The 126,341-nt window shown below is 40.7% G+C and overlaps 2 protein-coding genes across 3 annotated transcripts; both read right to left on the bottom strand.

Moving 5' to 3' along the window:
• Positions 1 to 9,094: 9,094 nt before the first annotated feature.
• LOC144668555 (AP2-associated protein kinase 1-like) lies at positions 9,095 to 115,332 on the bottom strand. 2 transcript variants are annotated; one of them, XM_078530699.1, is made up of 17 exons: positions 114,835 to 115,332; positions 67,884 to 68,002; positions 48,101 to 48,209; positions 44,762 to 44,904; positions 44,552 to 44,673; positions 42,259 to 42,340; positions 41,958 to 42,090; positions 41,750 to 41,853; positions 41,051 to 41,130; positions 40,473 to 40,843; positions 35,991 to 36,175; positions 24,027 to 24,188; positions 15,796 to 16,025; positions 14,999 to 15,156; positions 14,195 to 14,311; positions 13,756 to 13,851; positions 9,095 to 11,098 (listed from the first exon to the last, which is right to left on the bottom strand). In XM_078530699.1, the coding sequence occupies exons 1-17, from the start codon at positions 114,992 to 114,994 to the stop codon at positions 11,004 to 11,006; spliced, it is 2,466 nt and encodes an 821-aa protein (XP_078386825.1). In that variant the 5' UTR covers positions 114,995 to 115,332; the 3' UTR covers positions 9,095 to 11,003. The 2 variants fall into 2 exon arrangements, with proteins under 2 accessions (XP_078386825.1, XP_078386826.1); XM_078530700.1 differs by lacking the exon at positions 13,756 to 13,851.
• A 4,041-nt stretch (positions 115,333 to 119,373) lies between these two features.
• On the bottom strand, positions 119,374 to 119,760 carry LOC144668486 (histone H2A-like). Its single transcript, XM_078530517.1, has one exon. The coding sequence runs from the start codon at positions 119,758 to 119,760 to the stop codon at positions 119,374 to 119,376; it is 387 nt and encodes a 128-aa protein (XP_078386643.1).
• Positions 119,761 to 126,341: the final 6,581 nt, after the last annotated feature.

Below are 126,341 nucleotides of genomic sequence, written 5' to 3'. Positions count from 1 at the left end.
ATAAATTGGTAAGAAAAACTGAAACAATGGTGAACTTTAAATCAAGACATAATTGGCATGACAAGGTACGAACATTCCCACAAGTGAAGAGGGTGTAACAAAACTTGGAGCTTCATCGAATAAGCAGAAAAATTAAAACATATGAGACTAGGTCTTCAATATCTTATTTTCTTCTGTTTTATTAGAAGCATATCAAACAGAATATAGAAAATAGAAGGAAAGCAATAAAAAGATAGGTAAGCTGAAAGGGGAAATGAAGAAAGGCTGCCAGGAACATAATGGGAAATAGAGTACTTTTAAACAAAGTTTGGAAAAAAATGTCCATTAGAGATGAAAAAAAGAAATGCAGATACCCAAGGGAGTATAGTGGGTATAAGAGTGGAAGGAAAAACATTGAAGAGGATAGCAATGGGATAGTAGTTTGCAAAGTTCTTGAACATATTGTTACCACCAAAATCCATGTACACCTCTTCTGCAATTCCCATGTTTGAATCCCTCCAATTAGGTTTCTGCCTCACCTCAATACCAAAACTGCCCTTATCAAAGTCACAAAGACATCCTATGTGACTGTGACAAAGGCAATCTATTGCTTCTTGACCACACCATCCTCCTCCTCCTCCAATAATTCTCTATTGTTATCCAATGGGACTGCATTTGCCCAATTCCATCCTTATCCATCCACTGGTAGCCAGATGCTCATCTTTTTCTATTCCCACATCATTATCTCTGCTCTCCTCCAATGATCGATCCTTTGTCCCCACTATTTCAGATGATGTCATGTAGATGAGAATGTAGAGTATCAGTTTCCCCATTTGACCCTTCCACTGTCTCTAAATTAACAGTATTGGATGAGCAGAAATATCCTCCAACTAAATATTAGGAAGACTGAATCGGTCATCTTCGATCCCAGTCTCAAACCCCATTTCCTAGCCACTGATTTCATCCCTCTCCCTGGAAACTCTGAGGCAGAACCAGACTTTGCAACTTTGATGTCATATTTGACCCCAAGATGAGCTTCGGACCATATCCGAAAGATCACTAGATCATGTTATTCCTCCTCACCAGCATTGCCCAACTAGGCTCTGGACTTGACTATTTTAAAATCCTCCTGGCTTGCTTCCCACATTTTGCTCTCCATAAACTCCATAATCATCGAAAATTCTGCTGCCTGTATCCTCTCACCAAATCCCAATTCACCCATGTTTGCTGACTTACATAAGCAACATCTCAATTTTAAAACTCTGACCCTTGTTTTCAAATCCTTCCATGGCCTCACTCCTCCCTGTCCCTAACCTCCTTAGGCCTACAAGCCTTCAAGATATCCACGGTTCTGCAATTCTGGCCTCTTGAGCATCCCGTTTTAATCACTCCACTGTTAGTGGCTGTGCCTTACCTGGCAGGTCCCAAAAATCTGGAATTTCCAATCTAAACCTTTCCATCTTTCTTCACTCCTTTGAGACACACTTTAATACCTCTCTCTTTAACCACACTTTTGGTCATCTGTTCCAATATCTCCTTGTGTGGCTCAGTGTCAAATTTTATTTGATAACATTCCTGTGAAGGGCTTTGGGATGTTTTACTTTATATAGCACCTTTCACAGTATAGAAACACAAGTTATTTTGTTAAATAGGTAGTGAAAGAGTTAGATAGGATAAATAGATATAAAATTAATACTGAAATGTAGTAGAAAGAGCATTGGTCCCTGACACTTGCATCCTATAATGTGGAGGCAAATCAGAGAAACTGTTATTGGCCCCAGTAAAAATCTTCAAACATTTGGCATTAGAAGTTGTGACACATGGATGGTATTGCCATATGTAACAGCCTCATAGGAGAGAATGGGATTAATTTCATATATATATATAAATTATATATATATATTTATAATATGTATATATTTATATCATTTTTTTCTAAGGTGCTTCACAGATATGTAATTGATACACGAGTCAAAAGGAAGTATGAGAAGCTTGGGCAAGCAGTGAGTTTTAATGAAAGAATAGTTGAGTGGTTTAAGGAGCAAAGACCAAACCCAGAAGGATGTAAAATTTAAAGGGCATTCAGCAGAGAAGCAGGTTATAGGGACAGTCAGAGCTGATTGGGATAAATGGATTCAAATATAAGTATGAGAATTCTAAATTTTAATGCATTAGGAGACCAGGAGCCAATGTAGGTCAGCAAGGACAGCAATGTTGGTTAAGAGTGGCAGGGTTACAGATTAGCTGAAGTTTATGAAGGGTGGTGGATGAAGGTTTTAGCAGATGGCCAATGTTAGACATGGAAGTAGGTGACCTTTGTGATGAAGATAATTATCAATTCAGGGTCAAATAGAATGCTGTGGGAGATGAAATTGGTGGCAAGGGTATGGTGTTTGTAGTGAGGTAAAAAATAGTGGCTTTGGTCTTACCATGTTTAGCTAGGAGCAGCAGCTCTTTCAAGATATTAAATAAGCAGTCTTACAACAGAGACAAGGGAGGGAGTCAGGCAAGGTAGGACTGGGTACCATCAGCATATGTATGGAAGTTGACCCTTTGTCTACGGCTGATGTAGCCAGGTAGCAACATGTAGACGAGAAAGGGGAGTTCAGGCTATAATCATTCAGGGACTCCAGAGGCAACAACGTGAGATGGAATGAAAGCCTTTGCAAGAGATGATCTTGCTAGGACTAAATTACTGTGAATAGATACAAGCAACAGCTGACCCACAAGCAGAAAACAGAATTTGGAATGGTCGACAGTATCAAGGCTGCAGGGGGGGTGGAGGGGGATAGGATAAAGCACTAGAGTAGAAAACAAAAGTACAATTATTCAAATCATAGATTTGCCAGTTAGAATTGTGTGTCTAGGTGTGTGTTTTACAAAGTTTGCCAAGACCATGCCATAGGTACAGAAAAAAAATCTATTGAGATGACGCTAGAAAATCTAGGGTTTTTTCAATTTAAACAGTGAAGGCTAATTAGTGATCAGGTGGAGTTAAAAATTGGGTTTTAAAAAGATAATCAGTGAAGACTATTTTCAAAAGTTGGAGATATGGTAACAAATGCAACATTTGAAGATTACCATTATAACAAAGGGAGAGAGAGAGTAGACTTCTTTTGTAAATGCCCTGTGCAAGTGTGCTTGAAGTTGAATCTGAAATAGCTTTTAAAAGAGGTGAATAAATAAATTTATTAAACCGTGTATGGGAGAAAGGGCAGAGGAATGTAAGTGGTGAGCTTTCCAGAGAGCTGGCATTAACAGAATGGGTGAATGGCCTCCTGGCAATGAAACCAGCAATATTATACTGGCATTTCTCGATTCCCTATTACAAAGATTTATTGTAATTGAGTAGTAAAGAAATATACAGCCGAGTCTACTAACAGTGATGGTCAGGTTTTAATTCATGCTCTTTATTTATCGGCACAGATTTCTCATTTTTCCCAAAGTCAGGCCACAAAAAAGTCAGTGATGGTCACCAACTTATATGGTCTACTTTGAGCCACGTGTTTGAATATTTACATATCCTTTCCCTGGGAACGGTGCAGCAGAAAATGGGTCGTCATTGTCCAGATGCTGGGGTGAATTTGAACATGCGGGTTGCTCCACATCAATCACTCCCTCAGATTGTAGCTGTCCCAAATTTCTCAAAGCATGGTTTTGGCAGCTTCTGCTTGCTTTATTATTACCATCTAAGCATTCAAAATAGCAATTCTGACTAAAAGGATTTAATACAGAATAGACTTTTGAAAACAATTCAGGACTCTGATACTTTAAATGATTAGTTGCTTCTGAATGTTCACCCAGCAATAGCTCTTGCTGTTCCTTGTCTAGTTCATCTTTTTGTTCCACATTGCTGATCTCATCTATCATTCCTTCCTCAGGTGAATGCATAGGTTCCTCAGTGGCATTTGTACTTTCACTCAATATGAAGTGGCATGTTTCTACAGAGGACCTTCCACTTTTAACAGGGACTTCTTCAAAAGGAAGATGACCAAATACATCTGCGTGCACTGAAGCAACAGATTGCAAGCATGTACCAAGGGCTGGAGACATTGTTTTGCTTCCAAATGGCGCATTTGTGAAAATCTGAGATTCATCTTCACCAATTTCAATATTATTCTTAGGTGTAAATGGTGCTTTTTTAAATACATCTGCATCCTCACTAGCAGTTACGTTATGAATATCGGTACATAAATCAGGTGAAAAAGGTAGAGGATTAGTTTCCAAATAACCCACTGTGAAATCTTGCAAAATTTCAGTATCTTGGAGACCGAAAGTAGAATTCAGAAGCCCAATTTTATAGAGCACATGGTCATCTACTGTAGAAATATGATGGGTAGGATACTCCCCTTCATCCTCTGATTGGTCATGTAGGTTCAGATAAGAAATCCTCTGTTCTAGATCAAAATCCTGTTTTAAGTCCGCAAGTGCAGGCATGGAACTTTTGGTGTCTTTCAGATTGATTGTCTTCTCATCGCTTTTACCTTCTTCTTCATCACTGCTAAGTAAAGTTCCTGTAGATGGGGTGAGATCACTTGAATGTTCCTCGGTTATTGGTGCTGATAAACAGCGTCCTATAAAATGCACCATGTCTCCACAAGTCAGTTTTATTCCATCTTCTGATGTGCATCCCACAACAGTAGGCAGTGTGCTTTGCTTTATAAGCTTCACAGACATTACACTTCCACAGCCTGAAATATAACCATAGAATCGAAAATTGGGAGATGGGCATTTGAGAGTTTATTTCTTTTGTTGAATTTATTTTTTTGAAGGTGTTCAACATATTGGATTCAGGTACAGCAAGCTAAATGCCGTGAACCTATGAGGATAGATACTTGCTGCTTGTAGTGTTACCGTGGAACTATAAAGAACTGAATCCTTCACGTTTTAAAAAAAAAAATTCTAAATAAATCTTAAAAGTACTCTTAAAACATACTCTCATACTTCACAAAACTCAAAATTTGTTCACATCAATAAACTAAGTCCACATGGCGGGAAACCGTCTGATGAAAATACATATTTTAAAACATCTACAGGCAAAGTTTTCACTCTAGTCATGTAAAATGCCCAATTGCTGTATCGAGGCGGGAATGGAGAGAAGGATAGGAGTTGATATCAAACTATCCGTTCAGTAAACTGCAAGTAATGAACATCTAGGGGCTAGTTCTAAACTTCCCAACATTGACAAAGATGTAGGATTCAGTGATTTTAAATTAAATCTCAAAACCTCCCATGCGAGCCACAAGTTTACTAACAAGCAGTTTGTCTGAAATGGTCCCAAAAATGAAAACTGAAGTTCCATTAAAGGGTTACTCCAAATCTAACTAGTCGGGTTTCTTCTTCTATCCAGTGATCTAGATTAGAATTATTCACGCACTCAGCCAGAACTCCATTTCAAAACCTTAGTAAAATGAACAAGATCAAAATGAGGGTTTGCAAACATTAATTGGGTCTACACAAATCACGTGAACTCCAGGAAAGAGCTCAACCTCCATTGTGGAAAACAGCATCATGATCACCTTCAAGTTACCTACAGCTTTTACTATCTCATATTCAGCAACTTCACCCATCAGCTGGAGATGCTTGAAATGTAGTTCCTTTGGCAAAAATCATTGAAAAGGGAAATGAATGAAGGCTCTGTTGATTACAACGCCAGTAGAGTGGCTGTTCAGTGGTTAAGGTATGGAAAAAGTTAATTCAAGTAAAAAATTAGGAGAATGCACTCTAACAACACTGACAAGTGTCATATTTCAATAATCTTGGTAATACTTATATAGATGACAATTGCAAATATCACTCCATGGAATAATTAATTTAATTTCTGGGGATTTTATTTAGTAGAGGGCAATTAAAGACTTTAAACGAGCTATGTCCAGAACAGCAGCCTATTGAGCATTCTAGAATGTAAACCACCAGTCTAAATCTATTAACAGTAAGCCATAGTCCTGGGAGATGCAGTGAAACATTTTCTCTAAACTCCAAGGCTCATGAACCTGACTCAAGGTCAACTCCCCTCTCTTCATTGTGTCCCCAATACATTCAAAACAGTTGTGCAAGTGCCCAAATTTGATGGTCAATGTACAACTGCTGTACAAAAACACCAGAATTCTAACCACTTCCTCATCACAATATCATCTCGAGACAGGACTTTAGTTGCTGCATCATATTCCATCTGTACAAGTTCTTATACAACTCGTATAGTAATTGAATCAATCACCTTATTCCTGAACTATGATAGTATTATCATATCAAGCAAAGCCATAATGATTACTACTCAGAATTTGATTTAAAATGATCCAAGATTTTCATTTAATTTAAATTGCTAGAAGGTGAAGCAAAGAAAAAAAACTCAGGAAATTAAATGAGTTGTGGATTAGAGTCCCATGGACTGATTGTGTACGTTGCCTGTAAAAGGAATAAACACAATGGAGCCAAATGTTTCATGCTTTCATACTCATTGAGTGAAAAGTTATTTTTTAAAGGTTGGATTGGCAAGGAGGAAAAGAAAAAGTAGTGAGTCCTGGGATGATGAGGTCAAGACTGTATAATGGATATTTCTGTGGACATAAAATGAGAAATAAACCCAGTGAAAAATGCATTTGCAGGGAGAAAACCCATCTCGGTTACGGGAGGCTTGTGCTCAGTTAGCTGTCTGCAATTTTTCAAACCAATCTCACGCTCACACTTTGCATAACAGAGTACCTTGCAATTACTGGATCAAGAGTTAGAACCATATCGAGATGATGTATGCAGGGTCTTCAATAAGTTGCTTAACTGACCATTGAACGGTACAGGTTAATCCAGAACAGCTGAAACTTGCACACCAAATGTACTCTACACTCCATTGCATTTAGTTTCCTGAATTTCACTGATTTTGGAAGTTATCAAACCCAATTACTGGTGCTGTAGTTCAATTCTACAGAAAAATGGTAGTCTCTGGATTCAGATTGACTGAAACAAGCAACAGAATAGAAGAATACATTAAAGAGTGCATTAACATTTCTCAAATCCTCAAAGGCTTTATCTGCAATGAATTACATTGAAGTGCAGCAACTTTAAGCAAAAACAACAGCAGTTTTGCACATGGGAAAATTCCCTCAAACAGCAATGAGATGAATGATCTGTTTTTAGTGGCACTGGTTCAGGAGAAATGTTGGGTGGGCCACCAGAACTCCCTACTGTTCTCTGAGCTGTTGACTTAGTTCTTAATTAAAAGATGTTAAACCTTTTAAGAACCAAAGGAAATAGGAGACGACAACCATTCAGCCCCTCAAGCCTGCTCTGCCATAGAATATGATCATAATTGATCTTTGGGCTTAATTCCACTTCCCTGCCCACTCTCCATATCCCTTGAGTTCCTGAGACACCAATAACCTATCTCAGCCATATATATATTCATCAATGGAGAATCCACAGCCTTCTGGGGTAGAGTATTCAAACCCTTTAAGTGAATTAATTTCTTAGTTTCAGATCTGAATGACCAGTCCCGTATCCTCAGGCTGTGCCCATGTTCTAGATTCTCCAGCCAGGGGAAAGACCTCTCAATGTCTACCTGTCAAGTCCCTTCAAAATCTTATATTTTAATGAGATTTCCTTTTATTTTCTGAACTCCAGAGTAAAAGCCCAGTTTACTCAGTCGCTCATCAGAGGGCAATTCTCTCATCCCAGGGAACAAGTAGGCAAAACCTTGGTTTTAACATTGAATCTGAAGGATAGTGTCTCTGACAAAGAAGTACCACTCCAAAAACATGCTTAATTCCTAGACCACAGTATAAACCTATAGTCTTCTGACACAGAGTCTATCAACTCAGACAAGCTGGCATACTGGCCCAAAATAAGACTCCTTTAAAATGTAGTGGTTATGCCAATGGCATTGAATTAAACTGAAGGGTTCTAATTTGTAATATTCCAACTTTTATGTATTTCCACAGTTTCTTGCTTAGTTTTTTCTCACGTGAAAGGTCTGTGGTGGAACAACTTGACATTGCTCATGTACTTAGCCAAGGAGGGCATCTGCAATGGGCAACATAGACCTCATCTACTAGCCATGTTTTTAATCCAATTAGATCTGCCTTGGGAAAGACTGGCACAAACTCCAGAATGTTGGACAAGTCAAATCAGTTTGAAAATACTGAGTATGCTCACAAAACTACACTATTAAAAGGCCCCAAAATGGCAGCATTGCAGAAAATACAATGACTTTTTCTGTGTTTGAAATCAAATCTGATGAATATCAATATCACAAATATAACAAAATGATTGCAACATAGGAACATCTCATGATGAATATAAAAAGGGCATTAGTTCATTCCGGGAAAATTGAAAAGATGGTCATCCTTTAGATTTACTGTTATTCCCCAACATTATCGACATTAAAGGAAGATATTCTTTCCAGTGATACTCTAATGGTGGTTCTTTGGTGAAATGGTTATTAGCAAGATACACAGGCATTTTATGCACATGCAGTTATTCAAACTCATCACTAGTGCAACAAGGATTTCAATGGCCATGCGGTTTGCAGAAAGCAACCTTTGTATCCATTTTTAAATATGAATGTGATCACAAAATGTTACCATTTTGTATAATTTGTTACAATTATAACTGCTTTAGAAAGCCAATAAATATGTTTTCAGTCAGATGTTGAGTTATTACTACAAAATTCTTGTTTCTTCAATATAACCTCTCAAACCCATGACCTCTGCCACCCAGGTGGTCAAGGGCAGATGGATGAGAACACCATCACCTCCAAGTTTCTTCCTCCGAGACACGTGCCATCCTGACTTAGAAATATATCACCGTTCCTTCATTGTCATTGGGCTCAAATCCTGGAACTCCCTCCCTAACAGAAATGTGGGGTCATGGCGGTTCAATGTGGCAGCTCAGTACTACCTCTGAAGTGCAACTAGCGGTTGGCAATGAATGCCGGCATCACTGGTGATATCCATATCCAGAGATTTTTTAAAAAGCATAATCTCCCTGTTAAGACATTTTCATTTGCACATAATTCTATACTCTCAACAGAAACAGTCATACTTGTTTTTGCAAAGCACAAAATGTGCTAACAAAGCTATTTTGGACAATGCACTAATTACATGGTACAGATATACAAAATCAGTAAACCAGAAAAGCAGCATTTAATGCAAATGTGAAAATGTTTTCAAATTTATTTACAGCATATATATGTTTTAAATAATCACATTTTAGTCATCCATTTGTTGCAGTCATTCAACACTAGCTGAGTGGTAGGACATTCAAAATTACTAGTGCAGAAACAATGCAACATATTTTAGGCTCACAACTGCCAATAGTGGCTACTTGATAAACAGGGAAACAGGATATATCCTGAGATTGAAACACAATGAAAAATATAGTGCAAAGCTTTATATTCTAAAAACCCTGTCAAAACTAAGCAATGTATTAAACAGACATCATTGCACATTGAGACACCTAGTAACAGTCCTCATATTAGACATTAAAAGACATCAGGAAGGTGACTGTTCCATCATTATCTTCATCCTGTTTGAAATATTTACAGCTAACTTAGAGTTTGTAACTTTACTATTGTGTCATTTATATATATATATGTATAATGTGTATATATCTAGCAAAGTTACCTGAGACACTTTTTGTAAAAGCTCATCACCCATTTAAGATACACAACAGCCATCATTCTAATAACTAACCAAGCTTCTATTTCGGTATTCATTTTAGCTACTTTGATTAATAGTCCTACAAAAAGCTAAATCTTACTTAAATAAAAAACATTAGTGAAAAATGTGACCGCTTCAAAATCTAGCAGACTAAATAAAGAGCCAAATTCTACACTGAATTAAATAGAAATGATTTCTTTTTCTTTTACTGCAAAGAGTTATGCAATAGATTTTGGGGACTAATTAAGCCTGAACTGAAACCTCAAAATCCTCATTCATGTGATTATGAACAAAATGCAGCAAAGACAGAATTAGATAACAGTGTGCATATAACACGTATACAACATGTATACATTTTTTGAACTTTAACCCACCACCAAGGTTGCTTTAATAACTTTAGTACAAAATAAATGACTTACTGGAAATAAAAAGCAATTTAAAAATCATGCTATGGAAGATTACTTATGCACAATGAGGCATTGCACTCATTGTTGCTTAGCCCTATATAACTGGATGACATTTCATTGGTATGGCTGTACATCAAGTTAAAAATAGGCTAGTCAAATTAAAATTCAAAACAAATTAACAATGGAGGGAAGAACTAAAATTAAATAGCTAAATGGTGGATGCTCTGCTATTGACATTCAGTTTGAGGCTGAACAATGTTAGTAGAAAAAATGAAAAATTATCTTTACAAAAAGACAGCAAAAATGCTTAAATAACTGAAGTGCATAAGTAATGCATTGCAAACAAAGGCAAAGCAATTAAGCAGTGCAAAACAAGCTGCATGTTTTCACATCAGTATGTAGATAAGTGTCATGCAAGTTAACACATCAGACCTCAATGCCACTACAACTTCAAAAGTAGTAGAATCCAGGTAGTGTTAGCTTAAATTGTTCTCAAGGTACAAAATTAAACCCAAAAAAAGACAAACAGGGTATCCAGTACTGCATTTTCAAATTAACTAATCACTTTGTGCAACCAAAGAATATTGTAGCTATGCACAGTTTTACCATACAATGCACAAAAATGCTGAGGTATATCGAGCCAAGGTCCCGCAGGGAAACATTTCAACACAAGACAGGAAGGTAGGTAGAGGATTTCAGCAGGTTTTAAAAAGTGGAGGGATGTCCAAGCAGTTTTTCTTGTATATGCATATTAACGGCACACAGGCAGGTACAAAGTGAAGGAAGGCCTTGATGAATAGTCATTTATGTTTTAGTAGCATCTCCATTGCATCTTGTTACAATCATGTCTTGGTAGGCGTGGCATTCAACTGAGGTATACTACTGATTTTACCATGCTTTCTTTGGAAAGGGATTTCTACTGGAAGGTGCAGGTAATTAATATGCAGATAGGTTAATGGAAGGGTCATTAAAGGTCTATAAGCTGATCCACAAGCAGTAAAGACCTAGCTAGGCCAGGAAGACTGTTCTCTGAACTCCCACTGCGGTTCTTTGAATGACCACCTAGAAAAGTAAAAAATATAATTTACTAGGTTATTTTTATGCATCACACAACTGGATTTTGTGAACTACTTTATATTATTCCTAATTGCACTCACACTGCCAGAGTCGGAATCATTAGCTGTTGACAGATTTTAAAAAAAAGATTGAGATGAAAAGTGCTGAAAAGGGCAAAAAGAATACAAGTGATATCGAGGTGGAATGAAGAGGGGAAGAAGAATGGTACAACCCAGACTTAAAGTGGCAAGAATGGGAGAGAATGCCACAGCTCATCGAATTTACACCAGTGTCTTGGTAATTATTCATAATACAACCAGCCTGAAATGAGACACAATGCTGTTAGTCAATCCCAGACATCCTTTGAATAATATGGAAAATTGTTATCTTCTGTAGTGGTTGAACCTCACATCAGTGAAGAATCATCACAATAAGCAAAACATTTTCTAGGCTACTTACCAATTACAACCAACTGATTTTTTTTTGGATTTTATTTTTGTACACTTTTCCATATTACCTGGAAATTGATTTGTGTCCTGGATTCATCATAAGCACCATTTATAAAATCAAATCATCTGCCATCTCCCCTTACCAGTCTGATTAGAAGATACAGCAGGGGTAAAAGTGTCAGCGCTGTCAGCTGAAGCAGCAGGAAGGATTCTGGGATTTGAAACAGAGTCATCCCCAGTACAGCTACCTGAGGCGCAACAGGAATAGCAGAGGAAAGAACATGATGACTCAGAAAAGGTTGCAAGACAGAAAAGTGAGAAAATATACAACAAAACCTACTCTGTAGAACATGCAATACAAGAGTTTCCTTAAAAAAATTAGTGTTTTGCAGAAATTGACAAGAGTTATAAAGTCAGCTTAAAAAATTAGAATCATATCTGGCTATCTAGACCTTCTTTCTGGGGAGGTAGTCCAAAGTATGTATAATTACCAAATTTTATTTTCATGCTCAGGAAATTTCTCTCAAGTTTGTGGAAACAAAGTACATTTGAAATTTAGCACTAAAACAAAAAGCTTCCATTAAAAAAAAACAAATATTTGCCATTGAAAACCACCAGGTTAATTCATTTTCAAATATAATTTCAAGAATGCAAACAATAATTAATATACCAATCCATTCATGATGGAAGAAATTCAATACCCTGTCATACAAAATAAAATCTAGTATTAAGGCACATCATATGGGCCCCACGTCTGTAGAAAAATAAATGCAGCTGCCCTGATGGCTCAGTGAGTTTATTTGGTGATCAGCTGACCTATACAGACAGAAGATCCTTGGGGTCCATCTCCGTCCGTGCTGGCATTAACTGATCTACTAATGGTAGGGGTGCTGCAATTGGTCTTGATGCCCTGGGCTGGGTAGGGAAAAAAACTGCCCATGTTTCCTGTTCTTGATTAGGCGGAATGATTTCTACTAGAAACATACACCTACGTAACAGGATTTCGCTCATAAGTGAGAGCCATCAGTCAAATAGCCTACCAACAAGAACCATCAAGGTTGATGTATGGATAATGGTTACTTGGGTGAATGTCACACAAAGAATTCTACTCGAGCAAGGTCTTTATACAAGGGAAAGATAAAAAAATTCAAGTATTTAAACAGAACTTTGAAAATAAAGTATATTTTAGGTATCTCAATGTCAAAGTTTTCCTGATATTTTGCAATTCTAACTACAACTAAAACCCACAGGCAACCAACTATTTTGCATACAATTATACTAAAAACAATATGTGTTGCACATATTTGGTGCATCCTGTGGGGCATGGATTACTATAAGCTTTTGAATAACTTTGAACCGCACTTTCCATTTTAGTGAATCCCTGACCATTTTTTGAATTAGATCTGAAGAAACAAGGCAAAGGTTCTCCTTACCGTTTCCAAAACAAATCAACAGGTCAACTGTTTGACAGCATTAAAAAAAATTAAACAAAAACTTATTTCACCTTCAGAATGATAGACAAAGGCACCCCTGCATTGTGGCTGTGTTTACCTGTTATCACAATAGGGCCCATGTGCCAACTACTTCACCCACTCTAAGTTTCGCATTAAAAAAAGGTTCAATTTTGGCCCAAGCCTCTACTTTAAAGATTTTTTTCCTTAAAAATTCTTTATCTTGACATTATATCTTACCAACAACCTTATAAATCATGTTTGTCCCCAACCAATGTATACTGTGGTTACTGAAGTGTTACACAAAGATCCTGAGATACTACGGCTATTGGAACCCTTTTCCAAAATGATAGCGTTCACACTACGAGAGACTGAGTGTATCTGCACAAGTATTCAAAGCATTAGATTTTTAAAAAATCTAGCCAGGATCAGGATGAAGTTATGGTGGTTTTAATTACAAATTTAATTTTTTATTAATGAAATAAACTACAACCAGTTCTTTTCCTGTGTATTGCAACACATAAAACATATCATAAATATATCTTATCGGCTCAGTAATCACACTCATCTTTCAAGTCCTACACCTCAGATTACACATGGGAAGAGGAGCTCTTAATGTATACTTTTCAAAGTATATAAAAATTGCTAAAGCATAGTTCAAAATTGAATTTGGGTTAATTATGGGAAAACTGTTCCCTCCCGCCTCATTAGAATAATCGTCAAGAGACCAAAACGCTAAACCTCATTATTTATTCATCCTTACCTGGGAAGTCAGATAGCGGTACATGTATAAAAGGATCAGAAATAGCAGCCGAAGAGCTAGAGTCTAGAACTGAAGCTTCCATAGATACTTTAGCTTCTTATGAAGAGTAAAAGAGAACAGTAGGGAGAAAGAAAACAGTATGAGAAAGGAGTGGAGAGAATATGTAGGCAAGCTGCATATTAGTGACTAAATTAAAAATATAAACTGAGTTACAAAGAGACTTTGTATGCATCAATTTAAAAACTTTTACTGTGGACTCCCTTAATTTTTTCTACCAAAATGGTTCGCTTGCATTGAATACTTAAAATTCATGATAATATTGCATGTTATATTAACTGATGGTTTGTCAGGTAAATATTATTTGTGATCAATATTGATAACAAAATGATAAAGGAATTTACAGCTGCTGCTGGTAGATTATACAAATCCTAATACAAACCTGCTCCAGATGCAAAAGGTGATGCCCCAAATACATCAGTTTGGGGTGGAGTCATGCTGGAGTGAAATGCTGGAACTAAATTTTCAGTCGGCAGTTTTTTCAGTTCTGCAGTTTTATCTGTCGGAATAGTTTTGAAGGAAAGGGTTAATTAATGTGAATCACCTTCAGTTCATATTTAAAAAGAAAAAGAGGGTGACGAGTTATTTCAATGAGTTAAATAACAACATCTTTAAGCAACCATTGGCCATACCCCATTTTTGCTGCACTGCTGACCCGATTGAGCTTCATCTTACTGGAGCATATGGAGGGTTACTTCAGCAGCTTGGAGTTTGCGAGATCAACAAGATCAACTCCAACAACTTACTGATAGCTTCTCCAAGTCAGGAGTGGCAATGCACTTTCAGGGACACTTCCCAATGAAGGCAGGCCTAATAGACAAACTGCAAAACTTTAAAATCAGGAAACCAATCCTGTTTCAGCACCAAGAATAATCCCATCATACCATGAAGTGCCAGTATTTCAAGTTTCTTTCAAACTTTTTACATCTCTAAGGAAAAGGCAAGAAAACTCAACAGCTTTTGTCCACAGCCAGTGTGGAAAAGTTATGGAATCAATGAAGCTTGCAACATGCAATCTCATAGGTAGTGCCTACATACATCCAAATAGAGTACTCTTCTTGCAACTCGCCCCATTAATGTCCTATGTTTAGCCCCAGTGGTATGCAGAGGGCAAGGAACAGTTGACACATGGAACAACTTATGAAAAATGAACGGAACACAACTCAAAAATGCACAAAACACTCACCAATTCGAAGCTCAGCAAACTCTTTATCTAGAAGTTCTTCCACTGTTAGTTTGGAGAAATTGTCATCTCCAAAAGGATTCCATACAGAGAGATCTGGTGGATTGTAAATATTTTGCTCTGAAGCTTTGGGTGATCCTGCAGGACTTGTAGAGGCTGACCTAGATTAGAATTGGCCAGAAATAAAACATTTGGAAATGCAGACATTTACAGTTCATGAATAAATGATTAATTTATAATGTATATCTCATAAACAGAGATAAGTCCCATAATGGAGAACTCATTCGCCAGAAGTTGAAAAGTGGTTGCAGAGGCCAAGTCCAGAAAGTCAACAGAGCCATAGCTATCACCCAGCAATCTCTCTCATTACTAAAAGTATCTTCTATATAAATCTAGAAAAATATTCTATTTGCATAATTTACTTCACTATCAGCAATATATCTAGACAAATCTTATTCTGCAGGAAACAAGATAGCTCATCTTCATTAATAGCCAATACTTAATACTTGAGACAAAATTCCAGATTTTTGAAACTTAAGAGCTAAGGAAAGTCTTGTATGAATTTTTTTCTTCCAAATACTGCTTTGCAGAAAAGTAAAATAATAGATTTTGGAGAGTGGTGGCAATTTGTAGTATGTCAACTTTGTCAACAATGGAGATTCTAGCGTCTATTATTTAACTTTGCAAAATGTAATATGTGGTGGTAGGGTGGGTGATTTTTAACAGAAAAGGAAAGCTTATAGAGATCTTCGCAAGTTAAGGTGCAACCTAAATCAGTACAGGTGTTGTGTTGAACTCACTTTGATTTATAAAGGTTCGCCTCTGCAGCAGCTGCTGCCAGTTGTTGAGAGGAATGACTGGCAGGGACTCCAAACACACTACTGAACGGGACATCACTGACGATTCTCCTGTGGCCTGCTCGCTGTACCTTTGGTGAAGATGGTGGTGTTAGCGACAACAGCTTGGCTGTCTGTTGGGATTGGGGCTGAACTTGTTGAGCTTGAACTTTTTGCTGCATATGTGCCTGCAACTGTACAGAAATCATTATATTTTATGCGCATTCATTTTCACTGACTCAATTTATTTGTGTACAAGGTAAAAATGAATTGAAGGAAACCCAAATGCTGAAGTGCCTCACAATGCATTTAGGGAAGATGGTCAATTATGTTTGGGTTATGCCACTAGCTGAATCTTAAATCTAGTTTGAGGGAATCACATCTCCCTCAAACCCCAAAAGAAAACTGCTCTCTCTAAACAAATCTGTTATTTAAAAACCATGTTTGGACAGCTTTACAAAGCAATCAATGCCAAAATCTCACTAAACAAATGATGGCAAAAACAACCAATAGTACAAGTAGCACTGAGAAATGCACTTGAAGCACCAAAAAATGTCATTTATGGGAGAGAGATCTGCTCCAATGAGCTATCTCCTTCCTGACATTTAGAGGATTTCACTTTGAGAATCTTTGGCGTGGTTCATTCAATATGGTGTCATCATCAACTGTCTAAAGACATCTTTCAGAACATAAAAACTTGGAAATTAGAATTGGTTGGAAGTTTTTAAAATGTTTTAGTATTTTATTAAAAAACTAGAACTAAGTTATATTTTCAGCCATTGGTACAAAAAAGTTTTGTACTCACACTATTACATGTATAGATTAACGGACCAGAGAAAAGGATTGCAGCAAGATGGCATAGGGGGAAAACTACACAAGGCAGAAGAAACAGAATTTCACAATATGAGATAGCACAAATGGCACAAAAATGGAGTGTCTTAAAATTCTTCCCTGTGGACTACACAAGTTTGGTTACTTCTGTGGAAAACCACTAGGGTTCGACTGATGCAGCATCCTATTCCAAAATCTTCATCTATTAATTTAGTGTGGCAAGTTCAAAACAATCACCTGCAGATAAAAGCTGCTCTTGAATGTTAGAGATGTGCAGCTAAAGCACCAATGTTTAGGCCAGGGATCAGGCAACCTTTTTACCTTAAGAGCATTTTAAAAATAATTTACCCAAAATAAAATCTATTGGGAACCACAAAACAAGAAAAAAAAAATCAGCATTTCTAAACTAATACTTGACAAATTGCCAAGTGAGTCTGGCAGACTGCATAATTTGCATACATAAATAAAATATATGCATCAAATTTGTACTATCAATAGAAAAAAATCAAAATAGACCCAACTTCTCTGAATTCTAGCATTTAAAAAAAAATTCACTATAATTTTGTCAGTAAAGTCATCTTTTAAACAACATTCAACTTAAGATGCATAGGATTAAGACTTTTTTTGGCTATTGATTCCCATGATTTAAAAAAATGCTTCAAATTGCAGTTGTAACATGTTACTCTCAGAGCAACACAGCACAGATTTAAATAATACAAAATGTTGCTCTAAAATTACCGTGACAAACTTTGGATTATGAGCAAGTAATTTAAGGAAGGATTTAACTTCTAAAACAATGGATAAAATTCAAATGATCTGAATAGCATTTAATCTCACCACAATTGGCTTTAAGTGGTTTGTGACAACTTTTTGTATTATGTGAATATTCACTAATCTTACATTAATGTTCAAGAGCATTAAAATGCTTAGATGTACAACCTAGCTTTGAACCTAGAGATGATCTACATTTTGTGGATTAAGTCATAAAATGAGGACAAATAACCAGAATCCTACAGCACAGAGACAACCCTTCAGCCCATCACTGTGCAGCTGCCAAATTATTAGAACTCAGATTTTAAAGATGTGCATCATTATGAAAGTAAGGCTGGAGCATGTTGATAAATGCAAGTCTTTTTCAGGCCCTATTCAACACTTACTTCTCCCTCACGTGTATTGTGGCTTTTACACAAATGCCAGTTTACAGAATTTGCAGCGAGAAAAACTGAGAAGAAGAAGAACATTACAGTTGTACAGAAACTTTTCACATGTGTTTGGACTACAGAATTCTTCAGCTAAAGAGATTGCAGATTTCACAATTTCAGTGGTACAGAGGGATTTGGATGTCCTGGTACAGGAATCACAATGTTAGTATGCAGCTACAGCAAGTGATTGGGAAGGCAAATGGAACGTTGGCATTTATTGCAAGGGGAATGGAATATAAAAGTGGGGAAATTTTACTGCAGCTGCACAGGACTTTGGTGAGACCATTTTTAAAAATTCATTCATGGCATGTGGGCATCGCTGGCTAGGCCTTGTTCAGTGGGCATTTAAGAGTCAACCACATGCTCTGGAGTCATCTGTAGGCCAGACCAGATAAGGATTGGAGATTTCCTTCCCTAAAGGACATTAGTGAACCAGATGGGTTTTTACGACAATCGGCAATGGTTCCATGGTTGTTATCAGACTCTGAATTCCAGATTTTTATTGAATTCAAATTTCACCATCTGCCATGTGGGATTCAAACCTGGGTCCTCAGAGCATTACCCTGGGTCTTTGGAGCACTAGTCAATGACAGTACCATTGCGCCACCGCCTCCCCTTATCGGGAATGTTGTGTACAGTTTTGGTGTCCTTATTTGAAAAAAATAAGATATAATTGTGTTAGAAACAGATCAGAGAAGGTTCACTCGACTCATTCCTGGGATGAGGGGCTTATCTTTTGAAGAAAGGTTGAACAGTTTGGGCCTATACCCATTGGAGTTTATAAAATCCTGAGGGGATCTGATTGAATAGTGGAGCAGGCTCGAAGGGCTGAATGACCTCCTCCTGCTCCTAAGTCCTATTTTCCTATATTCCTAACTGCCAAGACCAGCAGGGGAAAAAGTCACTTTATGGACAGTATGGACTTACAAATTTGGATCCATTTCAGTGAATTTTAACAGGACATTCTAAAATTTCATTTTTAATACAGGGTCTTAACTTCCGACTAGGGTCGGAAAGTGCTGGCCTGCAGAAATAAATGCACATTTACCTGGTCTTGAAAATTGTGTTGCCAATTCTGTTCGCCGGAGCTGCTTGGGGCCTGCATCGAAAGAATCCTCGCAGGCCCCAGGGAAGTTTAGATCCAGCATATTCAAGGAGGCCACGCTCCCTTTTTTTTAAAACAGCACTTGCTGTTGTAAAGTAGCTAAGTTTAAAGGGTCAGGGAAATTGACAGGCCAGGGAGAAGGTAAGTGTCTAAGGTAAGCGAATAGGATTTGGGGGTTAGGGGTGTCTGGAGGTCAGAGGGTCTGAGGTCTGGGGGAGGATGTCCGGAGGTTGGGGTGTTTGAGGCTGGGGGCCCAGAGGTCAGGTGGGGGGAGGTAGCGTCTGGATGTCAGGGCGGAGAGGTGGGGGCTTTAAGAGGTCAGAGGGTTCGAGGTCTGGGTGCGGGGTTGGGGTCCAGGAGGGGGGAAAGAGATGGGCTTGTTGGAAGGGGGGTGGGTGGAGGTGGTGTCTGAAGGTCTGGGGAAGGTGGGGGGCGCTTTCAGAGGTCAGGGGGTTTGAGGTCCGGGCTGGGAGTGTGGGAGGTGGGATTGTCAGAGGTCGGGGGCGGGGGTGTGGGGGAGTCCCATGGGGTTGGTTGGATCTTTACAACAGTTAACCAGAAATTAGAAGAGGTTTTAATTCTTCTAACTTTTTCTGGGTAACTGCTGGTATAACCCCGGCAGAATCAAAGTTTGCGATTTAAATTGCATTTTCGGATGGTTCCCAGCGCAGTGCAATTGTCCAGAGGGAGTTGGCACTTCTGGGCAATTGCCATGCATGCCCTTGCCTGGGAACTTGCCAGAGGGATTCCCTAGCGCATCTTTGCGGTACCCCCCCAAATCCGACGCTGGGGAACGTGAAAGTTACAGGCCATTATATCATATCCATTCTCAGATTTTGCAGTTCATGATTTAATTTTGTTTAAAATAGACAACTAGAAACCTCTAACTGTAGAATTTTAGCAGGGGAAGGGAGATGGAAAATGGAAGGGAGGAAAAGAACAACTTGGGCATCAAGACACAGCAACAAAAAAATCCATCAGGTAATGGACAAATACATCGTCTGTAGTACAAAGGGCACTTCGGAATTGCACTAAATTCTACTGAACACCATGCCAAAATTGTGCTGTTACAATGCAAGAGTAGTGAAAATATGATTAAAGGTAATGGCCAGATACGAATGCTTTTTAATTAAGTACAGAAATAGTAATACAATGAACAGTTGCTGGTAATGAAAACTGCTCGAGGGTGTAATGCATGACTTGAAATTAAATGAGATAGCATGTTGGAACACATGCCAGTGGGAAGAAAACAACTATCCCCCAATGTGTTTAGTTTAGAATGTCAATTGTAAATGTTGCGAGGGAAAAACAATCATCAGGGCAATTGTTGCAAATCTCCTGATAACTGCTTTGCAACATTTTATCACCATAACAAAAATTAAAGGATGGAAGGGCAACAATAGGTTTCATTAATTTGTATTAACTGTGTTCCTCATGTAGAGGATAATCAATTCTGCAATTCTACTGGAAATAGCGTGCCAAATTGTATTTTAAAAATAAAATAAGACACCAGGGACAGAGGGCGAACTTTGCTAAGAGAACAACAGTCATGTGGTAATCAGCATACAGTAATAGTCGCTCCAAGATTTAAGCATCCATCCGATGTTAAAAAATAGAAACAATACACTAATTTTAAAGAAACCTAGATGCCAAGATATCTGTAGAGAAGAGAAATAAAGACTAAAGATCAGAGAAGATAACTTTATAAGTGTTTCATGTTTCAGATTTATGTTTTATGTTTCAGATCACCAGCTGCCTGCTTCTGCTATAAAATCTATAACATTGCTTTACCACTAGAGGGAACAATTGCACACAATCACTGGCAGCAATTTAATACTGTAGAGCAGTGGTAGGCAACCTGCGGCCCATCAGGGCTCTGAATGCGGCCTGCAAAACATTTTGTTGAGCGTTGCCCGAAGGATTGCCAGATTCCACCTGCATTGCTTTTTTTCCTACCGGTATAACTAAAGCGACATGCATGCAATGCAAAGGCACGTGAAGTGAGGCGCCTGCTGATTGCACACAACATTGGCTGTGAGAGCTGTGCACTCCCTCTGCGGCCAATCAAATCACTGTTAGGCTCAAGCGGCTAAAGAGGAAAAGTATACGAGAACTTTGATTGAATGCCCCTGTTCAGTTCTCTGGCATTGCATTGCAAAGCTGATGTCAATCTTTGGATCGACATACACACGTGAGCAGACATTTTCTGCTATGGGTCAGATTAAATGCAAGAAGCATAACAGACTAACGAATGGAAATCTCAGTGCTGAATTGCGAAGCATCTGCACATCCGAGTCCTAATCTAAAAAGTCTAAGGAAGACAGATCCAACCAGAAGTTCCACTGAGTACGATGCAAGGAAAGCGTAAATATTTATTTTGTTTTTGCTATTTGAAGCTGATGGCAGCTCTATTAGTATGAATGATTAAGCATTTTCTATACCTTATTTTGAAATATTTGGCACGTATCAAATGTATTTAATCTTATTCGCGGTGTCATGGTTAGTGCGCACGCCCGATTTCAATCTTACGGCCCACTGAGATGAAGGGGGGGCCACTCACGCAGCCCACTCACTAGCCTAGGTTGCTCATCACTGTCTGGTGATATTGCTGAAAAGAGATAGAGACATGTCACCAAAGCCTTTTGTCTTGCACTCATCAGGACAAACACAAGACTGCCAAATTTCAAACCATCACAATAATTTTCACAATGATTCAGCCCAATCGCTGAATCACATCTAATAGTAGATATTTTGTTTAGGTTTCGCAAGCACGACTAGTATGATCTGCATTCTGTCTATTACAAACAGCCCACCACACAATTGAGCAACGTTGCGTATGAATTTCAGTGTCACTGTGATGCAATGTACATAGATCATACCTCCAAAAGACTGGCAGATCAAATCAGACATGCTCTTCTGTTTGTGATAGGCAGAGAATAAACCTGCTCACCCAGCCCATGCTTGAGAAACCCAAAACAAAACGTCTACTGTTGGATGTCATTCCATGATTGTCAGCACATGCTGAACAATCCTGAGTGTCCTAATAGTTACACCAACAACCAATTTAGGATAAAAGCAAAATACTGCAGCTGCTGGAAATCTGAAACAAAAACAAAAAACGCTGGAAAAACTCAGCAGGTCTGACAGCATCTATGGAGAGAATAGACAGAGTTAACGTTTCGAGTCCGTATGACTCTTCAGAGCTCAGATTCAAAACGTTAACTCTGTCTCTCTCTCCACAGATGCTGTCAGACCTGCTGAGCTTTTTCAGCCTTCTTTGTTTTTGTTACCAATTTAAGATAATCAGTCAAGCTCGTAACGTGGCTCATTTACACTTGCTAGAAATGACATACATTCATATGCAGGGACCCATTTTCTGCAAACAAAAAGAAGGTTCAAGCCTTGAGCCTCTTTTGAATCAAGTACATGTTTTGTCCAGGCAACACCTTGGCTATGGTCCACTTGTCAACCAATCAGCACCTTTGTCTCCTATAGTATAAATTGTTGTAAATGTTTGAAATATGGCATTCCTGCATTTGTCCTGATGAGAGCAAGATGAAAAGGCTTGGCAACATGTCTCCCTTTTCAGCAATAGTCAAGTTCTGTCCGACCAAGTGACAAGACTTGTGAAATTATTTCTATGTGCTATCAATGTTTAAAAGTGCACCTCGTAACATTCCTGTGCTAGTGAAACATCAGAGTATTCCAACAGCCAGCAATCATTTCAGTTCTTACCAAATTCTAAACTGTTGCTTTGTAAGGAGAGAGATGTAGGTGTGGGATGGGAGTACAATTTACAAGACCATCTGCTAACCTCGCAGATTATTACATTTCAGTGTAGTGCACTGAACACTTTCCACACAAAATGAGTTTATGGAAGTTGCTAGCTAGGACGTTACAGTCAAAGGCAATTGCTTTTATTTTCCCAACTTGAAATATTAGCTATTTGGTAAACAGGTCACTGGGTAAGGTTTTTTAGGTTTTATTTAAACATATATGAAATATATGCAGAACAATATCAGGAATATTTTATGAACACGTGCCTGAACCTCTTATCTGACTAAACAATAAAGAAACATCACAACAAAATGAAGCGGTTCCAAGATTCAGACAGCATGCAAACTTTTCCAGAGTGTTGAGAAAGGTTACTTGATTGCTTGTGTAGCATCAAATGTAGGGGTGTGGGCAAATGAACCTGAAATGTTACGGTACCACAAAAGCAAAATATTGCAGACGCTAGAACTTAAATAAAAAACGCTGGAAACATTCAGCAGGTCAGGGAGCATCTGTGGAGAAAAACAGGGTTAACATTTCAGGTCAACATCGACCCAAAGCGTCACTGCTACAGTACTGTTCCATGACACCAGCATTACATTGGTTCAAACATGGACAAAAGAACTGAATTTCAGAGGTAAGGTGAGAGTGACTCTGTTCCAAGGCATCACTGCAGGAGTTCCTCAGGGTAGCGTCCTAGGCCCAACCATCTTCAGCTGCTTCATCAATCTATTAAAGTCAGCCCTTGAGCCAACATTTTTCTAGATCATGTAGATCCTATCTTCAGGAATTTTTCTGGCCATGTAGATCCTATCTTCAGGAATTTCCTCCCTAAACCTCTTCACCTCACCATTTCTCTCTCTCCTGCAAGACTTCAGAAAACCCAGCTATTTGACTAGATTTTGCTCATCCTTCCTGATATAACTCGGTTCGGTTCTATTTATTTATGTTTACAACTCACAAAAGCACCATTCTGAAGAAGAGTCATACGGGCTCGAAACGCTAACTCTATCTTTCTCTCTACAGATGCTGTCAGACCTGCAGAGTTTTTCCAGCAATTTTTTGTTTTTGTCACAAAAGCACTGAACAGCTTTCTATGTCAAAGGTGCAGCATAAAGTACTGTTGTTGAACACATTTAAAAATGGAATCAAGTGATCGGATTTTCAGCCTGCTGAAAAAAGGTTTTTAAAACTCAACACCGCTAGGTTCACCAAGCGGTAATTATGTACATAAAGCATTAATAAAATAAACTAATTAAATAACTATAAATTAAAGTTCTTACAAGAGTTTGTTGCTGTTGCTGCAGAGCCATTTGCTGTTGAACGGACGCTTGTGCCATCATCTGCCGCAAAGCTGCTTGTTGCTGCATGGCTGTTGCGTACTGTTGCTGAAGATAGTAGTTTTGCATCATCTGTTGCTGGGCCTGCTGCATTACCTGGTAGCGCTAAGTTAGTACAGAGTACAGCATTAGTGCAAGTTCTTTAGGTTTAGAGGAAAAAAACTGGAGTTTCAGGCATTATTATTTTATTTTTACCATTTTATTTTTGACAGCACCTTCCAAACCTATGATCTTTACTACCCTAGAAGGACAAGGGCTGCAGATGCTGGGGGAACATTGCCACCTGCAAGTTACTCTCCAAGCCTCAGACAATTCTGACCTTGAACTATATCATCGTTTCTTCACTGTCACGGGGTCAAAATCCTGGAACTCCCTTCCTAATAGCACTCTGTGTACCTACACCACAAGGACTACAGCAGTTCTAGGCAGCAGCTCATCACCATCTTCTCGAGGGCAATTAGGGATAGGCAAAAAATGTTGGCATAGCTAGTGACACCCATATCCTGTGAACGTCCATATCCTGTGAACGAATAAGTAAAAAAAACTATACATATATAGAACAGAATTCAACTGCTTTCATTCAGTAGTCATGGTCTAGGACATACTACAGTTTCAGTCATGGCTACATTTAATTCTTTCACAGGATGCAGACATTGCTGTAAAAACCAGCATTTATTACCCATCTATAATTGCCTTCAAGGAGGGGGTGATCAGGGGGTGAACTGCTGCAGTCCGTGTAGGAACATTACTCACAACATTGTTAAGTAGGGATTTCCAGGGTTTTAACTCAGCAATGATGAAGGAACATAATATATTTGCGAGGCAGGGAGGTATGTGACTTGGAGGTGATGGCGTTCCATGCCTCTGTTGAACTTCTAGGTGGTAGAGGTCGCAGGTTTGGGACAAGCTGTTGAAAAAGCCTGTAGTGCAGCTGCTAGATGATGCATAGTGCAGACAGTGTCCGCAGACAGAAAGAATGAATTTTTATAATGGTGGATGGGGTACCAATGAAGCAGGTTGCTTTTATCCTGGTTTTGAGCTACACTCATCCAGATAACTGAACAGTATTTCAACACACTCCTGAATTATGTCTTATAGATGGTGGAAAGAATGTGGGTAGTCAATGGCTGAGTCATTCAATGTGGAATACCCAGCCTTTGCTCTGTTCTGGTAGCTACATTGTTTGTGTGGCTGGTTCACTTAAGTTTTGGGCCAATGGCAATTCCCGGAATGTTGATGGTAGGGGATTTGACAATGACAATGCTACTGAATATCATGGGGAAGCAGTTAGACTTTCACTTGTTGCAGATGGTCTTTGCTGGCCACTTGTGTGGAGCAAATGTTACTTGTCATCATCAGCCCAGCTTGAACAGTGTCTAGGTCTTGCTAAATACAGGCGCAGACTGCTTCACTATTTGAGGAGTTGTGAATGGAACTGAACATTGTGCAATCAAACATTCCCACTTCTAACTTTATGATGAAGGGAAGGTCGCTGATGAAGCGGCCAAGACAGTTTTGTCCCAAGTAACTCTGCTCCATTGTCCTCAGGCTGAGATGATTGGCCTCCAACAACCACAACAATCTTCCTCTGCGCTGGTATGACTCCAGTCAGAAGAGAGTTTTCCCCAATTCCCATGGATTTCAATTTTGCTAGGGCTCCTTGAATCAGTCAATTGCTGCCTTTAATATCAAGAATAGTCACGCTCACCTCATCTCTGGAATTCAGCTCCTTTGGCTATTTGTGGACCAAGGCTATAATGTGGTCCTGGCACAACCCAAACTCAGCATCGACGAAGGAGTAACTGTCACCTGATAGCACTACTGATTACACCTTCCATCACTCTGCTGATAAGTAAACTTATGGAGCAATAACTGACTGGATTAGATATGTCCCGCTTTTTCTCAATTGGACATGCTGGGCAATTTTCCACTTTGTAGATGCCAGTGTTATAGCTGTGCTAGAACAGCTTGGCTAGAGGTGTGGTTAGTCAGTTATCAGTACTAAAACAAGGGTGCTGTTTGGGTTGATAGCCTTAGCTTTAGCCAATGAACTCTGCCATTGCTTGGTGACACACTGAAGTGATCAAAGATAGGCACCTGTGATGCTGGGGACCTCAGGAGAAGACGAAGTGCTTAAGTGCTGGTCTTTGCCATTATTAAAGATAGGGATGGTCATGAAGCCTCCTCTGCCCACTAGTTGTTTAATTGTTCACTCTCTGCAAGAGAAACTCAGCTAGTCTCACCCCTCACACTTTCCCTGTGGTCAAGCAAATTTTCTCTCTTCAGGTGCTTATCCAATTTCCTTTTGAAAGCCCCAATTAAGTCTGCCGCCACCACACTCTTGTGCAGTGCATTCTAGATTCTAAACAGCTGCTGTGTAAAAAATTGTTTTTCGCAATGGTAGTTTTGCAAATCCTCTGGTTTTTGACCCTTCTGCCAATGGGAACAGTTTCTCTCTGTCTACAGACCTCATGATTTTTAACATTTCTATCAAATATCCTCTCAACCTTCTCTGCTCTAAGGAGAACCACCTCGGCTTCACTTTAGGGAAACGGGAACATGGTGGTAACGTTACTGAACTAGTAATCCAGAGGCCAGATTAATTCTTCAGAGAAAGGAGTTCAAACCCCACCATGGCATCTGGAGGAATTTGAATTTAACTAAATAATAAATCTGGAATAAAATATCATGAAACTAATGAATTGTTTTAAAAAATGTATCTGGTTCACCAATGCCCTTCAGGGTAGGTCACCCTTACCTGGTCTGGCCTGCTGTCTTAGACTAGTCAAGCAACAGCCTGATATTGTATGCTATGATTGAGAGTATGACTATTTCCCAAACACCACCATCACCATCCCTGGGTATGTCCTGTCCCACCAGCAGGATAGAGCCAGCAGAGGTGGTAGCACAGCAGTAAACAGTCAGGAGGGAGTTGCCCGGGGTGGTCCTCAACATCGACTCCAGGCCCTATGACGTCTCATGGCATCAGGTCAAACATGGGCAAGGAAACCTCATGCTGATTACCATGCACTGCCCCCCTCAGCTGATGAATCAGTACTCCATGTTGAACACCACTTGGAGGAAGCACTAAGGGTGGCAAGGGCGCAGAATGTACTCTGGGTGGGGGACTTCACGTCCATCACCAAGAGTGGCTCGGTAACACCACTACAAACCGAGCTGGCAGAGTCCTAAAGGACATAGCTGCTAGACTGGGTCTGCGGCAGGTGGTGAGGGATCCAACAAGAGGGATACACATACTTGACCTCATCCTCACCAATCTGCCTGCTGCAGATGCATCTGTCCATGACAGGATTGGCAGGAGCGACCACAACACAGTCCTTGTGGAGGCGAAGTCCCGTCTTCACGTTCAGGTTAATCCCCACATTGTGTAGTGTGGCACAATGGGAGAGATTTTGAACAGATCTAGCAACTCAAGGCTGTGCAACCATGAGGCATGGGGGCCATCAGCAACTGCAGCATTGCACATAACCACAATCTGTAACCTCACAGACCGGCATATCTCCCACTCTACCATCCCACCAAGCCAGGGGATCAACCCTGGTTCAATGAAGGGTGCAGGAAGGCATGCGAGGAGCAGCACCAGTAATACCTAAAAATGAGATGTCAACTTGGTGAGGCTACAACACAAGACTACGTGCATGCCAAATAGCATAAGCAGCAGGCGACAGATAGAGCCAAGCAATTTCGCAAACAGCGGATCAGATCTAAACTCTGCAGTCCCGCCACATCCAGTTGTGAATGGTGGTGGACAATTAAACAACTCAATGGAGGAGGCGGCTTCACAACTATCTCCATCCTCAATGGTGGGGGAACTCAGGACGTCAGTGCAAAAGATAAGATTTAAGCACTTGTTACAATCTTCAGCCAGAGTGCCGAGTGGATGATCCATCTCAGCCTCCTCCGAAGGCCCCCAGCATCACAGATGCCAGTCTTCAGCCAATTCAATTCACTCCACGTGGTATCAAGAAATGGCTGAAGACACTGGATACTGCAAAGGCTACGGGCCCTGACAATATTGCGGCAATAATATTGAAGACTTGTGCTCCAGAACTTGCTGCACCCTAGCCAAGCTGTTCCAGTACAGCTACAACACTGGCATCTACCCAGCAATGTGGAAAATTGCCCAGGCATGGGCTGTACACAAAAAGCAGGGCAAATCCAACCTGGCCAATTACTGCCCCATCAGTCTACTCTCGAACATCAGAACTACTATCAATCGGCGCTTCCTCAGCAATAACCTGCTCATTGATGCTTAGTTTGGGTTCTGCCAGGGTCACTCAGACTTTGACCTCATTTCAGCCTGGGTTCAAACATGGACTGAACTCCTGAGCTAAGGTGAGAGTGACTGCCCTCGACACCAGGAAGCATTTCACCGTGTGACATCAAGGAGCCCCAGCAAAACTGGAATAAATGGGAATCAGGGGAAAAACGCCCCGCTGATTGGAATCATCCCTCGCACACAGGAAGATGGTTGCGGTTGTTGGAGGTCAATCATCACAGTTCCAGGACATTACCCTGAGGAACTCCTGCAGCGGTGTCCTAGGCCCAACCATCTTCAGCTGCTTCATCAATGACCTTCCTTCCATCATAAGGTCAGAAGTGGAATTGTTCATTGATGATTGCACAATGTTCAGCACCATTCGCGTCTCCTCAGATAATATCCATGACCAAATGAAGCAAGACGTGAACAATATCCAGGCTTGGGCTGACAAGTGGCAAGTAATATTCGTGCCACACAAGTGCCAGGCAATGACCTTCTCCAACAACAAAGAATTTAACCATCACCCCTTGACCCTCAATAGTATTGCCATCATTCGATCCCCCACTATCAACATTGGGAGGGGGGGGATTACCATTGACCAGGAACTCAACTGGACTAGCCATATAAATACTGTGGCCACAAGGGCAGGCCAGAGGCTAGGAATCCTGTGCCGAGTAGCTCACCTGCTGACTCCCCAAAGCTGTCCACAATCTACAAGCCACAAGTCAGGAGTGTGATGGAATATTCTCCACTTGCAGTTCTAACAGCACTCAAGGAGCTTGACACCATCCAGGACAAAGCAGCTCGCTTGATTGGCATCCCATCCACAAACATCACTCCCTCTACCACCAATGCACAGTGGCAGGAGGGTGTACCATCTACAAGATGCACTGCACCCGGTGCAGAGGGGGGCCAGGAGAGAGGACCACCTCCTCATGAACTTGCTCCTGGGCCTGGCCAAGTTGGCCATTAACAGGCAGCGGGCGATCGAGGGGGTCGTCTGACCCGACTGTCTGCCCCTCTTCTGCAGCTACGTTCGTGGCTCGGTAACACCACTACAAACGGGTATTCATGGAGGGTGAGCACGTGGTGTCTGCTGGCACTGTCGAAGCCTCCTGCGCCTGGTGGACACTGCAGGGGCTGGGGTGCTTTATAGACCCTTTTGATCACATTTTGGTTTGACAATTGTAAGTTTCCTTTGAATTTTGTCTTTTGTTATTGCAGTTTCTCTTTAAGGGGCTGCTTTTGCTTCGTCCCTGATTTTGTTAATTTAGTTTAATTGTTTTGACTGAAAAGAGTTACAAGATGCACTGCAGGAACTCACCAAGGCTCCTTAGACAGCGCCTTCCAAACCCACGACTGCTACCATCTAGAAGGACAAGAGCAGCAGACACGTGGGAACACCACCGCCTGGAAGTTCCCCTCCAAGCCACACACCATCCTGACTTGGAAATATATCGCCGGTCCTTCACTGTCACTGGGTCAAAATCCTGGAACTCCCTCCCTAACAGCACTGTGGGTGTACCTACACCACATGGACTGCCATGGCTCAAGAAAGCAGCTCACCATCACCTTCTCAAGAGCAATCAGGGGTGGACAATAAATACTGGCCTAGCCAGCGATGCCCACGTCCCGTAAATGAATTTAAAAAAAAGTGACTCCAAATTCACACCAATCTGTGATGTAACTGCCCTCTGAAATTGCATTCCCAATGAAGGGTCATCACCAAGCTAAAACATTAACTTTTTCTCTCCACAGATGTTACCTGACCTGCAGATTATTTCCAGTATTTTCTGTTGTTTCTGATTTCCAGCATCTGCTGAATTTTGCTTTTGTGAAACAAATTTGCCCATCACAAATCCATGCTGGCTTTTACTAATTAATCCACAATTCTGTCCTGGATTATCATTTCTAAAAGCTTTCCAACCACTCAGGTTAAACTGACTTGCTATTAGTTGCTTGATTTATCCTTGCACCTTTTTTTTGAAGGGTAAAATATTTGCAATTCTACAGTTCTCTGACTCCAATCCTAAAAATAAGGATGATTTTAATATGTGGCCAACACTTCTGCAATTTCCACCCTTACTACTCTTAGCATCCTCACATACATTCCGTCCAGTCCCGGTCACTTATCAACTTTAAGCTAGCCTCGCAAATATCTCCTCCATCAATTTTTAACCCTACCAGTATCTCAACTCCCTTCTCCTTCACTATGACTTTGGCAGCATCTTCTTCCTTGATAAAGACAGGTGCAAAAGTACTCATTTACTTTCTTAGCCATGTCCTCTTTTCTGCTTTTCAGTTGCTGATAGAGCAGGGGTGGAGCCAACCTTTTCACTATTTATACATTTAATGAGTCTTTTGGATTCCCTTTTAATTTAGCTGCTTGACTCATCATACTTTCTCTTTGCCTCTCTCGATTTCATTTTTCACGATCCCTCTGAGCTTTCTATATTCAGCCTGGTTCCTCCTTGCATTATCAACCTGACATCTGTCATCAATCTCCTTTTTCTGCTTCATCTTAAGTTGGCCTAAAAGGCAGAATATGTACGTGCAGCAAGGATTTTACTTTTATGGGCAATAGGCCAATTTACAGGCAGATTGTGCTTTAGGTTCATACGTAACAGATTAGCTTGGACCCACAACCAAGGTTTGATTTAGGGGCCAATGCAGATTGAATTTAATCAGTCTTCGCTGAGTTGAAAAGGGCATATGCTAGTCTACTTTTTGTATTCAATCTTGGAATTGAGAGTTGCTGTCATGCCAGCATTTATTGCCCATTCTTAATTGCCCTAGAGAAGGCAGTGTTAAGTCACCTTCTTGAACTTCTGCAGTTTACGTGAAATAGGTACACAGACAATGCTGTTAGGGAGTGTGTACCAGGATTTTGACCCACTGACAGTAAAGGAACAGCAATATAGTTCCAAGTCAGGATGGCGTATGGCTTGGAGGGGAACTTTCAGACGAAGGTACTCCCATGCATCTGCTCCTTTTGTTCTTCTAGATGGTAGAAGTCATGGGTTTAAAAACTGCTGTCGAAGGAGGCTTGGTGAGTTGCTGCATGTATCTTGTATGTGGTACACACTGCTGCCACTGTGCATCTGTGGTGGTGGATGAGATGCCAATCAAGCAAACCGCTTTGTCCTGGATGCCGCAAACTTGAGTGTTGTTGGAACTGCACAAAGCCTTTTAGATGGCAGATGAACTTCGAGGAGTCAGGAAGTGCATATTCCGAGAATTCCCAGCCTCCGACCTGCTCTTGCAGCCACAGTTAAGTTTCTAGTCAATGCTAAACCCCAGAATGAGGGGGGATTCAGCAATGGCATTGCTGTTGAATACTAAGGGCAGGTGTTTAGGTTCTCTCTTGGAGATTATCCTTCCCTGGTACCTGTGGTGTCAATGTTACTTGCCACTCATCAGCCCAAGCCTGAACGTACAGCTCAATCCTCCCTTCTCTCCCCCCTAGCAAGGTATGAGTTTGCATTCTCTTAGTTCCAAAGAAAAAATATACAGCCAATGTAGCCATATCCTATTTGAACATGAATTATGCATATTTTTATCTCCAGTCAAAACAAGTAACTACCTAGAGCCAAGAACACAGGCTAATCTAAATATAAGGTCTGACAAACTGTGATATCTGAACTCACTTGAAGGAATGCACCAGTAGGATAAAAACCTCAAATATGAGAACTTATGAAATTATATTCTGACAATTTTAAGCAACGTGGAATCTTGTGGCTGACTTGAGTACCAAGCCAAATGTGCTGAGTCAAGCATCAGAAGTTGATGCTCATTAAGTGTGCAGATGACAGCAACGCAGAAGTTACTGTTTTAACTGCAAGAAACTTCAGTTTGCTTGAATTGAGAGGTTACACAGGCAACAGTTATTATATGTAGTATGTTTAGCTGATTACCTGCACAGTTACATTCAGGAAATCAACTATAATCCTGGAATCAGTGAGCATGGCTTAACTGGTATGCTAATTTAGTTCAGTTCCCACTTTATCTCACAGCTGTCTTTTATTTTACACATCCCCCGGGTTTAGTATTTATGGTTAGCAATAGAAAGGCTGACAACAAACTGGGGTAGCAGAGTTGGATGGAATATGGGATTTTTTCTGCATTCATAGGCCAAGATGCTGTGAAATATAAAATTGAGGCTATACAATGCCAACACTAACATCAAAGTGGCATGCTTGCATAAAGAGTATGTTGTAAAAGTGTAATTATGAATCTTGATTCGAAGAAGTTGTCCCAGAAAGTTCACAGAAATACAAGTTTTAATACATGGTAGATGGTTATAGAATTAAGATATCTACAACCTCAATAGTAATGCGTGGCCACCGGATGTATCATAAGCAAACCTGGACCCTCTTGAACAAAGACCTGGAGCAGAAATGTGTGAGATCTTTTAAGGTTTCACAATACACAAAGGATGAAAAGAATTTCCTGCCATCAAAAAAGCTCTCTTCCATTTCATAGTATATGCCTTGGGGTATGGAGGAATTATCTGATGTTATAAGAGTGTCCACAACAAAACAAGATCACCTTAAAGTGGTAATACCTCAGAGCTGTCACACAAACATTCAAAGTGTTATCACCACATCTGGAAAAATAAATCTAACAGAGAGCTGAAGTTACCCGATGCTTAGAAGTTTCCAGAAAGGCAGAAAACAATGTGGTCATCAGCTAAACTGAGGTTCTGAAATTTCCCATAAAACAGGAAAAGTGCTTAACTCAACTTTTAAGAGGTAGGAGTTCAGAGTTCCGCTAGCACATTCAGTATTCTCAATCTATTTTGGGCAGAGAAAACATCAATGCCAGATTTTTGGAATCTATCAAAGAGCCCCAGACACCCAATTTATTTAACAGTTTGCCACAATTTAATATGTCCACCAGAGTGTGCCTGCATGCCTCTGAATATAATCCCTCACATATGCAATTTATTTGGAAGGTGATTTTTGGCTGACTCCACACATCTAGGTTCAAGTCTCTTTGCTGATGAGCATTTCATCTGACAAAGCAAGTGTCAAACTGTTATTCAGCTTACAGTCACGAGATCAAAACCAACTACCTGCACATGCTTAGCATGTTCATTTGAAGATCACCATCAAGCTACTACCTACTTGTTTGCTAGATCATCAGGTAACAAAGCTACTCAGTCACATGGTACCAGCCAACCCATTGGGTGGTACCAAAAAACAGAGCAAAGGCCCTAGAAATGCACATCAGGCATTGTTCTGCCTACAGAAGTCGAAACGCTATCTTGTTTCTTTTAAGACAAAGGAGCCTCCATCATAGCTGAGGACATTGGATAGTTTCACCAGCTCTGGCACTTGGTCATATTTAAAGAAGCAGAGGTGGTGCACAGCCTGCCCGATTGGGCAACTGGCTATGTCCCCAACACCAAAGTCCCTTTCTGGCTTAAGAGTCTGTGTCTCTTGGCCTTTGGTGAAAGGGACTAACTTGGTACTTAATAAATTGGCAAGATGACTGAGCAAGTGGCATTGCTGTTGACAGCAGTGAATGTTTCAACTTGTCACCAAGTTCTTTAGTTAGACCTAAGCGTAGGCTCAGCTCCTAGAACTTGTAGGATGATAAATACAAAATACTTTTAATTATTATATGTATTTAGTTCCTTACACTAGCATTGATCAAAGCAGGCTTTAACAAAGATAGATCCTGACTGAAGGATTCAATGCAGTAAAGACTGCACCATGAAGCACAGAATGATGGGGCTTGAAGGAAGTTTAAAAGGAAAAATGTATTGCCTAAAAAAACATGTGTGCTGAACCAAACAGATTGCACCTGCAAAGTGATCATGAAATTCCAATGAATGGATAAGTAGTTCATGAGGCCAACTGCTGACAATGGGGTAAAAGCAACAAGCAAGATCAATACAAAGACAGTTAATTATAGCAAGTGAAACCATGCAAGTAAATGTTTCAGGGCTTGAAATCTTAAAGGGGATGACCATTTGAAGAAATGTACCAGCCTGTTGGTACTTGGAGGATGAACACAAAAGAGGTATTCAGTACAAAAGCAGGCAATTTATGCTGAACTTTTATAAAGCTTTGGGTTAGGTCACATAGAGTATTGCATCTAGCTTTGGTCACCATGTTTTTGGTAGGATGTGATGGCCCTTGAGAGAGTGCAGAGGAGATTTACCAGAATGGTTCCAGGGATGAGAGAATTTAGCTACAAGTTTAGATTGAAGCAGCTGAGTTTGCTCTTCTTGGAGCAAAGGAGACTGACAGGAGATCTGATAGAGATGTACAAGATTATGGCAGGTTTAGATAAGGTAGACAAAGAAAAGCTGTTCCCATTGGCTAATGGTGCAAGGACTAGGATGCACAGATTCAAGATTTTGGGTGAGAGAAAGGTTTGGGGATGGGGGTGCGTGCCTTTAATGCAGTGAGTAATAGTGACCTGAAACTCTGCACATGGAAGTGGTGGAAGCAGAGACAACGATTTCAAAAGGAAATTGAATAGGCACTTGAGAGAAATAAAACTTGCAAGGTGACAGAGACAGATTGGGGAACTAGACTGACTTGATTGAGTCCATGCCACTCTGAAGTGCAAAGGGTTGAATGGTCTCTTCTGTGCCATAATAATTTTATGAAGAGTGAAGTAGTAGTAACAAGTTCAAAGAAAACTGAAGTATTTTATGCTGATTAGACACTGATTTGTACATACCAGGGCACAGGGCAAGTACACAACTCGAAGCATGGTCAGCCTCTAAAAGAACCCACTGCCACAAGATAAACGTAATAAGTTTGGTTAAAATCTGGTAACAGGAAGTAAGTGAAGTGAGTTAGAGCTATATTTAATGAAATTATAGTAAATGAATAGGTTAACAGCAACTTAGTGCCTTTAATATAATGAAAAGTCCCAAGGTTGTACACAAATACATTAGTAAAATTTGACACCGACCTACATAGAGATATTAGGGCAGATGACCAAAAGCTTGGTCAGAGAGGTAGATTTTAAACAACGTCCTAAAGGAGGAAGAGTGGGGAATAGAGAATGAGAAATTTAGGGAAGGAGCTCCAGAGCTTCAGGCCTTGGTAGCTGAAGGCATAGCCACCAACAATGCAGTGGATAGAACTGCGAATGCTCGAGGCCAGAGTTAGATGTGCACAGATATCTCAATGGTAGTGGTGTTAGAAGACATTTCAGTGACAGGGAGGGGTGAAGCCATTGGGAGGATTTGGAAGAGAATTTAAAAAAAATCGAGGCCTTGCTCAAGCTGATGCCAAAGTAGGTCAGCAAGGACAGGGTGCTGGGTGACGGAGCAGAGGTGGTTTTCATGGACAAGGTGGGTTCAGAGAGGGCACGAGGAGAGATAGGAGAGAATCTAAAAAATGATGCAAATTCAGGACCAGGGCAGCGGAGAACTATACAGGAAGTACAGCCCGGTGGCTAGGTGAGGGGAGGGAAGTGGCAGAAATAGCTGATAGGATGGTCTCAATCTTAAAGGACAAAAGTCCATGAGCTCCTCTCACTTGAAGTATCAGTGAAGAATCACATAACCAATGAGAGAATATTTGCAATGCACCAATCTGCTTTTGGTGATGGCATGGGAAGAAAAACAAAGTATAGTTTTAAATGAAATTGAGCATTACCTGTGCTGCTTGAAGTATTTGCTGTTGGCGGAAATAGGCTTGTTGCTGGTGCAGCAAATACTGCTGCTGAAGTAACAGATGTGCCTGCGGTTTCAGTTGCAGATGCTGCTGAGGCTGTACTGGCTGAATTTGTGCTCGTTGACCAAGTAACTGAGCAATGTGGCCACTACTTGCAGCTGCAACTCCTGTGCAAACCAAAAATTTCAAAATGTTTAATATGTTCTGATCGTTGTTTTGCTCACAGATCTGAACTGCAAAAAAATCTTTTAGTGCTCAGCCTAAAAGCTGTGAATGGGACCTTTGTACTGGAGAGTCTGGGTATGCCAAACTTTGATAAAGCCGATTCCTAATTACAAGGAATGCAAGAGTCGTCATATCAGTCAGGATTATGTTTTGCATAGTTTAGTTGAAATACAACAGTTTTTCCTTGATTTTTCACTGATACTAGTTCTTTGATCCAACAGCTATTATCTTGGCACTAGGGGAATGGTTGTTTTGATTATCCTGGCAGCTCTGAAATGAAGCTTCAGGTTAAGATGCCTTATGAGCTTCAGGTCCATGAGACCAACAGGAATCGAGCTGCTAGCAATTACTTTTCTCCAACAATATCTAAGCTTCAATATGAAAATGCATGGGTATTATCTGAACATCTTGGGAACTTGAATGTGTAATCTAAATGCGTTGCTCAGAAGTTAAAGGTAATTCATTGCGCCAGAACTAAGTTTAGGATTACCAATTATCACAATTTTCATTATTCACCAGGGTAGGGAAAGAAGGTCCACCAGTAAGTTGATAGAGGTTCCATTTAGCATAGAATATTGATATATTGAATTTAGCCCTCTTTGATATAGCAAAGAAAATCAATAGACCAAAATAAATTTGGGGCTCCACTCAGATATTGATCCAACTCATATTACAAATACTGTGCGAATCCTCTACATTACTCCACAGCATTGGTATAGCATTCTCCTCAACCAAACTTCAAAACAGCACAAAACCAGTGCCAGGAGGATTTTTATGTATGCCAGGGTTTGTGTATTTGAATTTGACAACGCTGCACCAGAGATGATGATGTCAGGTCTCAGCACAGCTCTGTCACTGGTGGGTTGTGCATCATTTCCAAAGAAAGAGTAGGGCCAGTTTTTAACAATGCAGCTGGATGGAGTACATGAGGGAGAGATCAGCTGGAGCATTAAGGGGTTGGGACCTGAGCCGCAGGCAGAAACGTTGATGCAAAGTCTCAATGCATCAAAGCTTTTTTTCTTGTCCTTAGGATGTCATTAGACTGAGTAGTTGCTTTCACAGCTCCTAAAATGTTAAGACACAGTAGAGGTCAATGCTACTATTTGCAGCACCGAAAGTTAAGGGCCTGAAGATCCACTGTAGGAACTTCAGTGACCTGGTTTAAGTTCCTTAGAATATCTTTGTTTTGAGAGGCCATATGGGTTTCACAATTAAACTGCCCCCCTGCAGTTTCAGAGCTCCCTGAACTCAAATGCTAAAGGTACGACTGAATGATTATAATCCTAAAGCCTGTTAATTTGAACTATCTCAATACATTAAAAATCAGAGCATCAAATAACCTTGCATTTCACATTCACCGACCCTACAGTCTGCAGGGGAACAACATTTAAAGGGGGTACAGATTGGAAAGCTGGCATTGCAATATAACAGCCAACGTTTCTTTCAAGTTTGGCTTCCTCTGGGAGAGTTGGATCACTGATTTTAGCAACTGATTCATTCAACAAACAATTCTTAGATACTTAATGAACATATAGGACAAAAACCACTGAATCAAGTAAAATAAAAGGGAATATCAAAGGCTATGTGACACCCTGTCACATGTTACATTACCCTTTTGCTGCCAATGTTCTCCTACATGCATTATAATTTCTGATCTGCAGTATAAATTACTGCAATGAACAGAAAATATAAAAGCACTCTTTTAAAAAAAAATAAGTTTCTCTGATAAGTTAGCAAACTTGAGAAGTTTATCACTAATGCCACTTAGAGATAGCAATTTGGATCTCAAATACATGAAGGATGCTCAGTTGACATGACTATGTGACTGTGGTGGTTCGTGTCCAGGATTGAAAAGGGTTACTATTGCTAAGAGTCAGAGGCTGTCAAATTCAATACCAGCTGAACAGATAACAGTACCCAGTTGGTACTGAGCTTTCCAGTCTGAGTCCGCACAATAGGCACCCTTTTCAATCCTGGATTCCAACGACTATGGAATTGCTTGTTGAGTGTCAGCTGAGTGGCTTCGTGGCTGGTCTCAGACAAGCTGTGAATCATATTGTAAATCTAATTTCTTCTGCAACTGAAAATTCAAACAATGTTTTGAAGAGAATTTTACCAAATATTGGGAGGAAGGAATTACATTGTCATTAAATTTCCACTTGCATTTAACTTCTTTAAATTAATAAACCTTTATCCTAGCTTTAAATAGCCCACAATTATCATGATTTGAGTTCCCAGCACAACATAGTCAATCTACTGCCAAGGGCCACATAAAAACTAAAGTTCAATTAGTTTTGGTCAAGTCATATATATTTAAATGTTTTAAGTCTGCTTGTGTACAGCAAATTGCTGAAATAAAGTACAAGTGCACTATGCTTTCATCTTTGGTTTATAGAATGCTTGATCCAAGCACCATTTTTTAGAGTTAGTCTTATCATAGAATGGTTAAAGATTATCATTTGACCCGTCGTATCTGTGTCAGCTCCCTGTTAGTGCAACTCACCTAAACACCCTCCCCTCCACCTTTCCCCGTGGCCCTGCAATTTGTTTTTCTTCAGATAATTATCCAATTGTCTTTTGAAAACAACGATTCCATCTGCCCCCACCACAATTTCAGGCAGTGCATTCCAGATCCTAATCACTCTATGCATAAAAAAGTTTTGCCTCTTGTCACCAGTTCTTTTGCCTTTAACCTCCATATATCAGTGCGCTCTGGTTCTTGATCCTTCTGCCAACAGTACGGTTTCTCTCCATCTACTTTGCCCAGCCCCTCATGATTTTAAACACAGCTATCAAATCTCTTCGATCTCCTCAAAGGATAACGACCCCAACCTCTCCAACCTATGCATGTGACTGAAGTTCCTCATCCCTGAAAATATTCTCATGAATCTTTTCTGCACCCTCTCTAATGCCTTCACATCTTTCCTAAAGCATGGTGTCCAGGATTGGACAGATTGCTCCAGCTGAGGCTGAACCTGTGTTTGATACAGATTTATCATAACTTACCTGTTTTGTACTCTATGCCGCTTTCTATAAAGCCCAGAAACCCATAGCTTTATTAACCACTTTCTCAACGTGTCCTGCCACCTTCAATAATTTGTGCGCATAAAAAGTTGTATCCTTATGCTTCTACCTCCCCACTTTAGAACCGTACCCTCATCTTATATTGCCTCTCCTCATTCTTCCCACCAATCACTTCACACTTCCCTGCATTAAATTCTATCTGCCATTTTTCCACCCACCCCACCAACCTATGTCCTTTTGAAGTTTATCACTATCTTCCTCACAGTTCACAATACTTCCATTACAGTTTTGCCTGCCAGTCTGATTCCAATTTAACTGGGCCAGATATATTCTCACCCTATTGAAGTTGGCCCTCTCCCAATTAATTATTTTTGCTCTGGATTGTTGCCCTTTTCCTAAGCCAGCCAAAACCTAGAGATGTTATGATTACTGTCCCCTAAATATTCATCAACTGACACTTGATCCACTTGACCCACCTTGTACTCCAGAGCCAGATCCACCAAAGCCTCATTCATTGTTGGATTGAAAACATACTGATGTAGAAAACTCTCCTTAAGACACTCAAGGCACTCTTGCCCTCTCTATCCTTTAAACTATTACTGTCCCAATCTATATTAGGATAATTAAAATCCCCCATTATAACTACTCTATAATTCTTGCATCTCTCCAATTTCCTGGAAATTTGTTTTTCTATATCTTTCTCATTATTAAATGGCCACTAGTTGGTCTTTTCTAACCATTTCAGAAATTTTCACCCAGAGTGCAGCTGCTGTTGTTATTAACATGTTCAGACACTATCTAGCAGGATAATTCTAGGGGAAGCATTCTCGAAAAAAATTAAGCCAAACACTTCTTCACAATTGCTCTGCAAACAATTTATAATGTTTCATACGCTTTTATTCAGCTATACTCATTAAAAAACACAGGCAGCCCGCTGTGTACTAATTTTCTAAAGAAAACCAACATCTCAGAACATCACCTATTGTTTGAGGATACATCTGTAAGTGTTATTTAATCAAGTAACTTTTTGTTTTAAATTACTGGTTCACTGCCACTAAAAATTGTTAAATTACAACCCTTTTTCTTTAAAAAGGTTGCCATTGACACCTGCTATTTTGTTGGGAGGGGATAAGGAAGGAATTGGATGTAAACAAGTAACATAAATCCACTAAAAACATTTTCAGGGACTATATAGATATGTGCATAACTACACACCTGATGGTTGAGAGGCCAACTGTGCAGCTGATGGTTGAGAGGCCAACTGTGCAGCTGATGGTTGAGAGGCCAACTGTGCAGCTGATGGTTGAGAGGCCAACTGTGCAGCTGATGGTTGAGAGGCCAACTGTGCAGCTGTTGGTTGAGAGGCCAACTGTGCAGCTGATGGTTGAGAGGCCAACTGTGCAGCTGATGGTTGAGAGGCCAACTGTGCAGCTGATGGTTGAGAGGCCAACTGTGCAGCTGATCTCTTCCTTGGAGTCATAGCAGGCTGAATTGTCAGAATGTTTGAAGATGGAGTTGGCTGGCCAGCTTTTGGCCTTTGGCGGGGTGCAATTGAGGTCTCTGTAGTAGGTGCTGGGTCTGTAAGCCTATGGAAGGTTTAGATGAACAGTAAATTTATAAGTACACATCAAGCTTAAAAAAAAAGTCTGCATTTATTTTTCCAAAAAGTGGAACATACAAGTTTGGGCTGCAGCTTGAAAGGCATCAGGAAATTTACTTTGAATCTATCGTTTATCACAATGGTTCAAAAGGAACAACTTAAATATAACTATATGATGAAAGGGCCAGTGTACCTTGCTCTTACTTGAGACTTTTTAGCAACAACTTCACTAGCTTTCACTGGTACTGGCATTTTCACTGGTATTGATACATTCTGAAAAACAAAAACACACCTTGAACATATTTATCATTCCCTCTCAAAACAATTAATTAAAATACAGAATGCTGAGGTTAAAATTAAACTGTCTTAGCAGCAAAGTAATCAAAGTGCTCAAATTTGGTGAAATGTAGAGCTAAGGAAAATGCTCCAAATTTCAAGCTTTTCTCCTTCTCCAAAACCAAGATTCATGCATTTTAAACACTTCACTCTCAAAGTCTATATTTGCTTTTACTTTTATCAAACCAAACATACTGAATACCCAGTGAACGTGCTTCACTAACCATCTTTAGACCTTATTGACTGAGCTACAAAAAGGAACCCTCCAAACATCATGGTCAGCATGTGCAAACAAGAACAAATACTTACTATAATTACAAAGTACAGTACATATACAACAGGAATCAGAGTATCAATTACTCATCTTGCTCATGACCTAGATAACCAACTTGCAATTTTTATACCATCCACATTCATTAGCACGCATGACTCTCAATCTGGATAATCTAGCACCATCTGTACTGAACTGTCAAAACGAGCTCTACACAGGATTATTCCTGTCAAAGGATCATTTCTTTGTGGTTATTGATGAAACCCAGAAAGAAAATTTACTTACATTGATATTCTTAACTGGACACGCCCTTTTTGACAGCTTAAATGTAAAGAAAGAAACCTGATAAATATCAGGTCTTTTATCTGGATCTGCCTCAAGCATATACCCTGCAAAAAAAAGGTAACAGTTTCAGTTTATGCACATGAAGATTTAGGCAAAGTAGCAAAAAAAAAAGCAACCTGAAAATTAATCAGAAGAGCTGGACACTTACGTATTAAGCAATGCATTTCATTGGAATACGTAGAATTATCTGGAATTGTAAAACTTCCATCACAGATGGCTACTTGACTTTCTCCAAATGGTAAGGTAAAGAAGCACAGTTTGTAAAGTAAACACCCAAGGGCCTAAGATATAAAAAAAAGAGAGCTTATCTAGAGGGAAACTGATCAGCAACTTTATTACAACAGTCAGGTCAAACTAATTCCAAGAAATCAAGTGCGAGATGCAAAGACCATATGGGAACCACATAGCATTCCACCTTCCATTCCTAGAAAGAATCAATCCTTGCTTACCCATATGTCAGCTTTAGTGGTTATAAACTTTCCACTGTAAAGATTGACCATTTCTGGTGCTCTGTATGACAGCGTTGTATACCTGAAAATTAGAGCAAAATTACATTAATCATGCAAAACTAGCACTACATTATAAGGAGCACTGCCTTTCCCTAATGTTTGCTGGCTTTTTGCACACCTTCACAGCATGTTGCTTGAGTTTATACTTGAAATTTAGTTACAACTTGCCTTTATATAGTACCTTTCATGTCCCTGGGCACTACACAGGAGCATTATCCAACAAAATTTGAAACCAAACCATATTAGGGCAGGTAATTAAAAGCATGGTAAAAGAGCTAAGTTTTAAGGATGATCTTGGAGGAGGAAAGAGGGGTAGAGACTGAAGAGTTTAGAGAAGAAATTCCATCGTTGGAGCCTGGGCAGCTGGAGGAAGGGCTATCAATAGTGGAGTAATGAAAATGGATTAGTTAAGAGACCAGAATTGGAGGAGAGCAGAGATCTCTGAGAGTTGTAGGGCTGGAGGAGGTTACAGAGATAAGAGGGGCCAAGGCCATGAAGGGATTTGAAAACAGGGATGAGTGTTTTAAAATTGAACTGTTGCCGGATGAGGAGCTAATGTAAGTCAGTAAACACAAGGCTGATGGGTGAATGGGTTTTGGTGCTTGTTAAAATATGGGCAGCAGGGTTTTGGACAAGTTCAGTTTAGAGGGTGCAAAGTGGAAGGTCAGCTGGGAGAGCATTGGAGTAGTCAGGTCTAGAGTTCACAAAGGGATAGATGAGAATTTCAGCAGCCTCACCCCTTATCAACTTACCAAGTTGATGCAGAAGTGGAGGCAGGTGATGCTGTGAAGGTGGAAGTAGGCTGTTTAAAGATGAAGTGAATATGGGTACGGAAACCCAGCTCATGGTTAAATAGATTGCCAAGGTGGCAAATCGTCTGGTTCGGCCTCGGGGAATAGCCAGAGTAAGAGAAAAAGTCGGTGGCTAGGGAACAAAGTTTTTGACTTCAGTTTTCCTAATATTTAGTTGGGGAAAGTTTTTGCTCATCCAATTCTGGAAATCTGACAAGCAGCATGGTGAATCAGAGACAGTGCAAGAATGGAGAGAAGTGACTGTATGGTAGAGCTGAGTGTCGTACTTGTGGATTATTAGATTATATGGAAGTGTAAAATTCCAAAATATCAAAAAATTAAAATGTCTTAAGACCTAATTTGAGCTAGATAATACCATATGCATTTGAAAAATTATAGGACTTCATAGAATAAATAAAACTGTACAATACTACCTCAAACAACATAATAAACAACTACTGCTGGTTTCATACAGAACTGTTATACACAGTGAGATATGCCACATACTCACAAACTTCATTTTAATTTCAATAAGAAAAGCAGGTTAAGTCCATGTCCACATGGGCCATATGATCTGCTGAAACAAAGATGATGACTCACCTCAAAAGGAAACAGAAAGCATACAACCCTGCACAAAGGTGGCAGAAGAAGCCTAGCCATTGATGGATGGACTTGTAGTTAGAAGCAAAAAGATAGGCTATGGTTAGTCAGGACTTGGGCAATGAGAGAGAGAGAGAGAGAGAGAGAGAGGGAGAGAGGGAGAGGGGTATTGTACATTTAAACCATTTACTATGGATGATAAGGTTCATGGCAGGACAAGTGTAAGGTGGGTCAGAATTTTTCATCTCAGGGGCAAGGTTGATAAGCATCAACAGGTTTACCCAAATTGAGGGAAATGAAATATTGAAAGACTGTTTCAATAGGTTGGAAATGTGTAGAGGCTGTGGTATAGTCAAAAAATAAATGAAGCTAATCACAAATTTACCAAAAATCAAATAGATTGCGCATTGGGGTAGTCATGGCTCGGGAAGAATAAAACTGCTTTTTAATCAAAGGGTACCAACAGTAAATTGCAGGAGTATAGCTCATGCAGATTTGTTTAAAAATTACCCTCCCTCAAAAAATATTTTTAAATATAACATTTATACCAGATTTCTTCTGAAAACATCTAGCAATATGGCTGTGCTATCATGCTAGAAGCTACTGGAGATGCACTGAAAAACTAGTTCAGGAGACTGAAGTAATTTTTTTTTTTAAATGGCAAAACTAACACGCATTAAAGTAGTTGGACCTTGATCAGCAACTAACCACTGTAATCAGTTATGCACAAGTTGCTGCAAAAAGGCTTTTTTTTGCGCTAATTTTAATGCCTTTTTGACTCTAAGCTAATTCAATTTAACAGATACAGAACTTCAACAGGATTTTAACTAAGAAAGACATACTTTTTTATTTCTTCCTCAACTGCACCAACACCTTCAGTCTGAGGATGTATAAATCTGTTTGTTGCACTTCCAAAGTCACAGAGAACAAAACTACCACTATCGTGAAGAAGAAGATTTTCAACCTAGTACGGAACAGAAAGAGCAATGAATAAAACACACTGCACTTGCATGCAAGAAATTTTAGTTTGATATTTCTCAAATAATTCTCACCTTAAGGTCTCTATGAATAATTGGAGGTTTGCACTGATGTAGCCTAGCCACTGCTTCACAAGTATCACAGAATATTTGCAGCACCTCAGTTTCATTAAACCCAGAATGCAATCGTTGGTTCATCAAGTTGACCACCTGACCGCCTGTGAGAACAGAAAAATCTGATGCATTAAAGTACGCTTTTGATTTATCAACTGAAACTCAACCATACTGACTTACATAAGGGCCATTGAAAATGCTACAGTGCAAGGTCTCAACTTTTCAGCTTCAATGTCCCTTAGCTTTATTCAAGCTTTTTAAAGAGTGATGAGGACAAAAAATAAACTGTAAACTACAGTCAAAGCTAAACAGAATAACAAGGAATTCTTTCAGTGCCATAACAGCAAGCAGTCAGAGAGAAGGTGAACATCTGAAAGGTACTGTACAAATTGGGATGAAAAGGAGGATGAGCAAAGTCAATATACTTAAGTGTTCATTAGAAATTACTATTGTCTTGCATTGACAGATTCACCAGTTTCAACGACCAATCTAGCCAAGTTTACACATGAACAAAATCCTGGGAACAAATCCTTTTATCCCAGAGCACCAAGGCAGGCTAGGGATGACATTTGTGAAGTGCTGAAAATGGCCATGAAGGAGTCAGTTTTGGACAGATATTATTAAATTAAAAGCAATTAATGATTCAAAGAAAGAGATAAATTTAAGCCAAATAAATGCAGGCCCTTTGGTATTTTATCAGTATCTATTAAACTAATGGAATTGATTATCATGGGGAAATCTGTTTAAGGCTAACAAGGCTGTAAACAACAGCCAACATAGCCAGGGAAAGTGAACATCTTGCATGATAAGCCACCTTAACTACTTGTTTGGGACAGCGGCATTCCAATGGTGGAAAATCATGTGATGCAGTGTACTTTAATTTCCCAAAACCCTTCAATAATGTACTCATCAAAATGCTGTTACTGAAACTAAAAATGGTTCCAAAAAGGATGTGGGTTCAAAATTGCCTCTAGAAAAGAAAATTATACTTTGTTAATGGAATAAAGAGCAGTGGATGGGTTGAAAACTGCACAGCATCCTGGTAATCAGCATCCTATAGTAGTGTGTTGAGTCTCAGTCACTGAGACGAATGGGAGACATCCAAGGCAATAATCAGGAAACAGACAGAACCACAACACTGATCCCTTCTGGTATAGTTATCATTGCTGTCCAAGGACGAAGAAAAGGAATGACACTATATCAAATAACACAAACATTAAATGGCATACATAAGTTAAATCTGATGCATTACATCCAAGGTCATAGCTCATTACAGGGGGTGAAGCCAACAATTTTGTCACAGAAACAAAATAATCTGAAAATGTTGCATTCAGCTGTAGCACAAAATTTGAACACATTCAAACGTGGAAAGTCTCTTGAACGAACAAATAATTAAATCTCTGAATGACTGAAGATTCTATTTACTCAAGACTCGATAGTCAACCCAGAGAGCTTCACCTTAACAGCAGAATAATAGAACATGTATTAAGTATTTAATACTCTTTTCCTTATAAAATAGCATACTGACTTAATCTTGAGCAAGACCATAGGACAGGAGGGTGCAGGGCAGTTTACAGGTCAACATCTGGCAGGATAGGTTGCCATATGTGGGATCGCTGGATGATGGATGCAGCTTTAACAATAGCCATTGGCCAGTGAAGGGAGGCTAAGCAGTCTCATGTTTCCCATGAAACAAATCAGATTATACAAAAAAAAAGGCATGGACAAAAACCTTTCAATTTAAGATAAATTGGCAGAGTGAAAGGTGGCCTTCTGTATAATGAACATGATGATGTACCTGGTTAAGTGCCCAAGGCAAGCACTGAGAATTCAGAATGAACCTGATGACTTTGTTGATGATGTTTATATAGATTATTCAAGGCAATTTTCAATCTTCCAGATGAATACACGATTAAAAATTTTGCCAATAAATTCTTTGATGAAGGACTCAACTGGCTATTTTAGATTTACCTTAATATATGTTATTTAGTTATTCATGCACAATAAGGTTTCACCCATCTAGTTACAACTGCAGGGGTGGGGGGTGGGGGAGATACTACCTAGTTACAACTTAGTGGGGGTGTACTACCTAGTTACAACTGAGGTACTTGTACCAGATAAGGGTAAGGTTATATGTTGCATATGATTGAAAACAGCAGTGGCATTTACCTTATTCAGTTTTCTATTCCATTTTTTAAAAAAAAAATTATGCAGTCATAACAAACTTTCTAGTTTGATGGTAGCTTCCAGGGTCATGCAATCTTAGAGTTTTATATTAACATGTTTTGTGCTTTCCCTTAAGTGAACAATTATCAAGTGTTCTCTTGAACATTTCACCTCAAAATGCTCTAAAGTTGATCCTTTAGCTCATTTTGAAACTAAACCAAATAATGGGAAAGAGTTAGAAATGGAAATACTTAGTAGTAGTGGGCTGAGGGAGATATGCTTCCAGTTAATGTAGAATCATATACTGACACACACTGGGAGATTCTGCACACACTCAGACTGCAACATCCTAGGAACTGCAAGTTCAAGTGTACATAAGAACATAAGAAATATTGCAGGAACAGACCGTAAGGCCCATTGAATCCACTCCATCATTCAATACAATCATGGCTGATCCTTTGCCTCAGCTCCACTTTCCAGCCCATTAATGATTTCCCGAGAGATCAAAAAATTGTTTATCGCAGCCTTAAGTACACTCAACGTGTAGCTGATCTCATCTTCAGCCATAGCTCAGGATAAAAATCAATACCAGCCTTTTTGACAGGATGGAGCCTCTAAGTAACAGCATTAAGTAAAAAGTACACAAAGGCACAAAAGACAAAATTATGGGCAAGTTAGTCAATTACTGTGAAATGTAATTTTGGTACATCTTCTGTGTTATAAACCTTCATTATCCACATTAGTAATTTCAACTATGGAAAAAAAATGGCAGCTGAAACAAAAATTTTGAAAGAGTATTATTTGAATAAGAGTTTGAAACTGTTTCATGCTGGTAGATTTTGTTCATTGCGCTCATTGAATTTTCAAATATGAATTTTCAACATTATAAATATTACACAAAGCGCAACACGATCAATTGGAAATGGCATTATTGTATTATATATATATAGGCAGATATGTATATATATATATATATATATATATGTGCGAATACATGGACTGCAGTGGTTCAAGGTGGCAGCTCACCACCACCTTCTCAAGGGCAATGAATGCTGGCCTAGCCAGCGATGTCCACATCCCATGAAAGAGTAAAACAAACATTAGAGAAATGTGATTAAATAAACATTAACAAACCTCTGCAGTATTCCATTAGAATAAGAACCTCCCATACATCACTGGCATTTATCGAGGTAACACTGGAGTCCAGGTAATTCACAATATTTTTATGCCCAGACAGATCTTTCTGTTTACAAACAAAGAAAAGCAAGATACTTTAGCAACTTCGGTGAAAGTAAGCATTTAACATATTGAAAACTTTATTGCTCATTTAGTTCAAAATATGAAATTTAAAAAAGTTCCAAAAAATGGATTCTGTTAACATTGCAAAGTAAAATATATGGTCCAATAACCCTTCCTTTTTAATGGGTTCTGTCATTCAGTTACATACAGGAAAAATACTTCTAATGAAAGATTATCCCGTATTTTAGCAGTTTATTTATTTTAGTTTGCAACAACATTTTTATTTCAGCTTTTGCAGTTTAAAAATCCTTATTTCAAATTCAATGCATTTCCCTGCCAGGTCAAGAATTCAAAATCAAAACATTTTGAAATTCACATAAAAACCCAGAGACAACATCAGTCGTTTCTCCCGTTTTTAATTTAATATAAACAATTGTGCAAATTATGGTACTATGCTGCAAGTTAAGTAAAGATTTACATATCGTACAAGATGAAGTTTCAAGGTAAAATAAATTGACATCAAGCCCCCAGCCATCTTGTGTAGAACACATCTAAACTTTGTCAGCTTTGCCACTTTAGCTTGCATCCTTTACCAGCAAAGCTTTAGTTATCATTGCTGTTAAGAGTTCTGTGACGTCTAACTGTATACCCATTTATCAATATACATTCAACAGCCCCACTCATGCAAGTCCGATATTAGCCTTGTGACACAGGGTGGTATACCGTGCGATACAAATATATCCTAGTGCTAAAACGGAACGGTTTCTGCTGACTCAAACCTTTCAAAAAGTTTAACTTCTATAAGCATACATGCCTAAGATTACAGAATTTAATTGTTGATGAGGGATGTTTGTAGATTTAAAATGCTTGTAAATTTCCAGCTCAAAATTTCCAGCCTGTAAAACAAGGCTAACACAACTTGAACATAAAATACAAAATCTTACCAGCGCATGACAGCTCTCAACATGCCAATTTTCTCCTTCCTAAATAATTGGCCCATTGTAGTTCATTTCCAATCCTGATTTTCTTTTGTTTGCAATCATTTGTACCAAACAAATTCCCCACAAACACATTAAACCAAAACGCACCATGCAGTGCAAAAAAACTCACCCAATCACCTTACAGCAAAATAAAATTCCAAGAGAAAGCCAGTCGCACCTTTCCCATCATAGTTCCCTAAAAGTAAAAACTTAAAATAAAATGTGCAAAAATGTCACTGTTTTCTCCCATGACTATCTTTTGTATCTATACAGTCAGACAACCTGAGTTCTCCACTCACTTCCCAGCCTTTCCATGTTCTCTGCTCTACGAATTTTCGAATACAACCAGCTGACAACACTCGGACGTTGGAGTCTGTCTAAAAATAGTATAGCAATCAGATCTAAACTATACCTATAAAGGGCCGTAACTTCCAGCGGAGTGGCAACCGAGTCGGATTGCCACTCCAGTCAAAATTACTTGCGTTTACCTGGAAATCCAAGTGACCCTATCTCACCCGACCCACTGACTCGGGCCGGAGCAGGGTGGGGGGAGAAGAGTTGGGATGCTTCAGTACCCCCCACACCCCTCCCCCCAAATACACTGTCCTGGAGCGCCAAAGGCTCTCCCAAAGTTTCCATGGAAAAGACCAGCCCCGTTGACGTTCGAGTTGTGATCAGAACGAGGGCAGCATGAGGCACACTAGATATTTCCATGATCAGAAAAAAAAACGAGAAACACATCATCTCAATTCATATGAAACAAGTGCCAATTTGGCCAACAAATTGCCAAAAAAAAGTCTTATTTTACGTAATAAACATTCTGTAGTGCTCTTGCATGTATTACTTTCAAATATTAAAATTGTGAAATTAAAGATTTAGAAATTGCCCAATAATTTACTTCTTGCCACACCTATATTGTCAAGAACTTCCCCATTATGAGATGGTCGTGAATAATTAGAAAGTTACACAAATGTTGAACAATGTGTCAGAATTAAGCTATTAAAAAAAAAATTGTGTCATGGATAAAAGAAGAATCTGAGACAGGCTGGGTCAAAATCAGTTTCTGGTTTGTCATAATTATTGACATTTGATTTGCCGTCAAACTACTGAAGCAAATTTTAATTTGAATCTTGACAGTAGATGCACAGAGTTTATAGCAGGGGACAAGGAGATTCTTTTCTGAATAAACTGAAGATTGGATGGCACTCTAGATTGATAGTCTAACTCTATCCTTAGTTCCATTATTAAAGAATTTTGAGATGTAATTTTGCCATTTAAGACTGCAATGTTAAATACTACAAACAGGACAATTTTCATGCTGGATTTGTTTTTTTCTTATTCTTTCACAGGAAGTAGCTAGGCCAGCATTTTTACTTTCCATCCCTAATTGTCTTTAGGAAGGTGTGGTGAGCTGCCTTCATGAACTGCTGCAGTCCATGTGCTGTAAGTACAGCCACAGTGCTGTTAGGGATGGAGTTCCAGGATTCTGACCCAGTAAGTGCATCAATGGTGAAGGGAGTGGATGTTGATGTAGTGAATGGGGTGCCAATCAAGCGGGCTCCTCTGTCCTGGATGGTGTCAAGCTACGAGCGTTGTTGGAGCTGCGCTCATCCAGGCAAGTGGAGTGTATTTTTTTCATTCATTCATGGGATGTGGGTATTGCTGGCTAGGCCAGCATTTATTGCCCATTCCTAATTGCCCTTGAGAAGGTGGCAGTGAGTGCCTTCTTGAAACGCTACAGTCCATGTGGTGTAGGTACCAACACAGTGCTGTCAGGGAGGGAGTTCCAGGACTTTGACCCAGCAACAGCGAAGGAACAGCGATATAGTTCCAAGTCAGGATGGCGAGTGGCTTGGAGGGGAACTTCCAGGTGGTGTTCCCATATGTCTGCTGCCCTTGTCCTTCTAGCTGGTAGTGGTCATGGGGTTCGAAGGTGCTGTTTAAGGAGGCTTGGTTAGTTCCTGTAGTGCAGTACACTGCTGCCACTGTGCATTGGTGGTGGAGTAGTAAATGTTTGTGGATGGGGTGTCAATCAAGCAGGCTGCTTTGTCCTGGAATGTGTCAAGCTTCTTGAATGTTGTTGGAGCTGCACTCATCCAGTCAAGTGGAGAGTATTCCATCACACTCCTGACTTGTCTCTTATGGATGCTGGACAGGCTTTGGGCGAGTCAGGAGAAGTTACTCACCACAGGATTCTGAGCCTCTGACCTGCTCTTGTAGCCACACTATTTATATGGCTAGTCCAGCTCAGTTTCTGGTCAATGGTGACCCCCAGGGTGTTGCTAGTGGGGGATTCAGCAATCATAATGCCATTGAATGGCAAATGATGAAGGTTAGAGTCTCTCTTGTTGGAGATAGTCATTGACTGGCACTTGTGTGGTGCGAATGTCACTTGCCACTTGTTAGCCCAAGTCTAGATATTATCCAGGGTCTTGCTGCATTTGGACATGGGCTGCTTCAGTACCCGAGGAGTCGCAAGCAGTGCTGAACATCGTGCAATCAGCGATCATCCCCATTTCTGACCTGATGATGGAGGGAAGGTCATTGATGAAGCAGCTGAAGATGGTTGGGCCTAGGGCACCACTGCAGGAGTTCCTCAAGATAATGTCTTGGAACTGAGTTGACTGACCTCCAACAACATAACCATCATTTTTTGTGCTTAGTTTAACTCCAACCAGCAGAGAGATTTCCCACCCACCCCACCACCTGATTCCCATTGACTCCAGTTTTGCTAGAGCTCCTCAATGCCACAATGCTGCTTTGATGTCAAGGGCAGTCACTTTCACCTTACCTCTTGAATTCAGCTCTTTTGTCCATGTTTGGACTAAGGCTGAAAATAGACAGGAGCTGAGGGGCCCTGGTGGAACCCAAACTGAGCGTCAGAGAGCAGGTTATTGCTGAGTAAGTGCCGCTTGATAGCACTGTTGATGACCCCTTCCATCACTTTGTTGACTATCAAGGGTAGACTGATGGGGCAGTAATTGACTGGGTTGGATTTGTCCTGCTTTTTGTGGGCTGGACATACCTGGGCAATTTTCCACATTGGCAGCGTTGCAACTGTACTGGAACAGCTTAGCTAAGGGCACACAAGTCCTTCAGTACTATTGCAGGAATGTTGTCAAGGCCCATATATCCAGTGCCTTCAACTGTTTCTTGATACCACGCTGAGTGAATTGCGTCGGCTGAAGACTAGCATCTGTGATGTTGGGGACCTTAGGAGGAGGTCAAGATGGATCATCCACTCGGCACTTCTGGTTGAAGATTGTTGCAAGTGCTTCAGCCTTGTCCTTTGCACTGGTGTGTTGGGCTCCCCCATTATTGAGGATGGGGATATTTGTGGAGCCTCCTCCTCCAGTGAGTTGTTTAATTGTCCACCACCATTCACGATTGGATGTGGCAGGACTACGGAGCTTAGATCTGATCCATTGGTTGTGGGATTGTTTAGCTCTGTCTTACGCATGCTACTTCCACTGTTTGGCATATCACTAGTCCCTTGTTGTAGTTTCACCAGGTTGACACCTCATTTTTAGGTATGCCTGGTGCTGCTCCTGGCATGCTCTCCTACACTCTTCATTGAACCAGGGTTGATCCCCAGGCTTGATTGCAATGGTAGAGTGGGGGTATGCTGGCTCTGAAATTACAGATTGTGGTCATGTCCAATTCTGTTGCTGCTGATGGCTGCAGCACCTCATGAATGCCCAGTTTTGACTTGCTAGATCTGTTCGAAATCTCTCCCATTTAGCATGGTGGTAATGCCACACAACATGATGGAGGGTATCCTTAATGTGAAGATGTCTCCATAAGGGCTGTGTAGTGGTTATTCCTATCAATACTGTCATGGACAGATTCATCGGAGTCAGGTAGATTGGTGAGGACGAGGTCAAGTATGTTTTTCCCTCTTCTTGGTTCCCTCACCACCTGCTGCAGACCCAGTCTAGCAGCTATGTCCTTTAGGACTCAGCCAGCTCTGTCAATAGTGGTGCTACCGAGTCACTCTTGGTGGTGGATATTGAAGTCCCCCATTCAAAGTACACTGTGTGCCCTAGCCATCCTCAGTGCTTCCTGCAAGTGGTGTTCAATGTGGAGGAGTACTGAGGTTACGGGGGCAGGGGGGTGATGTGGCGTAACCTTGTGTATTGAGAAAAGGGCTGTTACTGTATTTTGAAACTGGAGAGATTATTGTAAAGACAAACAAATTCAGATCTCTTGGTGACAGCATGATAAATAACTAAGGGACTGAATTATCAAGGGCAGGCGCTGTGTGTTTTTGAGCACTCTCTCTTCAGGGTGTCTCCAGAATGCACTCCATCATATAGCAGTTACCATGTATTGTTGTCCTTTTGTCAATCAGTATTATACACAGATTGTTCTTTGCAGAAATCAAACAGTTCACTATTCTTTGAACCAGATATATTTCAATTGGAGAATGCTGGAACAAATTTTGTATTAGTCTGACTTTTATTTTAAAAGAAAAGCATCAAAGATGGTACACCATCTGCATCATTGTCACAAAAATACAGGTGAAGCACCATTTCTCAAAACAAAGAAGGTTGATTTATATTTAAAAATATGCCAGCCTGCCTGCCAGGGTTTTAACTATATATTATCAAAAATCAATAACTAATTTACCAATGTCAAAAAGCACTTACACTTTTATCAGTTGATTCAAACACCCTAACCTTAAAAGTCCTTAATCTTAATGAACATGTAAATAAAACTTAATTAATTATATCAACTAAAAATGCATTTTGATACATTCTTGATTTAGCAGAGTGTAAATAAATATTTTTCATATTCAAAACAATATAATATAACTGAAGTTAGTCCTCTCTTGCTGTTGGTACAGTTTGTATGAAGCAATCTTATTTCTTCGATCAGGTCCACTGTCCACATGTTATTTTACAAAATATATTTGATAAACTTTTATGAAGTATAAACTGAGTGATGCATACTGCAACAGACATAATAGTAGAAATAGCCTGAGCTTGACTGTTGGGTTATTAGCATGTAAATCTAATGAAGCATTGATGTCTTGTAATATATTGCTCACTATTTTATAACAAAATCGATAAACCTTGTGAATCCCTTTTTTCCTTTTGCTGATGGAGGCGATAGTGATTAGTAGGCTTCCATGATACATACATGTTACAATAACAAATCAAGTGATTTGACAGCAATAAGGGCATAAAATTTTAACATTTAATCCAGGGAAACATGTCCATGTAACAAATAACAAACTATATCCTTGTAACTGGTTACATTTATTTTATTGTATAACATTCACTTATTTCTGTGGTGCAAAGGCAATTATAGAGGATTACACAAGTTTTTAAAAAGTTATTCTTACATATTTACTTAGTTTACTCAGTCAGCTTGGTTTGCAGGTTTGACTAATGCTGTCAAATGCAATTGCAGCACAATGCAATTCAAACAAAGTTACTTTTAATGTGGAGATTCTTTCCCGAATCAATAAAATTAAGTTCATAAAGAAAATGCTGGAAAAACTCAGGTCTGGCAGCATGAGGAGTTAACGTTTCGAGTCCACATGACTCTTCTTCAGAGCTCATTAAATTAAAGTTAATGCTTAATTGGAAAGTTCCATCACTCCACCCAAAACTGACATTCTAGGATTCTATGGAGGAAGACCTGAAAATGAGAGCAACAATTGGCAGACAGCTTCAGGAGACTCATCCCAGTGGATCCTGGTCAAGCAATGTTTGCTTTTAAAATTTCATCCAAGTTTTCAAATTCCTCCACGGTCTCGTCCCTCCCCACTTCTATAAACCCCTCCAGCCTCTCAACTTGAGAAATCATACAAATACTGGATAATGCTGCTGACTGCATTTTATAAACTTGATAAACCAACTTTTTAATTGCCATCTGAATTCTGTGGCACAGAAACTTTGTCAATTGGTATCTGAGTCTACATCATAGGAACTGGTGCCATGCACCATGAATTGGCTTTTTTCCTCATCCATCAAATTGTAATATTTTTATGCTGCAAATGTAGTGGTGCGATGACAGCAACAAGTCATCTGGGACTTCCCAAATTTTGGCTCCAATGGTGCATCTCCTTAAACAATTAAGGAGATTTAAGAATAGAAGTAGTAACACAGGAATACCATAGGTGGGCACAGGGTGAATTAGAGTCAATTTGGGTACTGACAAATAAAGAGGAAAAGAAAGGTTGGATCCGGAAAAAAGAGAAACAAAGAAAAACAATTCATTTATTTTTCAAATACTAGGAACAAATTACTACCTACAATAGCGAGACTTCAATTTCAATTAGTTCTTTTCTAGGCCTCCAAGGTCAAGTGACATTGTCAGGACCACAAATCACATTAACAACAGGGTCCTAGATGGTTGCAGCAGGATGCCTTCATAGTTACAGCACAAATCCAGCAACTTCTTGACATTGATTCAGAGGTTGATGGCAAGTCCATTTTTGCAATATTAATGATGGAATGACGCAAATCGTCCAGCAATTTTTGACATTTGTCAACTCATCCTCGTTACAAATTGCTGATTTTTTTTTTAAACAAAGCCATAATTAATGGTGGATGCAGTGAACTCATTGTTTTGTCAGCAGTTCTGGGGCATTTTATATTTGCATCACTGAGTATAGAAGTAAACTGAAAAATAGGTGTTTGATTCTTTCACCTCCCCATTTAAATCCTGAAGTGACGACATAGATCAATGATCAGAGGTGAGGTGTAAAATTTTCTTTATTCATTTATGGGATGTGGGCGTCACTCGCTAGGCCAGCATTTATTGCCCATTCCTAATTGTCCTTCAGAAGGTGGTAGTGAACTACCTTCTTGAACTGCTGCAGCCCATGTAATGTAGATACACCCACAGTGCTGCTAGGGAGGGAGTTCCAGGATTTTGACCCAGTGACAGTGAAGGAACAGCAATATATTTCCAAGTCAGGATGGTGAGTGGCTTGGAGGGGAACTTCCAGATGGTGGTGTAACTGTACAAAAATTGAACAATTAGTCTCACCCAATGTGATATATCATAATTAATGCTTTACATAAGGGTGTCCGCAATTAGCCAACCCCATTGTGGTGCTCCAAGTGCATTGTGTGATATACTACTACATTTCACAGGTAAGGGCCAGTCAAAGAATCTCAACTTTGGTAGAGTCACATATGATGAACATGAAGCATTCTTCATGAAATAACTCCTATCAGGAAGTTCCCCTCCAAAGAAATCGCGATCAACACTTCAAATAGATCTCTGGGTAAGGAAATCATTTGAATTCGTAGATTTTTGAGAAGGGGGTGTTTTTCTAGATGAGTCAAAAGGCCTTCCTCATTCATGCTTGGCAGCTAAATAGCTGACTTTCAGCAAGGAAATCAGCCAGTTTTCTGCCCTCTATCCAATAATACTGTTGCAAGTCCATGTGAATGGGCACAAGGTGAGGACAGCATAAGAATTGGTTGCAATATAAAATGTGATAATCTTAGTAATCTACATAATTACATTCTGGAGCATGAGAACATAAATTCTATGGCAAATTTGTCAATGGAATGCATCAGCCTCAATATGAATATACTTGTACACAGCCTCCGAGTTCCCACATGTTTAGCTATTTATAGTAATTGCTGCCACATTAATGTCACAAATGTTTACAACACAGATGTTCAAACGATATCTGGTATTGAATTATCAATGGTCCAATGTGATTCCCACTGATTTTGTTCATTAATCCTCATGCAATTCACACCTTGCACATTAATCTGCTGCACCAGCTATGGGTTTTTTTTTTACAAAATCCATTAATTTAGGAGTTATCAACTAAGTTACATATCTCCATTACCCCCTACACCTCAACCCCCTCCCACGGCACCTTCCCATGCAACCGCAGAAGGTGCAACACCTGCCCCTTTACTTCCCCCCTCCTCACCGTCCAAGGGCCCAAACACTCCTTTCAAGTGAAGCAGTACTTCACTTGCACTTCCCTCAATTTAGTCTACTGCATTCGCTGCTCCCAATGCGGTCTCCTCTACATTGGAGAGATCAAACGCACACTGGGTGACCGCTTTGCGGAACACCTTCGGTCTGTCCGCAAGCATGGCCTCCCTGTCGCTTGCCATTTCAACACACCACCCTGCTCTTATGCCCACATGTCCGTCCTTGGCCTGGTTGCAACGTTCCAGTGAAGCTCAACGCAAACTGGAGGAACAGCACCTCATCTTCTGACTAGGCACTTTAGAGCCATCCGGACTTAATATTGAGTTCAATAATTTCAGATCATGAACTCTCTCCTCCATCCCCACCCCCTTTCTGATCCCCCCTTTTCCAATCATTTATAAGTTAAAAAATATATATATTTTTCTTTTCCCACCTATTTTTAAATTTAGTCCGATCTATTGTTTTATCTCCACCTTTTAGCCCATTTCGATCCCTTCCCCCCACCCCACCCCCACTAGGGCCATCTGCTACCAGCTTGTCCTGCTTGCTACCCTTAGTGTTCCCATTAGCACATTCCTTAGATAATATCACCACCGTCAACACCTCTTTCCCCTTTTGTCTATGACATTTTTGGCAATCTTTCCTTTGCCTCCACCTATCACTGACCCCCCTATCCAGCTCTACCTGTCCCACCCCCCTCTACCAGCTTATATTTCACCTCATTTTTCTATTTCCTTAGTTCTGATGAAGAGTCATACGGACTTGAAACGTCAACTGTATTCCTCTCCGCAGATGCTGTCAGACCTGCTGAGGTTTTCCAGGTATTTTTGTTTCAGATTTCCAGCATCCACGGTATTTTGCTTTTACCTTACATATCTCCATGCATTTCACACCCCGTGCATGGCATTTGCAGGTGATGCTTGAAAGGTATGAAATGCATCCAGCTTGAAGAACTGCATATAAATGGTTTATTAGAAAAATGGTTATACAGTACACCATTCAAAATCAGATCATAGGAGGATAGAAAAAAGATCCAAACATCTTGCCCCAACATTTAATTAGATCATGGGGGGTCTCTAACCCAATTCCATTTACCCCCACCTATATTCCATGTAGCATGATGTCCTTACCAAACAAAGATCCATCAATTGGTCTTTAAAATTTCAATTAACTCAACATAATAACCTTTTGGAGAAAAGGAGTTCCGGATTTCTATTACCCCCATGTGAAAAAGTGGAACCTCGTTTCATTTCTAAATGGCCTAGTTCTGGCCTTAAGAGAATGGCCCCTTGTTCTGGATTCCCCCAGAAGAAATTATTTTTTCCCCACATCTACCTTATTGAATCCCTCGATCATTTTAAACATCTCAATTAGATCACCCCTTAACCATCTACATTTTTAGGGCAAACAAACCAATTATATGCATCAGATATTGGCGTACAGCATTGGTTCAATATGGTGAAATTTGCTTGGGCAAGGGAAAAAGAAAACATTCTACAGCAATTTCTATAACCATGGAATAACAGGGCCGAATAATGATGACTGAACACTATATGCAAAACTTTACCTTTATTACTTTTTTAAAAATGGATTTCCTGAACTAAAAAGATGGCTGCTATAAGTCACATGACCACAGGGTTGGCCCTTTGTCTGGGAGCTACCCCCAGGAGCTGAGAACAAAATAAATCTTTTTTCAGCTTCTGGAATTTCACACTTCATTGTATAAGTCCCTTGTAATCAATGAAAGCAGAGGAAGTGCAGATGAACTGGCTCCCCCATCCTGAACTATCACAGAAGAGAAAGATCAAAACTCATTATACTGGAAGGAGCACTAATAGCCGATTTGTCTCTCTAAGGAGGAACAATGAAATCTTGGCTAGGAGCACAGAAACGAATTCCTAAGCTGCAATTAACCATTAATAGACCATATCAAAAGACCCAAGCCTCTGGCCTTTTAGACAGTTTTAGTATTGCATCTTTAGGTCTCACAGGCAGACTGCTGTTTAACATCAACTGGACAGAACTCCAGCAGCCCAGTCAGGGTAAGCAGTCTCAACTCCATGAAGCCTGCTTGATTTTAAAAGTTTCTGATCAACGGTTGCCAAGCGGTCTAAACAAAAGGCCCATTGTGCAGCAACATCAGTCATTTCAAGAATTTTTGTATCGTTTAAACAACCAGAAACTCATCGGAACTGAACCCCACCATGAAGGATATACCCTCTGGACTTGAACTCATGTGAACTGGTATTCATTTTTTCTGTGGTCCTTGCACTATAAAACTCCTTATTTCTACTCATACAAACAAGGAGTCGACCATTCAGCCCCTCGAGTATTTCCAGCATACTCCATTTATATTATAGCAAGAAAGTCATCCTTGGAACCATCTCGAATTCAGAACTGCCCGGATAAACTAGAGAAGAGTTAAAATGTGTGTGTCAAAGTTGAAATCAACACCCTGTGTGAAAGCTATTTTAACAATCTACAATGCCAATTATTTGAGCTTCTATAATAATTGCCTTATTCTATCAGACTCGTGACAATCACCCAATCTCAACATCTCATACATATCAAGGGGAGATATAAAAGATATAAACATGCCAAACATTGCTTGGAGATCATAACAGCCAAAAACTTTACACACCATGACGTAAAGCATATGAAGATGTGAGAAGAGGCTCATCATCATTGACTATGAAGAACTCAAAACCTTCTCATAATGCTTGCTGGTCTCTGTTTTACTCTACTTGGCCAATGAAATTGAATAGTTATGGCAACAGCACAAGCTTCTGGCTTTAATGCAGGACTGTGTTAAAAGTTATGCATTTAGTACACAGTCACATCATTTAAGTGTTAACTGCACACTTGCAAAGATAGATATTCTCAGAAATTCCAGTAAGCCCTTTATACACACTGAAGAGCTGAAACATCCACAGGTGAAAAAGAAATTGAGACATGGGAATGCAATAAGAGCATGAAACTCTAGAAAATTAAGGTCCATTCTATTCAACGTCTCCTCAAAAGGGCAGCCCGCTTCTCATCCTAGGAATCAATCTAGAGAACCTTGATTATACACCCTCGGGCTCCTCCTTGGGTGAGGAGGTAAAAACTACATAATTGCAGCAAGACTTCCTTACTCTTATACTCAAAACCCGTGTGCTACTTGCCTAACCGATTGATCGCTGTACCTGCCATTGTTGTAACTTTGCAACGTACAAGAACAGCCAATTTTTGTTTTTTATTTATTCACGGGATGTGGGTTTAGCTGGCTGGACCAGCATTTATTCCCCATCCCTAGTTGACCATGAGAAGGTGGTGGTGAGCTGCCGCCTTGAACCGCTGCAGTCCATGTGGTGTAGGTACACCCACAGTGCTGTTAAGAAGGGAGTTCAAGGATTTTGACCCAGCAACAGTGAAGGAACGGCAATATATTTCCAAGTCAGGATGGTGAGTGGCTTGGAGGTGAACTTCCAGGTGGTGATGTTCCCATTTATCTGCTTCCCTTGTCCTTCTAGATGGTAGTGGTCATGGGTTGGAAGGTGCTGTTGAAAGAATCTTGGTGAATTCCTGCAGTGCATCTTGTAGATGGCACACACTGCTGCTACTGTGCTGTGGTGGTGGGAGTGAATGTGGTGCCAATCTAGCAGGCTGGTTTGTCCTGGATGGTGTCAAGCTTCTTGAGTGTTGTGGGAGCACCATCACACTCCTGAATTGTGCCTTGCAGATGGTGGACAGGCTTTGGGGAGTCAGGTGGTCAGTTACTCGTCACAATATTCCTAGCCTCTGACCTGCTCTTGTAGCCACAATATTTTATATGGCTGGTCCAGTTCAGTTTCTGGTCAATGGTAACCCCCAGGATGTTGATAGTGGGGGATTCAGTGATGGCAATGTCATTGGCCATCAAGGGACAATGGTTGGCTTCTCTCTTGTGGGAGATGGTCATCGCCTCGCACTTGTGTGGTGCGAGTTTTAATTGCCACTTGTAAGCCCAAGCTTGAATATTGTCCAGTTCTTGCTGTATTTGGACATGGGCTGCTGCAGAATCTGAGTTGTTGCGAATGGTGCTGAACACTCTGCAATCATCCCCACTTCTGATCTTATGATGGAAAAGAGGTCATTGCTGAAGCAGCTGAAAATGGTTGGGCCAAGGGCACTACCCTGAGGAACTCCTACAGCGATATCCTGGAGCTGAGATGACTGACCTCCAACCACCACAACCATCTTCCTTTCTGCTAGGTATGACTCCAACCAGCGGAGACTTTTCCCTCTGATTCCCATTAACTCCAGTTTTGCTAGGGCTCCTTGATGTCACACAGTCAAATGTTGCCTTGATGTAAAGGGCAGCCACTCCTACCTCACCTCAGGAGTTCAGCTCTTTTGTCCATGTTTGAACCAAGGCTGTAATGAGGTCAGGAGCCGAGTGGCCCTGGTGGAACACAAAACGGGCACCAGTGAGGTTATTGCTAAGCAAGTGCCACTTGATAGAACTGTTGATGACTCCTTCCATTACTTTACTGATGATGGAGAGTAGACTGATGGGGCGGTAATTGGCCTGGTTGGATTTATTCTGCTTTGTATGTGCAGGACATACCTGGGCAATTTTCCACATAGCCGAGTAGATGCCAGTGTTGTAGCTGGGACAGCTTGGCTAGGGGGCGCAGCAAATTCTGGAGCACGTCTTCAGTACTATTGCCGGAATATTGTCAGGGCCCAGAGCCTTTGCAGAACCCACTGCCTTCAGCCATTTCATGATATCACATGGAGTGAATTGAATTGGCTGAAGGCTGGCATCTGTGATGATGGGGACCTCCGGAGGAGGCAGAGATGGATCATCCACTCGGCACTTCTGGCTGAAGATTGTAGCAAATGCTTCAGCCTCATCTTTTGCACTGATGTGCTGGGCTCCTCCATCATTGAGGATGGGGTTATTTGTGGAGTCTCCTCCTCCAGCAAGTTGTTTAATTGTCCACCACCATTCACGACTGGATGTGGCAGGACTGTGGAGCTTAGATCTGATCTGTTGGTTATGGGATGGCTTAACCCTATCATTTGCTGCTTATGCTGTTTGGCACGCAAGTAGTCCTATGTTATAGCTTCACCAGGTTGACCTCATTTTTAGGTATGCCTGTTGCTGCTCCTAGCATGCCCTCCTCCACTCTTCATTGAACCAGGATTGATCCCCTGGCTTGATGCTAATGGTAGCGGGGGGATATGTTGGGCATGAGGTTACACTAGCCCCCAGATGTTAGTAAAGAGGACTTTGCAGGGTCGACAGGGCTGAGATTGCCGTTGTCATTTCCGGTGCTTAGGTCGATGCCGGGTGGTCTGTCCAGTTTCATTCTTTTTTTGTGACTTTGCAGCAGTTTGTTACAACTGAGTGGCTTGCTAGGCCATTTCAGAGGGCATTTAAGAGTCAACCGCATTGCTGTGGGTCTGGAGTCTGGAGGCCAAACCAGGTAAGCAAGACAGATTTCCTTCCCTAAAGGACATTAATGAATCAGATGATTTACAACAATCGACAATGATTCCATGGTTATCATTAGACTTTTAATTCCAGATTTTTAAATTGAATTCAAATTTCACCATCTGCCGTGGCTCTAAATACCAACTTATACTCATCTCACCTTTAAAAACCATTCTTCCTATTGAAGTACATAATATAACACTCACCCACATTGTATTCCACCTTCCAATTTCTTGTCAAATCACTTAACCAGTCTATACCTCCTTTGCAAGATCTTTGCATCCTCATTACAGCTTACTTTCCCACCTAACATTTTAGTCAGCAGACTTGGATAAATTACACCCCATTCCCTCATCCTAGTAATTGAAATAGGTTTTTTCTGTACCTCAACTATTTGTAATCTTTGCACCACTCTACTAGCTACAGCTTGCTATGTGAAAATTATCCATTTATGTTCTTTGCCCATAAACAAGACCTCAATCCAAGCTAATGTGCTATCCCAACCACATGGGCCCTAATTTTACATAACAGCCTCATGTGGCATTTCCATTTCTTACACCTGCGCTGACTGTGCCGAATTATATGATTTTTCAAATACCCCGCTACCATGCTCCTAATAATAGATTTTAGCATTTTCCCCTGCTGCTGATATCAGGTTAACGTGGCCTACAGTTCGTGTTTTCCATCGTCCTCATTTCTTGAATAACAGGGTTACATTTTCAACCTACAAAACTATGGGGATCATTCTAGAATCTAGTGAATTCTGGAAGATTAAAGCCAATACATCCACCATCTCTGCAGCCACCAATTTTAAAACCCTAATAGGTCCAGGAGATCCATTGGCTTTCAGTCTCATTAGTTTATCCAATACATTTTCTATACTAATAAATGCTTTAAGTTTCTCACTCTTGGTAGACTCTCATTTCCCATATGTTTTTTTCTTCCACTGTGAAGACAAATACAAAGGACAGGATTTTCCGCCCCGGCCCGCTGCCGGGATCACTTTGGCAGGACCGCCAAATCTCCCGCAGCAGGTCCCACACAACGGGGCCAGAAAATCCCAGCCTAAATATTTAACATCTCTGCCATTTCCTTATTCCCCATTATAATTTCTCCTGTCTCTGCTACGGGACCCATACATACATACTTGTAGAAGCTCACAATCTTTTTATATTTCTTGCTAATTAATTTCTCATTCTATTTGTTCCCTCTATCAATTTTTATGTCATGCTTTACCCATTTCTAAAACTCTTCCAAATCACAGGTTTACTAATAAAGGTCACAGAACTGAAACACAAACTGTTTCTCTCTATGGTGTCAGACCTGAGGATTTCCACCATTTTCTGTTCCTCTAAAGTTTACTACTCTTTTTGGCAACATTGTAAGCCTCTCTTAAATTAATACTATACTTCTCCAGTTCATCCCAGTTGCATCAGCACATCTTCACCCACGCCACTTTCCCACAAAAGAACAGCACAAGCTGGAACCTCAAAAACATGTGCCTCAAATTTTATAGCTCATTTTTCTTTCCTTCAGCAGTTCTCCATTTCCCCTTCCTGTGTCTCTTTCAATGGCCCATCTGTTACCCATGAACCCACACATGGCTTCAGGCTCCTCTTGTCCTTACTTTTTCGAGTTTCAGTCTTGTGCTTTCTTCAACTACCCTACTTTTGACCATGGGTTGACTGTCCATAAGTGCACATTGCAAGTTGCTTCAAACAACCACATCCTCATTTCCAAGCAGGAACTCACATATGCCTATGCCAATTTCCCACAAAAGTTCAACAGATGCCCTAACTTCTTCAAATATGCCTCAAAGCTTAACATATACAAGACATCTGGCCCAATTTGTCAGTTTATAGTAAAGTAAACTAGTGTGTTAGTGGTTCATCAAAAGAAAGTCAACAAGTTCAGGTCATATTTGTTGCAGCTGTGAAGAATGAATTTAGAGTGTAGCAACTGTCGTCACAATGGCAGTGCTTAACAAGGTTGCAAAAACAGCGACTGGATTATACTGTAGTGCTGAGTATGGATATGCAGTTTCAACTCGCTTCCATTTTCAGGGTTAGATTCGGTTACCATGTTAAAAATGGAATGCTCTAATAATGACAGAATAGTGGCAGAATCGGACAGAGTCAGCATGGATTTACAAAAGGGGAATTATGCTCGACAAATCTACTGGAATTTTTCAAGGCTGTAACTAGTAGAGTTGATGAGGGGGAGCCAGTGGATGTGGGTTATTTGGACTTTCAGAAGGCTTTCAACAAAGTCCCACATAAGAGATTAGCATGTAAAATTAGAGCACATGGGATTTGGGGTAGTGTATTGAGATGGATAGAAAACTGGTTGGCAGACAGGAAACAAAGAGTAGGAATATAAACAGGTCTTTTTCCAAATGGCAGGCAGTGACTAGTGGGGTACCACAAGGATCGTTGCTGGGACCCCAGCAATCTACAATATATATTAATGATTTAGATGAGGGAACTAAATGTAATATCTCCAAATTTGCAGATGACACAAAGCTGGTTGGGAGGGTGAGCTGTGAGGAGGATGCAGAGGTGCTTCAGTGTGATTTGAACAAGCTGAGTGAGTGGGCAAATGCATGGCAGATGCATTATAATGTGGATAAACGTGAGGTTATCCACTTTGGTAGCAAAAACAAGGCGGCAGATTATCTGAATCGTTATAAATTGAGAGAGGGGAATATGTAACGAGACCTGGGTGTCCTCGTACACCAGTCACTGAAGGTAAGCATGCAGGTGCAGCAGGCGGTAAAGAAGGCAAATGGTATGTTGGCCTTCATAGCAAGAGGATTCGAGTACAGAAGAAGGGATGCCTTGTTGCAATTATACAGGGACTTGATGAGACCACACCTGGAATAGTGTGCGCAGTTTTGGTCTCCTTATCTGAGGAAGGATGTTCTTGCTATAGAGGGAGTGCAGCGAAAGTTTACCAGACTGATTCCTGGGATGGCGGGTCTGACATATGAGAGATTGAGTCGGTTAGGATTATGTTCGCTGGAGTTCAGAAGAATGAGGGGGGATCTCATAGAAACCTATAAAATTCTAACAGGACTAGACAGGGTAGATGCAGGAAGGATGTTCCCGATGGTGGGGGTGTCCAGAACCTGGGGTCACAGTCTGAGGATACGGGGTAGACCATTTAAGGACTGAGATGAGGAGAACTGTCTTCACCCAGAGAGTGGTGAACCTGTGGAATTCACTACCACAGAAAGTAGTTGAGGCCAAAACATTGTATGTTTTCAAGCTCTTGGGGTGAAAGGGATCAAAGAATACGGGGAGAAAGCGGGAGCAGGCTAATGAGTTGGATGATCAGCCATGATCATAATAAATGGCAAAGCAGGCTCGAAGGGCCGAATGGCCTAATCCTGCTCCGATTTTCTATGTTTCTATGACACTTAAAAGGGTTTGGTGACAGGTTTTGTACTATATATAGCTTATCTGCAAGTGTGTTCTTTCTGATCGAGTGCCTGTAAACCTTGATACTGTCAGAGCTTATCAAAAAATATTTATTTGCTAAAACAATTTAATGCAACCACATTGTTTTACAACATAAAAGCAGACATGACAAACATTTCCACAGCACTTTTAACATACAGAAACATCCCAAAGTGCTTCACAAAGGAGGAGTGGGACAAATGGGAAGAGGAGAATGAAAAGTGAATTCTAAGTAATTGTTGAAACAATCAGGAGGGCTAACTAAAAATAAGTTTTAAGGACACACCTGAAGGTGGAGAGCAAAGTAGCAAGGCAGATGGAATTAGAAAAAGGAATTTTACAGTGCCACACATTATATTTGAAAAGAGTGGAAGAGTGGAGCAGAAATGCAGTAGGGGAAAGATCAAGCTGGGTGTAGGGTTGAAAGAAGTTGCAAAGCTCTGTGGAGTATGGTAAGCTTATTAACATCAAAGTCTACCCCATAACCTCATTAAACAATATTTACATCTTTACCTTCATTGAGGCCACTCTGCTCAACAATGTGATCCCTATGTAATCGCCACACAAAGTTCTGTGGCTACCATCTCCAAGTCCTCTCAGGTAAGCAGTTTTCCTGGATATCCATCTCTAAACTATCCAGCTGTGCTCTCATATTTCTCACCATTTCCAGTACAAATTCTTGTACCACACGACATTGACTACTAACTTGGTCCAACTCAGCAGCACTTCTGTGGCTGCACAATCGCACATTGTCTCTTGTTCTCTAGCCTCTTCATAGGCTTCAATACATTCAACCAAGCAACCTCCTCCACCAACTTTCCTCTATGGTAGTACCTTCTTTAGTTCCACTCTGACCTGTCAACATAGCTAGCACAGATTTTGATATATCCTACCCATACCTGCATGGTCATCTCTGGCCCCTTTCTATTCCTTGTCTACACAACTTGCCATATTTAATATTCCCTCCCAGTGAAATCTGTCTTATTAGAAAACCTAATAGCCTAGTTTAATTTTCTTTAATTGAAAGTCTGTTTCTGAAAATGCAATGAATAAACTGAAAATGTTTCATCCATAATAGGACTGAAAAAAGTAACATTTTCCCCACTCAGAGGTATTGCAGCTTATAGGTCAAATGACCAGTAGCAACGATAGCCATTTCTCACTTTCAGCAAGAATGCCAACAACATTTACCTAGTAATTATGCTGAATGGCACTTCCAGGATTTAATTAAGGGATTGTGATTTTAATGAAGGAAAATTGGTCGTTCTGCAATATCATCTAGCTCCTAATGTTTTACTTTTCTGATCACTTGTTATTTCTATCTCTGGCTTTAGTTCCTCTTGATTCAGTTTCTGGCCTAGCTTCTGTAAACGATTTAGTTCCTTTTACTAGGCAGTCAACAAGAACAGCAGAAGAAAAGTTCCTAGAGGAATAGCAGATTGGGAAATGTTTATTTTACTGCACAGATGAATGAGATGTTATTTTCATGTAAATTATATTGAAATTTATTTGGTAAATCACTTTCTCCTTTAGTCTGCTTTCACTCTCTCCCTACCCATCTGTCACAACTTGACATTCCCTTCTTCTGCACTTTGGGACATAAGGTGTAGGCCATGCTTTTAAAATTCACCTTATTTGCAGTCGACAAACGAGTCATGACAATCAGTTCACTTGCTTTTAGGTCGCCAGCTACCAAAGGCACCCAGTGAATATGTTTCAATGCTGAAATTAAGGATACCTCCAATAAATAGTTTAAATGTTTCTACTCGCGCAGACCTCCAGCAAATTGCATAAAAGACAAACATAAACAGGTTATTGCTTTAACCTGAAGTTAGCTATATGGTGACCATAATTTTTCTTACCATAATGGCTATTTCCCGCTTACAGACTTGGAGGTCATGTTCGCTGTTTACATACATTCGTTTCAGAGCACATCTTACACCACTGAGTGTCTTGGCTAAAAACACTATTGCAAATCCACCTAAACAAATGAAAAATAATATGATTAGAAACATATTACAGATAATTAAACTCTGTTTTTGTTTTGCAGACACATTGCAGTTTTAAATTTTACTATATACCCACTACGTTGTCACATAATTAATAAATACGCAAGACACTTAAAAAATATTCATACTGCATCTTTTATTTGGGTGTCTGGACTATCTACCAAACTAATGATCTATATTAACCATGGTAATTATGTATCAAGGCCTGGGCAACAAAATTAATAGTTGATCTAGCCCAATAAAATCATTTTGAAATAAATCTCACTTATAGCTTCATCATGAACATTTCTGGAAAGGATCAGACTGCAAATATTTATCAGGGAACTTAAGTAAAAGGAAACCAGCACCTCTGAGTGCACACGTATGTAAATAGAGCCCCTCTGTCTTGTGGTGACAGCTCATTAAGAAACTATTTTGGAAGATAAAAAACATTATCCATTTCTCAACAGATGTTCGTCACCTACCATCTATTCAGACACACCTTATAAACTTGTCCTGTATTTGGTTTTCATTACTGTATTACACAAATTCATGCCATAAGTTTACATATCCCTCTATCCAAAAATGCTATACCTGCCTTGCTCATTTAAATATATTACGCCAAGTATCAAGTGTGAATCATTGACTTTTCTAAGTAATATATCTATTATTTCAATATAAATAAATCAAAAGACATAGCTCAAAATTGAGGAACTGCTCAAGTTAACAAAGCCAAAAAAGTACTGGACTGCAGAGGCTCAAAAAGATAGCTCACCACCACCTTCTCATGGGCAATAAATGCTGGCCTAGCCAGTGACGCCTACATCCCATAAATGAATAAAATAATTTACTGCAGTTATTGGTATAAAATTGGTAGATAACTGTTTGCACTGCCTCTGGTGAGAAACAAATTCTGTTGCCCTCCATTTACATGACCCCATACACAATTATATTTTAATATATCTAACCAGTGAATGTGGCAATTTAACTGCAGATAGGTAAAATGTGTTCAGGAGGTCCAAGCAACTTTACAACAACTTGTATTTATATAGTGCCTTTAACATAGTAAAAAGTCCCAATGTACTTCAGTTGCTGCATTTTAAACTGCTTAGTTTCCAAAAAGAAGTCACTTGAGACTCCCTCCAAATTTCACACCACCACCAGAGGCAAGATCAGAAATCTGAGCTTAATTCCAAATTTATAACATAACTCCACATTGAGTAGATACACACCAACAGCTTCTGCAAACCTTTTAAATAATTTATTCCATCTCCCATTCAAATAGCTATTAAAGTGCATACACACTTTAAGTGCACATTTCCGATACTATTCCCAAAACTGAGACATTTTGCTGTTCAAGTTGCTGCCAGTTAAATGGAATCCTGCCAGTTAAATGGAATCCTGCACACAAGTTCAAACAGACACAAGGTCAACATGTTGTAAAAAAAAAGTTCTTATATTTAAAATTTACTACGAGTAGTACTTCACCCTATTAACACAATTTGTTAATTCGCACAAGTAATGCTTTGAATGTATTTGCAACAAAAGAGGAGCCTTGTGCCAACAAAGAAACGGGCCATGTCAGGTACAGAACTAGTAATTTAAGACACTAGTGAAATGCAGTATTGTTGCTTGTGATTATTTGATGAACAAAACTTCCATAATTGATCCTTCAACTTCTGTCATTCTATTCCCTACACATTGTAGCAACAAATCTTATAAATAATTTCATATATGAAAAAGGATCATAAATCAAAGGTTTCCTATTGGTTAGATACAATATATATATATATATACACACACACACACACACACACACACACAAACACAATATATTTTATAAATATGTATATATATTTATATCTCTCTTGAACACTGTACATGAGAAGCTTCACAATAGTTCTTTGCATTCTGCTACCCCGAACCTGTACCTCATGTGGCTCTGACGAACACAGTGGAAATCTGGAACTCTCCTGTAAATACTGATCCATTGAAATTTTAAAGACAGAGATCGCTAGCTTTTTTTGAGATGTGTATCCGGGGAAATGGAGCAATGACAGGTACAAGGAACTAAGGTACAGATCAACCACAATCTAAGTGAATTGCAGAACATACTTGAGAGGCTGAATAACTTGCTTCTGTTCCATGTTAAACAGGAATATTCCAGCAGATGCACAATAAATTCAAAAGCAAGAGCCTCCCCATCACAATTAAGAGTTAGAAGAGATGCCAGTTTTTGGTCAAACTTTGTCTAACCAGGTATCTTTTACCTTTCGCCTCAGTACCATTTTCTATTATTCAAAAAAGGTTGGAGGATTGCATTCTAACCAGAACGCAATTTGCATGCTTGCCATTTGATTGTGGAACTCTGAACACAGGCTGACCTTGGGTGCAGTTATCTTTGTGCTTTGTAATCCATAATTTCTTCTAGCAACAATTTAATTTTTGTCTGCACATCGTAAAACAAAAGATGTGATGAACACATAGGAAAATGGAAATATAGGCATAGGAAGAAAAAGAGAGGCTTTTAGCAGGTACAAGGGGAGCAAATCAGCGGAGGCATTAGTGGAGTACAGAAAATGCAGAGTGGGGCTTAAGAAAGCAATTCAGAGAGCATAGAGGGGATATGAGAAAGCTCTGGCTGGGAAAGGTAGGGAAAATCCCAAGATATTCTATAAGTATATCAATGGGAAAAGGATAACCAGGGAGAGAGTAGGGCCCATTAGGGACCAAGGGGGCAATCTATGGGTGGAGCCAGAGGACATCGCTAGGGTGTTGAACGAATACTTCACATCCGTCTTCACCCAAGAGAATGAGGATGAAGGTATCGAACTCGGGGAGAGAGACTGCGAGATTCTTGAGCAAATTGATATAGGGAGTGACAAGGTATTGGAGGTGTAGGTAGGCACAAATTAAAAGTGGACAAATCTCCAGGTCCAGATGATTTGTGTTCCAGGCTGCTGAGGGAGGCAAGGGAGGAGATCGTAGGGGCTCTGACCCAAATTTTTAATTCCTCTCTGGTCACAGGGCAGGTGCCTGAGGACTGGAGAACAGCTAATGTGGTTCCGCTACTTAAGAAGGGTTGTAGAGATACGCCAGGGAACTACAAACCAGTGAGTCTCACGTCATTGGTAGGAAACTATTGGAAAAAATTCTGAAGAAGAGAATCTATCTCCATTTGGAGAGGCAAGGTTTGATCAGGGATAGTCCGTGAGAGGGAGGTCATGCTTAACAAATTTGATTGAATTTTTTGAGGAGGTGACCAGATGTGTAGATGAGGGTAGTGTAGTTGATGTAGTTTATATGGACTTCAGCAAAGCCTTTGACAAGGTCCCACATGGGAGACTTATAAAGAAGGCAAATGCACATGGGATACAGGGTAATTTGATAAGGTGGATTCAAAATTGGCTTAGTTGTAGGAGACAGAGGGTGATGACAGAAGGATGCTTTAGTGACTAGAAACCAGTGTCCAGTGGCGTACCACAGGGATCTGTGCTGGGTCCCCTATTATTCGTCATTTATATAAACGACATTGATAACTATGTGGGGGGTAGGATTTGTAAGTTTGCAGATGACACAAAGATTGGCTGGGTGGTTAACAGTGAGGTTGAGTGTCTTGGGCTACAGGAAGATATAGACAGATGGTCAAATGGGCGGATAAGTGGCAGATGGAATTTAACCCTGAAAAGTGTGAGGTGATACACTTTGGAAGAAGTAATTTGACAAGGAAGTGTTCAATGAATGGCATGACACTAGGAAGTTCTGAGGAGCAAAGGGACCTTGGCGTGTGTGTCCGTTGATTTCTGAAGGCGGAGGGGCATGTTAGTGCAGTGATGTAAAGGCATATGGGACACTTGCCTTAATCAATAGAGGCATAGATTACAAAAGTAGGGAGATCATGTTGGAGTTGTATAGAACCTTGGTTAGGCCACAACTGGAGTACTGTGTGCAGTTCTGGTTGCCACATTATCAGAAGGATGTGATTGCACTGGAGGGCGTGCAGAGGAGATTCACCAGGATGTTGCCTGGGATGAAATATTTAAGTTATGAAGAGAGGTTGGATAGACTTGGGTTGTTTTCGTTGGAGCAGAGAAGACTGAGGGGCGACCTGATCGAGGTGTACAAGATTATGAGGGGCATGGACAGGGTGGATAGGGAGCAGCTGTTCTCCTTGGTTGAAGGGTCAGTCACAAGGGGACACAGGTTCAAGGTGAAGGGCAGGAGGTTTGGGGGGGGAGGGGAGGGAGTGCGGGATCTGAGGAAAAACATTTTTACACAGAGAGTGACGGTCTGGAATGCACTGCCTGGGAGACTGGTGGAGGCGGGTTGCCTCACATCCTTTAAAAAGTACCTGGATGAGCACTTGGCATGTAATAACATTCGAGGCTATTGGCCAAGTGCTGGTAAATGGGATTAGGTAGGTAGGTCCGGTGTTTCTCACTTGTCGGTGAAGACTCGATGGGCCGAAGGGCCTCTTCTGCACTGTAGTTCTGTGATATGTAGAAACCGTGGCAAAAACCTGATTCCCTTACGCCACACCTCCCACCACCCCCCGCAAGAAACTTCCAATCCAGACGTTTCTGGGTCAATTGCCAATTCGTTTCTGCACCTGCAGTTTTTAGAGGCCCAATTGATTTACAGAAACTGAATGCTTCAACAAAACAGATTGTGGAGGGCTGCCAAATAGACTTACTAGCAACTTAAAAGTGGTTTTAGTATTCCATGAGTAATAATTTAAACGCAAAGCCCAGCAATGCAGCAACTTAACAAAATTCCACCTCTTCCATTGGAAGGTTACTCAACAGGAGACTGAAATCCATATGCAGGAGGTCATATAGGAAAATGCTGACAACAATTTGCATTTACATAACATCTTTAATTTAGAAAAGGTGGTGAATTTGCAGGGCTGAAGGAACATAGTCTCAATCCTTTGTATCCTCTGTGAAGAGATTTAAATACAAAGATGAAAATTTTAAATTTTAAGCATTGGGTGACTTGGGCAGATGCACAAACAAAATTTGGTATGGCATTGGATACAGACAGCAGAATTTTTGGATGGTCAGCAGGTTATGGTAGATGGGAGGCAAGACAGGAGTACATTGAAATAATAGTGAAATCTGGAGGTGACAAAGGTACAGGTAAGGATTTCAGCAGTTGGGCTGACAGTCAGAAACAAGCAACGTCAAAGATGTATAGAGTCATAGAGGTCTAAAGCATAGAAAAAGGCCCTTCGGCCCATCGAGTCTGTGCCGGTCAAACAAATACCTAACCATTCTAATCCCATTTTCCAGCACTAGGCCCATAGCCTCGATCCCATGGCATTGCAAGTGTACATCCAAATACTTCTTAAATGTTATGTGGGTTTCTGCCTCTACCACCCTTTCAGGCAGTGAGTTCCAGATTCCCACCCACCCTCTGGGTGAAAAAATTCTTCCTCACATCCCCTCTAAACCTCCTGCCCTTTACCTTAAATCTATGCGCCCTGGTTATTGATCCCTCCACCAAGAGGAAAGGTTCCTTCCTGTCTACCCTATGTATGCCCCTCATAATTTTATATACCTCAATCATGTGCCCCCTCAATCTCCTCTGCTCCAGGGAAAATAACCCCAGTCTATCCAATCTCTCCTCATAACTAAAACTCTCCAGCCCAGGCAACATCCTGATGAATCTCCTCTGCACTCTCTCTCTAGTGCAAACACATCCTTCCTATAATGCGGATTCCAGAACTGCATGCAATACTCTAGCTGTGGCCTAACCAGCGTTTTATACAGTTCCAGCATAACCTCCCTGCTATTATATTCCATGCTTCGGCTAATAAAGGCAAGTATCCCATATGCCTTCTTAACTACCTTATCTACCTGTCCCGCTACCTTAAGGGAGCGGTGGACATGCACACCAAGGTTCCTCTGATCCTCTGTACTTCCCAGGGTCCTACTATTCATCGTGTATTCCCGTGCCTTGTTTGTCCTGCCCAAGTGCATCACCTCACACTTATCCAGGTTAAATTCCATTTGCCACTGATCAGCCCATCTGACCAGCTCGTCAATATCCTCCTGTAATCTAAGGCTATCCTCCTCACTATTTACTACCCCACCAATTTTCATGTCAATTGCAAACTTACTGATCAACCCTCCTACATTCAAGTCTAAATCGTTTATATATAGACACCACAAACAGCAAGGGACCCAACACCAATCCCTGTGGAACCCCACTGGACACAGGCATCCAGTTACAAAAACACCCCTCGGCCATCACCCTCTACTTCCTACCACTCAGCCAATTCTGGATCCAATTTGCCAAATTGCCTTGGGTCCCATGGGCTCTTACCTTCGTTATCAGTTTCCCATGCGGGACCTTATCAAAAGCCTTCCAAATAGACTGCGTCAAATGCATTGCCCTCATCTACACACCTGGTCACCTCTGAAAAATTCAATCAAATTGGTAAGATATGACCTCCCCTTAACAAAACCATGCTGACTGTCCTTGATTAATCCCTGCCTCCCCAAGTGTAGATTAATTCTGTCCCTCAGAATTGCTTCCAATAGTTTCCCCACTACTGAGGTTAGATTGACAGGCCTCCAGTTCCCTGGTTTATCCCTTCCTCCCTTCTTGAATAACGGTACCATATTGGGTGTCCTCCAGTCTTCTGGCACCTCTCCTGTGGCTAGAGAGGTATTGAAAATTATTGCCAGCACCCCTGCTATCTCCTCCCTTGCCTCACTCAATAGCCTGGGATACATTTCATCTGGGCCTGGAGATTTATCTACTTTTAAGCCTGCCAGGCCACTTAGAACCTCCTTTCTATGCTAATTTCTATATTTATATCACAGTCCTTCTGCCTGATTTCCATACCCACATCGTCCCTCTCATTTGTGAACACTGACACAAAGTATTCATTTGGAACCCTGCCTATGTCTTCCGGCTCCACACACAAATTACTACTATGGTCCTTAATGGGCCCTACTCTTTCCCTAGTTATCCTCTTACTCTTAATGTACTTGTAAAATAACTTTGGATTTTTCTTTATTTTACCTGCCAATGCTTTTTCATGCCCCCTTTTTGCTCTCCTAATTTCCTTTTTAACATCCCCCCTACACATTCTATACTCCTCTAGGGCTTCCGCTGTTTTTTGCCCTCGGTGCCTGCCATAAGCCTCCCTTTTTCTTTATCCAATCCTGTATATCCTTTGACATCCAGGGTTCCCTGGATTTGTTGGTCCCACCCTTTGTCTTTACTGGAATATGTTGGCCCTGTACTCTCTCCTATTTCCTTCTTGAATGAGTCCCACTGCTCTGATGCAGATTTACTTAAAAGTAGCTGCCCAGTCCACTCTGGCCAAATCATATCTGATCTTATTAAAATTGGCCTTCCCCCAATTTAGAATTCTGGTTTCTAGCCCATCCTTGTCCTTTTCCATAACAACCTTGAAACTAACGGAGTCATGATCACTATCGGCAAAAAGCTCCCCCACTGATACCTTTACCACTTGCCTAGCTTCATTCCTTAAAATTAAGTGCAGGACCGCCCACTCTCTTGTAGGACTTTCTACGTACTGGCTTAAAAAGCTCTCCTGGATGCATTTTAAGAATTCTGCTCTCTCTATACTTATCACACTGTGACTAACCCAGTTAATGCTGGGGAAGTTGAAATCCCCACTACTACTACCCTATTATTTCTACACTTCTCTGAAATTTGCCTACATATCTGCTCTTCTATTTCTGACTGTTTGGAAGCCTATAGTACACTCCCAGCAATGTGATTGCTCCTTTTTTGTTTTTAATTTCTACCCATATGGTTTCATTTGAGGAGCCTTCTAAGATGTCATCACTCCTTACTGCTGTAGTTGATTCCTTGATCAATATTGCGATACGCCCTCTTCTTTTACCTTCTTCCCTGTCTCACGTGAAGACCCTATATCCTGGAATATTGAGCTGCCAATCCTGCCCCTCTGTCAACCAGCATGACAGCATACTTCCATGTGTTAATTTGTGCCCTCAAGTCATCTGCCTTATTCGTCAGACTCCTTGCATTAAAATAAACACCATCCAACCTTGCCAAGCTCCCTTACGCATTAACTGGCCTATAATTTCTATGCCTTCCAGACTCACTTGCCCTCTCTAATTTTAACTGTGCACCTCCCCCTGCTGAACTTCCACTTAGGATCCCATACTCCTGCCAAGGGTTTAGTTTAAACCCTCCCCAACAGCACTAGCAAACCTCGCCACAAGGATGTTGGTCCAATTCCGGTTCAGGCGCAACCCGTCCGCCTTGTACAGGTCCCACCGCCCACAGAAACAGTCCCAATGTCCCAAAAATCTAAAGCCCTCCCTCCTGCACCATCTCTCCAGCCACGCATTCATCTGGGCTAATCTCCTATTTCTATACTCACTAGCACATGGCACTGGAAGTAATCCAGAGATTACTACCTTTGAGGTCCTGTTTTTTCATCTGGTTTCCTAGCTCCCTAAATTCTGCTTGCAGGGCCTCATCCCTCTTTCTACCTATATCGTCGGTACCAATATGTACCACGATCTCTGTCTGTTTGCCCTCCCCCTTTAGAATGCCTGCAGCCGTTCAGTGACATCCTTGACCCTGGCACCAGGGAGGCAACACACCATCCTGGAGTCACATCTACCGCCACAGAAACCCCTTACTATTGAGGCTCCTACCACTATTGCTCTTCCCCTCTTTTTCCTCCCCCTCTGTGCAGCTGAACCACTTTCAGTGCCATGAGCTTGGCTGCACTCCCCAGAGGAACCGTCACTCTCACCGTTTTCCAACACAGAAAAATGGTTCTCGAGCGAGATGCACCCTGGGGATTTCCTGACTACCTGCCTAACACCTTTCTTCTGACTGATGGTCACCCATTCCCTCTCTGTCTGCACTTCCATAAGCTGTGGGGTGGCCACGTCTAAAAACGTGCTATCCACGAAACTCTCAGCCTCGCAGATGCACCTCAGTGCCTACAGCTGCCATTCAAGCTCCGAAACCCGGAGCTCAAGTAGCTGCAGCTGGTGGCACTTCCTGCATACGTGGTCGGTCAGAGAGCAAGGAGCATCTAGGACTTCCCACATGTTATGTACTGCCTACAACATGGGACTGAGTTGCCCTGCCATGCCTCTAGTTGAAAAAAACTCTAAGTTAAATACAGTAAAAAAAAGACATTAAATTATTTGTGTACTTTAAATAAAATCTAGAACCCCTACCTTTCCTTCGCTTAATCTATTTTGAACTGGAGGAAAAAAGCTGGAGAAAAACACTTACCCACTACTCACCAATCAGCTCTCACCTTTGTGCTGATGTCGCTTTTTAAAGCTTCCCTGCACTCGTGCTGGTTCTGATCTCTCTGCCACTCTCTCGCGCTGTCTTGTGATGTCACTCTTGTTATTTTCAAGAAGAACTGACTGCAGGACACTCTTCCTAGACCGCTTCACCGCGATGCTGACTGCAGGATGCTCTTCCCAGACTGCTTCACCACGATGCTGACTGCAGGACGCTCTTCCCAGACTGCTTCACCGCGATGCTGACTGCAGGGCGCTCTTCCCATGCAAGTAGGCATGTGACAGAGGACAATGGATAAGAAGCTCAGCTTGGGTTGAATAGGATACTGAGGTAGGGAATAATCTGGTTGAGCCAGAGAAGTAGTGACCAGGGGCGGTGATGAAATCAGTGGCATGGAGTTTGTGGTGAGAGCCAAAGCCTTTGATGTTCCCAAATGGAGAAAACTACCTCATTAAAATTTGGATGCTGGACAACAGTCTGAAAACAAAGGCAGTAGAGAGGGTCAAAAGAGGTAATGTAGAGCTGTATGGAATAGTTACATGTGGAATCAGACACCATACTTAGAAATGATGGTGGGCAGCATGAGGAAGAACAGGGGAGGGGGGCAAGGATAAATACTTTTACCTGCAATGCTCTGCGCTCCTCTATTCAGGCCTCTTATGCATTCCCTATTTTCATCTTTCCTTCCTCCTTTAAGACACTCCTTAAAACCTACTTCTAACCAAACTTCTCATTATCTATCCTAATGTCTCCTGCGGCAGGTGTCAAATTTATTTGACAATGCTCCTATGAGGTGTCTCAGGATATTTTACTATATTAAAAGTGCTATATAAATATAAGATGCTGCTGTGTGGTGCCTTGCAAGGCAACAGTGCATGGGCAGAAACAGAAGCAAACTAGGATTCTAAACTTACAACCAGACTGGAACTGGTAACAAAGGATCAGAGCTTGCGGCATGACCAAAGACAATTTCTGCCTTCCCAATATATTGTGAATTTTCACCCCCCAAAAACAGGCCAGTTGTAAATGTTAAAAACTTTTCAATCTCAAGCCTGGCCCCAAACCAGGAGGCAGCTTGTCCATTTAAATACAGTGAGACAAGGCCTCACATTTAACTTTCCTTACAGGTTTAACCCTGGCTGGCTGGGTTTCCCAGGCTTTAGGAAACATGGCACCTCAAGGGAGGCAAGGACAGCTTCAGAAAAATGGTATGCACCCTTACAGCACTGCTTCTGGGCCAGTAGGAACAAGAGTGCTTCCCTCTGGCTGCAAAGTGTTACTAGCTTCCTTAGGATCAGAACCACCACCCCCACTGCCACCACAGACCATCTGTCCCCTTTATTAATGCAGAATAAACATTAAGATTTAAAAGTTTCTGCACAGTGGAAACAAAAACATGCTCTAGAAACTACAGGAGAAGAGTGAGTTTTCTAGCACTCTAACAAGTGGATCTTAGCTTTAAAAAAATTCCCTTCAAATTGTGTTTCTTCAGACTCCTACTTTTCAAAAGAGCGGTATGGTTTCACAAATGCACATTGCAAGTGGCCATTCATTAAGTATGACCCAAGACAATGTGTTGTTGAGAAGTTAATTTAACCACTGGCCTAATGTTGCTTCAATGACATCCACATACATACTTTCCTGAAGGAAATCAGGAGTGGGTACAATGGTTGATTTTTCCTCTCCATCTGTGCTGCAGCCAATCAACTTTGTAAAAAAAAAATCAATGCTTATGCATAAACTGCGGCAAAAACTTGTTTTCCATCCCCCCCACCCCTCTACTGTTACTCCTAGTTGAGATCAGCTAATTCAGCAGGGATCAGGAATCAAAACATGGATCTTTTGATGTGTATGCGATAGAGAGGAAATCAGTGCTGCATTTTACTCAACAAGTCACCACAGCACTGGATAGGGATCATGAGAGGCAAGTTCAAACTTCCCAGTGCTTTTTATATGCAAGTGTTATCAACGACTTTGGCTAAGGAGCAAAACTGTTTGAAAAAAACATACATGTCAACTAAAATTAAACCTAGTAAATAAACCTGAACACTACCTCATATTGGTAGAGTGCATTATGTCCTATTTCTCTACAGAATACACTATTTTCCCCCCAATATTTTAGTAGTCAGAATCAATCCTTTAATTCACCTAGTCTCACTTCCCTCCACTGGGCTGAATCTTACCTATGTCAGGCGGGCTGGGCAGGAGCAGAGCCAATAGCCACCCGCAGTCAGCTGCACTCTGCCATTTTACGTGGGCGGGCCAATTAAGGCCCGCCCAGTGTAATACGTGGCCAGTCACGCTCAGCACTACCTTTGCGGGTGGAGGGAGGAGGAAGAGTCGGGGCCTGCGCTCTTTCACGCTGCCTCAGGAAGATTAACTTGATAATGAAACTTCTCAATAAATGACCCAAAAAATTATTTAAACATGTCCCTTCATGTGACAGTGTCACATGAGCTGGGACATGTTTATGCTTTTTGCAAATTTATTTAATTATGTTATTAAACCTTCAGGGAACCTCATCCCGCCCGTGGATGAGATTTCCTGAAAAACGCGAAGGTCGCTTGGGCTCTTTGCCTGCCCACCAACCTTAAAGCTGGACGGGCATGTTGTTAATGAGCTAAATTACTTTCCTAGTGGCCTTAATAGGCATTTGACAGTTCGGCCGGCACGCACCCGCCAAACGCAAAATCGAAATGACGCGTATGACATTGGGACGCACACCCAATGTCATCTCACGTCCTTTTACACGTTGCCATGTCAGGCTTGCCCCTGCACTCTGACAGCAATATTCTGGCCACTGTTTCGGCAGTGATTGATGTAAATGTTAGCCTTGCACCTCAAAGTCCCACATGTAGTCTGAGAAACTGGGCCAGGTTTCAGGTCGGCATCAACATACAGCAGCAAGCTACTCAGTTCACCCACATACAGGATCCAAGTTTTAGCAAGAGCATAACTTTGCTTTCAAGTTAGATTGATGTACTTGCATATTTTCATGTTGCTAAAATCCATGATTGGGAACAAAATAATTGAGTAACTGAAAAAGCATCAAGGAGTCAGCATGGTTTGTGAAATATCCAACTAACCTAATAAGACCTCTATGATAACATCTTATGTAAGAGACGGAGCTAAAATTGAGGCATATGAATTGGGAGACAACCATATGACATGGATAGGACATAAATTGGGAGTTAGGAAGCCGAAAGTTGAAATAAATTGTCCTCTGATAAGCAATGGGGCTTCAGCTTTTCACTCTATACAAAATGACTTGGATTTTGAACTAGAGTTTGGGAATGGTGCAATTGGAACCATCTCCCACTATTCAACTGTACTCCTGAACAGCAGTTTCTATAAGCCTCTTACAAATCAAACATTAACCTTTTGTGTATCTAATATGATACAGCATACCTCTGAGTTAACAATCGACCTTTACTGTTGAACTAGGTGGGACACAAGAAAAAACCAAGAGAGATATAAGTCACATAATTGGAAATCCAGATGTCGCCAAGTTGTATTTCTGATTAGCAAATGAAAACTGAGGAGCAGACAGTCATAGGGTATCGGATCCCAAAACTCACTCACACTGTACATGCATGCTTTAAACTTTTTTTGCCATTTGTTGATTTCCATCTTGCTATTCTATTGAAGTGAGAAAGTGCTTCAGTAATTGTTACTGATGGGTGGCTGATCATTTTCATTAAATATATTCAGTTTGTGTATGAATGATTTTGTCCAGTTAAACAATAACTTTTATTGTCTTTAATGTAGAAAAATGTCCCAGGTACTTCACAGGAGCATTAATAACGAGCCACAACAGATGACCAAAAGCCATTTACACAGCCTCCTTGAGTTATATTATGGGTCTCCGATAATGAAAGAAAATAAAAAGCCAAAATTAACATGGATGTCAGGCACCCAGACAGACTCACTAGGATACTACTGCAAATAAGGAATTGCAGTTAGAGATAGTTGAAAAGTCAGGGTTTTTTCCATTACTGCTAAGCTTTGGGTCAGCTCACAGAGGCCTTTGACATAATGGGTTCTTTAACATAGATAGTAATAGATTGTTTCAACTAGTTGGTGTGATACCTGAGGTGCAAATTTAAAAAGGTCACAAAAAAACCAAAAAATCCAGGTTTGGAAAAAAAAACTTTCAGAGGGTGGTTCAATTCTCTATTACAAACGGTTGTTAATGCAGAATCCATAAATTCTTTCAAATCCGAATTAGACAGTTAAAAGACAGGAGGCTGTGGGGAGCAAGCAGATGGGATTTGTCGGGATGGCTCATTTGGTGGAATTTGCCACTGCACACCTGAGAGGTCAAATAGGCTGTTTCTAGGCAACACCATGACAAAACGCTGGATTTAGCTATTAGAGATACAACCTTCCTTTACATGAACATAGACCCTACATCAACAAATGGAACAATCATGGTCCTAGTCTTTATGCTGAAGAGGCAAGAGGACTATCAAAGTTAAAGTTTCAAGTAGCTAAAAGTATTCTTTGTATAGCCTGTTTCCCTACATCCAGGATAAATCCTGCATGGTCACCCTTTCCCCAAGCTCAATCCATCAGTGCCAAGGACTGCTGTAATATTATCAGGAGGTAGAAGGATCTTTTAAAGACAAGGGTCGATTCATTACAGGAAACATCCTCAACTAGATAATTTTGTTCTTCGAAATAGCGTTATTAGGATCTTTTCCTTCTGCCTGAGGGGCCAGATGGAGCTATGCTTTAACATCTCAACTTCAAGATGGCACCTTCAACAGTGCAGAACTCCCTTAGTACTGCACTAGGTGTCAACCTAGATTTTTGTACTTGAGGGACTGGAGTGGGACTTGAACCCCCAATCTTTTGATTCAGAGGCAAGAGTGCTACCAGCTGAACCACAGATGGCACATGCCCATGTAGGTACTTAGGAAACTTTTCAATAATGATATGGTGATAGTTGTTTAAGCTTTTCTGTGCTTTTTGCTTTCTCCCTTATGTTGGAAATCATAGTACCAATATTGGTCAATTTGACAGATGTCATCAGTGACAAGAAAGCCTGACCAATATTCATCCCTCAATCAACATCACAAAAACAAAATTATCTGGTCACTGTCACAATGCTTTGGGAGTTTGCTGTATGCATACTGGCTGCATTTCCTACATTATAACAGTGACCACCACACTTCAAAGGTACTTCAGTGGCTGTGAAGCACTTTGGGATGTCCTGTGGTCATGAAAGGTACGATATAAATGCAAGTCTTTCTTTATACAAATCAAAGGTGAAAAGGTGGCAGAGATTTGTCAAGGTGCAATGCACAATGACCTCTGCTGTTTAGTGATAGGATGTATATTAAATATCTTGTATGGCACTTTTTATACAACAAGACCTCTTAGACGTATTCGTCGTCCGTCAGTTCGAGCACGTCGCTGGCCAGCGGCGCACCGACAGTTTGTATTACAAAACATAAGCGCATTGGTTGATCTATGGGAAAGAGCCAACTAAGACAAAGCAGCAAAAAGCTTATGGTCAAGAAAAATATACTTACTTTCTTTTGAATCCCTATTAATTACTGTTTGCTAGGTTAGGCAATCTTAACTACCAATAGCCAATTCCCTTCACTTGCCTGGCATTTGCTATGTCATATTTTTTAGAAAGTAACTTGATGTTACCATGTTTTTAATCTACTGAAGCTTCTGGATCCAATGAGTTCTGCCTTAGAGCCAATTTAAGATTGCTATCCAAATATACTCATCAGTTCTGATGTTGAGATCAGCTTCTTTGAAAGCATTTCTTTCAGACAATACAAACTTGCTTTTAATAAATTTCAGTTAGACAAGCAAGGTGAAAGTTGAAATGTGATTTGCAGATCAAATAATTTGAGGACAATGTTTGATTATTATGCACTTGTAGGCTTTGCACGTAACATATTTCAAAGATGAGAATTTCTGATTTAACATGTAATGACTTCTTTCCAGGAGGCTGACTGGGACACCTTGGTTTGCTCACCCACTTCCAAGTGCTTCATTCCCTTATTTTGAAGTGAAATAACTGTTCAGTGAGCAAGTGCAACTATTTTGTACAAGTGCAAGATTCCAAGAAAGTAATGAGTTGAAATCAGATAAACCTTTTCCTGGAAGATGTGTTGATTTGGACAGACACTAGACAAAGTTTCTACTCTTCCTCACATATCATCGAATCTTTCATTCCCACTTGAATCACTGAACAAGATGGCAGGGCTAATCTCATCAAAAAGCAGGGTCTCTAGCGATGCAGCACTTCATCAATATAGCAGTGGAGTGTCAATCCAAGATCAATTCTTGAACATCTTAAAAAAAAACACAATTACTAGAATTCTTTTTCCTAAGAGAAATCTCCAAAGAATATAATACACGACATGACCCAAAATGAAAATAGATCAATCAACACAAATGTTGACTCCACTGGAGCAAAATCACAGAAGATATATAGTGTTAAAGCTAAGGTAGCATTCTAATAACTCCTTCTCAGTCAAAAATTGTTATTTCAGTAAGATACAAGTATTCTCCCTTGAATCAAACAACTTACAATATAGTGCCTTTGACATAATGAACTGTCCCAAGACCGTTCTCACAGGAGTGTTACAAAGTGAAGTCTGACACCGAGCCACAAAGAGATGTTAGGTCAGGTGATCAAAAGCTTGGTCAAAGAGGCAGTGTCTTAAAGGAGGCAAGTGAAGTAGAGAGGTAGGGTGTATAGGGAGGGAATTCAAGAGTTTGGGACCTAGGCAACTGAAGGCACATCCGCCAATAGTGGAGCAATTATGATAGGGAAAGCACAAGAGGCCGGAATTAAGGGAGTGCGGATATCCTGGAGGGTTATGGGGTTGGAGGAGATTAGAGATAGGGAGGGGCAAGGGTATGGAGGGATTTGAAAACAAATCATAATATTTTATCCTATTGTCATTATAAAGAGTTCCAAGGAAACATGCACTAATATTTAGCAAACACCAAATTGGCAATTTAAGCTCAACCATTGATCCATCTCTGCCTCCTCTGGAAGTCCCCAGCATCAGAGATGCTAGCCTTCAGCCAATTCGATTCACTCCACGTGATATCATGAAATGGCTGAAGGCAGTGGATACTGCAAAGGCTATGGGCCCTGACAATATTCCAGCAACAATACTGAAGATTAGTGCTCCAGAACTTGCCACGTTCCTAGCCAAGCTGTTCCAGTACAGCTACAACACTTGCATTACGCGGCTATGTGGAAAATTGCCCAGGTGTGTCCTATACCCAAAAAAGACAAATCCAACCAGGCCAATTACCGCTTCATCAGTCTACTCTCCATCATCAGTAAAATAACGGAAGGGATCATCAACAGTGCTATCGAGTGGCACTTGCTTGGCAATAACCTGCTCACTGACGCCCAGTTTGGGTTCCGCCCGGGCCACTCAGCTCCTAACCTCATTACAGCCTTGGTTCAAACATGGGCCAAACAGTTGAACTCCTGAGGTGAGGTGAGGTGAGAATGACTACCCTTGACATTAAGGCAGCATTTGACCCAGTGTGGCATCAAGGAGCCCTAGCAAAACTGGAGTCTTTGGGAATCAGGGAGAAAACTCTCTGCTGGTTGCAGCCATACTTAGCACAAAGGAAGATGGTTCTGGTTGTTGGAGGTCAGTCCTCTCAGCTCCAGGGCATCACTGCAGGAGTTCCTCACAGTATTGTCCTCAGCCCAACCATCTTCAGCTGCTTCATCAGTGACCTTCCTTCCATCATAAGGTCAGATGTGAGGATGTTCACTGATGATTGCACAATGTTCAGCACCATTCATGACTCCTCAGATACTGAAGCAGTCCATGTCCAAATGCAGCAAGGCCTGGGCAATATCCAGGCTTGGGCTGAGATGTGGCAAGATTCGCACCACACAAATGCCAGGCAATGACCACCAAGAGAGAATGTAACAATCTCCCCTTGATGTTCAATGGCATTACCATCTCTGAATCCCCCACTATCAACATCCTGGGGGCTACCATTGACCAGAAACCGAACGGGACTAGCCATATAAAATACTGTGGCTACAAGAGCAGGTCAGAGACTAGGAATCCTGTGACGAGTAACTCACCTCCTGACTCCCCAAAGCCTGTCCACCATCTACAAAGCACAAGTCAGGAGTGTGATGGAATACTCCCCACTTGCCTGGATGAGTGCAGCACCCACAACACTCAAGAAGCTTGACACAATCCAGGACACAGCAGCCCGCTTGATTGGCACCACATCCACAAACATTCATTCTCTCCATCACCAACGCACAGTAGCAGCAGTGTGTACCATCTACAAGATGCACTGCATAAATTCACCAAGGCTCTTTCAACAGCACCTTCCAAACCCATGACCTCTACCATCTGGATGGACAAGGGCAGCAGGCACATGGGAACACCACCACCTGGAAGTTCCCTCCAAGTCATTCACCATCCTGACTTGGAAATATATCGCCATTCCTTCACTGTTGCTGGGTCAAAATCCTGGAACTCCCTCCCCAACATCACTGTGGGTGTACCTACATTACATGGTCTTTAGCAGTTCAAAAAGGCAGCTCACCACCACCTTCTCAAGGGCAACTGGGGATGGGCAATAAATGCTTGCCCAGACAGCGAAGCTCACATCCCGAGAATGAATTTTTTAAAAACACACTGCTGCCACTGCATGACAGTGGTGAAGGGATTGAATGTTTCAAGTCGGTGGCTGGGATGCCGATCAAGCAGGCTGCTCTGCCCTGGATGGTATTGAGCTTAAGTGTTGTTGGATCTGCACTCATAAATGCAAGTGGAGATTATGCCTCCACACTCCTGATTTGCGCTTTGTAGATGGCGGACAGGCTTTGGGGAGTCGGGTGGTGAGTTACTCGCTGCAAGATTCCTAGTTTCTGACCTGCTCTTGTAGCTACAGTATTTATATGGATGACCCAGTTCAGTTTCTGGTCATTGGTAAACCTTAGAATGTTGATAGTGGGGGATTCAGCAATGGTCATGCCAGTGAACATCAAGGGGAGATTGTTACATCCTCTCTTGTTGGAGATGGTCATTGCCTGGCATTTGTGTGGTGCGAATATTACTTGCCATCTGTCAGCGCAAGCCAGAATGCTGCCCAGGCCTTACTCGATGTGGACATGGACTGCTTCATGCTTCAGTATCTGAGCAGTCACAAACAGTACTGAACATTTGTGTAATCATCAGTGAACATCCTCACTTCTGACCTTATAATGGAGGGAAAGTCCTTGAAGTAGCTAAGATGGTTGAGCCTAAGACAATGCTCTGAGGGGCTCCTATAGCAGTGGCCTGGGACTGAGATGATTGGCCACCAGGAATCACAACTATCTTCCTTTGTGCTAGGTAAGGCTCAAACCAGTGATGAGTTTTCCCAGGTTCCACTGGCTTCAATTTTGGCGAGTACACAGTTTAATTAATGCAACTTTCTAAAAAGAATTCCTACGTTTAGCAGTTTGGTAGGATTTTTAAAATGTCAATTGCTCAAACAGCAAAAAGGTTAGAAACTGAGACACTCAATTTTTCATTCTCAATTACCTGTCAATTGCATGCCTGTGATATGAGTTAATAAATTCACTAGGTGGTAGCAATGCTTTTGAAAGCTATGAAGTCAGGGAGGGATATGGATTTGCCCACTTAGCAGCACCAGATTTAAACCAGACTAAGCAAAGAGTCACCATATCAAAGGTATAGATTCCTCTCTTTTACCTCATAGCAGAGGGAGATAAACCATGTATATTACAGCTTGAGGACAACTTACCAAGGAAGAAAATAAATAAGTGTTCCTTTTAAAAACATAAGTCACTGTCTTCATTTGCCACACTAAAAATCTACTAATTTATCCTTGCAAATTTAGTACCTAAAAGTTATGAGCTTCATAATTTCCCGGAGATTTATTTAGATTCTGAATTGTGTGATTATCATGTGCACCAACACAAATCATTTTTTGACACTCAACTTGTGAGGTGGAAGGAGGCAGAGAAAGATTAAAATGTAAATAAACTTCCCCTTTGACTCTAGCATAATTTTAAAATGATGAATTTATTTTCTGTATACAGTTCTTTGCAATGAATAGAGCGAGCAGTTTGATATCTGTGGAAGGTTTAGGTCAGTATGTGGTCTTCTACATTAATGAAGATTCTGCATACAATTGATAAAGAAAATGTTACGGAGTTGAGAAGTTCACGTGCATTTAAATTTCTTTACTTCCTACCCCTTACAAAACTATAAACTTCACTTATTCATATTTAATCCTGACAGCCAACTGTATGGTCAGAACCACAGGTAGTCAGACTGGAGACTGCATTAGTCATGACCATATGATTCTCTCAAATACATGCAAACAAAAATATCCCAAATGACTACCATATTTAAAAAAAGAACTGGAAGCACATTAAGTATGGGTTGCTTCAGAGTACTGTAGTTCAGAATGAAATGAAGGAAATCTTCAATTTACATCCCACTGCAAAGAACAAGCATTGTTCGAAAGTAAAGGAATATAGAATGAGAATAGAGTACATTATTTGAAAAATCCCATATTGCACAATCATAAAGGGGAACTGATGACAGTTAGAATGACAGGTCATCAAGAGTCCCCATATGCATATAACATCTCCCCACATTATTTCGTCACAATTTTATTAAACTGTTTGCATGCTATCCAATGTTCAACTTATGTGTGCCTTGGTACGTTAACCTTCACTCCAACCTAGGGTACAGCAAGAATAGAGAAAGGCTCTGTAAACAAAGGAAGAATTTTGAATGCAATAACTTAAGAGATGGGAAGCCAAACAGAGGTCAGCGATGATGATCGGGTATGGCTTAGTGCAGAAGAGATGTTGGCAAGAATTTTAGGAAGTTGGAACTTGTTGGAGAGAAGCTCCAGGAGGTCAGCGTGGAAGGCATTCAAGTTGTTGAGCACTGAGGCAACGTAAGTGCAGATAAGGGTTTCAGTGGCAGGTGCGGATGTAAATGCAAAGGATGAACTATGCTGCAGAAGTATCCAGTTCAGTAATGGATAAACTGTGGGATTTGAAGAACAGCTAAGTGGTATATCTTTTGGTCCAACCAGAGAAAACAGCAAAGGAGGAAGTTGAAGTCAGGAGCACAGATATCAAGACCTTGGTCCAAGCCGAAAAGAATGGAAAAAGCTCACCTTCATACTAACACCAACCCATACAACTGAATCTGCAACCGGAATCCTCCAGCCCCCTCACCGAAAATCAGGCAAGGAACTGGTAATTTAATGAAACACTTTCTTTTGAAGAATCAACAAATGAAAGACAAGTTTGGTAACAAACAAAAAACACAAATTCCAGAAGCCCAAGTTCCCAGTGTTATGTTCAATTGGAGAAAGTTCTCGTTCACCCACAACTTAATGTTGGACGGGTATTCTGATAATAATGGCAAAAGGACATTGATTGGAGGTGTCTGCAAGTTAGACAATTAGGTATAATGTGCAGACAGGAATAAATAGTTATGAAGTGCACAACATATCCTGGAAGAGTAAACAAGGAAGTAGAGAAGAGGCTGATACAAGAATTGCTGAACCAAATACATTCAAAATTTCGACATAACAGGAAATCAAGATCCTAAAATGGCAACTTCCACTGATTTTAAATACAGCTCTTCACTTCTAGCCTGCAAGGTTAAGTTTAGATAGAAGTGTACATCCTTGGAAAATCCAGTGCTGCACTTTTAAATTTGTGTTGAGAAGAACAACATAAGAAATAGGAGGCATAGGCCATTCAGCCCCTCAAGCCTGCCCCGCCATTCAATAAGATCATGGCTGATCTGCCCCAGGTCTCAACTCCTCTTTTGTGCCAGTTCCTCAACTCCCCAATATTTAAGAAATCCATCTACTTCCTCTTTAAATACTTTTGTGATCTAACCTCCACAACTCTGAGGTAGAGGATCCAGACATTCACTACCCTCTGAAGAAATTCCTTCACATCTCAGATTTAAATGAGTGTCCCCTTATTCTGTAGTTATGTCTCCTAGTTTGAGATTCCCCCACTAGTGGAAACATCTTCTCAACACTTACCCTGTCGAGGCCCCTCAGAATCTTGTACATTTCAATAAGATCACCCCTCATTCTTCTAAACTCTAATGAATAAAGGCCTAACCTGTTTAGCCATTTTTGATAAGCCAACCCTTAACCCTTTCATCCCAGGAATCAGCCTAGTGAATCTCTTTAGAAATGCCTCCAATGCCAGTATTTTCTTTCTTAAATACGGGGACCAAAACCGTACACAGTACTCCAGGTGCGGCCTCACCAACATCCTTTAAGTTGTAACAAGACTTGCCTATTTTTAAACTCCAACCCCCTAGCAATCCAGGCCAAAATTCCATTTGCCTTCTTAATTGCTGCACCTGCATGTTAACGTTGTTTCATGTACAAGAACACCCAGATCCCTCTGTGCTGCACTTTTTTGCGACCATTTAAATAATAGTCTGCCTTTAGATTCTTCCTACCAAAGTGCATGACCTCACACTTTCCTACATTAAACTCCATCTGCCAAATTTTTGCCCACCACTCAACCTATCTATATTCCCTTGTAGCTTCCTTATGTCCTCATCACAATATGCCCTCCCGCCTATTTTTGTATCGGCAGCAAATTTGGATACATTACACTCTGCCCCCTCCTCCAAGTCATTAATATATAGTAAATAATTGAGGCCTTTGGACTGATCCTTGTGGCACTCCACTAGTTATGTCTTTCCAACCTGAAAAAGATCCATTAATCCTGACTCTGTCTTATGTGTTAACCAATCTTCAATCCATGCTAATACATTACCCCCAATACCATAAGCTCCTATCTTGTGCAATAACTTTTTATGTGGCACCTTATCTAATGCCTTCTGAAAATCTAAATACACAACATCTACCGGTTCCCCTGCTTGATTATATCTGCTTGATATATCCTCAAAGAACTCTCGCAAATTTGTCAAACATGATTTCCCTTTTGCAAAACCATGTTGACTTTGTTTGACTGCGTTAAGCTTTTCTAAATGCCCTATTTCTTCCTTAATAATGGACTCTCGCATTTTCCCAATAACAGATCTTAGGCTGACTGGCCTATAGTTTCCTGCTTTTTATATCCCTCCCTTCTTGAACAGGCGCACCACATTAGCAGTTTTCAATCCACTGGGACCCTCCTGGAATCCAGAGAGTTCTGGAATATTTCAACCAATGCCTCCACTATCTCTGCAGCCACTTCCTTTAAAACCCTTGGATGCAGGCCATCAGGTCCTGGTGACTTGTCTATCTTTAGCCCCTTAGCTTGTCAAATACTTTGTCCTTCATGATAGAGACTGTTGCAAGATCTTTCCTCCCATTAGCTCCTTGCTTATCTGATATCTTTGGGGTGTTTAGTGTCCTCCACTGTGAAGACCGATGCAAAATATTGGTTTAAATTACATTCCATTTCCCTGTTTCCATTATCAATTCTCCAGTTGCATCCTCCAAGGGTCCCACGCTCACTTTAGCCACTCTTTTTTTATACTCGTAGAAGCTCTAGAAGCTGTTTGTTTTATATTTCTTGCCATTTTACTTTCATAATCCTCTTTATTAGCTTTTTAGTCATCTGCTGCTGGTTCCTCTGGCCTACCACTAGCTTTTGAAGCTTTGTATGTTTTAGTTTTTGAAAGTCTGTTAGCCACAGGTGGTTCATCCTTCTCATAGGGTCCTTCTTTTTGACCAGGGTAAATTTTTGCTGAGCGTTACGAAATATCTGCTTTAGATGTCTGTCACTGCTCATCCACTGACCTTCCTCTTAGTCTATTTTCCCAGCCCACTTTAGACAAGTCTTTCTTCATACCTCTGTAATTGCCCTTATTTAAGTTGAGGACACTGGTTTGAGACCAGAGTTGCTTGCCCTCAAACTGAATTTGAAATTCTGCCATGCTTTGATTGGTACCCCCGGAGGATCCTTAACTACAATCTCTCTTCTTAATCCCACCTCATTACACATTATTAGATCTAAATTAGCCTGTTCCCGGGTAGGTTCTGTAATGTATTGCTCTAAGAAACAATCCCTGATGCACTCTATAAATTTGTCTTCCATGTTACCCCTGCCAATCGGGTTTGTCCAGTCAATATGCAGATTAAAATCACCCATGACAATAGTAGCGCCCTTCTTACACGCCTCCACTATTTCCTGATTTATACTTTGTCCTACAGTGAGGCAACTCTTTGAGGGCCTATAGACGACTCCCACCCGTGACTTCTTCCTCTTGCTATTCCTTATTTCCACCCAAACTGATTCCACATCACGATGTATTGCACCTATATCACTACTCACCACCATATTGATATATGATTTTCTTAGCAAAGCTACCCCACCTCCTTTTCCTTTTTGCCCATTTTTCCCTGAACGTCAAATACCCTTGAATATCAAGTTCCCAGTCTTGGGCACCCTGCAACCACGTCTCTATAATGGTCATGTTGGACTCGAAACGTCAACTCTTTTCTTCTCCACCGATGCTGCCAGACCTGCTGAGTTTTTCCAGGTAATTCTGTTTTTGTTTTGGATTTCCAGCATCCGCAGTAGCTTTTTGTTTTTATCTCTATAATAGCTATCAAGTCATATTCATTTATTCCTATTTGCACTGTCAGCTCATCTATCTTGTTACAAATGCTGCGTGCATTCAGATAAAGAGCCTTAAGCTTTGACTTATCATTATTGCTCATTCTGGTTCTGATTTCTGCTGCACTCTTCTGCTAATATTTTCTGCCCCTTCCTGTCGCACTTCGATTATCATTCGCCTCTTCACTACCCTGCACCTCTGCTGTTTCTTTTTGATTTTTAAAATTTCCCTTCAATTGAACCCTCCCCCCATTAAATTAGTTTAAGGTCCTGTCTACAACCCTCTTCACCAGGACACTCGTCTCAGCAAGGTTGAAATGAAGCCCGTCCCAACGGAACAGCTCTCTTCTTCCCCAGTACTAATGCCAGTGCCCTGTGAATCGGAACCCATTTCTCCCACACCAACGCATTGAGCCACGCATTTACCTCTCTATTCTTATTTACCCTACGCCAATTTGCATATGGTTCAGGTAGTAATCCAGAGATTACCACCTTTGTGGTTCTGCTTTTTAATTTAGCCCCAAACTGCTTGTAATCTCTCAGCAGAAACTCTTTCCTAGTCTTACCTATGTCATTGGTACCTACACAGACCACAACAACTGGATCCTTTCCCTCCCACTCCAAGTTCCTCTCCAGCCCATAAGAGATGTCCTTAACCTTGGCACCAGGTAGGCAACACAGCCTTCAGGACTTTGTCTTTGCTGCAGAGAACAGTATCTATTCCCTTAGCTATGCTATCCACTATTACTACTACATTTATCTTTTCTCCCCCCACTTGAATGGCACTCTGTACCACAGTGCTGTGGTCAGTTCACTCATTCTCCCTGCAGTCTGTGCCCTCGTCCACACCTGGAGCCAGAACCTTGTATCTATTGGACAAGGGAACTGGGTGAGGCTCCCCCAAAGCTAAATTCTGGATCCCCATACCTGCCTCACTCACAGCCATACCCTCCTTCACCTGACCATGATCCAAATTTTATGTAACTCATTTAAGGGGTGTGACTATCCCCTGAAACAGTGCCCAGATACCTCTTCCCCTCCCTGACGTGTTGCAGTGTCCGCAGCTCAGACTGCAGCTCAACTCTGAGCCAAAGTTCCTTGAGCAGCCAACACTCGCTGCAGATGTAGTCACCGTGGATTGCACCAGCGTCCACCAGCTCCCACATACTACAGCTGCAACACATCACCTGACAGCCATCTCTACTCTATTTAATTAATTAATTTGGATGCTAAATATTTTACAAGTGAATTTCTTAACTGTACTCTTCAGCTGTAATAACGTCTCCTGATTTAAACCACTTGGCCAATCAAGAGAGACAGGGAAGAGATCTCAACCAATCACCTACCTGTTTTCCTTTGCATCATGAAGCTATTAATGTATATACTATTGGAAAATATTTTTCTTTAAAATAGAGGTTTAGTCTGTGGGTGTGTCTTAATTGGATTAAAGCCAGCTAGTCTGAGTGCTTTGCTGTGTACTAGTTTTGAGATGTAAACAGAGAGGTAGAGTGCATTTTTTGAATAGAGCACTCAAAAAGTGAGGTTAATTCTGGCACCTAGCTAGGAGAGACCAAGCAATATGTTTATATTACTAATAAAATTGGTACTATGAAAGGGGTTTTATTGTTAGAGAGGTGGTGTTCAAAGCGGCTGGTGATACAATGAGAATTTACATTCAATGGGCTGTACTAGGTATAACAAGACAACCATTTTGTGTGTGTAGAGGAGAGGCAATGTGAGATCAAAAGCAGCTGTAAGCCTCCAACTGTCTCCATAGGAACCAAAGTGAAAAGAACCTCATTTTGAGTTCATAAGGTGAAAATGCTTTATCTGGTGTCGAGTGAAGTCTATGGGTTGCTGTAGCTTTAGTGGAGATTAGTTTGGGAATTTGTTAAAAGTTATGATCATAGTAATCTGCAGCCATGTGTACATATTTAACTTGTGTAAATTAATTAAATGTTTCATTTAGCTTAATATAAAGCCTCCTGAGAACTGGATTTCTGAATTTAGGGTTGTATCTCAGACATAACACTTAAAATTATAGGTCATGACAGTTGTTTAAAGTTTCCCTCTGATGCTTTTAAAAATAACTCAGCTTTACCAACTGCTCAGTCATAATAATTGGGGGCTCTTGCCAGGATAAATTATATTTCTAGTTCCTTAATTAGTTTGGAATTGGTGAATCTTAAGCTTACGAGTACGAGAGGCACTTTCAATTGAGGATTTGGTGAGGTATTTTAGAAGTGGTGAGACTGCAAGATGGCTTTGGCAATTGCTAAGACTTGTCTGGGAGTAGAAGAGATTACTCTGTTTGGGTTGGAGAAAATAACCAAAAGTTAGTTAACAGAATTGGCAGAAAAGTTAAAATGGGGGTTACCTGCTGGGGCTAGGAAATCAGACATAGCTAAAAGTATAGCACAGAATCTATAGTTGGAAGTGAAACCTAGTGAGTCACAGCTGAAGGTAGTGAGACTTCAGTTGCAAATGAAGAAGCTTGAATTAGAAGCAAAGAAATTAGAAATTGTGAAGATGGAGAAGGAAGAGAAAGAGAGAATTCCAACCGAAAATATTGGCAGTTAAAAAAGAGATGCCAGTAGTTGAGGAAGGATTTATCTCTAGAGTAGAACCGAGTGGGGAGATGTTTAATTTGTACAAACTCTTCCAAAGTTTGAGGAAAAAGATGTTGAAGCATTCTTTATTTCATTTAAGAAGCTAGCTAAACAGATGAAATGGCCACAGAAAAACTGGACGTTATTATTAGTCAAAGTTATGTAGGACACATGGGGTATATGTTTTGCTATCAGAAGAAATGTTGGTGAATTATGATGTGGTGAGAAAAGCTATTTTGAGTTCATGTGAGTTGGTTCCTGAAACATACAGGTAGAAATTTAGGAATATGATAAAACAGCCTGGGCAAACTTGTATTGAGCTTGAGAGAGTAAATCAAAGTAATTTTGGCTGGTGGATACTGGCGTTAAAAATAGAAACAACCTATGCAGCTCTTAGGGAAGTAATTCTTTTGAAAAAATTTAAAGATTCAATCCCTTCGGTAGTGAGAACTCATGTGGAGGAATAGAGGGTTGATTCTGTAAGACAAGCAACAGAGATAGCTGATGATTATGAGTTAGTTCATAAAGCTAAACTCTTTTTCCATCATCCTTTCAAATTGGAAAAGGATAAAAAGGTGAAAGGAAAGTAGGTCGTCAGGGAAGAGGAGTAGCTGGAAGTTCCCAGGAAGCTTTTCTCAGAATAAAAAGGAAGATGCTGAAGGTAGAAGTGGCATTCCATTATTGAGGTGTTTTCATTGCAATAAAGTGGGGCGCACAAAGTCAGTGTGTTGGAGATTGAAGGAAAAATCTGTAGGAATTGTTGGGGTACAGAAAAGCTCTGGAAAAGTACTGTGGGTTCTGAGGTTCAGACACAGGAGAAACCAGTGGTTTGTGTACAGGTGAAACAGGGAGAATCAGTGAAATGTAAAGAAGTGAGAATGTGTTCACAGTTTACTCAAGAGAATTCTGATGAGCAGGCTGCAGAAATGTTTTAAAATTTTGTATGCGAAGGGAAAGACTTCCCTTCTGTACAGGGTGGAGTAGGTAAAGATATTAAAATTTTAAGAGACACAGGGGCTAGTCAATCCTTACTGTTGTGGGATAGTGATACTTGTTGTTCAAAGGGAGTATTGCAGGAGAATGTGATAATAAGTGGGGTTCATGGAGATGCTAAATCTATTCCATTGTGGAAGGCAAAGTTAAAGAGCAAATGGAGGACAGGTGAAGTTATAGTTGGAGTGGTGGAAAAATTGCCCACTGCAGGGATTGAATTTATTCTGGGTAATGATATAGCTGGATCGTAAATGTGGGTGATACCTATGGTAGTTGAGCAGCCAGTAGAAGTGTTTTCAGAGGCGTTACAGAAGGAACATCCTAGATTGATCCCGTTATAACAATCAGGAAACAAAGGCTCATCAGGAAGAACAAGATAAATAAGAAGGGTAGGCAGTTCAAAGGCAAGAAGGTGTCGAAATCCAATTAGCTGGCACTGTATTTGACAACATTGTTCAGAAGGAAGGAATGCAGGACGGTTCAGCTGAAGTGTTTAACTCAGAGGTTAGCGGAATTACAGAAAAATGATTTGCAATTAAAACACATATCAGTAAGCTTATTCAGAAACAGGAGCAAAATGTATTCCAGTATGTTATTATCTTCGGGAAAGTATTTTGATGAGAAAATGGAGGTCGGATCATGTCTCAACAAATGAAAGCTGGAGGCGGGGCGGGTGCATCAGATTGTTATCCCATTAGGGTATTGAAATGAGATTCAGAGGATCGCTCATGAAATTCCAATGGGGGGACATTTACGAATTAGGAAAACAGAGGAAAAGATAGAGGTTTTTCTTCGGCCAGGATTGCATAGTGATGTAGTCAAATTCTGTAGGACCTATTATACGTGTCAAATGACAGGAAAACCACAAGCAGTGAGTAAGCTGGCGCCTTTAATCCCAATATCAGCATTTGAAGAACCTTTTACTAGTGTCATGATTGATTGTGTAAGACCCCTCCCTAAGACTAAAAGTGGAAATCAGTATTTATGGGCAATAATGGACGTGTCTACTAAATTTCCTGAAGCTATACGTTTAAGAAATATTACAACTTAGATGATTGTGGAGGAGTTAATTAAATTTTTTTTACAAGATATGGTTTACCTAAAGAAATACAATCAGATCAGGGGTCAAATTTCATGTCGCAGCTGTTTAAGGAAGTAACGAACAGTTTGGGGATAAAACAGCTTAAATCGACAGTTTATCATTCGGAGTCACAAGAAGCTTTGAAAAGGTAGCTTCAAACTTTAAAAACTATGATAACAGCATACTATCAGGATTATGCACAGGATTAGGAAAGAGGAATTCCATTTTTGCTATATGCTATTAGAGATGCATCGACTGGTTTTAGCCCTTTTGAACTACTTTCTGGTCATGAGGTAAGGGGTCCACTGAAATTGATTCATGAGAAATTGGTGGGTCATAATTCAGAAACTACTGTCCTGAATTACGTGTCAAATTTCAGGGAAAGATTGAACAGAGCATGAGTGTTGGATAGGGAACATTTAAAGATATCACAGTATGTGATGAAAGTGAAAGCAGATAAGGCTGCTAAAATTTGCAGTTGTGTTTCTGGGGAGAAAGTACTAGTTTTGTTACCAATACTAGGTGATTCATTAAATGCAAGATTTAGTGGGCCTTACAGGATTGAAAAGAAATTGCGTGAAGTAATTATTTAATAAATACTCCAGATAGAAGCAGCAACGGGTGTGTCATGTAAATATGCTTAAAAAGTACTTTGACAGGGAAGAGGAACAAGTGGTATTAGTGATGGTGGATGATGAGAGAGGTAGAAGTGCATGACTCAAATTGATTTTGCTCTAATCAAATTGGATAATGAGGGGGTGCTTGAAAATTTAAATGAAATATTGAGTTACCTTCCAAGGAGGTGTCAAAGTGATTTGGAAAAGCTATTGCAATCACACAAACCTATTTGTAGAGATAAGTTGGGAAAGACGCATTTAGCTTTACATGATGTATGTATAGGAATGTCATCTTCAAGAAGGCAACAACCTTATAGATTAAATCCAGCCAAGTTATCACAGTACAGAAATAAATTGATTTCATTGAGGCTATTTGCAGTAACTGGAGTTCGCCTATTGTACTGGTACCGAAACTGGATGGAACACAAAGACTGTGTGTGGACTATCGGAAGGTGAACACATTGACAAAAGCAGATTCATATCCCATACCACAGTGAGAAAGTGGGACAATCAAAATTTATCACAAAGATTGACTTGCTAAAAGGATATTGGCAGGTACCATTGCCGGAGAGAGCAAAGGAGATATCAGCTTTTGTAACAAGTGGACTATATCAGTTTAAAGTCATGCCATTTGGTATGAAGAATGCACTTGCGACATTTCAAAGACTGACAAACAAAGTAATTACAGGTCTCAGCAATTATGCAGTTTATATTGATGATCTAATCATTTTCAGTCAGATGTGGGAGGAGCATTTACAGCATCTGGGATGAATTAATTACTCAACTGCAAGAAGCTAATTTGGTGATGAAATTGGCTAAAAGTGAAGTTGCAAAAGCGCAAGTTAGGCATCTAGACCATACCGTTGGACATGGTAAGGTGGCTACAAGTGATCTGAAAGTCAAGGCTATCATGGATTTCCCAGTGCCTACAACAAAACGAGAAGTTCTGAGATTTCTGGGCATGAGTGGGTTTTACTGGAAATTTGTACCAAATTTTAACCAAGTGGTTGCTGCACTGACTAAACTATCAAAACAGAAGAAGTTTCAATGGACACTGGAGTGTCAGAAGTCATTCGATAGTTTGAAAACTGTAATAACTACGACACCAGTGTTGGCAGTACCCAATTATGCCAAACAATTCAAGTTGGCTGTTGATGCAAGTGATATAGGCATTGGGGCTGTACTGTTACAAGATGACGACACTGGAATTGAAAAACTGATAGGGTATTTTTCACTGAAGCTGAATGTACAACAGAGAAGATATTCAACGATCGAAAAAGAGACTGAGTTTGGTGTTAGCGCTGCAGCATTTTGAAATTTATGTTGCAAACAGTTCATCAGAAACAATTGTTTATACAGGCCATAATCCTTTGACGTTTTTGGACAAATTTTGTGACAAAAGTGCAAGACTTTTCAGATAGAGTCTATTATTACAACCATTTAATCAACAGATTATACATATTGCTGGAAGAGGAAATCTGTTAGCAGATGTGTTATCAAGAGTTTGAAGCTTAAAGGAAAATGGGTCATTTGTAAAAAAATACATGGACACCGAACTCAAGTGATTTCTGTTGATACCAAGGACTTGTGCGTGTGATATGTTTATGTTAATGCATGCATCTGATAACGTAATAGTGTAATAAGTATAGGAGATAGTGAGAGAATGGGTTATTAAAATGAAGCCCTCTTCTAGAATTATGACGATTCATTTTTTGATAGGGAGGGGAATGTCATGAAGCTATTAACGTATATAATATTGGAAAATATTTTTCTTTTAAAACAGAGGTTTAGTCTGCGGGTGTGTCTTAATTGGATTAAAGCCAGCTAGTCTGGGTGCTTTGCTGTGTACTAGTTTTGAGATGTAAACAGAGAGGTAGAGTGCATTTGCATTTTTTGAATAGAGCATTCAAGAAGTGGGGTTAATTCTAGCACCTAGCTAGCAGAGACCAGGCAGTATTTTTATATTACTAATAAAATTGGTTCTATGAAAGGGGTTTTATTGTTAGAGAGGTGGAGTTCAAAGTGGCTGGTGATACAATGAGAATCATTGATTGGCTGGTGATACAATGAGAATCATTGATACAATGCAATAATTGTATTCCTACTGATCAACAGCTCTATTCACATTAGAACAGGCAGGCTAGGTATAACAAGACAACCATTTTTGTGTAGAGGAGAGGCAATGTGAGATCAAAAGCAGCTGTAAGCCTCCAACTGTCTCCCCAGGGACCAAAATGAAAAGGACCTCATTTTGAATTCATAAAGTGAAAATGCTTTGCCTGGTGTTTGGCTAAGTCTATGGGTTGCTGTAGCCTTAATGGAGATTAGTTTGGGAATTTAAAAATTATGATCGTAGTAATTTGCAGCAATGTGTATATATTTAACTTGTGTAAATTAATAAAATGTTTCACTTAGCTTAATATAAAGCCTCCTGAGAACTAGTGGTTTGATTCCTGAATTTAGAGTTGCATCTCAAACAAAGCACTTAAAATTATAGGTTATGACAGTGTTTAAAGTTTCCCTCTGGGATTTTTTTTTAAAGTAACTCAGCTTTACCAACTGCTCGGTCATAACATTTGAAGTCACACTTTGGCTCTGACAGGTAGAAACAGGTCCTCCTCTCGCACTCTCCTCTAGGTGCTGCTGACTGCCTGTCCCAGGGTGCTCCTCCTGCACTCTCCTCTAGATGCTGCTGACTGCCTGGCTCGGGTTCCTCCCATCGAGGTGCTGCTGACTGCCTGGCTCGGGGTCCTCCTCGCACATTCTCCTCTGGTTCTGGTCAAATAAGCCTGAAGGCCTGACTTACGCAATGAATTTCGTAGTAGAATTTGGACTAATATTTGATGTTACATCGTGCCACATCATGTCAAAATGTCTCAAATGTGCCTGATACAATTGTTCTTGAATTGAAATCATTGGGAAATAGTGACAAACATTCTATTCCAGCAGTGTTCCTGGAAAAGCAATGAGGTGAATGGTCGGTGAATGATCATTAATGGTTCAGGTCTTATCCCACACAAACAGCTTGACAAGATTCCAAAAATAGATGGCACTACCTCGGAGTCAAAACTTGTGTCGTTTATGGAGTTAGTACAGCCCAGGTTTAAGAGCCTTGATCAAGCTAAATTGCTAGAAGTTGAAAATATAGTTTGCACATTGTGTTTCCTGTCAGTTTAAAACACAAAATATTCACACACTAGTCTACTTTGTACGGGTTAACTATAGTGCAGATTTATTTACATGCTAGAAAATTGCTCATGGCGTTATTCAAGGCAAAGCAGTGGTTATATTGTCAAGGGAGGGTGCTGACTTGCGAACGTTGGGAGATGCGCACACGGCCACTGGCAGGATCCACTATGTGATATGCAGGAAATGAAAATGGAGCTTTCCAAGAATCAGCTTGGCTTAATCCTGTTTGCCCAAGGACCCAGGGATGCAGGAAAACATAACAAAGAAATTGAAGCACGAGTACATAATACTGTCCTTTGAGCCTGCTCCACCATTTAAAAGACTACGGCTGATCAAACTCAACTTTCCCACCAATCCCCATATCTCTCGATTTCCTTACTCCAAAAATCTATCAATCTCACCCTTGAATATCCTCAACAACTGAGCATCCTCAGCTCTCTGGGGCGGAGCATTAAATAGATACACAACCACCTGAGTTTCAAATTTCCCATACCTCCTTTCAAAATGGCCATCTCCCTTTACCTGAAACATTCCAGCCAGGGGAAACAACTTCTCAGAAACTATGCTATTAAGCCCTCGCAGAATGTTATACCCTGAGACTCAAGAATCAAATTCTAACAGAAGTTTGATATGAATTTTCATTTCATATATTGAAAATCTTATCTTTCCATCCAAGAACTGACAATGCAAGATGAGCCAAAGTTTACAGAATGATTTGAGTGATTGAATGGCATACAAGATATAGGCACAAGTGATTGACAAAAGCAGACAGACAAAATGCTATACAGCCCAATAAGTAATACACAACTGAGTTGCCAGTTTTAAACATGATCTTGCAACTCCTTACAGCACAGAATCTAGTGATAGACATGCCACTACTAGTTACACAGCTTCACAGTTATGTATAACAGTGGAGTTTGAGCTTTAAAGATTATTTTGCCTTCAAGGTACAAACATTTTTTATTTATAGAGAAAAATGTTAACAGATTTACAAAACATTATTCCATTGTTTGCTGAGTTATATTTTCTACATATTCAGAAGACAATCTTGACTTGACAATCAAATTACGTAAGAGACTGTTGAAATATCTTTTAATTATATGCAATTCCAAAAATAACCTCAAGCACAACCACGCTGCCATCTGAAATTTAAAGGGAGAAGCAGCCTCCATTTTAATCCTTCATTACAATTACTTTCAAAATGCATGAAACCAAAGGTGAGACTTCCTTTTTTTGTCAACACTGTTGCTACATGGAGAAATGTTGGCCAAGTCACTTCACGATTCTTCCCTGATGTGTCACAGGATCTTTAACATCCACATTGGGCCTATAGTTTTGTCTCTTTCAAAATATAACTTCAGCAAAAGATATTGCACTCCCATTTTTGTCAGTTTAAATTATGAGCTCAAACCAATTAGGGCTCCAAGAAACAACCTTCTTCAGGAGGTTAAATTCTGAAATGAAGGATGCCAGAACACAAATATCAAATGTTGATCTAGAAAATATTGTGGCACTATAAATACGATTAAATAAAAAGATACTGCACAGTCGCTACGCACTTATTTAAATAGTTCTACTCTAGGTCCTCTCTCCAGGTCACCTGCACTCACATTTTTAGAAGTATATATTTCTCCGCTTCCCCCATGAAATTTCTCCTCTCCTAATAGGTGACACTGATTCTTTGATAGAATGTAATTTCACAACTGATTTCCATCTCATCCTTTCACTTGCAGGAGTGAAGGCTGTAAAGACCTTTAGGATGTTCCAAGGATGCGATAACACAGATGCAATAACGCACTGTATAAATGGAAGGCTCCTTTGTTCAAATAAAACTTTGTTTGAAAATAAAACAGGCAGCACAAAACAGATGCCCGAAATCTAGTTTATCCACTGACACTCTGTTTTACTCATGCACTAATTTACTTGAACTAATCAGGTTAGGAGCAACAAGGAAGTGTTAAGGTGCATATTTAACATCAACATTAGGGTTTACAATTTTAAAAAACAAGCTGACACTAAACATTGCAGGCTTGCTAAAGGCGGTCTCTACAGCTATTTAAAAGTGCAATGCCACTCGGTCAGAGGGCCTTGTGCAGGGAAGATTTTTTTAATATTAGTTGGGATGTGAACATTGCCTGCAATGCTAGCATTTATTGCCCATCCCTAATTGCCCTTGAGAAGGTGGATCAGCTTCTTGAACCACTGCAGTCTGTCTGGTGTAAGTACATCCACAATGCTGTTAGGAGTTCCAGGATTTTAACCCAGCAACATAGTTCCAAGTGCATTCCAGCAAGTGGTTAAGGTCTGGGATGCACTGCCTGAATGTGTGATGGAGGCAGGTTCAATTAAAGCGCTCAAAAGGAAATTAGACTGTTATCTGAAAAGGAAGGACATACAGGGTTACAGGGAGAAAGAGGGAGAATGGCAATAAGTGAATTGCTCATTTGGAGAGCCGCTGCAGACATAATGGACCGAATGGCCTCCTTCTGCCCTGTAACCATTCTGCGATTCTGTGATGTCAAGATGGTGTACGACTAGGGGAACTTGAAGGTGGTGGCATGTCCACATGCATCTGCTGCCCATGTTCTTCTAGGTGGTAGAGATTGCTGGTTTAGAAGGTGCTATTAAACAATGGTACCATCTTATAGATGGGGTGTTGATCAAGCAAACTGCTTGTAGATTGTCAAGCTTCAAATGTTGTTGAAGCTGCATTCATCCTGGCAAATAGCAATATTGCATCACACGCCTGACTTGAGCTTGTAAATGGTGGACATGCTTTGGGAGGTGAATTATTCACATCAGAATTCCCAACCTCTACCTGCTCTTGTGGGTTGGTCCAATTCATTTCTGATGAATGGTAACGCCAGGATGTTGACAGTTGGGGATTCAGCAATGGTAACACTACTGAATCTCAAGGGCAGATGGTTCGAATCTCTCTTGTTGAAGGTGGTCATTGATTGGCAACGGTGTGGCATAAGTGTTGCTTGCCACTTATCAGCCCAAGCCTGAATGCTGTCCAGGTCTTGCTGCATGCAGGCACGTTCTGCTTCAGTATCTGAGGAGCTGCGAATGTAATTCAACACCTACAAATATTGTAGAAACATTGAAAGTGTTCATTTTGGCAGGATTCTCTCCAGTCAACAGAAACTTGGATGCAGATCACCTATTTGCTTTCTCAACAAGCTAATGTTAAGTGCCACAGTGAAACCTAAAATATAAAGTTGGAAAATAAGGTATTTCTTTTTGTTAAAAAACACTGCCAATCTGTCAACATAACATGATTATGCTTCCACAAAAAAAAATCCATTTGACATCAAGGGTTTTAGGACGTCGAAGTGAACGAAGTACCACATAAACGTAAATTGATTCTTGCTATGTGAAATTATACATTAAAATAAACAGCCTGTTGAAACTATTTTTCTTGAATCTATCTCTCAGCTTCACCCCCACCAATTTTGTTCATATTTCATAAAGCCTCTGACAGCTTCACTTGAGAGGGCATGGTGCAGATTTCAGATGGCAAAAAGTTGTTAACAAAGAGGGAGAAATTGATCCGAACATCCATTTTCCACACAGAAAATTTGGGCAAAATAAACCAATGCAACATCCCAGGATCTGCACTGATGTTATGGGTAATGTCATACTGGTAAAGGCAATTTTGCAGGCATCCTTGGTGGCCACCTAGCACAGGCACCAGGCCCATGTAAATGAAGGACTTGATGCCTGTTTCAAGACCACTGCATATTCAGCAGCACCCAGGGTTTCTAGCTTTAGGTGATTTAACCTGTGGCCTTTAATTGGACCATTGGAGGCTGACAAGTGTAATTTTGAAAATTTACTTTAAAATAGAGCCAAGAGTAAAAGGAGTGCTCCTCCTGGTCACCTCACATTTCCTCCTCCACTCATCCCCACCTTAAACCAAGGGCCTCTGCCAGTGAGGCAGCTGGCCCAAACTGGCTCAATGACAACTGGCAAACTGCTTCTGGGAGGTGCTAATAACAACAGTTCATCACTTCAATTAAAAACGAGATCCAAGACCTAACTTCAGGTGATCTCTGGCTACCAGTTTCTGGCCTGCATTCCACTCAAGCAGATAGTTCTTTGCTTGCACATAAAACTTTCATTTCAATAAGCACTATTAAAAGCAGAGAAACTGGTCTCAAATATGTTAAAATATAAGGTTTAACCAATTTACTCTAGTGCTTTGCCATTCTATCAAGAGTGTGTGCGCTTATAATAACCTAGACAGACAGTTTTGAAAGGCATGGACTATTAAAAAACAAATAGAAATTCAGATAAAATCAACTTTTGCAGCCCTCATTTTTAAACAGAAGGCAAAAAGGAACTACTCAAACCAATTACTAATTTGCATTTTAATCTAATATACTATTTTCAAACTGCAGGTGTTTCCTTAGTACATCATGTTGGAGCGTCTCAGAGATGAAATGACCAACAGAAATAGAAAAAGAAAAAAGATCTCTACTTTCACAATGAGTTTGAATAGAGGCCAGACACCCCCTACCCACCAGCTGACTGTTCGTGATGTCCTGAAACCACAGAAGTTGTGACAAGGTTCCTGATGATCTTCCCCCACCTGCACAAAATAATTTCTGGAGGTGGGAAGCTAAAGATACATGAAACCCAAGTGTACACATCAAGGTAGAGCTCCCCTATCATCCTACTGCAGGAGTGTTATGACCGATGCAGTTGATAATGCTGAGTTATTTAAAAATCCCCAGAGGGAAACTTTAAACAACTGTCATAACCTATAATTTTAAGAGTTAAGTTTGAGATGCGACTCTAAATTCAGGAATCAGACCACCAGTTTGAGGTTTTACATTAAACTAAATGAAACATTTTATTAATTTGCACAGGTTAAAAAAAATATATATATACATACACACATGGCTACAAATTACTATAACTTTTAACAAATTTCCAAACTAATCTCCATTAAGGCAACAGCAACCCATAGACTTAACCAGACACCAGGCAAAGCATTTTCACCTTACGAATTCAAAATGATGTTCTTTTCACTTTGGTTCCTGTGGAGACAGTGGTAGGCTCACAGCTGCTTTGATGTTACATTGCCTTTGTTCTGCACACCTGAAAACTGCTGAAGTTATACCTACCACTGCCCATTGAATGTAAATTTTCATTGTATCACCAGCCCCTTCTAACTATAAAACCCCTTTCATAGTACCAATTAGTAATATAAACATATTGCTTGGTATCTGCTGGATAGGTATCAGTTTTCACCCCACTTCTTGAATGCTCTACTCAAAAAAATGAAAATGCATTCTACTTCTGTTTACATCTCAATACTAGTACATATCAAAAGACCCAGACTAGCTGGCTTTAATCCAATTAAGACACACCCACAGGCTAAACCGTTATTTTAAAAGAAAAATATTTTCCAATAATATGAGATACATTAATAGCTTCATGACAGGAGCAAATCTCTATCACAAATTTGGATAAAACATCAATGGGTCAGATGCTGGTAAATCAAGATTTTTTTTTGGTCTCTACAACCAGAAGTTTGTTTATATTAATAGAATCTCACTGATTACACTTGTGGGGGTTCAACATTAACTGTGTGCCAAATTTAACTGGATGTGCTAGACTGATTTTATGTGCCTGTGAGCTCAAAATAGTGTAATGACAAAACTATGCACTTTCTAAGCTGCACACTGGATCATGACACAATGCTCTTGGGCCCAACCTTGAAACATAATGATGTCACTGTTAAATATGTGGCACTGCACTGTTACACAGTAAACACTCATTTTCGATTGAATAATTTCTTTTTCAGGCAAAATATTATGCCATTGCAATGAATAAAGTGGATCATAAATTGTTACAAAATAAAGCAACTTCCAAAATCTTTCACAATATATTTAAACTATGATACGTGGAGGTACTTCACCTTTGAACACAATGCTCCAAGCTTAAAATTCAATTGATTAATTTCATAATTGAAAGTGTACACAGGGTTGAGCTACATTCCTTCTGATTTTTAACCATCCAAATCATTACCATCTAGTCAGTGCATCTCCACAATCCTTAAACAATAATTGGCACAATAGATTTTTTTCCCCAGCTTTCGGCTAACCCCCCTTATGGATATCTGGAAAATCTTGATTTTATTTAATTACAATCGAAGTTACCATACAGAAATAGGCCATTCATCCTGTCATATAAATATAATAATTTTCATAATATTATTGCGATTTATTGTAAAGGTAGGTTAATAGTGGGGTTTGGATTACTTTGTGTGTGTAGGGGTGTGTGTGTGGGTTTTAATTGAATTGCAGACAGCTAGTCTGGAGCTTTTGAGTTACCAAAAGAGAAGCTAGGTTTGAAACGCTAAATACTTAAACATGGCTGAAGTTTTAGAATGTGAGGTGCGAGGAACATTTGCATTTTTCGATAAACCAGAGTAGTTTGAATTACAAAGAGATAATGGGATGTTACGCCTCGCCATATGAAGCTAAATCAAACAGTGTGTTTATTTTTCCCAAAGATTACTGGTAATATGAGTACTGTGGAACATTTATATTATGGAAAAAGTAAAGTTGCGAAGGCATATTGGAACAATGGGATTTACACTAAAAAGGGAGAAACATGTATAAAGGAAATGAGGTTATGTGTAAGGAAAGAAGGTATTCTAAGATCTAACAAGTGTGAAAAGCCTCCAGCCTCTATGTACCAAGCTGCTGTCTACAGGAACCAAAGCTAAGAGAATTCACTTTGAGTATCACTGTCCAGGATGTTGTGTGCTTTGCCTGGGTCTGTTGAAATCTATGTTGTTTCACTGTTGCCTTAATGGAGCTAGATGTAACTATGAGCTAGATTATTAGGAGGTTTAGGAGTTATTAAAAGAGTAATTTATAGACCTATTGTGCTTAAAACCCTTTTTCTTTTATTAATAAATGTTCAATTTAGTTTTGTAAAAAAGCCTCTAAGGCATGGTGGGCTCATTACTACTGAATTCAAGGCACGCAGCTCAAAATAAAGTAAAATTGCAAACAGTTGTAGCAGCTGTTTCAAGTTTCCCTTCAGGATTTGAGCAGGTCAGCATTTACCATCCGCTGTACCATAACAATAGTAAGTCCATGTAGACTTCCTGTCCATGCAAGCAAGTAGTCCCAATCACAATTAATCATCCTGCTCCCATGTCCCTTCAACTGCTTTTTCCCAATCCACCTATCCAATTTGATCTTGAATGCTGACATGGTTCCTGCTTCAGACTTGGCAGTGGGCATCACAACTTTGAGTGAAGTTTCTCCAACATTGTTCTAAAAAAATCTTATTTAATCTTCTGTGTTGTCTTGTCTTAGATCCCTTAACTACAGGAAACTGCTTACTTCCTTGCCACATCGTTTTATAATCTTAAATCATTTCTATCAGATTGTTCTGTAAACCATGTTGTTAAGCAATCAGCATCCTAATAAAGCTGTCTTGTACCCTATTTAGATGTCTATATCCTTTCCATAGTGTGCAGTTCAATGCTGCACAGAGTATTCTTAGGTCTTATTATGACTTAATATAGGCTCATCATTAACTCTTGTTTCATAGAATAGAATCATAGAATCATGACTTTTATGTAGTATACCTTTTCAATAAAATCTTGAATTCCATTTGCTTTTACTTTACATGGATAACAACCTATTATGCCCTGTGAACATTTCCCCTCAAACCTCTCAATAAATTAGAGTATACTACAGTGGGTAGTTTCTTTTAAACCAAAATGAATCACAAACTTTGCTGACACTTTTTAACTCATTCCCCAATCTTATCAATATCCTGTTGCAGGTTCCTTTTATTTAAGGATTAACTATACCTCATCACTACCTTCCCCAATGCAATTTTGGTGCCATTTGTAATTTTTCAACATCAGTCTATGAAACCTAGATCCAAATCATTGATGTACTTAGTGAACAGAATTGGTTCAGAATTAAACCCTGAGAGTCATTGACCTACTTCCAAACACTCTGGAAAAAGTTACTTAACTTCTGTTTTCTCTTATCTCGAAGTTTTAATCTAGTTCCTCAAAAAAAAATCTCTTAATCTTTCCTAGTAATATCCCATTGGGTGTTTTGTTGAATAGTTTCCTCAAGTCCACGTACATTACATCCATTCCATTTGTCCATCACCCAAAGAACATCCAGCACAAGAATACTACTAAACTGTGCTAAGCTTAAAATCATGGACAATGGCACAGCAAAATAATTTCAGTTTGAAATCCTTAGCATAGGGGGAAAACAGTGTAGAAAAGTACCAAGAAATATAGAAGCTCAGATACCTACAAAAAGGGCCAATGTGAGAAACCGATAGAATTTTGCCCATGTGAACATCAATATAACTGCATTCATAGAAAATCAAGGGTAACCTTTAATGCCTTGCCATGGGTGGTAGTGGGCTAATAAACTGAGTACATCAAATGCAAACAAAGATCCTATAAGTATAACATTATACTAACTCATGTAACAATGCGAGCAGGCACCCATCAACAGGGACTCCTGCAAATGCTATTAAAAAAGTGTACAATTCTGTCACTAACTAGTAAACCAGTATGACATTTTGGGAAATGATAATAAACTGATGCCCGCCCTATAAAAGGTTGATCCCATAAAAACAGGGAGGTGGGAAATAGGGAATGTTATTTGGTGTCAAACCAGATTTTTAAAAATGCACATGATGGCCTTTGGACCTTCTGAACACTATTTAAACCTGCCTAGAGTTAATGTAAATATTCATCCGTTATGGTCAATGCCTCTAAGAGTTTAAAAAGGAAAGAGTGAGCCCTCTTCTGAGCATAAAAGAATCCAGCCCCACAATATAAATAGTCCTACCTGACTGAAAGCCAATCATCTCAATCCAGTTAATGAGTACAGGTCTAGAGTATAAAATTGGACGTAATGGCACAAATTGGCCATCTCAACCAAAGAAACAAGCAAGATATCAAGTGTAGGAAATGTAAAGTTTCCAAACTCCACTTCTAGGGTTGTTGCTTGATGGCAACACTGGGTATTTGAAGTGCCAATATCCACGACTACAGGTATCCCTCAAATACTACTCAAGATATAATGGCTACTGGAGGCTTTTTTTAAAAAAGTCTTCAAGTACTGCTTGGCAATTTGTTTTTTCCTCCCCTCAAACATGAACTTATATGTAGAATTATTGTTGAAATCTATCAACATGCTGCATAGGCACCACTCTGACAAAGTGACAATGACAGTTGTTCTGATAGTTCTCCCACTCCAGCCAGGAAGCCAGCATCTTTAATTATTAGCATTTTTCAGTCATTTGTAAAGTTTCAACAATGGAATGTTGCCCAATCACAATAAAAAGCATGTGTCAAACTGAAGACTAAAACAAATAACTTGCAGTGTCTACATTCTAAACCAATTAGCAACAGAATTGAAGAATTTCCACTAAAGAAAAAAAAGTGTAATACATACCAATAAGGTTATATAGGGAAGTTCATAGAAGTAAATCAGTCCAAATTGTGTGTAACGTAATAATTTAATTGCATTTATGTAAACCTGCTTACTGACTTAAAGTTTACATCAATACAGTTTACTCCTGTTTTTTCTACAAGTGGTAAGAAAGTAGAGAAAAAGGCACAATAACCGGAAATATGACCTCAATGTTCAACCAAGGCTGAAACTTCACTTACTGTTCTAATGAATATAACTGTATTTTCATAAGCTAGTTTTGCTTCCTCTTGTCATTCTCCAAGGATGAGATTCATGGGAACAGCAACACGAGGAGCTAGTTTCCTGGGAAAACACGATCATGGTATGGGATCATCAGCTGCATCCAACTAGGATCAATGTTTTTGTTATAGCCCAGCTGATGGTAAATGCTGAGCTGTTCAAATCCCAGAGGGAAACTTGAAACAACTGCCACAATTGTTTTACAATTTGTATTTATTTCAGATGCATGCCTTGAATTCAGTAGTAATGAGACCACCAAGTCTTATAGGTTTCTTATAAAACTAAATTAAACCTTTATTAATCAAGAAAAATGATTTTAAGCACATACACAGGCTTATAAGTTACTATAACTCCTAGCTCCCCTAATTAATCTAGCTCCCAGTGACACTTCCGTTCAGGCAACAGAAAACACAAAGATTTGAACAGACCCAGGCAAAGTAACACGATACGCTGAACAGCTGAATTCAAGGCAAGTTTTCTTCACTTCAGTTCGTGTAGACAGCAACTTGAGGCTTAGAAGTTGGAGGCTTTTCATACTTTTTAGATCTAGAATGCCTTCCTTTTACACATAACCTCATCTCCTTTATACATGTTTCTCCCTTTTTACTGTAAATCCCATTGTCCCAAAATGCCTTTTCAACTCTACTTTTCTAATAATAAAAATCTTTCATAGTACCAATTTTATAGTAAGGTCAGCTTCAGCTGTGGTTCCTCATGATGGGACAGCCTACAACACTCAGTGCCAGGGATGGAATACAAACAATGGGTAATTCAATGAAACAGCAGCAAGTACCCATTGGCCTAAAACTAAGCGTGGGAGAAAGAAAAATCATTCTTACCACTCACCAGTTTAGGGCTCCTCCCTACAAAGCTGCTTCAGCTATCTCAGCAATACAGAGCACTTCAATGACCTTGGACTGACTGGAGGACCCATCTGGAGCCCACTGACCCTGAATTACTTAATCCTTAATTACTGAAGACCATTCCAAAATTATCACCCTATTGTTTTCTGCTAGGGATTTCACCAAGGGGGCCCAGCAGTGAGATACATGCATTGCAGGTTTTAAGACAAAAATAACTTGCAAGTATTTTTAGCAATATTTTTTCTGAACACATATGAGTGTGCTTAAATATCTTAGAGTAAAAAGTTCAAATCTTTAAATGCCCAAAACTAAATATGCTGTCTTTGCCTTTAACCTACAAAAGCAGCAACTCAATTCCCATTTAATAGGAATTTTTGCTCATTCACCAGTCCTGATCTTGCAGGCTTCCACTAATTCACCATTTGCCCAACAAGATTTCAAAATCTTTACCTTCATTTACAAATACCTCTTCAGGCCCCCATCCATCTTACTTGTTCCTACTTCCTGGCTTAAACTCTCCATGCTTCCAATTCTGTTTTAATACGTAACCCTGCCTTTTGATAACCCCATCAGCCATTATGGCTTTGTATTCCAGAATTCTCAAGTCACTTCTCCTTAGTATATTTCCTCCCACCTCTTATATCTCACCTTCCATTACCCACACCTCCGTCCCCCCACCCCTGCAGTTCCAGCTACCTGATAGGAACAGGAGTAGGTTATTAAGCCCCTGGAGCCTTCTTTAGTGAGATCATAGCGGATATACGACACAACTCCACATACCCACCTTTGCCCCCGATCCCCTAATACCTTTGATAGATTTTTGTTAGCCAATCTCAGTTTTAAAATTGGTGATCTAGCATCAGTTGCCATTGCTGAAGAGAGTTCCAAACATCCACCATCCTGTATATGTAATAGCATTTCCTAATTTCACTCCTGAAAGGTCTGGTTCTAATTTTTAGACTATGCCCCTCAGTCCTAAACTCCCCAACTAGCAGAAATAGTTTCTCCCGATCAACCCTATCTGTTCCCCTTAATATCTTGAACACTTCAATCAAATCACCTCAACCTTCTAAATTCCAGGAAATACAACCCTTGCTTAGTCTCCCTCATAGGTTAATCCCTTGGAGTCCAAGTATCATTCCAGTAAAATTATGCTGCACTCCTTCCAAGGCTGGTATATCCTTCCTAATGTGCAATGCCAAGAACTGCTCCCAATACTCCAGGTGTGGTCTAACTGGGGCTTTGTACAGCGAAAGTATAACTTCTATCCTTATATATTCTATTCTCTGAATATAAATCACCTTGGGAGATGTTATTTTAAAAGGGTGTTGTAATAGTACAAGTTATTGATTTTGCTGCGTTTACCCATGACTTCAGGGCTCCTGGTTCTATTCCAGGATTTTGAGCACATAATCTGGGCCAGGCAAGTCCAAATTATTGCCTTCATTGGCCACATGGCTGCATACCATGGGGTGCTGGAGGCCACATAAAGTTAACATCAATGCTATCATTCATTTTTATTCTTCACACTTTAACAGAAACTAAGAGGCACGTGGTAATTTCAGAAAACTTACAAACATGCTAAACATTCAAAACAAAAAGATAGTAAATCTGCAAATGCTAAAAATATAAAAGCTAATGAAGAATCCCCAAACATCATAACTTGTCTTTTCTTACTACAGATGCTGATTGACGTGTGCGTTTCCAGCATTTCTATTTGTTTTATGGACACTAAATTTTATTGTTCAATTATAATTATAACAATTTTATGTTATTGTACAGCACTAAAGCACTAAATGAAAAAACAATGACAAGCTGCCACTGACAGCAAGAAATCAATCAAGTCATGGGGCATCATTGTCTTTACAATTGCTTTTACATGATTAGTTTGCAAAATACCTAGTTTGGACATTTCAAAAGCATTGTTGGAACATGGTAACAGAAGTAGGCAATTCAGCCTGCTTCACCATTTAATTAGATCATAGCTGATCATCTAGCTTGGCTTGAGAAAGTGGCGTTATCTTCATATCCCTTGGTGTCATTAGTCTCCAGAAATCTATCAATTTCTGTCTTCTGAACATACTCAATGATTGAGCTTCCATAGTCCTCTGGGGTAGAAAATTCCAAAGCTTCATCACCCTCAGTGAAGAAATTCCTCCTCATCTCAGTCTTAAATGGCCTATCCCTTATTCTAATCTCAGGACTCAGAAAAAAACACATCTCAAGGTGGGTCCAAGACAGCAATGTCACTAAATGTCATTTAAGTCAGCACTGGAAAGTAAATGCAAAATCAAGCAAAGATGGAATCATTTTGAAACATCATTGGGCAGTAAGCTTAAATAAGTTTCATGTTGGAACAGGAGACTGAGCTTATTAAATATCCTGGAGCATGGAGTAGGCGATAGGTACCACCCATTAATCTTTGTTGCCGCGGCCAATTAAAGGATCATTTCTGTTTACTTAAAATCCACATTATCGCTTCACATATCTGTAGGCATTGCAATTATCTATCATATCCCAACAATGAAAGCAATATGCACAAAGTCCAAGTTGTTAGAGCTGGGATCACATTTGTTTAAACAAGACCAGCAAAGTACCAGGCAAATAAAAAGAAACTTGGAAACCAGTCATAACAAAAGGTTAAAGTTGAAAAGCCAACTTTGGCCAGATACCAATTGAGCAACTGTGCATTTCCAGCTTTAAGTCTCAGACCTCCAGCGCTCACTTTAATATTCCTACTTGGGTGCGAGCTCTCATTGAACTTAACTGAGATTAGGCTTTCTGGACAAAACGGCAGAGTTGGTTTGACTGTGACCACAGCTGACTATGGAGAGGTAGGTTGGTGGTATCTGTTCTTTATTTTTTTTTAAAAAAAGGTGATGCCCACTTCCTTCACACACTCGCAAATTTCTGTTTTGCATCAAAATAATATGTACAAGCACCAAGTTTGACATCACAAAAAAACATTTTCACTATAGAAATTTGGCCCAAATGGTTCATGTCCTTATCAACTCCAAGGGCCCTCCTTCCCCCACATAAATTTCACCTTATCTAACACATCCTTTCATACTTTCCTCCCTCAAGTACTTGTCTAGCTTCCCTTCAGCTTGCAGCGTGTGGTTAAGCAAGTTTCACACCCTAGCAACTGGGTAAAGAACTTGCTGCTGAATTCTTGGATGTAAACGGTGCTGCATTTATTTATGACCCTTGGTTTGGAACAATCTCTCTCCCCCCACAACACAGGTGGAAATAAATATCTCCCAATACCCCATGCATGCCCCTCCTAAATTCAAAAAGACCCTCCATCAGGTCACCTCCAAACTCCTGCCTAGAGGCGGAAAAAGGATCCTCAGCCCGTTCACCGGTGCTTTTTTTTTTAAAAAAAGAGACAAGAAAAGTTGTTTTATATGAAAGTGCTTTGCATTTAAAAAAAAATAAAATCCTCCATCCAAACTGGAAACCATCACTTCACACAAATGTTTGGACTGGTTAGTGAACAATATTGACGGTGTTATTGAACTGACGCCGCGGGGGAATGATCGTTCTCTCTCCCCTCCCCCCCTACCCTTTCCAGCGGGGGTGACAGTTTTAACGGGTCTTCGTTCTAGAACGCGGGGTTTGGAACGTTCGGCTGAGTTTAAACCACCCCCACGTGTTTTGGAACGTCCGGGTCGGTTTTAACACTACCCCAACCCCCCCCCCCCCGCGTGGCTCGACAACGCGGAGGTTTAGAACGTTCGGGTCAGTTTTAAATCCCCCCTCCCCTCGCTCGCGCGGATGGGGGCTCGAGCCGCTGGGGTAAAGGTGACGCGATCGGCAGCTTCTATTTCCCGTCCCCGTCCCCACCGTCACCGCCTTTACCTTCCGCTATCAGCTCCTCCACCGTCACCTGGTAGCGGCCCACCGCGTACATTTTGCCCTGGAAGGATGACCAGCCGCCAGCGCTGCCAGACTGTCCGGCCGCTCCTCCTCCCGCCACCGCCGCCGCACCTTCCCTCCGAACGTCGAAAAACTTCTTCATCCTCCCGTCGGGCGCCTCGATGTGTGTTGGGTTGTGTTGTGTGAGGGGAGAGAGATGCCGGCTGCTGCTTCTCCTCCTCCTCCTCCTTCCTCGCCGACAGCCTCTCAGGGCCACCTCGCCGACAGCATTGTGACCTTCATACAGCCACGGGCCGGCTTTTTCCCCCTCTCTCGCTCTCTCTCCGAGGTCAGGTAGGGGTTTCCAGTTCTTTGTATGTGTGTAAGGGCGGGGGATAGCGCATCGCCCCCTCCTTCCACCCACCGACCGCCGGTTACCTGGCGGACTGAGCAAATGTCAGGAAAACATGCGGCAGGCGTCAGGCGCCGGCCCCGCCCCCCTCTCCGCCTCCTCCTCCTCCTCACCACCTCCCGGAACCGGAAATGCCCGCCCACAGACCCACACACCCCTCCCCCACAGACCCACACACTCCTCCCCCACAGACTCACACACCCCTCCCCCCCACAGACCCACACTCCCCTCCCCCCACAGACTCACACTCCCCTCCCCCACAGACCCACACACCCCTCCCCCAGTTCCCAGCTTCACTCTGGCTGCTCCCCCACCCCCATTTCCTCCTTTGGTCTATGGGGGCTGTGGATCTTCTGCTGTCGCCGGTGGCATCCCACGAAAGAATAAAAGGGAAAAAAAAACGTGTTGCCCTAATCACGTGGTCCCTAATCACCCTCCAACCGAGTGGCTTGCTAGACCAATTATTCGGGGGGGGGGGGGGGGGGCGGGTGGCAGTTAAGAGTCAAGCCCGCATTTGCTGTGGGTCTGGAGTCACCTCAGACCTGGGCCAGACCCCCAGGTGCGGAGGGCAGATTTCCCTCCCTAAAGGACGTGAGTGAACCGGATGGGTTTTTACGACAATCAATGATCGTTTCGCGGTCACCGTTACTCACGTTTCTCACGTGTCGGTGCAGACTTGATGGGCCGAAGGGCCTCTCCTGCACTGTGTGATTCTGTGATTTCTGAGGCTAGCTTTATATTCCAGAATTTTTTTTTCATTCACAGGATGTGGGCTTTGGTGGTTGGGCCAGCTTTTATTGCCCATCCTAGATTTGGCCGTGGTGGGATTTGAACCCATGTTCTCAGAGAATTAGGCTAAGCATCTGGATTACTAATTCAGTGATAGTATGGTTACATCACCATTTCCCTGTAATTGATGCCCTTAATTAGCCAATTAATAACCACAAGGGCCTTATCCCGCTGCCACCCAACTGCAGGTGGGCCTAATACCATGTGGCATGCATGGCAGCTAAAACCGTGTGGCCAGCTTGTCACCTCCAGGTGAGGGGAATCCCTCAATCAGGCACTGAGTGTTCTTGAATGAGGGACTGAACATTGAGAAACACCACCCCCCCCTGCCACCGCTTCACATTACCTACCTGTGGCCTGGGTTGCTTCGTGATCCTGAGACTCTGGTACCTGTCCTTCCATTGGGATCCACAGCCTCCCCAGTGGCACTGCTAAGCACAAGAGCTGCCAGCCCCTGATTCGCCGGCAGCTCTCGCTAGGTGATACTTCCACCCCTGGGGTCTTGATTCCAAGGGAAGGCCCGCTGCTGGCTTCACCACTGCCTGATTAGTATATGGTTTGGCGGGCCTTCCCCAAAAGAGGCAGCATAGGTCTCTCTCCAGCTCTCAAACTGCCAGATGAGACCCTGAAGCCTCAACAAGATTCTACCCCATGTCTTTGCAAGAGCAACTCACCTAGTCCCACTCCTCGATTACCTTCTCTCCGTAGCACTGCAAATCTTTCCTTTTCTGCTAATTATACAATTCTTCCCTTCCGAAAGCCACGATTGAATCTGCCACCTCTACGCTGTCAACCAGTGTGACCCCAACTCTTATGAAACAAAATAAGGGACACTTCAACCATGGGAGGGGAGGGGAGGGTGGTGACCATGAGACTGGGGGTCCTGAGAGCGCTGGTGGGACGTGGGGGTTGTTATTGGGGAGCGTGAGGGTGGGGGAAGCTTCAATATGAGAATGGGGTTCCTGAAACCATAATAGCAGGGGGGTTAAAATCAACTAAACCTTACAACTTATCTTGCTGAGACACAGCATTATCATTGCTCTGCTGACCGACTCACTCAGTTGCAGCTGTTTTCAAATCCCTTCATGGGCTCGTCCTCCCTATTTCTGTAACCTCCACCTGTCTCATAACCCTCCAAATATTTGTACTCCTCTAATTCTGGCCTCTTGAGCATCCCTGATTTTAATTGCCCCACCAACGGTGGACATGCCTTCAGTTGCCTGAGCCCCCTCTAAACCGGTCCACCTCTCTACCTCACTTTCTTCCTTTAACCCACTCCTGAAGACCTACCTCTGACCAAGCTTTTAGCCATCTGCCTTAATAAATCCTTATAAGAACATAAAAAATAGGAGGAGTAGGCCATTCAGCCTTTCCACCGTTCAATGAGATCATGGCTGATGATCATCTTCAACACCATTTTCCTGCACGATCCTCGTATCCCCTGATGTTTTTAATATGTAGAAATCTATTGATCTCAGTCTTGAACATTCTCAATGACTGAGTCTCCCCAGCCCTCTGGGGCAGAGGATTCCAAAGATTCAACACCCTCTGGGTGAAAAAATTCCTCCTCGAGCATCTTTGGGCACTCTATTACATTAACGATACTATAAAAATACAAGTTATTGTCTATTATTGGAGCACTTATTCCATTTGTTACTGAAAATGCATTTAAGAAAATCTTGAATTTATATAGCACCTGTCAGAGCTCAAGATACCCCCAAAGCATTACAGCCATTGCGGTACTTTTTTGAAGCGTAGGCCAATAATAATGTAGGGAGCGCAGCAGCCAATTTGCCCAGAACAAAGTCACACAAACAGCAATGAGAAAACGAAAGAAAGAACTAGCATTTATATAGTGCCTTTTATGACCTCAGCATGCCCCACAATGCTTCACAGCCAATTAAGGACCTTTGAAACAGTCAGTGATGTAATGAAAGTAAACATAATGACCAAATAATTTGTTTTGGACTCAAAAACAGAAGGGGTGTGCAACAATCCAAAATTTTGGGCTAAGGACCTTCTTAATCCAGCCACCCACTTCAAAATAGCTGGCACAGCCTCAAAAATCAGAGAGGAAATAGTAGAGGCTACAATTTTTCAATTGTCTTTAGGTATGGAGGCTGTGCCACAGCACTGAATGGTAGCTAAAGGAACACTTCTGATCAAAAAGGGCTTACTTGGTGCTTGCAGCAATCTAGTGGCATGTAAATGAGGCCCAAGCCTCTCATAAGATTGCCAACCTTCCAGGATTGGCCTGAAATCCTCAGGAATCGAAGATCTATCTCCAGAACACTGCTGTGTGCAATCCTGGAGAAAAATCATAGGGACCTTAAAAAAGATAGCTTTATAAAAATTCTCTTTGAACATTTCTCTCTATCGGATATAAAAGTATTGAAAATGGAACAAAAAGGTTGTTTGGCTGACAGTCAAGCTTAATCCAATTGGGTAACGAGTCTTTTTGCTTTCCAATTGGCCAAGGAAGGCAGTGCTTCACGTGGATGGATGTATTGGCTGAATAATGGCTGGAACATGGGGGCTAGTCATGTGATGAAACCTCTAGGAATACATTTAATCACGGTTGGCAACCCTAGCCTCTCAATGGCTGAGGCTCACAGCAATTGTGGGTGCACTCCACCCATTATTCCATCTGGAGTTAAAATTACCCCATTGAGCCAGCATCAAATAAAATGCACCCTTTTGTTTGTGACTAACAGAATCGAAATCACAGAATTTTAACAGCACAGTAGGAGGCCATTCGGCCCATCGTGTCTGCACCGATTCTCCAAATGAGCATTATGACCTAGTGCCAGTACCCTGCCTTTTCCCTGTACCCCTGCATGTTGTTTCTATTAAAATAATCATCCAATGCTCTCTTGATTGCCTCTATTGAACCTGCCTCCACCACACTCCCAGGCAGTGCATTCCAGACCCGAACCACTCATTGTGTGAAAAAGCTTTTTCTTACGTCACATTTACTACTTTTGCAAATCACTTTAACGCTGTGCCCTCTAATTCTTGATCCTTTTACGAGCGGGAACAGCTAATGAACGGCTAACCTTCATGAATCACTAAGTCTGACATTTTCTATTTTGTTACAACCAAGTTCAAAGTAAAAATAAACCAACCTACTCTTTCCTAATACTGTATTTTACTTCTCTTGGGTACTACACATACACGAACAGGCAACAGATGATGGCCTTGCCAGTGCCACTCACGTACCATGAAAGAATTTTAAAAATGCCAATTTTTCACCTGTTCTAGTAATTCTGAAGGTACAACCTATTACAACAAGTGGTTGACAGCTTGTGCCAGAAAATAGGACTTTCTCCAATCTCACCCCTTCAGGTATAAACCTTGCAAGGGTGGCTGGTTTTCTTGGGCAGCAGCATGGCCTGGATGTTGGGCAGGACCTCACCCTGGGCTATGGTGACCTCTCCCAGTAGCTTGTTGAGCTCCTCGTCATTGTGGATGGTGAGCTGCAGGTGGCGGGGGATGATGTGGGTCTTCTTGTCTCGCGCTGCGTTGCTGGCCAGCTCGAGGATCTTGGCCGCCAGGGTCTCGAGGACGGCGGCCAAGTAGATGAGGGCTCCGGCCCTGACATGCTTGGCATAGTGACCTTTGCACGGCAGCCGGTGGATACGGCTGACAAGGAACTGGAGACCGGCTCTGGAGGAGCCAGTCTTGGCCTTGGCGCACCTTTTGCCTTCGGTTTTACCGCGACCAGACATCTTGCTGTCACTCCTGCCATAAATCTTCAGGGTGAAGTGGCTATTAATCATGGCAGCCAGCTTCTGACAAGGAACTACTGCTGATTGAAACCCTGGGGGTTGTTCTAGCTTGGTATTGCCTCTTATGTTCCATCAGTGCTGCGCTTTGAAGGGAGACACACATGCTGTTACCCTGTGAGATGGCAGTACTAGGCAGCTCCAATCACTACATTTCCACCCTGCCCTGGACCTATGTCCTCACTGATCAGAAGGATGTCTGGCCTAATGGTAGCTGCCAGCTTCTAAAAGCCTTGAGAGATAGCAGTGTGTATCATCTCCAAGTGAGTATGCAGCTTGCTGTCCATTCTCTTCTCCTGTTGCCTCCAGTGTTGCTGTATGTGCTTCCATGGAGGTGAAGGCACTGTGATGGGTCATAAGGTGGAATGTTTTTTGTTTTTAATTTGTTTATGGGCTGTAAGAATCACTGGCAAAGCCAACATTTATTGCCCATCCCTATTTGCCCTTGAGAAGGTGGTGGTGAGCTGCCTTCTTGAACTGCTGGTGGCTTTGTGGTGTAGGTACACCCACAGTGCTGTTAGGTAGGAAGTTCCTGGATTATTTTCAGGATGACAATTCTGGTGCAGTTTTTTGTGCCAAAGTAAAGACGATAACCTGAAAGAACTTATTTTACACATCTGTCAATTTGGCCAACTGCTGCATTGGAAAGCCGGCAGTAGTCGGCTGCAGCTGGATATCATTTAGGAGGAGTCCCGCAATCAGAAAAGTTTGGAGCTTTGCTGTGGCGGGAGTTGGTGGTTTGCAAGGGGATGCAGTCAGCACATGGCAATTGAGAGGCAAAGATCAGGGGTTAGAAAGCATTGGCAGTGAGGAGAGGGCATGATATAGAGAAAGTTATTGGCAGAACTCCTGCTCCTCCAGGCCCACATTTTCCCACCTTTTTTCTGCCAGTTTCCCTGAGCCCTAGGAAACCTAGCTGGCAGCTATTAACTTTAAAAAAGGCTCCCAGTTATATTGTGGGAGCAGGATTTAAATTTTATAATGAAGTATCCTGCCTCTCTAAAATGGGACAAATACAAAGTTCAAAAGCCAACACTGTAAATAAAAAGGTAATAGGCGCAGACGTGGCAGGTCAGAGTCACACTTTACAACATTTAGTTTTAGCCCACCGCCCGTCTCCCACCCTTTGTGCAAGGTTAGTGTCAACTCCATGGTTTGTAATGGTGTCAGTTTAAAAGTCAGCAGTTGCTCTGTATACTAAACCCTAGTCAATTTCTCCTCCTTTCATACCTTTATTGTGGGGGTCAGTTAGCTCAGTTGGCTAGATGGCTGAAGTTTGGTGCGGAATGGTGCTAATGGTACTGGTTTAATCCCCAAACTAGCAGGTAGTTCATGGAAGGCTGCCTCCTTGACTTGCTCCATGCTTGATGCAGAGGCCATATATACTCAGGCCATATAACCACTTATCTTTCTCTAACAGAGGGAGCTGCCCATGGTTCCTCATGGATTATAACTAATTACCTTAATAAAAGGTATACTTTTTTTACTTAATTGTTTTACCCTCACACAATTTGTTTCAGTGGTTCATGTTAAACAGAAAGTCTTGTTCCATTTTTGGCAAGGTCAAATAAGATTTGTGATAAAATTTTGTCAACTGCAAAGCAATCAAAACAACCTGGGTCATAACTCCACTGACACTATGGCAGAGAGCAGAAGGTGGAATCATGGCATAAATTCTGATATTTGTTTTGTTCCTGATTGAATTTCATCACAAACTTCATTAACTCATGTCCCTATATCATAAGTGGAAAAGTTGAGTTAATTTTCTCCACTTACTTCCATCTTTTGTAGGTTTTGAAATGTTAAATGGATGAATACATTAGATGGGAGAAAATTATTGTACTTGAACTATAAAATAAAATTAGAGGGTACAAATACAACATTAACAAGCCTCCAGCAGAATTTGAGATGAAAAGGTTTTTATTTCTTGCAGAGCGGATGGTATTTGGAACAAACTCCTGATTTGAAGCAGTTAATGTGTTAATCAATGCTTCTGAAATTAGCCAGGTTGAATATTTGCTGGGATAAAGGATCAAAAATTATAAGGATATAAACATAGAAAGGTGATTGAATTACTTGTAATAGTATTCTGGACTTTATAGTACTGCAATAACATAATGAACACAGTGCATGATATGGCAAGAAAGCCAAATAACATTGGGTACATAACATAGGATGGAAAATTAAAAAAGTATTGTGCACTTTGCTTAATTTACCTTAGCAGTGCGTGGGACCAGCTACAGAGTCCTAAGAAAAATGGATTGTTTGGACCACAATGCAATACATTGTGTATGATCTTCAGAAAGAATAAGCTTGACAACGCAAATGGCATGTTCTTGCTATTTTTTATGTTTATGTAATAATGGCACACAACTTGAAGAACCACTTAAATATGTCAACAATGTTTATTATAAGAATAAAAAGCACAGCCATAGTTTAAACCAAAACACATGATTGTTATCAATTTGTCAGGCCTAGTGGCTGCAGATCTACATATTTGCAATGATGATGTTATAAAAGATTTTCAGTCGCAGTTTACGGAACAACAACATCAACAACTAGCATTTATATAATGCTTTTAACCTGGCAAAATGTCCCAAGACACACTACGAGAGGATTTATGAAACAGAATTTTACATTGAACCACATAAAGTGACATTGGGACAGGTGACCAAAAGCTTGTTCAAATCAGTAGTTTTCATGAAGCGGCTTAAAAAGAGGAGAGAAAGGGAGGTAGAGATACAGAAAGGTTTATGGAAGGATCTCCAGACGTTAGGCCATAGACAGCTGAAGGCACTGTTTCTTGGAAAAAATAAAATCGGGGATGAGCAAGATATCAAAATTGAAGGAGTGCAGAGATCTTGTGGGGTTAGAAGATTGAATGAGGTTACAATTCTCATTGAAACCAGTCCCTCCTTAAAGCAGCATTGTGTATCAAAGGTTTAAAAAGTAATTTCTCTGAAACCTTCATGAAGATAAAGCATAAGAAAACAAATAATAGAACAAAGGTAAGAAAAGGCACTTGCCCCTCCCTTTATTATTCCAACTTGCTTGGCCTGGTAGCCAACTACATTTTGAATTCTTTTAATATCTTTAAATCTATGGCCTTGCCTTGTAGATTATTTTAAAATGTTATCACCTTTCAGAATAAATTTATTTTAAAGTTCTATTTTAAATTTACGTTTCAAGAAACTAATCTCCTCTGCTCCTATTGGCCTGACTGACCTTGAAGAAATATTCCAAGTTTATCTTACCTATGCCATTTAATACCCTTGAACCTCTCTCTACAATGTGGAGTTTGAGGTTCTCTGATCATTCCTTAAAGACCACCCACTTTATCAAAAGCAAAATACTGCAAATCTGAAATAAAAACAGAAACACTCAGCAGGCCAGGCAAGATCCATGAAGGGAGAACTAGAATTAATGTTTCCGTTTGATGACCTTTCTTCAGAACTGGAAGAACAGAGCCAGAAAAACGGGATGGAGGAAAGAACAAAGGGAAAAGTCTGTGATAGAGTGGAAGGCAGGAGTGATGAAATGGCAAACATCCCCTAAGTTGGTAGCACGCTTGCCTTTGAGTCAGAAAGTTGTGGGTTCAAGACCCACTTCCAAGAGTGGGATTTTCCAGGCCGGCCAGCGGCAGGCATCATCATGGGCAGGACGGGAACATTTGGAGAGTGGCAAAAAGTCAGTTGATCCCTTGGCACTATTTCAAAGAAGAGCAGAGAAGTTATCCCTCATGTCCTGGCCAATAATTATCCCTCAATCAGCATCAGAAAAACAGATCATCTGATCATTATTGTTGTAGGGTGTTGGATATCGTTTGGTAGGACGTAATGAAGTGTTCGTAGTCTTAAGTAGGTTAACTGTGTGTATTTATTAACTGTCAGAGCCATGTACATATATATCGTAAAGGGTTCAAGCTAGGAGCTGTCTCCAATGCTTGCATGTGCACACAGCTCTGTCCAACACTAGACTGACCCCTAGGTGCAGGCCAAGTGTTCTCTTACATCACTGTGTGGGTGGTACTGTACTCAGTCCCATGTTAACCCTATATGTGCCAAACTCTTATACTGCACCTCCTTCCATGTCTTTATCCAATGTATTTCAAATTATTCTAGTTTACCCCTTGGGCAGGACAAGAACATTTGTGACAATTTCCACCGGCATCAGGGCCAGAAAATCCAGCCCCCTGTATTTACATTGTTATTAGTACCCCATCACCCCATATCAAGTCTCTGAGTTCATAGGTTCAGGCAGTGTGGAGGCCTGATAACCCTTCCATATCTCATTTGCGCTACTATCAGAGGGGTGGTGGGCTCTGTCGTTGCAGGTAAACTCTGTTGATCTGGAGATTGTTCTGGCAGCTGGGTATCTTTTTATCCTTTTTTTCCATTCTATGGTATTGAACTGCTCTTTGTTGATTTGGCAGTTGTGGTTGATCGGTGGTTGTTGTTCCATCCTGTTTCTGGTGGGGTGGACAAACATTGTGCTCGTCTCCAAGTCGTTTTTTTCCTCTTCCTTCATCGTGTGGGCCATCGTGATGTCCTCTGTGATGGAAGATGCCACTCCTGTTATGGGGATGTGGTTTTTAGTAAGCTGACCTTCGCATTTGACTGTGTGCCGTGCCGTTGGCAATGGATGGCTGCTACTTGGTTTCAGCATCATCTGTGATACTGTCTTGCTGGCTGGGAGTTGCAGCATTTGCTCTGTGGTCACTGCATCAGTTGCACACAGCCACGTTCACATTCCATCTGAAGTACTGCGTTTAGTTTTGGACATCACACTACAACAAATATGTTGACTGTGGTAGATGTCTAGCACACGTTCACTGGAATTATACCTGGGCTTAAAGGGTTAAATTATGATGATAAGTTGCCTTGATTTGATTTGTATTCCCTTAAGTTTAGAAAGTTGAAGGGTGATCTAATTGAGGTGTTTAAAATGATAAAGGGATTCAATAGGGTTCATACTGAGAAATTATTTGTTCTGGTGGGGGAAATGTAGGTGCGTAACCTTAAATGGCCTAGCTCTAATTTTAAGAGACTAATTGGAAAGTACTTTTTCACACAATAGGTATTAGAAATCTGGAAATCCCCTCCCTCGAAAAGCTCTGCATGATGGGTCGATTTAAATTTTCAAGACTGAGATCAATAGATATTTGTAAGGGTATCAAGGGATATGGAGCATAGGTAGGTAAATGGACTAAATAGTTTAGGAAAGGACAAATCTAGTAGATGATTGATAAAAAATGTTTCCCAGTTGATATAACTTTGAAACATTATGGCAGGACTGGAGGAGAAGTCACAATAGAACATTGAATAGTTGTCAGCTTTGATCTCTGAATTCCTGTTGTATTCATTCCTCTTGAGCTCCAGTCTCTTTTATTGAGTCAGCTGTATTACAACCATTAAAACCATCCAGTTGATCAAATACATACAACAGCATTCCCATCCAACAACAAAGAGTACTTGCTTAGAATCCTTTGCAATTTCCAGAACATTTCTATACTATTTAGTTTTACAATTATTGTGTACGTAATATTCCTACTAAGTTCAAACCATAGCAAAGATTGAGTTAACACCTTCATTGCTGGTCAACCCGCAGGGATTCTCCCCTAATGCTTAAGATTTTTGCATTAGGTACAGATATCATGAGCAAGTGTCCTAGGCCCTGTGCCCTGCTTTAGGGAAGTAGTGAATCCAAGCTATATGGGCCATGAACATCAAGCAGAGGTTCAAACTCTAGTTGTAGGCTTGGCTCTATCAGGCGCACTCTCCCATCTGGGTCAGAGGTTATGGTTTGAAGCCGCAAGCAGGGCTAGATCACAAAGTCTAAGGCCTGAATTTTCATAAGAATGGAGAGCCTCTCCGTCATTACAAAAATAGCAGCGGAGGCCAGAATCTGGAAATCCCACCTCCGAATATGGCACCTACTATTTTCATAGGGAGGAAATGGGGATGGGTTCTACGCTGCACATCAGTGGTTCACGGAGAAGACTGCACATGTTAAAGTGCAGCTACCTCATGCTGATCAGGTTTACGCTAGTGGGATGTCCAAAACATGACTTGTGCACTTTCAGTCTGGTAGGAGAAGCTCTAAAGCTGCCCGAGCTCTTTGGAAAGGTAGGATACCCTTTTGGATATGGTCCCAGGCCACCTTTGGGGGAGGTCAGGTGCTCTTTGGCAAAGGTAAGATGCCCTTTGGGAGAGGTAAGCTGCCCTATGGGATTACAAAATTAGACATGAATGTACATTAAAAGCTCATAACTCATTGAAACTGTCAAGAGAGCTGTCAAAAGGAATGGTCAAAAGGAACAGTCAAAGGGAGCTGTCAAGGTATTTAAGACTCCTGCCCTTCAAATGTTTGAAAAAAAACTCTAATGTTAAAAAACATCAGTGCTTATTCTGTCATTCTGTCTGTTGACATAAGCCTAAGGGTTGTCATTACAGTATTAGTGCTGCATGACCGATTTCACAAAGTTCCATTATTACAGTGGGGTGCCTGTCAGTTCACAGTTTGGT

This window comes from Cetorhinus maximus, chromosome 27, assembly GCF_964194155.1.
Source record: "Cetorhinus maximus chromosome 27, sCetMax3.hap1.1, whole genome shotgun sequence".
Classification (NCBI taxonomy): domain Eukaryota; kingdom Metazoa; phylum Chordata; class Chondrichthyes; order Lamniformes; family Cetorhinidae; genus Cetorhinus; species Cetorhinus maximus.
Note: the sequence above shows the minus strand (reverse complement) of the source record. Positions and strands in the feature narration are given on the sequence as shown.

Coding starts and splice junctions, on each gene's coding strand:
- LOC144668555 (XM_078530699.1), bottom strand. CDS start 114,994: ATGAAGAAGTTTTTCGACGTTCGGAGGGAAGGTGCGGCGGCGGTGGCG. Junction 42,341..44,551: donor GTTGAGGAAGAAATAAAAAA/GTATGTCTTTCT, acceptor TCTAATTTTCAG/GTATACAACGCTGTCATACA. Junction 24,189..35,990: donor AAATACTTCAAGCAGCACAG/GTAATGCTCAAT, acceptor GTACTAACTTAG/CGCTACCAGGTAATGCAGCA.
- LOC144668486 (XM_078530517.1), bottom strand. CDS start 119,760: ATGTCTGGTCGCGGTAAAACCGAAGGCAAAAGGTGCGCCAAGGCCAAG.